Consider the following 129,211-nt stretch of genomic DNA (forward strand, 5'->3'; position numbering starts at 1 on the left):
TAATTCAATTATCGTACCCCATCAGAAACCAAAATATAAGCTTGTTTGACTCCAATGTTTGTAAACAATGTAAATGTAAACAAAAACTCTATAGCTTCAAAACATGGTTAAAACTATAATTTTTACATCATGGATGGTCAATCCTTGCATCCATAGCTCTGTCTATGAATTGAAGAGTGGTTACAGAGTGGTTACATTTCTCCAGCCCCATCTCTTTACCAAAACAGTGTCAGGGTGTACGCTTTGTTGTTGTTTCTACTGCAGATTGCCCCTTTAAAACAAATAGCACCTTTGCCTTGACTGAGTCCAGAGGGATATTTGGAATCTCTGAAGTGTTTCACAAACAGCCTGAGGTGATGCATCTCATTTATCCACACAAAGAGGGAAACAGTGCCAACATTTTAAGTTGACTACCCTGTGCTGTTTCTAGTGCCATGACAGAGGTAGTTGGCACCAAGGTGCGGGTTCAAAACACCAGCGGTACTACAGCGGTGCATTCAGTGCGACTGAACTGTGTCAAAAGTTTAATTCAATGAAAACGGTACTGTACTGAACAACCAGTTGAATATTAGTGTGACGATGGTGGCGCAGAGAGCGATTGTGTACGGTGTGCTGCACGAGATTTGCAATTTCAAATGGTCACACACACATTGATCAGGCAACACCTCGCCAGTCGCCACGCCCAGCAAGCGGGAAGAAACGTACCTCGAACGCTGTAGAAGAACGGTGCGCACCGTTTTGGGGAAACTTGAACGCACCACAGCGCTACTATATAACTGCAGTGCTCCACTACCTAAATAGTGAAGGAGGAGATTAACAGTAGACCACATCCGTTAACTCTCCCTCTATATAACTCTCCCTCTGAGTGTGATGCATTCATCGTCGATACACACTCTAGACATTTTCAAACAACAACAATAACAACACTAGCGTTGTGTGAACAGCCCCTGAGTAGGTGAAGGCTTGTGTCCTACCACATTCTCTTCACTAGACGTATACATCAGCCACAGGACTGTAAACTGTAGTTCTATTCCCGAGACTAAGGCCTCACACCAACAGTTGCTCTGAGACCAAGTTAAGCCAGGCTTCTTTTATTCAGACTTTGAGATACATGCTTGTATATTCCTGTAGGTACAGTACACCGTTAGTCTTTCCACTTGAACAGTGTGAGGAGTAGCATCCAAAGCTTAAGCTAGGTGTTTGGTGTTTTCCCATGAGCCTAGTCTGGAGCAATGTACTGAATGGTACAACCTCCTCTCTCTCTCTCTCTCTCTCTCTCTCTCTCTCTCTTTCTATCTCTCTCTCTCTGTCTCTCTCTCTCTCTCTAACACTCTCACTCTCTCACTCTCTCTCCGTCTAACACCCTCTCTCTCTCTCTCTCTCTCTCTCTCACTTTCGCTCTCTCTCTCTCATTTTCGCTCTCTCTCTCTCGCTCGCTCTCTCTCACGCTCTCTGTCTAACACCCTTTCTCTCTCTTTCTCTCTCTCTCTCTCTCTCTCTCATTCTCACTTTCTCTCTCTATCGGTATATCGCCTCTATCTCTCTTTAACACTCTCACTCTCTCTCCGTCTAACACTAGCTCTCTCTCTCTCTAACAATCTCTCTCTCTCTCTCTCTCTCTCTCTCTCTCTCTCTCTCTCTCTCTCTCTCTCTCTCTCTCTCTCTTTCTCTCTCTCTCTAACAATCTCTCTCTCTCTCTCTCTCTCTCTCTCTCTCTCTCTCACTCTCTCTCTCTCTCTCTCTCCGTCTAACACACTCTCTCTCACTCTCTCTCCGTCTAACACACTCTCTCTCACTCTCTCTCCGTCTAACACACACTCTCTCTCTCTAACTGTCTCGTTCTCTCTCTAACACTCTCTCACTCTTATTATTTCCAAGATGAGATCTGATGTTTAGAAAAGCAATTTGTGTGGTCTGGCATCTGGAGGAGGTTGATGAGAAATATTTTGAGCGCAGGTTGTGGTTTGGTGAGAGTTACTAAACAAATCCATTTCTGTTTATTGAGAATTTGTCTGACAGGTACAACACATCTAGTCTGGCTTTCTCACTCAAACACCAACACACACAGCCACACACAGCCCCCGAGCGCTGCCCCCTTCCATTACAACAGTTGGATCCAAACAAGGAGAGGTCTCAACCCCCCATTAAAAAAAATAACATTTGAGTGAACCATTTTGAGTGAACCAATTTTCTGAGTGAATATTGCCTTTACAAAGGCGTCCTGTCCAGACCAGTGTGTCACAGCTCTCTCTGCACTGTGAGTCACGTGGGTCGCGTCAACCTGGCTACAAGACACCCAATTCCTAAATGTAATTTTAATGAAGGGCTCACAGTATTTGCCATTGACAGGATTCCCATGATGTAGGTTTTAGTTTATTAACCTCAACACGTATTGACATATGTGAATGAATGGGTTGCCAGATTTGAATAAATTCTGCAGCCCTCTTTAGGAATGAGCCAGTCAGTAGTCTTTGGAAATGACAAATAAATGCCCGGTCCCTCCTCCTCCATCTCAATTCCATCCCACACCACCTGTGATCCTGTTAACTCCCTACTTGTCAGTCCTAGGAAAAATCAAACCATTTGGAAATGTGTCCAACTGCCACAGAGCCATTTGACCAGCATGTCAGAGAGCAGATAGGAGGCAGGGGGGATTCGCAAAGCCTGAACTCTCTGCATAGCTGGTTGCCTCTCACTCGCTCTCCCTCTTTCTCGCTCTCTGTCACTTTCTCTCTCTCTCTCTCTCGCTCTCTCTCTCCAAAGGGAATGCTGACTCCTCCACTGACAGAGGTACAGAGGCTTCCCTACACCCCCCCCCCCCCCCCTTTCCCAGCCCAGCACAGGGCTTGTGTAGAGGGAATATATCCAGCTGTGGATACCCGACCTCTGGATTGGGCTGATAAAGTGAAAAGGGCTTGAAGTAAAAGCCAAGCCTTTGCTGAGGAGCCAAATGTGAATGTCACGCCCTCCGCTGTGCTGTACTGTGCAGAGGAGATACTGAATGCCCCCACTGCTGGTTGTAAACTAAAACATGCATATCCGTCTCTCTTTAGGTTTTCAGTAACTTCCTTGTCTTATTGGTGCTCAGTAGATGTAATTGCTAGCAACAATGCATGCTGAATTTGGGTGGTGCGTTCACAGTTCCTTGAGAAATTCTACACACCCTTTGCACAGTCTTCACATTTTGGCTGCCTTAAAATTACATCTAAAAATGTATTTTCCCCTACCTATTCCTACCTTTCTGAGTATGTCCCCAAAGTTATTACTTGGTGTAATGTTGACAAATACAAATTGATAAATGTTGCCCTAAGAGTTAAGGTAAAATCTTCTTCAAAATGATTTACAGCTGTAATGGCTGCCAAAGGTGCTTCCATCAAGTATACACTGGGATGTGAAGACACGCAATTTAAGACATCTTCGTTTTTATTTTATTTTAATTCATTTGGAAGATTTTCTGTATTTTTTCTTTCACTTTGAAAATGTAGAGTAGGTTGTGTAGATAGTAGGGTAAAAATCGAATGTATTATCTTTTTAGATACATTTTATGTTAAGCCTGTGCAAGGGGTGTGTAGACTTTCCCTAGTGACTAGTGTTGTCTTGGCAACCTCAGGATCAGGAAGGATTTTACACAGTATCAAATCAGATTCCTCTCAGATTAGGCAGCACGCAGAGGCGAGTTCAATTATTTTCACCTTTCTCCGAACCAGGGTATGAAATGAATCACAGTATTATACAGAGACGATATTGTGATGTATACCTGGGTTCAAGCTTGCTTGACTTAGCTGTTGTCTTTTGAAGCCTGCTGAGAGAGAGAGAGAGAGAGAGAGAGAGAGAGAGAGAGAGAGAGAGAGAGAGAGAGAGAGAGAGAGAGAGAGAGAGAGAGAGAGAGAGAGAGAGAGAGAGAGAGAGAGAGAGAGAGAGAGAGAGAGAGAGAGAGAGAGAGAGAGAGAGAGAGAGAGAGAGAGAGAGAGAGAGAGAGAGAGAGAGAGAGAGAGAGAGAGAGAGAGAGAGAGATGATCCACCTTGCTGTCAGGTAGAGACTCATCAAAAACAACAGAACCAGAGCTAGAAGAGGCCATTTCCCTTCTCTGCCTCACCACCACAAAACACAAGACTATACAACGGGGTATTCAACAGGGACATATCCATTTTAGAAAATTGGAATTTGTGAGACAACAAAGAAACTTGGTTTATATGTCTCCTCAATGTCACGTTGCATAAGGATTTGAAGACAGGTGCAGGAATACGTAATAGTGGTTTTATTTTCTCCACCCAACACAAGGTATATCATGAACAACGACGGGGACGAAGCCCAAAACAAACACCTATATATATATATATATATATATATATATATATATATATATATAAAACACAAAACACAGGGATGTAACCCAAACAAAAGAGTGAGGTGTAACCTCTATACAATACACGGGACGAGACCCGTAATACCAAGAGCACAATACACGGTACTCACGAGACCAACGGACATGGGACAAGACAGTCCGGGGTTGGTGGCAATGAACCAGATCAGTGACGCCTTGAAGGCCGGTGACGTAGACCTCCGGAGCTGGTGAACGGAATGAGCAGCAGTACCGGGGGATTCCGGGACACTCAACTTAAAAGGCATTGTAGAAGGTCGTTGCAGTTCTCTTGAGCTACCATAGTGAGATTGTAAATTTCCATATCAACATTCTGTAGAGGTTTTCCTCTCATATCTCTTATCACTCACACAAAGCACTGGAATAAAATGGGCTTTCTGAGTAATACTTGTTCAAGGAATTGGGTAAGTGCTGATTTTCAGTTCTTTCAGCAATACGGAGTGAGACATTGTCCTCTAAGAAAAGGTACTGAGATGATTCAGACAGACTGCATTATGCGTTTACAAACTAGTGGTGCAGTTTTACAGTCTCCTGTATTTTCTATGTTGGCTTTGCTAACAGCAAAGTTCATCCTGTACAAAGCAGCAGTCTTTGGACAGTGTGGTATGGGCTTGGGTATTCAACCTATATATACAGTGAGGGTAAAAAGTATTTGATCCCCTGCTGATTTTGTACGTTTGACCACTGACAAAGACATGATCAGTCTATAATTTTAATGGTATGTTTATTTGAACAGTGAGAGACAGAATAACAACAAACAAATCCAGAAAAATGCATGTCAAAAATGTTATAAATTGATTTGCATTTCAATGAGGGAAATAAGTATTTGACCCCTCTGCAAAATATGACTTAGTACTTGGTGGCAAAACCCTTGTTGGCAATCACAGAGGTCAGACGTTTCTTGTAGTTGGCCACCAGGTTTGCACACATCTCAGGAGGGATTTTGTTCCACTCCTCTTTGCAGATCTTCTCCAAGTCATTAAGTTTTGAGGCTGATGTTTGGCAACTCGAACCTTCAGCTCCCTCCACAGATTTTCTATGGGATTAAGGTCTGGAGACTGGCTAGGCCACTCCAGGACCTTAATGTGCTTCTTCTTGAGCCACTCCTTTGTTGCCTTGGCCGTGTGTTTTGGGTCATTGTCATGCTGGAATACCCATCCACGACCCATTTTCAATGCCCTGGCTGAGGGAAGGAGGTTCTCACCCAAGATTTGACGGTACATGGCCCTGTCCATCATCCCTTTGATGCAGTGAAGTTGTCCTGTCCCCTTAGCAGAAAAATACCCCCAAAGCATAATGTTTCCACCTCTATGTTTGACAGTGGGGATGGTGTTCTTGGTGTCATAGACAGCATTCCTCCTCCTCCAAAATCAAGCTCTTTGGCATCATCTGACCACAACACTTTCACCCAGTTCTCCTCTGAATCATTCAGATGTTCATTGGCAAACTTCAGACGGGCCTGTATATGTGCTTTCTTGAGCAGGGGGACCTTGCGGGCGCTGCAGGATTTAAGTCCTTCACGGCGTAGTGTGTTACCAATTGTTTTCTTGGTGACTATGGTCCCAGCTGCCTTGAGATCATTGACAAGATCCTCCCGTGTAGTTCTGGGCTGATTCCTCACCGTTCTCATGATCATTGCAACTCCACGAGGTGAGATCTTGCATGGAGCCCCAGGCCGAGGGAGATTGACAGTTATTTTGTGTTTCTTCCATTTGCGAATAATCACACTAACTGTTGTCACCTTCTCACCAAACTGCTTGGCGATGGCCTTGTAGCCCATTCCAGCCTTGTGTAGGTCTACAATCTTGTCCCTGACATCCTTGGAGAGCTCTTTGGTCTTGGCCATGGTGGGGAGTTTGGAATCTGATTGATTGATTGCTTCTGGGGACAGGTGTCTTTTATACAGGTAACAAACTGAGATTAGGAGCACTCCCTTTAAGAGTGTGCTCCTAATCTCAGCTCGTTACCTGTATAAAAGACACCTGGGAGCCAGAAATCTTTCTGATTGAGAGGGGGTGAAATACTTAACACTTGTTTGGTTACTACATGATTCCATATGTGTTATTTCATAGTTTTGATGTCTTCACTATTATTCTACAATGTAGAAAATAGTAAAAAAATTAAGAAAAACCCTTGAATGAGTAGGTGTGTCCAAACTTTTGACTAGTAGTGTGTATGTATATATATACAGTCATGGCCAAAATTGTTGGCACCCCTGACATTTTTCCAGAAAATGAAGTATTTCTCACAGAAAAGTATTGAAATTACACATGTTTTGCTATGCACATGTTTATTTCCTTTGTGTGTATTGGAATAACACAAAAAAAACAGGAAAAAAGCAAATTTGACATAATTTCACACAAAACTCAAAAAATGGGCCGGACAAAATGATTGGCACCCTTAACTTAATATTTAGTTGCACACCCTTTGGAAAAAATAACTGAAATCAGTCGCTTCCTATAACCATCAATAAGCTTCTTACACCTCTCACCCGGAATTTTGGACCACTCTTCTTTTGCAAACTGCTCCAGGTCTCTCATATTGGATGGGTGCCTTTTCCCAACAGCAATTTTAAGATCTCTCCACAGGTGTTCAATGGGATTAAGATCTGGACTCATTGCTGGCCACTTCAGAACTCTCCAGCGCTTTGTTGCCATCCATTTCTGGGTGCTTTTTGAAGTATGTTTGGGGTCATTGTCCTGCTGGAAGACCCATGATCTCGGACGCAAACCCAGCTTTCTGACACTGGGCCCTACATTGCGACCCAAAATCCTTTGGTAATCCTCAGATTTCATGATGCCTTGCACACAGTCAAGGCACCCAGTGCCAGAGGCAGCAAAACAACCCCAAAACATCTTTGAACCTCCACCATATTTGACTGTAGGTACTGTGTTCTTTTCTTTGAAGGCTTCATTACATTTTCGGTAAACAGTAGAACGATGTGCTTTACCAAAAAGCTCTATCTTGGTCTCATCTGTCCATAAGACGTTCTCCCAGAAGGAATTTGGCTTACTCATGTACATTTTGGCAAACTGTAGTCTTGCTTTTTTATGTCTCTGTGTCAGCAGTGGGGTCCTCCTGGGTCTCCTGCCATAGCGTTTCATTTCATTCAAATTTCGACGTATAGTTCGCGCTGACACTGATGCACCCTGAGCCTGCAGGACAGCTTGAATTTCTTTGGAACTTGTTTGGGGCTGCTTATCCACCATCCGGACTATCCTGCATTGCAACCTTTCATCAATTTTTCTCTTCCGTCCACGTCCAGGGAGATTAGCTACAGTGCCATGGGTTGCAAACTTCTTGATCATGTTGCGCACTGTGGACAAAGGAACATCTAGATCTCTGGAGATGGACTTGTAACCTTGAGATTGTTGATATTTTTCCACAATTTTGGTTCTCAAGTCCTCAGACAGTTCTCTTTTCCTCTTTCTGTTCTCCATGCTTAGTGTGGCACACACAGAAACACAATGCAAAGACTGAGTCAACTTCTCTCCTTTTTATCTGCTTTCAGGTGTGATTTTTAGATTGCCCACACCTGTTACTTGCCCCAGGTGAGTTTAAAGGAGCATCACATGCTTGGAACAAACTTATTTATCCACAATTTTGAAAGGGTGCCAATAACTTTGTCCGGCCCATTTTTTTAGTTTTGTGTGAAATTATGTCAAATTTGCTTTTTTCCTGTTTTTTTTTGTGTTATTCCAATACACACAAAGGAAATAAACATGTGCATAGCAAAACATGTGTAATTTCAATACTTTTCTGTGAGAAATACTTCATTTTCTGGAAAAATTTCAGGGGTGCCAACAATTTTGGCCATGACTGTATATATATATATATATATATATATATATACAGTGGGGAAAAAAAGTATTTAGTCAGCCACCAATTGTGCAAGTTCTCCCACTTAAAAAGATGAGAGAGGCCTGTAATTTTCATCATAGGTACACGTCAACTATGACAGACAAAATGAGGAAAAAAAATCCAGAAAATCACATTGTAGGATTTTTAATGAATTTATTTGCAAATTATGGTGGAAAATAAGTATTTGGTCAATAACAAAAGTTTCTCAATACTTTGTTATATACCCTTTGTTGGCAATGACACAGGTCAAACGTTTTCTGTAAGTCTTCACAAGGTTTTCACACACTGTTGCTGGTATTTTGGCCCATTCCTCCATGCAGATCTCCTCTAGAGCAGTGATGTTTTGGGGCTGTCGCTGGGCAACACAGACTTTCAACTCCCTCCAAAGATTTTCTATGGGGTTGAGATCTGGAGACTGGCTAGGCCACTCCAGGACCTTGAAATGCTTCTTACGAAGCCACTCCTTCATTGCCCGGGCGGTGTGTTTGGGATCATTGTCATGCTGAAAGACCCAGCCACGTTTCATCTTCAATGCCCTTGCTGATGGAAGGAGGTTTTCACTCAAAATCTCACGATACATGGCCCCATTCATTTGTTCCTTTACACGGATCAGTCGTCCTGGTCCCTTTGCAGAAAAACAGCCCCAAAGCATGATGTTTCCACCCCCATACTTCACAGTAGGTATGGTGTTATTTGGATGCAACTCAGCATTCTTTGTCCTCCAAACACGACGAGTTGAGTTTTTACCAAAAAGTTATATTTTGGTTTCATCTGACCATATGACATTCTCCCAATCCTCTTCTGGATCATCCAAATGCACTCTAGCAAACTTCAGACAGGCATGGACATGTACTGGCTTAAGCAGGCGGACACGTCTTGCACTGCAGGATTTGAGTCCCTGGCGGCGTAGTGTGTTACTGATGGTAGGCTTTGTTGCTTTGGTCCCAGCTCTCTGCAGGTCATTCACTAGGTCCCCCCGTGTGGTTCTGGGATTTTTGCTCACCGTTCTTGTGATCATTTTGACCCTACGGGGTGAGATCTTGCGTGGAGCCCCAGATCGAGGGAGATTATCAGTGGTCTTGTATGTCTTCCATTTCCTAATAATTGCTCCCACAGTTGATTTCTTCAAACCAAGCTGCTTACCTATTGCAGATTCAGTCTTCCCAGCCTGGTGCAGGTCTACAATTTTGTTTCTGGTGTCCTTTGTCAGCTCTTTGGTCTTGGCCATAGTGGAGTTTGGAGTGTGACTGTTTGAGGTTGAGGACAGGTGTCTTTTATTCTGATAACAAGTTCAAACAGATGCCATTAATACAGGTAACGAGTGGAGGACAGAGGAGCCTCTTAAAGAAGAAGTTACAGGTCTGTGAGAGCCAGAAATCTTGCTTGTTTGTAGGTGACCAAATACTTATTTTCCACCATCATTTGCAAATAAATTCATTAAAAATCCTACAATGTGATTTTCTGGATTTTTTTTCTCAATTTGTCTTTCATAGTTGACATGTACCTATGATGAAAATTACAGGCCTCTCTCATATTTTTAAGTGGGAGAACTTGCAAAAATAGTGGCTGACTAAATACTTTTTTTCCCCACTGTACATGTATATATGTATATATATATATATATATATATATATATATATATATATATATATATATACATGTATATATATACACCAGTCCCCTATACACTCAACCTATACCAGTCCCCTGACTCCTTAATTTTATATCACATTTGATAAGATGCACATTTCATTGTGTTGTAATTTGGAGATTTTGTAAACACTTTGTTCCAGCTAATTTGTGAAGATATTTGGGCGTCTTTCCAAATTGTGCTTCAATATGTATAAGATCCTGTGCCAGATTTTGTAAAGGGACAGATGCTATGCAGAAACCAGCATAGAGGACATCACTGAATACACAGCATGACAAAGTGATGCACTGTGTGAACCCATAGTGCTGTAGGTAGAAAACCACACAGCTCTTAGACTGGAGCCAATGACTTCCTGAAATGTACACCCATAGCTCCTAGCTCCAAGGCTCAGCACTCAATCTGTGCCTAGCCATATGGAGATGGTTCCTCCAGGCAAGACGTTAAATTCTGCCATGGCATGGATGGCAGGGCCGCAGGGCAAACTGGTCTTGATGCTGTCAGAACGTTGACACCTCATTGGAGACCTCTCCAGAGGGAGCATGTGGCTCTGTGAGATTGGTTAGATTGGTAAGCCTTAAAGGATAACCAATCTCATAGAGCCACATGCTCCCTCTGACTCTAGCAGCAGACCACTGACTCTAACAACAGACCACTGACTCTAGCAGCAGACCACTGACTCTAACAGCAGACCACTGACTCTAACAGCAGACCACTGACTCTAGCAGCAGACCACTGACTCTAACAGCAGACCACTGACTCTAACAGCAGACCACTGACTCTAACAGCAGACCACTGACTCTAGCAGCAGACCACTGACTCTAACAGCAGACCACTGACTCTAACAGCAGACCACTGACTCTAACAGCAGACCACTGACTCTAACAGCAGACCACTGACTCTAGCAGCAGACCACTGACTCTAACAGCAGACCACTGACTCTAGCAGCAGACCACTGACTCTAACAGCAGACCACTGACTCTAACAGCAGACCACTGACTCTAGCAGCAGACCACTGACTCTAACAGCAGACCACTGACTCTAGCAGCAGACCACTGACTCTAACAGCAGACCACTGACTCTAGCAGCAGACCACTGACTCTAACAGCAGACCACTGACTCTAACAGCAGACCACTGACTCTAGCAGCAGACCACTGACTCTAACAGCAGACCACTGACTCTAACAGCAGACCACTGACTCTAGCAGCAGACCACTGACTCTAACAGCAGACCACTGACTCTAGCAGCAGACCACTGACTCTAACAGCAGACCACTGACTCTAGCAGCAGACCACTGACTCTAACAGCAGACCACTGACTCTAGCAGCAGACCACTGACTCTAACAGCAGACCACTGACTCTAACAGCAGACCACTGACTCTAGCAGCAGACCACTGACTCTAACAGCAGACCACTGACTCTAACAGCAGACCACTGACTCTAGCAGCAGACCACTGACTCTAACAGCAGACCACTGACTCTAGCAGCAGACCACTGACTCTAACAGCAGACCACTGACTCTAGCAGCAGACCACTGACTCTAACAGCAGACCACTGACTCTAACAGCAGACCACTGACTCTAGCAGCAGACCACTGACTCTAACAGCAGACCACTGACTCTAGCAGCAGACCACTGACTCTAACAGCAGACCACTGACTCTAGCAGCAGACCACTGACTCTAACAGCAGACCACTGACTCTAACAGCAGACCACTGACTCTAGCAGCAGACCACTGACTCTAACAGCAGACCACTGACTCTAACAGCAGACCACTGACTCTAACAGCAGACCACTGACTCTAGCAGCAGACCACTGACTCTAACAGCAGACCACTGACTCTAACAGCAGACCACTGACTCTAACAGCAGACCACTGACTCTAGCAGCAGACCACTGACTCTAACAGCAGACCACTGACTCTAACAGCAGACCACTGACTCTAACAGCAGACCACTGACTCTAGCAGCAGACCACTGACTCTAACAGCAGACCACTAACTCTAACAGCAGACCACTGACTCTAAGAGCAGACCACTGACTCTAACAGCAGACCACTGACTCTAATAGCAGACCACTGCGTTAGTTAAGAGCAGAGTATGACACACGCAGGCACAGGTGCACCCATCAGAACGAGATGTGTGACTCAACTGGAATACAGCAATGTTGATTGAATTTCTGCCCCCCCCCCCTCCCCCCCTCTCCCACACACACACACACACACACACACACAGAACAAACACACACACAACAAACTCACAAACACACATTCTTACCCATGGCCTCATTGTGACAGGCAGGCTGTTCCAAGGGCAGGGATGAGGCATGAGGGAGTAGTAGTGAGTTTAGTGATGAGTCACCACAGCAGGGGAGAACTATTTATTATGAACTAATTCCTCCCAATGAGCTTCAAGTGTTACAATAAAACAATATGACGGATTCCCTCGTCATTAGTCGCTATGGTATATCTCTATGGTATATCTCTGTGGTATATCTCTATGGTATAGCTCTATAATGCAGATGCTCATCAAGCATAATCATCCTCCACCTGATCCACAAGTAACTAAGCTTAAACATGGCCAATACACTTGTGTTTCTTAAACAATATAGCAGACCTGGGTTCAAATAGTATTTGAAATATTTATAATACTTTGATGAACGTTTGCTTAAACCTGTCTGGAGTGACAGGTGGGAGAGGTGTGCACTTTTGGAACTATGCCATTGGGTTCCATTGCATTTGACAAAGCTCAATCAAGCACAGCTAAATAATTTGAAATATTTGAAATACTATATGAACCCAGGTCTACAATTGTCAAATCAAGGACTATGATCAGATTAAACAGATGATGTTGGCTGCTTGTCTTGGCTCCTCACAACTTCATTATGTTTTTCTTTTCCTGGCTAGAGCCTGCTGTGAGCATATGGTGTCCTCAGAGAACATCCAAAAAATAGAGGACATCCGAAAAATAGAGGACATCCGAAAAATAGAGATACTGTATGTATGATATTCTATGATTTATTTGACCCCCCCCAAAAAAAAAAATTTTACAACCACACATAATCGACGACAACACAAAAAGTTGTGAAACTTATTTCCATTGTTGTCCTCAATGGAACATCAGATAATCCCTTTTGGGATGTAAACATTGGGTTGTATTTTTCCCCAGTCACTGCATGGTTCCCTAGTCTCAGATTGTTGATTAGTAATTACTCTGCTGACAAAATCCACAGTGTTGGTTATTGCCTTTGGTGAAGTACACTGGGGAATAAATAGGAAAAGCTTACATTTCTGGAGTGTTGCATCAGAATCAATTGCTGTGCTTTGCCCACAGAAAATATGAAAAAAGTTGGGCAAAACTTTTGTAAATTCTTGCCATTCGTACAGCCAACATTTCATAAAGTTGTTTTCACGTTTCTATACAAAGCACAGTTTTTGCATTGATTTACACCAGTTGCATGTACTTCTTTTTGTTTTGTTCTCATAGTTACACCAGTGTCATTACGATGTAAGCAGACATTATTACCTAGTACAGGAGTCGGCAACAGGCAGAGTGCTAATTTCTTTGGATTTTAGTTTTTGCTAAAGAAATACGGTCAAATCACAAGGAATTCAGCAAACAAATAACTTAATTTGGGAAATCTGTTCCCAAGTAGTCCCACACAAAAAAAAAAGATGTGATGATATCTCAACATAATCAAGGTATGAAATTATTGTTATTTTCAAATACAATCTCTTTTTGGGCTTAGTTGTGGTCAATTTATTATAATTATGTTCACCCCCCCCCCTCCCCCGACTATTCGCGCCGACAAAAATTAGCCCGCGGCTGAACCCAGTTGCCTACCTCTGACCTAGTACCTACAATTGCTATACTATATAATATAAAGTGAGACGGCTACCCCTCCAGTACGTTTTGTGGTCGTTATGAAGTCAATCTGGTTCCTTGATTAAGATTTTAACAGACCATTCTGTTATTATCTGAAAGAGCCACACAGTCTAGGCTATAAGGAGTGATTACATTACATGGTGTGCATTAACATTTCAGACGTCCATTAGCTCATAAATAAATATATCTGGGAGGTAGCTCGATCTCACCTCCCATGACTCATAGGCACCAAATAACCTCCAGACGCTGGCACCAGGCACCACACTTAAGATGGATGCCGCACTGCATCTGAATTAAAATACCATTTATCTTTCATTAAACAAAGAGCCAGGAGAGCTGCTCTCTCTGAGAACGGAATGAGAACGTTACGATTTTATAAATGTTTTGTTCAAGGTTTGTTTGATGAGTGATACATTTCTTCAGGAGGACGACTAGGCTGCTCACATGGGTCGTTTTAAGGACAGTGAAGACATACGGCTCATCTCTTGTGGCTTGTTTACATCCTCCAGCATCAGAAGCGTCTTACGTCGTAGGCCCAGTCCTTTATTAACTCTGCTGTGAGGTATTCTAGTACAGGTACAATAGCATACGTACAGGGAGGGAGTCACAATAGCACTGGAGAGCAAAGAGAAAAGAGAAAAGGGGAAGGCGGCTAACTACAAGCACACTTCCTTACTCCAGCAACTACACACTTCCTTACTCCAGCAACTACACACTTCCTTACTCCAGCAACTACACACTTCCTTACTCAAGAAACTACACACTTCCTTACTCCTGCAAATGCACACTTCCTTACTCCAGCAACTACACACTTCCTTACTCCAGCAACTACACACTTCCTTACTCCTGCAACTACACACTTCCTTACTCAAGAAACTACACACTTCCTTACTCCAGCAACTACACACTTCCTTACTCCAGCAACTACACACTTCCTTACTCCAGCAACTACACACTTCCTTACTCCTGCAACTACACACTTCCTTACTCCAGCAACTACACACTTCCTTACTCCAGCAACTACACACTTCCTTACTCCTGCAACTACACACTTCCTTACTCCAGAAACTACACACTTCCTTACTCCAGCAACTACACACTTCCTTACTCCTGCAACTACACACTTCCTTACTCCAGCAACTACACACTTCCTTACTCCAGCAACTACACACTTCCTTACTCCTGCAACTACACACTTCCTTACTCCAGCAACTACACACTTCCTTACTCCTGCAACTACACACTTCCTTACTCCAGAAACTACACACTTCCTTACTCCAGCAACTACACACTTCCTTACTCCAGCAACTACACACTTCCTTACTCCTGCAACTACACACTTCCTTACTCCAGAAACTACACACTTCCTTACTCCAGCAACTACACACTTCCTTACTCCAGCAACTACACACTTCCTTACTCCTGCAACTACACACATCCTTACTCCAGAAACTACACACTTCCTTACTCCAGCAACTACACACTTCCTTACTCCAGCAACTACACACTTCCTTACTCCAGCAACTACACACTTCCTTACTCCAGCAACTACACACCTCCTTACTCCAGCAACTACATGGGGCTCCCGAGTGGCGCAGCGGTCTAAGGCACTGCATCTCAGTGCTTGAGGCGTCACTGCAGACCCCCTGGTTCGATTCCAGGATGTATCACAACCGGCCGTGATTGGGAGTCCCATAGGGCGGCGTACAATTGGCCCAGCGTCGTCCGGGTTTGACCAGTGTAGGCTGTCATTGTAAATAATAATTTGTTCTTAACTGAAAGTTAAAATAAAAAATAAATAAAATACTTCCGACCTCTCACTCTGCAGCTGACAGATAAGGCCACAGCTAGTGACCGTATTCAGCGTGTATCCCGGCTCCTCTTTGTCTTGTACCCGGGCAGAAGTGAAAGGGAGATTAAAATACAATAAGTAGAGGCGTCTTCGGAGCGAATGAGGCAGGCGACAAACATTCATTTTGTCTCGCTGTTCTGCAGGGCTCCTGATAAAGTTTTACTGCAGCCCTGTTGGTATTTACACTGATGTTTTGGCTCTTCAAGCACAGTGATAACACTTTCCCGGGGATATGTAGAACTTCTTTGTCATGATATTATCGGGTTAATAGGTGCCTGCAGTTGGCAGGAGTATCGTTTATAGGGTGAATTACTAGACATTGACAGTATCTAGGCCTATTTTGTTTGTGCTGTTTTCGTTCAATAAGATGCTATCTGAGTGATGGGGAATGCTCAGTGTAGTCACACATTTTCACTTGACGTGTTGATCTAAAAACAGTTTGTTGTAGGATTAGTGGTTATCATAAGTTCGTTTTCGAATCCCTCATGTATTTCAAATTCGTTTATGCTCTCAACCTCTTGAAATCTTGAAAAGAGATCATTAGTGGAGAGATTTTCTGTAATATCTGTCGGAGCAATACAACGGCGGTACATTCCTTTTGACTAGTCACTCAGCCTACCCTAGATCCTGGAATGAGGACGAGCCTACACATTAAGACTGGTGTCATTGTGAATTATCAAAAGTCTGAAGTATCTCTTTCATTTTAGATTTTTTGGGAGCCAATTGCTAAAGATGTGTGAACTGTGTGTGGAATTAGAGTTGGTACCGATCCATCACATTCTCCTTTGAAGTGTTTGAAGGAGAGAAACCAGTGTTGAAAAGATATGCGCAAAAAAAAATAATCTGTGAACGAAATCTGTTTTACTTAGGTACTTTACACCACTGGAAATGAGTGAGATAAATCAGTGTTTGAGAAATTAGTGATAGAGGAATCAGTGGAAACAAGATGTCTGATCACCTCCCGCCCTTCAAGATCCTCTTTGTCCTGTGTTAGTATCATCTCGTAAATCATGCAGTCAATACTGCCAACATTAGCCTAGCAGCAAAGCAGCAGTTCATCTCTACTTTAATTTACCTCCATCTCACAGTTAGTCAACCAGACTTTTCCCTACTACTCTGTATTCCCAGGGGGACTGTGACAAGGTTAGCAACGCTAGCTAGCTCCTCCACTGATATAACAGTTAGCCCAGGTGGAGCGTGGTGAATAGACACACCATAGGTTCTGTTAGTTCTGTAATCCTGATTTATAGGGGAATAACCTGCCGGGTCATTTCATCGATGCTCCATAGGATTTAGCTGTTTGTGGATGCGGCTGTTGATGATTATGAATGGGACAAAGGGAGAGATATGAAAGGGGAGCCCATCAAATGGCCTATTGGGACCTTTGGGGGAAGTATTAATCTTACCTTTGACTGTACTGTGGCAAAGGCCATCTGATTGCCTTCATCGATATCATCCATGAAGAATGTTGGTTTGTTCAATATGAGAAAATGAATGCATGAATTCACAGCACATAACAGCTAGTAGTAGTAATGTATAACCTAATACAGTTGAATCTGTGACTGCAACGCTGTTTCTGTGATCTGTTGGCAGGGTCAACACAGATAGACAACTGCTATCTGACTCCACAGGCAAGACTTATGGCCTGAGTGGTTGAGGTTAGAGGTCACACTCTGCATCAACTACAAAAACACATGAAAGTGAATGCGGAGTGAAGAATATGAAAAAGATATATATTGGGAAAACAGCCCTCAGAGCCCAGAGAAACGGTTGCAAACATCAGAAAAGAAGGTAAGAGGGAAGTTTCCACTTCTAAATGCCACCCCTATCATTTCATTCGATCATATCCACTTCGAGCCAAGAATCCACTTCATTCATTTTATTTCTTAACACTGTAAACAAACTCAAACGTCTTTTCTCAACTATAAGCCATTGTCATGGTACCAATTTCATTACATCAGTCTCTTATTCATTTAACACCCTATTTCTGTGTCAACTATTCAGATAACGAAGACAAGCAACCTTGAAAAGCTGATGATGTACTCATGTTACACTATACAGTATATGATATTTCCCAATTTCGGTATACTAATCAGTGTTTTATGCCTCAGAAATCAATGCAATGTGCATACTCCAGAGTAACTGTGGTCACTTGGATGATAAGACCAAGAGCTGTAATTAATCTCTTAAGGATCGGACCCTTTTTTTCAATTTTCTCCTAAAATTACATACTGTAGTTCAGGCCATGAAGCAAGGATATGCATATTCTTGATACCATTTGAAAGGAAACACTTTGGAGTTTGTGGAAATGTGAAATTAATGTAGGAAAATATAACACATTAGATCTGGTAAAACATAATACAAACAAAAAAACATGCGTTTTCTATTTATTCTTTTGTTCCATCATCTTTGAAATGCAAGAGAAAGGCCACAATATAATATTGCAGTTTAGGCGTAATTTAGATGTTGGCCACTAGATGGCAGCAGTGTGTGTGCAAAGTTTCAGATTGATCCAGTGAAGCATTGCAATACTGGACTATTTTGCATCAAGTCTGCCCGAATGTGCCGAATTGGTCAATTGATACATTTTCAAGTACATAACTATAGAGAACATACAAAAATTATATGGTATTACAAAATGTAAGTTTACACACTCCCAGGAATGTCATACATGATGGATTAACTTATATACTAACTTTCTCAACGGGCGGGGTGGGTGTGGAGCCAGAGACAGCAAGGGTTCAAACTGTAGAACCCAGTTCCTACATTTGAATATAAAAATTGATTTTATCAAACCAAACTATGCTAGATTTTATCTCTGGGACCCTCAGGATGACAAATCAGAGCAAGATTACTGAATGTAAGTACATTATTTACCTTCAGAGGAGAATGTATCAAACCAGTTGCCGTGATAAGTTTTTTGTTGTTGTGCGACTTACAGGAGCAATTAGGGTTAAGTGCCTTGCTTAAGGGCACATCGACAGATGTTTCACCTAGTCGGCTCGGGGATTAGAACCAGCGACCTTTCGGTTACCGGCACAACGCTCTTACCCACTAAGCTACCTGCCGCCCAAAAGAAAGCCTTCTACATTTTACATTTTAGTCATTTAGCAAACGCTCTTATCCAGAGCGACTTACAGTTTAGTGAGTGCATACATTTTCATACTGAAAATCTATGTCCTGGAAAGTTTGCTGTTACTTACAACAGTCATGCTAATCACATTAGCACATGTTAGCTCAACCGTCCCGTAGAGGTTAATCACATGTACTTCAGTCCATGCACTATGCCCGCCAACTTATTAAGGCATCACTTACTGCTTTCAGTGAGAGCCTTGTAAAGACTTTGTAGGAAATGCAAGGGCTAGCCTAGCATGCCAGAGTCTGGGTTTAACCCACAACTTAAGCCACTAAGACACCTATCATAAAGTCCAGACCGGCAGGCATAATGTGTTTACAGTATATTTAAAGCTGCAATATGAAACTTTTTGGGCGACCCAACCAAATTAGCATAGAAATGTGTGTTATAGCTCTGTGATTGTCATTGAAAGCAAGTCTAAGAAGCGGTAGATCTGTTCTATGTGTGCTATTTCTATTCTCCCTCACTCCCTTTCCTACCTACTTCATTCCCAGCCTCTCTCTTTTTCTTTGTCTGTGTTTGTCTTTGTCTCTCACATAAACACACACACACACACACACACACACACACACACACACACACACACACACACACACACACACACACACACACACACACACACACACACACACACACACACATATTCTTTCTCTCATTTACCATAGAAACACCTCTGCATATCAGAGGAACTCATTGACTCATGCACTCTCCAGATAAATATTCTCAGTATTCTCCTATTTGCATTTGTATTTGTATTTGTTAGGATCCCCATTAGCTGCTGCCAAGGCAGTTACATTACATATAAAAACAAAAGATAAAACAATACATCATATAACATTATTACACCACCACATATCCACAATACAAAATGTTTAATACCACCGTACAACAATATCACTGTGCGCGTATGCATGTGTCTGTACCCTTGTGTGTGCCTCTTCACAGTCCCCGCTGTTCCATAAGGTGCATTTTTACCTGTTTTTTGTCTGCTTGCATCAGTTACCTGATGTGGAATAGAGTTCCATGTAGTCATGGCTCTATGCAGTACTGTGCGCCTCCCATAGTCTGTTCTGGACTTGGGGACTGTGAAGAGACCTCTGGTGGCATGTCTTGTGGGGTATGCATGGGTGTCCGAGCTGTGTGCTAGTATTTTAAACAGACAGCTCGGTTCATTCAGATTGTCAACACCTCTTACAAAAACAAGCAGTGATGAAGTCAATCTCTCTTCCACTTTGAGCCATGAGAGATTGACATGCATGTCATTAATGTTAGCTCTCTGTGTACTTTTAAGGGCCAGCCGTGCTTCCCTGTTCTGAGCCAACTGCAATTTACCCAAGTCCCTCTTTGTGGCAACTGACCACACAACTGAACAGTAGTCCAGCTGTGACAAAACTAGGGCCTGTAGGACCTGCCTTGTTGATAGTGCTGTTAAGAAGGCAGAGCAGCACTTTATTATGGACAGACTTCTCCCCATCTTAGCTACTGTTGTATCAATATGTGTTGACCTTGACAGTTTACAATCCAGGGCTACTCCAAGCAGTTTAGTCACCTCAACTTGCTCAATTTCCACATTATTCATTACGAGATGTAGTTGAGGTTTAGGGTTTAGTGAATGATATGTCAAATCAAATCAAATCAAATCAAATTTTATTGGTCACATGCGCCGAATACAACAGGTGCAGACATTACAGTGAAATGCTTACTTACAGCCCTTAACCAACAGTGCATTTATTTTAAACAAAAAAGTAAGAATAAAACAACAACAAAAACGTGTTGAGAAAAAAAGAGCAGAAGTAAAATAAAGTGACAGTAGGGAGGCTATATATACAGTAAAATAAAGTGACAGTAGGGAGGCTATATATACAGGGGGGTACCGTTGCATAGTCAATGTGCGGGGGCACCGGCTAGTTGAGGTAGTTGAGGTAATATGTACATGTGGGTAGAGTTAAAGTGACTATGCATAAATACTTAACAGAGTAGCAGCAGCGTAAAAAGGATGGGGTGGGGGGGCAGTGCAAATAGTCCGGGTAGCCATAATTAGCTGTTCAGGAGTCTTATGGCTTGGGGGTAGAAGCTGTTGAGAAGTCTTTTGGACCTAGACTTGGCACTCCGGTACCGCTTGCCGTGCGGTAGCAGAGAGAACAGTCTATGACTAGGGTGGCTGGAGTCTTTGACAATTTTGAGGGCCTTCCTCTGACACATATACAATGCTTTTAGTTTTGGAAATATTTAGGACTAACTTATTCCTTGCTACCAATTCTGAAACTAACTGCAGCTTTTTGTTACGTGTTGCAGTCATTTCAGTTGCTGTAGTAGATGACGTGTATAGTGTTGAGTCATCCGCATACATAGACACACTGGCTTTACTCAAAGCCAGTGGCATGTCGTTCGTAAAAATTGAAAAAAGTAAGGGGCCTAAACAGCTACCCTTGGGAATTCCTGATTCTACCTGGATTATGTTTGAGAGGCTTCCATTAAAGAAAACCCTCTGTGTTCTGTTAGACAAGTAACTCTTTATCCACATTATAGCAGGGGGTGTAAAGCCATAACACATATGTTTTTCCAGCAGCAGACTATGATCGATAATGTCAAAAGCTGCAGTGAATTCTAACAAGACAGCCCCAACAATCATTTTATCATCAATTTCTCTCAGTGAATTATCAGTCATCTGTGCTGTGCTTGTTGAGTGTCCTTCCGTATAAGCGTACTGAAAGTCTTTTGTCAATTTGTTTACTGTAAAGTAGCATTGTATCTGGTCAAACACCATTTTTTCTAGAAGTTTACTAAGGGTTGGTAACAGGCTGATTGGTCGGCAATTTGAGCCAGTAAAGGGGGCTATACTATTCTTGGGTAGCAGAATGACTTTAAATACACTCCTATAAATACATTCTGTACACAATCTACAGTACCAGTCAAAAGTTTGGACACACCTCCTCATTCCAGGGTTTTTCTTTATTTTTACTATTTTCTACATTGTAGAATAATAGTGAAGACATCAAAAAGATGAAATAACAAACATGGCATCACATAGTAACCAAAAAGGTGTTAAACAAATCAAAATATATTTTATATTTGAGATTCTTCAAATAGCCACCCTTTGCCTTGATGACAGCTTTGCACACTCTTGGCATTCTCTCAACCAGCTTCATGAGGTAGTCACCTGGAATCCATTTCAATTAACAGGTGTGCCTTCTTAAAAGTTAATTTGTGGAATTTATTTCCTTCTTATTGCGTTTGAGCCAATCAGTTGTGTTGTGACAAGGTAGTGGGGGCTATACAGAAGATAGCCCTGTTTGGTAAAAGTCCATATTACAGTATGGCAAGAACAGCTCAAATAAGCAAAGAGAAACGACAGTCCATCATTACTTTAAGACATGAAGGTCAGTCAATACGGAAAATGTCAAGAACTTTGAAAGTTTCTTCAAGTGCAGTCGCAAAAACCATCAAGCGCTATGATGAAATTGGCTCTCATGAGGACCGCCACAGGAATGGAAGACCCAGAGTTACCTCTGTCAGTGATGGCGCCAGAGGAGATGGCTGCTGTTTTACGGCCCTCTAACCAATTGTGCTATTATGTGTGTTTTATCGCGTTATTTGTAATTAATTCTGTACATAATGTTTCTGCCACCGTCTTATGACCAAAAAGAGCTTCTGGATATCAGGACAGCAATTACTCACCTCGTATTGGATTACAGGCAACATCCGCACTGAGCTAAAGGGTAGAGCTGCTGCTTTCAAGGAGCGGGACTCTAACCCGGACGCTTATAAGAAATCCCGCTATGCCCTCCGACGAACCATCAAACAGGCAAAGAGTCAATACAGGACTAAGATTGAATCGTACTACACCGGCTCCGACGCTCGTCGGATGTTTATTTTTTTATTTTTTTTATTTCACCTTTATTTAACCAGGTAAACCAGTTGAGAACAAGTTCTCATTTACAACTGCGACCTGGCCAAGATAAAGCAAAGCAGTGCGATAAAAACAACAACACAGAGTTACATATGGGGTAAAACAAAACAAAGTTAAAAATACAACAGAAATACATATAATATACAGTGTGTGCAAATTTAGCAAGTTATACATTTTAGTCATTTAGCAGACGCTCTTATCCAGAGCGACTTACAGTTAGTGAATACATAGATTTTTTTTTTTTTCATACTGGTCCCCCGTGGGAATTGAACCCACAACCCTGGCGTTGCAAACGCCATGCTCTATCAACTGAGCTACATCCCTGCCGGCCATTCCCTCCCCTACCCTGGATAACGCTAGGCCAATTGTGCGCTGCCCATGAGTCTCCCGGTCGCGGCCGGCTGCGACAGAGCCTGGATTCGAACCAGGATCTCTAGTGGCACAGCTAGCACTGTGATGCAGTGCCTTAGACCACTGCGCCACTCAGGAGCCATGGAGGTAAGGCAATAAAATAGGCTATAGTGCAAAATAATTACAATTAGTATTAACACTGGAATGATAGATGTGCAAGAGATGATGTGCAAATAGAGATACTGGGGTACAAATGAGCAAAATAAATAACAATATAGGGATGAGGTAGTTGGGCGGGCTAATTTCAGATGGGCTGTGTACAGGTGCAGTGATCGGTAAGGTGCTCTGACAACTGATGCTTAAAGTTAGTGAGGGAGATAAGTGTCTCCAGCTTCAGAGATTTTTGCAATTTGTTCCAGTCATTGGCAGCAGAGAACTGGAAGGAATTGCGGCCAAAGGAGGTGTTGGCTTTGGGGATGACCAGTGAGATATACCTGCTGGAACGCATACTACGGGTGGGTGTTGCTATGGTGACCAATGAGCTAAGATAAGGCGGGGATTGCAAACTATTACAGACTACAAAGAGAAGCACAGACGCGAGCTACCCAGTGACACAAGCCTACCAGATGAGCTAAATCACTTCTATGCTCGCTTCGAGGCAAACAACACTGAAGCATGCATGAGAGCATCAGCTGTTCCGGATGACTATGTGATCACGCTCTCCGTAGCCGATGTGAGTAAAACTTTTAAGCAGGTCAACATTGACAAGGCCGCAGGGCCTGACGGATTACCAGGACGTGTACTCCGAGCATACGCTAACCAACTGGCAATTGTCTTCACTGACATTTTCAACATGTCCCTGACTGAGTCTGTAATACCAACATGTTTCAAGCAGACCATCATAGTCCCTGTGCCCAATAACACTAAGGTAACCTGCCTAAATGACTACCGACCCATAGCACTCATGTCTGTAACCATGAAGTGCTTTGAAAGGCTGGTCATGGCTCACATCAACACCATTATCCCAGAAACCCTAGACCCACTCCAATTTGCATAACGCCCCAACAGATCCACAAATGATGCAATCTCTATTGCACTCCACACTGCCCTTTCCCAGCTGGACAAGAGGAACACCTACGTGAGAATGCTATTCATTGACTAAAGCTCAGCGTTCAACATTATAGTGCCCTCAAAGCTCATCACTAAGCTAAGGACCCTGGGACTAAACACCTCCCTCTGCAACTGGATCCTGGACTTCCTGACGGGCCGCCCCCAGGTGGTAAAGGTAGGTAACAACACATCTGCCACGCTGATCCTCAACACGGGGGCCCCTCAGGGGTGCGTTCTCAGTCCCCTCCTGTACTCCCTGTTCACCCATGACTGCATGGCCAGGCACGACTCCAACACCATCATTAAGTTTGCCGACGACACAACAGTGGTAGGCCTGATCAACAACAATGATGAGACAGCCTATAAGGAGGAGGTCAGAGACCTGGCCGTGTGGTGCCAGGATAACAAACTCTCCCTCAACGTGATCAAGACAAAGGAGATGATTGTGGACTACAGGAAAAAAAAGACGACTGAGCACGCCCCCATTCTCATCGACGGGGCTATAGTGGAACAGGTTGAGAGCTTCAAGTTCCTTGGTGTCCACATCACCAACAAACTATCATGGTCCAAACAAACCAAGACAGTCATGAAGAGGGCACAAGAAAGCCTATTCCCCCTCAGGAGACTGAAATGATTTGACATGGGTCCTCAGATCCTCAAAAAGTTATACAGCTGCACCATCGAGAGCATCCTGACTGGTTGCATCACTGCCTGGTATGGCAACTGCTCGGCCTCCGATCGCAAGGCACTACAGAGGGTAGTGCGTACGGCCCAGTACATCACTGGGGCCAAGCTTCCTGCCATCCAGGACCTCTATACCAGGCGTTGTTAGAGGAAAGCCCTAAGAATTGTCAAAGACTCCAGCTAACCTAGTCATAGACTGTTCTCTCTGGTACCGCACGGCAAGCGGTACCCGAGTGCTAAGTCTAGGTCCAAAAGGCTTCTTAACAGCTTCTACCCCCAAGCCATAAGACTCTTGAACAGCTAATCAGGGCTACCCGGACTATTTGCATTGTCCCCCCCCACCCCACCCCACCCCATATTTTACGCTGCTGCTGCTACTCTGTTTATTATCTAGTCATGGTCATTTAAACTCTACATATTACCTCAATTACCTCGACTAACCGGTGTCCCCGCACATTGACTCTGTACCGGACCCCCTGTATATAGCCTTCCTACTGTTATTTTATCTTACTGCTGGTCTTTAATTATTTATTTTTTACTCATCTATTTTTTATTTAACACTTTTTTTATTTTCTTAAAACTGCATTGTTGGTGAAGGGCTTGTAAGTAAGCATTTCACTGTAAGGTTTACACCTGTTGTATTCGGCACGTGGCAAATAAAATTTGATTTGATTTGAATTGCTGCAGAGGATAAGTTAATTAGAGTTACCAGCATCAGAAATTGCAGCCCAAATAAATGCTTCACAGAGTTCAAGTAACAGACAAATCTCAACATCAACTGTTCAGAGGGGACTGTGGGAATCAGGCCTCCATGGTCGAATTGCTGCAAAGAAGCCACTACTAAAGGACACCAATAAGAAGAAGCGACCTGCTTGGGCCAAGAAACACAAGCAATTGACATTAGACCGGTGGAAATGTGTCCTTTGGTCTGGATCCAAATTTTGCTGCATCAGATGACCTGGCCTCCACAATCCCCCAACCTCAATCCAATTGAGATGGTTTGGGATGAGTCGGACGGCAGAGTGAAGGAAAAGCAGCCAACAAGTGCTCAGCATATGTGGGAACTCCTTCAAGACTGTTGGAAAAGCATTCCAGGTGAAGCTGGTTGAGAGAATGCCAAGAGTGTGCAAAGCTGTCATCAAGTCAAAGGGAGGCTATTTGAAGAATCTCAAATATAAAATATATTTAGATTTGTTGAACACTTTTTTGTTTACTACATGATTCCATATGTGTTATTTTATAGTTTTGATGTCTTCACTATTATTCTACAATGTAGAACATATTAAAAATAAAGAAAAACCCTTGAATGTGTCACGACTTCCTCCGAAGCTCCCTCCTCTCCTTGTTCGGGCAGGCTTCGGCGTTCGTCATCACCGGCCTTCTAGCCACTGCCGCTCCTCATCTCATCATTCCATTTGTTTTCTCTTGTTTATTACACACACCTGGTTCATATCCCCTCATCAGTACCTGTATAAGTGTTCCCTCTGACCCCTTGTCTTTGTGTGTGATTGTTTATTGTGGAGGTTAGTTTAGCTCGGTGGAGCTCTATTTTATTTTGTATCGCCGGGATATTCACCCGTGCGCCTTGTTGTCTCCAGTGCGCCGCAATACCGCACTGGAGTGTTTTGTGCATTGCTGCTTACCGCTTAAACCATTTATCTTACAGAATAAACCATTTATTCTGTGATTTACCCTCCTGCGCCTGACTCAGTCCAAATCACCTGCCACAGAATGAGTAGGTGTGTCCAAGCTCTTTACTGGTACTGTATATATTCACCAACTGAACCCCACAACACCATTCACATCCCTCCTCCCACACACACACACACACACACACACACAAATCGCTCTTGGTACTGTATCTCGATAGAATCAGAATCTCTTCCTGGTTTGCCAGTGATTTCATGCTGGAGAGGTGTGTAACGGGAGTGACCCATTACAGAATTGTGAGCATGTTGCTGTTCCCTGGCTGTCAATGGAAAATCATTACCTCTCTAGCCTCCATCCATCAATACATTCCCCACAGGCCTTCCTTGGCTGGGACCTTTCACACTAGCTGAATTAGATTTCACCTCCATTTCATACCTCTCTCTTTCACTCTTATCTAAGTCCGATTGTGTTCATGTTATGCAACAGTACTGTAAACAATTAGTACCTTTGAGAATGTAAAATGTATATTTTTTATCATACCTCAGAAGACAGTTAATATGTATAGTGGGGAAAAAAAGTATTTAGTCAGCCACCAATTGTGCAAGTTCTCCCACTTAAAAAGATGAGAGAGGCCTGTAATTTTCATCATAGGTACACGTCAACTATGACAGACAAATTGAGAAAAGAAAATCCCGAAAATCACATTGTAGGATTTTTTATGAATTTATTTGCAAATTATGGTGGAAAATAAGTATTTGGTCACCTACAAACAAGCAAGATTTCTGGCTCTCACAGACCTGTAACTTCTTCTTTAAGAGGCTCCTCTGTCCTCCACTCGTTACCTGTATTAATGGCACCTGTTTGAACTTGTTATCAGTATAAAAGACACCTGTCCACAACCTCAAACAGTCACACTCCAAACTCCACTATGGCCAAGACCAAAGAGCTGTCAAAGGACACCAGAAACAAAATTGTAGACCTGCACCAGGCTGGGAAGACTGAATCTGCAATAGGTAAGCAGCTTGGTTTGAAGAAATCAACTGTGGGAGCAATTATTAGGAAATGGAAGACATACAAGACCACTGATAATCTCCCTCGATCTGGGGCTCCACGCAAGATCTCACCCCGTGGGGTCAAAATGATCACAAGAACGGTGAGCAAAAATCCCAGAACCACACGGGGGGACCTAGTGAATGACCTGCAGAGAGCTGGGACCAAAGTAACAAAGCCTACCATCAGTAACACACTACGCCACCAGGGACTCAAATCCTGCAGTGCCAGACGTGTCCCCCTGCTTAAGCCAGTACAGGTCCAGGACCATCTGAAGTTTGCTAGAGTGCATTTGGATGATCCAGAAGAGGATTGGGAGAATGTCATATGGTCAGATGAAACCAAAATATAACTTTTTGGTAAAAACTCAACTCGTCTTGTTTGGAGGACAAAGAATGCTGAGTTGCATCCAAAGAACACCATACCTACTGTGAAGCATGGGGGTGGAAACATCATGCTTTGGGGCTGTTTTTCTGCAAAGGGACCAGGACGACTGATCCGTGTAAAGGAAAGAATGAATGGGGCCATGTATCGTGAGATTTTGAGTGAAAACCTCCTTCCATCAGCAAGGGCATTGAAGATGAAACGTGGCTGGGTCTTTCAGCATGACAATGATCCCAAACACACCGCCCGGGCAACGAAGGAGTGGCTTCGTAAGAAGCATTTCAAGGTCCTGGAGTGGCCTAGCCAGTCTCCAGATCTCAACCCCATAGAAAATCTTTGGAGGGAGTTGAAAGTCCGTGTTGCCCAGCGACAGCCCCAAAACATCACTGCTCTAGAGGAGATCTGCATGGAGGAATGGGCCAAAATACCAGCAACAGTGTGTGAAAACCTTGTGAAGACTTACAGAAAACGTTTGACCTGTGTCATTGCCAACAAAGGGTATATAACAAAGTATTGAGAAACTTTTGTTATTGACCAAATACTTATTTTCCACCATAATTTGCAAATAAATTAATTAAAAATCCTACAATGTGATTTTCTGGATTTTTTTTCCTCATTTTGTTTGTCATAGTTGACGTGTACCTATGATGAAAATTACAGGCCTCTCTCATCTTTTTAAGTGGGAGAACTTGCACAATTGGTGGCTGACTAAATACTTTTTTCCCCCACTGTAGATGACATATTGTATAATTATCAATACGTGTAGATATTATATTCTTTTTCAAAATTAGTGAAACATTTTGTTTAGTTCATGAATTTATAATGTGCGTTATGTCCAGTCATGAACTTGAATTAGTACATAAAGCATATTCAGCATTGCTCACATCCATGGTTGTGGAGTACTTGATTACAGTTACATGTAACCTGATTACAAAAAACTAACTGTAACCAGCAAAAATATTGTAATTGGATTACAGATACTTTTGAAAAACTTGATGATTACTTCTTGTATTACTTTTAAATTCAGAACGGATTTTTGCGAGAAAAACAACATTATCAATGGCATTCAATTCAACATCGAAAAAAGGCGCAAATTTAAGTTTGTTCCACCTGAGTGAGCCTGACCACAAGTCCGAGACCACTATGATGTCAGAGACCACTATGATGTCAGAGACCACTATGAATTCAGAGACCACTATGATGTCAGAGACCACTATGATGTCAGAGCCCACTATGATGTCAGACACCACTATGATGTCAGAGCCACTATGATGACAGAGACCACTATGATGTCAGAGACCACTATGATGACACACCAAATGCATTTGATGGATCTTTTTTTGTCTTCTTCTAATGCCTCTTAAGGGGAAAGTAATCCAAAATCAACTGAAAGTAATCAGATTACATTACTGAGTTTGTGTAATCCAAAAGTTATGTTACTGATTTGACCTTGTTGTCTGTCTGACTGTCACTCTACTTCCTACCTAGTTCTCTACATGATCACAAGGATGATCTTCGCAAGCGTCTGTCTTACACCACCCACAAACTAGAGATGGTGGAGTCTGAGTTTGACTCCACTCGTCAGTACCTGGAGACGGAACTCCGTCGAGCCCAGGAAGAGTTGGAGAAATTCACTGACAAACTACGCAGGTATGTCAGTCCCATTACACCATGTCAGTCCTGTTACATCATGTCAGTCTCGTTACACCATTTCAGTCCCGTTATACCATGTCAGTCCTGTTGCACTATGTCAGTCCTGTTACACCATGTCAGTCCCGTTATACCATGTCAGTCCCGTTACACCATGTCAGTCCTGTTACACCATGTCAGTCCCGTTATACCATGTCAGTCCCGTTACACCATTTCAGTCCCGTTATACCATGTCAGTCCTGTTGCACTATGTCAGTCCTGTTACACCATGTCAGTCCCGTTATACGATGTCAGTCCCGTTACACCATGTCAGTCCTGTTACACCATGTTAGTCCCGTTATACCATGTCAGTCCTGTTACACCATCTTTAGTCTCTTACAACAGCTGCTGTATCTAACAAAGTGTGACTATGTCATATTTCACCTCAACTCAATGAGTCAATGTATTTACAAATCTACTAATTCAACTGAATCTGCATTGGGAATAATCTAATGCAAGGTTCTCCAACTATTGCCTATGATCCATCCCTGCAGTAACACACCTTGATTCAATTTATCAATGTCTTCAGTCCGGACCATAATTAGCTAAATCTTCTGTTTTACTTCAGAGCTGGATCAAAAGCCATTAACCATGAAAGGTAAAGCAATTTACAACATCATTACTTATGTAGCCTGTGGCTTTTCCTTTCACTAAATGAATTAGGCCTCATTTGGGCCAGAGACAAAGAAAAATAAGGTTTGATTTGGAAGTTTTCTGAGTTACCATATTGACTTAAAGTAATGAACATTCCAAATTACTTTGGAGACAGGGACAATTACAACACATTTTGGAATTTATTTACTCTAACAATGTTTAATAATGTAGAAATTTCAAAATTTCACACAAATAACTTATAGTACAGTTTAGAGACCTGTGCTAAATGTGGATTTTTCACAACTTTAGCTTGAAGACCCAAAGTCAGAAAAAGTCATGATGTTACAATTAACCCCAATAGCAAGTTTAGTTGTAACCGTATATGGGAGTTGTACCAATGTATTTTTTTTTATTTCACCTTTATTTAACCAGGTAAGCCAGTTGAGAACAGGTTATCATTTACAACTGCGACCTGGCCAAGATAAAGCAAAGTAGTGCAATAAAAACAACACAGAGTTACATATGGGGTAAAAAAAAAAACATAAAGTCAGAAATACAACAGAAAATATATATACAGTGTGTGCAAATGTAGCAAGTTATGGAGGTAAGGCAATAAATAGGCTATAGTGCAGAATAATTACAATAGTATTAACACTGGAATGCTAGATGTGCAAGAGATTATGTGCAAATAGAGATACTGGGGTGCAAAAGAGCAAAATAAATAACAATATAGGGATGAGGTAGTTGGGTGGGCTAATTTCAGATGGGCTGTGTACAGGTGCAGTGATCGGTAAGGTGCTCTGACAACTGATGCTTAAAGTTATTGAGGGAGATAAGAGTCTCCAGCTTCAGAGATTTTTGCAATTCGTTCCAGTCATTGGCAGCAGAGAACTGGAAGGAATGGCGGCCAAAGGAGGTGTTGGCTTTGGGAATGACCAGTGAGATATACCTGCTGGAGCGCAGACTACGGGTGGGTGCTGCTATGGTGACCAATGAGCTAAGATAAGGCGGGGATTTGCCTAGCAGTGATTTATAGATGGCCTGGAGCCAGTGGGTTTGACGACGAACATGTAGTGAGGACCAGCCAACAAGAGCATACAGGTCACAGTGGTGGGTAGTGTATGGGGCTTTGGAGACAAAACGGATGGCACTGTGATAGACTACATCCAATTTGCTGAGTAGAGTGTTGGAGGCTATTTTGTAAATGACATCGCCGAAGTCAAGGATCGGTAGGATAGTCAGTTTTACGAGGGCATGTTTGGCAGCATGAGTGAAGGAGGCTTTGTTGCGAAATAGGAAGCCGATTCTAGATTTAACTTTGGATTGGAGATTCTTTATGTGAGTCTGGAAGTTGAGTTTACAGTCTAACCAGACACCTAGATATTTGTAGTTGTCCACATACTCTAGGTCAGACCCGTCGAGAGTGGTGATTCTAGTCGGGTGGGCGGGTGCTAGCAGCGTTCGATTGAAAAGCATGCATTTAGTTTTACTAGTGTTTAAGAGCAGTTGAAGGCTACTGAAGGATTGTTGTATGGCATTGAAGCTCGTTTGGAGGTTTGTTAACACAGTGTCCAATGAAGGGCCAGATGTATACAAAATGGTGTCGTCTGCGTAGAGGTGGATCTGAGAGTCACCAGCAGCAAGAGCGACATCATTGATATACACGGAGAAAAGTGTCGGCCCAAGAATTGAACCCTGTGGCACCCCCATAGAGACTGCCATAGGTCCAGACAACAGGCCCTCCGATTTGACACACTGAACTCTATCTGAGAAGTAGTTGGTGAACCAGGCGAGGCAGTCATTTGAGAAACCAAGGCTATTTAGTCTGCCAATAAGAATGCGGTGGTTGACAGAGTCGAAAGCCTTGGCCAGGTCGATGAAGACGGCTGCACAGTACTGTCTATTATCAATCGCGGTTATAATATCGTTTAGGACCTTGAGCGTGGCTGAAGTGCACCCGTGACCAGCTCGGAAACCGGATTGCATAGCGGAGAAGGTACGGTGGTATTCGAAATGGTCGATGATCTGTTTGTTAACTTGGCTTTCGAATACTTTCGAAAGGCAGGGCAGGATGGATATAGGTCTGTAGCAGTTTGGATCTAGAGTGTCACCCCCTTTGAAGAGGGGGATGACCGCGGCAGCTTTCCAATCTCTGGGGATCTCAGACGTTATGAAAGAGAGGTTGAACAGACTAGTAATAGGGGTTGCGACAATTTCGGCGGCTAGTTTTAGAAAGAAAGGGTCCAGATTGTCTAGCCCAGCTGATTTGTAGGGGTCCAGATTTTGCAGCGCTTTCAAAACATCAGCTGTCTGAATTTGTGTGAAGGAGAAGCGGGGGGGGCATGGGCAAGTTGCAGCAGAGGGTGCAGGGTTGGTGGCCGGGTTAGTGGTAGCCAGATGGAAAGTATGGCCAGCTGTAGCAAAATGCTTGTTGAAATTCTCGATTATTGTAGATTTATCGGTGGTGATAGTGTTTCCTAGCCTCAGTGCAGTGGGCAGCTGGGAGGAAGTGCTCTTATTCTCCATGGACTTTACAGTGTCCCAAAACTTTTTGGAGTTAGTGCTACAGGATGCAAATTTCTGTTTGAAAAAGTTAGCCTTTGCTTTCCTGACTGCTTGTGTATATTGGTTCCTAACTTCCCTGAAAAGTTGCATATCGCGGGGGCTATTTGATGCTAATGCTGTACGCCACAGGATGTTTTTGTGCTGGTCAAGGGCAGTCAAGTCTGAGGAGAACCAGGGGCTATATCGGTTCTTAGTTCTGTATTTTTTGAATGGGGCATGTTTATTTAAGATTGAGAGGAAATTACTTTTAAGGAACAACCAGGCATCCTCTACTGACGGAATGAGATCTATATCCATCCAGGATACCTGGGCCAGGTCAATTAGGAAGGCCTCCTCGCTAAAGTGTTTTAGGGAGCGTTTGACAGTGATGAGGGGTGGTCGTTTGACCGCGGACCCGTTACGGACGCAGGCAATAAGGCAGTGATCGCTGAGATCCTGGTTGAAGACAGCTGAGGTGTATTTAGAGGGTATGTTAGTCAGGATGATATCTATGAGGGTACCCATGTTTACTGATTTAGGGTTGTACCTGGTAGGTTCGTTGATAATTTGCGTGAGGTTGAGGGCATCTAGCTTGGATTGTAGGATGGCTGGGGTATTAAGCATATCCCAATTTAGGTCACCAAGCAGTACAAACTCTGAGGATAAATGGGGGGCAATCAATTCACATATGGTGTCCAGGGCACAGCTGGGGGCTGAGGGGGGTCTGTAGCAAGCGGCAACAGTGAGAGACTTATTTCTGGAAAGGTGGATTTTTAGAAGTAGAAGCTCAAACTGTTTGGGCACAGACCTGGATAGTATGATAGAGCTCTGCAGGCTATCTCTACAGTAGATTGCAACTCCACCCCCTTTGGCAGTTCTATCTAGACGGAAAATGTTATAGTTGGGAATGGAAATTTCAGAATTTTTGGTGGCCTTCCTGAGCCAGGATTCAGACACTGCTAGAACATCAGGGTTGGCAGAGTGTGCTAACGCAGTGAATAACTCAAACTTAGGAAGTAGACTTCTGATATTTATGTGCAAGAAACCAGTCTTTAATGGTAAAAATGAGGGGTAATACAACAATGTTACTGATATTTGGATGAAAATACACTAAATATTTTATATTTTAGGCATGTCATAGTGAAATATTATATTTTGTATTAGTGTTCAAAGTGTTACATATTAACTTTTTTCCTTTTTCTAAGGTATTTTCTTAGTTGCACTGCCAAAGTTGATATAAAGCAGTGAAATTGCTATAAATATGGGAATGTGTCTATATATTATATAGTTTTAGGTAAGGGGTAAGTTGTAACTAACCCCAAGCATAGGGGCCTTTACTTATTAAAGTTTATACTAATCAAAATACCTTATCTTACTGATAAATATATATATAAACTCAGCAAAAAAAGAAACATCCTCTCACTGTCAACTGCGTTTATTTTCAGCAAGCTTAACATGTGTAAATATTTGTATGAACATAACAAGCTTCAACAAGTGAGACATAAACTGAACAAGTTCCACAGACATGTGACTAACATAAATGGAATAATGTGTACCTGAACAAAGGGGGGGTAAAAATCAAAAGTAACAGTCAGTATCTGGTGTGGCCACCAGCTGCATTAAGTACTGCAGTACATCTCCTCCTCATGGACCTCACCCTCCGATCCAACAGGTCACAGATTTGCTCAATGGGATTGAGATCTGGGCTCTTCGCTGGCCATGGCAGAATACTGACATTCCTGTCTTGCAGGAAATCACGCACAGAACGAGCAGTATGGCTGGTGGCATTGTCATGCTGGAGGGTCATGTCAGGATGAGCCTGCAGGAAGGGTACCACATGAGGGAGAATATCTTCCCTGTAACGCACAGCGTTGAGATTGCCTGCAATGAGAACAAGCTCAGTCCGATGATGCTGTGACACACCGCCCCAGACCATGACGGACCTTCCACCTCCAAATCGATCCCGCTCCAGAGTACAGGCCTCGGTGTCACGCTCATTCCTTCGACGATAAACACGATTCTGACCATCACCCCTGGTGAGACAAAACCGCGACTCGTCAGTGACGAGCACTTTTTGCCAGTCCTGTCTGGTCCAGCGACGGTGGGTTTGTGCCCATAGGAGACATTGTTGCCGGTGATGTCTGGTGAGGACCTGCCTTACAACAGGCCTACAAGCCCTCAGTTCAGCCTCTCTCAGCCTATTGTGGACAGTCTGAGCACTGATGGAGGGATTGTGCGCTCCTGGTGTAACTCAGGCAGTTGTTGTTGCCATCCTGTACCTGTCCCGCAGGTGTGATGTTCGGATGTACCGATCCTGTGCAGGTGTTGTTACACATGGTCTGCCACTGCAAGGACGATCAGCTGTCCGTCCTGTCTCCCTGTAGCGCTGTCTTAGGGGTTTCACAGTACGGACATTGCAATTTATTGCCCTGGCCACATCTGCAGTCCTCATGCCTCCTTGCAGCTTGCCTAAGGCAAGTTCACGCAGATAAGCAGGGACCCTGGGCATCTTTCTTTTGGTGTTTTACAGAGTCAGTAGAAAGGCCTCTTTAGTGTCCTAAGTTTTCATAACTGTGACCTTAATTGCCTACCGTCTGTAAGCTGTTAGTGTCTTAACGACTGTTCCACAGGTGCATGTTCATTAATTGTTTATGGTTCATTGAACAAGCATGGGAAACAGTGTTTAAACCCTTTACAATGAAGATCTGTGAAGTTATTTGGATTTTTACGAATTATTTTTGAAAGACAGGGTCTTGAAAAAGGGACGTTTCTTTTTTTGCTGAGTTGAGATACATGGAGAATGTTCCACAGGTCAATAAAAAAAAAGAGAGAAACAACCTTATTTAAATATATATATATATAAAACCCACAATTGATGAATTTCAAAGAATCTTCATAGACATGTGGAGACACTAACCAAGCATTGGCACATTGCATAACACCTTGGTTTCTAATTTGAGTTATTTAACCTGTTAAAACTAACCTTTGTTACAATTGTCCCCGGTATCCGCCTACAATAGCAATGTCAATTAAACTTGTGACAGCGAAACAAGAAAGCATATAGAACATGTTTTGAGAGAAATCATTGTTGACCGTCCTGCAGTTTAACCTCCAAATCCACTTTAGTTCTAGAGCACCGTCTTTTCTTCTATAACAGACATTTTTAACAATGAATCTCCATAGCTGCTTGGTAAATGGGGTCATAAATGCCACAATGTATCCAAACCCCCATGAGACCGGGGCCAATGATAATGACATGCAGCGCTGTGTGCTAAAAAAGAGATAGTAGCCTAATGCTGGTAATGATTTAACTAATGGAAAGTGGAGGTGGAAGAACAGCTTATTCCATTAAGCCCACTAATGTTTTGGAAGCCGACCAGAAACAGTGTTTTGTGCTAGGAAACACACCTCGACGGGTGCTGAAACGTTGCCAAAATCCTCCGCTCATTCATGAGTCATGCGTCAGTCCTACAGGTTTGATTATGCATTTTTCACCGCATTTTCTCAACAACAAAAAATAACACGAAAGGAATTCAAATTTTGCTTTGATCACATGAAATTGGTTTTTCCATGCTTCCATTGTGAGGCTAGGACTCTCGTCCAAAAAGTATCACTGTACAGTATATATAGTACAGTACAGACAACCAGAGATATCCATTGAATGATTTTCAAATCCAAACCACTGCTTTGGATTTTCATATTCATCATCTTGAAAAAAAGTAAATGAATACTTGGTTTTTTGAAAGCATATTCATACTCTGAATTACATAGCCAATGTGTACTTTTTCCTGTCCTGCAGGATCCAGAGCAGTTACGCAGCTCAACAGAGGATCAATCAAGACCTGGAGGACAAGGTGCACAGGACGGTAAGACACCTGCTTCAGCCATACATTTTACATTTTAGTCATTTAGCAGACGCTCTTATCCAGAGCAACTTACAGTTAGTGAGTGAATACATTTTCATACTGGCCCCCCGAGGGAATCGAACCCACAACCCTGGCGTTGCAAATGCCATGCTCTACCAACTGAGCTACACAGGACTACACAGGACATACACCACACTGCTTCAGCCATACACCACACTACTTCAAACATACATCACACTGCTTCAAACATACAACACACTGCTTCAGCCATACATCACACTACTTCAAACATACAACACACTGCTTCAGCCATACAACACACTGCTTCAGCCATACATCACACTGCTTCAAACATACAACACACTGCTTCAGCCATACATCACACTACTTCAAACATACAACACACTGCTTCAGCCATACAACACACTGCTTCAGCCATACATCACACTACTTCAAACATACAACACACTGCTTCAGCCATACAACACACTGCTTCAGCCATACAACACACTGCTTCAGCCATACACCACACTACTTCAGCCATACACCACACTACTTCAGCCATACACCACACTACTCAGCCATACACCACACTGCTCAGCCATACACCACACCACTTCAGTCATACACTCCGCTGACACCCACTCCAATACCACACAGTCAGTGGAAGCTGGTGGGAGGAGCTATAGGAGGCAGGCTTATTGTAATGGCTGGAATTAAATCAATGGTATGGAGTCCAACATGTGGTTTCCATATGTTTAATCTGTTTGACTCCATTCCATGTATTCCATTCCAGCCATTACAATGAGCCCGTCGTCCTATAGCTCATCCCACCAGCCTCCTCTGAATAATAATAATATGCCATTTAGCAGACACTTTTGTCCAAAGCGACTTACAGTCACGTGTGCATACATTTTTACGTATGGGTGGTCCCGGGGATCGAACCCACTTCCCTGGCGTTACAAGCGCCGTGCTCTACCAATTGAGCTACAGAGGACCACACACCGTGTTTGCACCTTTGGGACTTTTCGATTGGTTCCGCCAGTCAAACTCAATCAAGCAGAACTAAGGTAACATCAACCTTCCCATTTGACATCACTGAGCTGATATACACAGTGTAATGACCTAAAATCCACTTTATTGCAGCTGGCAGTTTTGTTGCAAGACTCCGACAGCATGGTGTCTGCCTCCGACAGGCTATACTGGGGTCAACGAAGCAGCTCAGATACACCATCTCACCTCAGGTCTCCTGGAAACAGACATCCAAAACTAGCCTACATCCGACAGTGTGGGTTGTCAATGGCTCTCCTCAGTCCTTTCCAAGCTTATAGGCTATTGAACTAAAGTGCACTCCATTTAGCAGGGCTTGTGTAGAGCTAGCCTTGTATACAGTGCCTTGCAAAAGTATTCATCCCCCTTGGCGTTTTTCCTATATTGTTGCATTACAACCTGTCGTTTAAATGGATTTTTATTAGTCCAAATTTGTGAAGTGAAATGAAAAAAATTACATGTTTCAAAGAATTCTACAAAATATATAACGGAAAAGTGGTGCGTGCATATGTATTCACCCCATTTGCTATGAAGCCCCTAAATAAGTTCTGGTGCAACCAATTACCTTCAGAAGTCACATAATTAGTTAAATAAAGTCCACCTGTGTGCAAACTAAGTGTCACATGATCTCAATATATATACATCTGTTCTGAAAGGCCCCAGAGTATGCAACACCACTAAGCAAGGGGCACCAGCAAGCAAGCGGCACCATGAAGACCAAGGAGCTCACCCAACAGGTCAGGGACAAAGTTGTGGAGAAGTGCAGATCAGTGTTGGGTTATAAAACAATATCCCAAACTTTGAACATCCCATTAAATCTATTATTAAAAAATTGAAAGAATATGGCACCACAACAAACCTGCCAAGAGAGGCTCGCCCACCGAAACTCACGGCCCAGGCATTAATCAGAGAGGCAACAAAAAGACCAAAGATAACCCTGAAGGAGCTGCAAAGCTCCACAGCGGAGATTGGAGTATCTGTCCATAGGACCACTTTAAGCCATACCATCCACAGAGCTGGGCTTTATGGAAGAGTGGCCAGAAAAAAGCCATTGCTTAAAAAAATAAATATGCAAACACGTTTGGTGTTCGCCAAAAGGCATGTGGGAGACTCCCCAAACATATGGACGAAGGTACTCTGGTCAGATGAGACTAGAATTGAGCTTTTTGGCCATCAAGGAAAACGCTATGTCTGGCGCAAACCCAAAACCTCTTATCACCCGAGAACACCATCACTACAGTGAAGCATGGTGGTGGCAGCATCATGCTGTGGGGATGTTTTTCATCGGCAGGGACTGGGAAACTGGTCAGAATTGAAGGAATGATGGATGGCCCTAAATACAGGGAAATTCTTGAGGGAAACCTGTTTCAGTCTTCCAGAGATTTGAGACTGGGACGGAGGTTCACCTTCCAGCAGGACAATGACCCTAAGTATACTGCTAAAGCAACACTCGAGTGGTTTAAGGGGAAACATTTGAATGTCTTGGAATGGCCTAGTCAAAGCCCAGACCTCAATCCAATTGAGAATCTGTGGTATGACTTAAAGATTGCTGTACACCAGCAGAACCCATCCAACTTGAAGGAGCTGGAGCAGTTTTGCCTTGAAGAATGGGCAACAATCCCAGTGGCTAGATGTGCTAAGCTTATAGAGACATACCCCAAGAGACTTGCACCTGTAATTGCTGCAAAAAGTGGCTCTACAAAGTATTGACTTTTTGTTTCCCAAGAAAAAATATTTTACATCTTCAAATTGGTAGTCATGTTGTGTAAATCAAATGATACAATCCCCCAAAAAATCCATTTTCATGACTGGTTGTAAGAAAACAAAATAGGAAAAACGCCAAGGGGGGTGAATACTTTCGCAAGCCGCTGTATACTAGAAAGACTATTTGAATTGGCAACATTACAACATTAATTGGCATTCCGACCTTAAAGTTACTATGTATTACATCACCTTATGCACCCATAAAGTCCCTTTAGCATCCACTTCTTCACCCCTCCTGTACGAGTCTCCACCTCTTCACAGCTGGGATGGAGGGGCATTAATGAGATGTTGGTATTGACATTACTGGGATAGATTAGTTGTGTCCTAATGATCCCTGTAAGTACCTCAGCTCTCATTCACTTTGTTCTCATAAATAATGTAGGAGGTGTATGGAGGCTTGCTCTGCCCGTCGGCCATTCTAGTGGTCCCCTGGGGTCTTGCAGCTCACCATGTGAATAAAGCAACTAAGGAATAAGTGCTCTATAAAGCAGCTGGTCAGGATGCTCTTTATAAGACGGTCGGTCAGGCAGCCCACTATAAGAATAATAATATGCCATTTAGCAGACGCTTTTATCCAAAGAGACTTACAGTCATGTGTGCATACATTTTTACATATGGGTGGTCCCGGGGATCGAACCCACTACCCTGGCGTTACAAGCGCCATGCTCTACCAATTGAGCTACAGAGGACCACGTAAGACAGTCTATAAGACAGTCACATAAGACAGTCTATAAGACAGTCGGTCAGGCAGCTCTCTGTGAGACAGCTCTCCATAAGACAGTCGGTCAGGCAGCTCTCTATAAGACAGCTCTCTATAAGGCAGCTCTCTGTAAGACAGCTCTCTGTAAGACAGCTCTATAAGGCAGCTCTCTATAAGACAGCTCTCTATAAGACAGTCGGTCAGACAGCTCTCTATAAAAGAGCTCTCTATAAGACAGTCAGTCAGGCAGCTCTCTATAAGGCAGCACTCTATAAGGCAGCTCTCTGTAAGATAGCTCTCTGTAAGACAGCTCTATAAGGCAGCTCTCTATAAGACAGCTCTCTATAAGACAGTCGGTTAGGCAGCTCTCTATAAGGCAGCTCTCTATAAGGCAACTCTCTCTAAGACAGTCGGTCAGGCAGCTCTCTCTAAGACAGCTCTCAATAAGACAGCTCTCTATAAGGCAGCTCTCTGTAAGACAGCTCTCAATAAGACAGCTCTCTATAATACAGCTCTCTATAAGACAGTCGGTCAGGTAGCTCTCTGTAAGGCATCTCTCCATAAGGCAGCTCTCTTTAAGACAATTCTCTGTAAGACAGCTCTTTATAAGACAGCTCTCTATAAGACAGTCGTTCAGGCAGCTCTCTATAAGACAGCTCTCTATTATACAGCTCTCTATAAGACAGTTCTCCATAAGACTGCTCTCTATAAAACAACTCTCTATAAGACAGCTCTCTATAAGACAGTTTTCTGTAAAACAGCTCTCTGTAAGATAGTTCTCTTTAAGACAGCTCTCTGTATACAGCTCTCTATAAGACAGCTCTCTATAAGACAGTCGGTCAGGCAGCTCTCTATAAGACAGGTCTTTATAAGACAGCTCTCTGTAATACAGCTCTCTATAAGATAGCTCTCTATAAGACAGTTCTCTATTCAACAGCTCTCTATAAGACAGTCGGCCAGGTAGCTCTCTATAAGACAGCTCTCTATAAGACAGTTATCTATAAGACAGCTCTCTGTAAGAAAGCTCTCTATAATACAGCTCTCTATAAGACAGTTCTCCATAAAACAGCTCTCTGTAAGACAGTCAGTCAGAAAGCTCTCTATAAGACAGCTCTCTATAAGACAGCTCTCTATAAGACAGTCGGTCAAGCAGCTCTCTATGAGACAGTTTTCTATAAGACAGCTCTCTATAATAGAGTCGGTCAGGCAGCTCTCTCTATAAGACAGCTCTCGGTAAGACAGTCAGTCAGGCATCTTTCTATAAGACAGCACTCTATAACTCAGCTCTCTAAAAAATAGCTCTCTATAAGACAGCTCTCTATAACTCAGCTCTCTAAAAAATAGCTCTCTATAAGGCAGCTCTCATAAGACAGTCAGTCAGACAGTTCTCTATTAAATAGCTCTCTATAAGACAGTCGGTCAGGCAATTCTCTGTAAGACAGCTCTCCATAAGACAGCTCTCTATAATGCAGCTCTCTATAAGGCAGCTCTCTATAAGTCAGCTCTCTATAAGACAGTCAGTCAGGCAGCTCTCTATAAGACAGCTCTTTAAAAGACAGTCAGTCAGGCAGCTCTCTATAAGTCAGCTTTCTAAAGTTATGCACGCTCAAGTCTTCTGTTTTTTTGTCTTATTTCTTGTTTGTCTCACAAGAAAAAATATTTTGCATCTTCAAAATGGTAGGCATGTTGTGTAAATCAAATGATACAAACCCCCCAAAAATAAATGTTCATGCCAGGTTGTAAGGCAACAAAATAGGAAAAATGCCAAGGGGGGTGAATACTTTCGCAAGCCGCTGTATATTAGAAAGACTATTTGAATTGGCAACATTACAACATTAATTGGCATTCCGACCTTAAAGTTACTATGTATTACATCACCTTATGCACCCATAAAGTCCCTTTAGCATCCACTTCTTCACCCCTCCTGTACGAGTCTCCACCTCTTCACAGCTGGGATGGAGGGGCATTAATGAGATGTTGGTATTGACATTACTGGGATAGATTAGTTGTGTCCTAATGATCCCTGTAAGTACCTCAGCTCTCACTCACTTTGTTCTCATAAATAATGTAGGAGGTGTATGGAGGCTTGCTCTGCCCGTCGGCCATTCCAGTGGTCCCCTGGGGTCTTGCAGCTCACCGTGTGAATAAAGCAACTAAGGAATAAGTGCTCTATAAAGCAGCTGGTCAGGATGCTCTTTATAAGGCAGCTGGTCAGGCAGCTCTCTATAAAGCAGCGCTCTATAAGGCAGCTCTCTATAAGACAGCTCTCTTTGACAGTCGGTCAGGCAGCTCTCTGTAAGACAGCTCTCTATAAGGCAGCTCTCTATAAGGCAGCTCTTTATAAGACAGCTCTCTATAAGACTGTCGGTCAGGCAGCCCACTATAAGAATAATAATATGCCATTTACCAGACGCTTTTATCCAAAGCGACTTACAGTCATGTGTGCATACATTTTTACATATGGGTGGTCCCGGGGATCGAACCCACTACCCTGGCGTTACAAGCACCATGATCTACCAATTGAGCTACAGAGGACCACGTAAGACAGTCTATAAGACAGTCACATAAGACAGTCTATAAGACAGTCGGTCAGGCAGCTCTCTATAAGACAGCTCTCTATAAGACAGCTCTCTATAATACAGCTCTCTATAAGTCAGCTCTCTATAAGGCAGCTAGTCAGGCAGCTCTCTATAAGTTCGCCTGGTAGGCAGCTCTCTATAAGACAGCTCTTTATAAGACAGTCAGTCAGGCAGCTCTCTATAAGACAGCTCTCTATAAGACAGTCAATCAGGCAGCTCTCTATAAGTCAGCTTTCTAAAGTTATGCACGCTCAAGTCTGTTTTTTTGTCTTATTTCTTGTTTGTTTCACAAGAAAAAATATTTTGCATCTTCAAAATGGTAGGCATGTTGTGTAAATCAAATGATACAAACCCTCCAAAAATCAATTTTCATGCCAGGTTGTAAGGCAACAAAATAGGAAAAATGCCAAGGGGGGTGAATACTTTCGCAAGCCGCTGTATATTAGAAAGACTATTTGAATTGGCAACATTACAACATTAATTGGCATTCCGACCTTAAAGTTACTATGTATTACATCACCTTGTGCACCCATAAAGTCCCTTTAGCATCCACTTCTTCACCCCTCCTGTACGAGTCTCCACCTCTTCACAGCTGGGATGGAGGGGCATTAATGAGATGTTGGTATTGACATTACTGGGATAGATTAGTTGTGTCCTAATGATCCCTGTAAGTACCTCAGCTCTCATTCACTTTGTTCTCATAAATAATGTAGGAGGTGTATGGAGGCTCGCTCTGCCCGTCGGCCATTCCAGTGGGGACCACTGGGGTCTTGCAGCTCACCGTGTGAATAAAGCAACTAAGGAATAAGTGCTCTATAAAGCAGCTGGTCAGGATGCTCTTTATAAGGCAGCTGGTCAGGCAGCTCTCTATAAAGCAGCTCTCTATAAGGCAGCTCTCTATAAGACAGCTCTCTTTGACAGTCGGTCAGGCAGCGCTCTATAAGGCAGCTCTCTATAAGACAGCTCTCTGACAGTCGGTCAGGCAGCTCTCTGTAAGACAGCTCTCTATAAGGCAGCTCTCTATAAGGCAGCTTTTTATAAGACAGCTCTCTATAAGACTGTCGGTCAGGCAGCCCACTATAAGAATAATAATATGCCATTTAGCAGACGCTTTTATCCAAAGTGACTTACAGTCATGTGTGCATACATTTTTACATATGGGTGGTCCCGGGGATCGAACCCACTACCCTGGCGTTACAAGCGCCATGCTCTACCAATTGAGCTACAGAGGACCACATAAGACAGTCTATAAGACAGTCACATAAGACAGTCTATAAGACAGTCGGTCAGGCTGCTCTCTGTAAGAAAGCTCTCTATAAGACAGTCGGTCAGGCAGCTCTCTATAAGGCAGCTCTCTATAAGGTAGCTCTCTATAAGGCAGCTCTCTATAAGGTAGCTCTCTATAAGGCAGCTCTCTATAAGGCAGCTCTCTATAAGGCAGCTCTCTATAAGACAGCTCTCTAAATGGTATCGTAACGTCGGTCAAAAGACTGCTGGATATGACAACTAACGAGCAACAGTAGTTCTAGTGCTTTGAACCTTGGCGTGACCCTGGACAACACCCTGTCGTTCTCCGCTAACATCAAAGCGGTGACCCGATCCTGCAGGTTCATGCTCTACAACATTTGCAGAGTACGACCCTACCTTACACAGAAAGTGGCACAGGTCCTAATCCAGGCACTTGTCATCTCCCGTCTGGATTACTGCAACTCGCTGATGGCTGGCCTCCCTGCCTGTGCCATTAAACCCCTACAACTTATCCAGAACGCTGCAGCCCGTCTGGTGTTCAACCTTCCCAAGTTCTCTCATGTCACCCCGCTCCTCCGCACACTCCACTGGCTTTCAGTTGAAGCTCGCATCTAATACAAAACCATCGTGCTTGCCTACGGAGCTGTGAGGGGAACGGCACCTCCTTACCTTCAGGCTCTGATCAGACCCTACACCCAAACGAGGGCACTACGTTCATCCACCTCTGGCCTGCTAGCGCCCCTACCTCTACGGAAGCACAGTTCCCGCTCAGCCCAGTCAAAGCTATTCGCTGCTCTGGCACCCCAATGGTGGAACAAGCTCCCCCACGATGCCAGGACAGCGGATTCACTGACCACCTTCCGGAGACACTTGAAACCCTACCTCTTTAAGGAATACCTGGAATAGTATAACAGTAATCCTTCAACCCCCCCTCCCCCACCCCCCCATTAAAAAATTAATAAAAATAATAATAATTATAATTTTAAAACATTGAGTGGTTGTACCATTGGCTATCCTAAGTTGAATGCACCAATTTGTAAGTCGCTCTGGATAAGAGCGTCTGCTAAATGACTTAAATGTAAATGTAAATCCAGGCTCTGTCGTAGCCGGCCGCGACCGGGAGACCCATGGGGCGGCGCACAATTGGCCCAGCGTCGTCCAGGGTAGGGGAGGGAATGGCGGGCAGGGATGTAGCTCAGTTGGTTAGAGCATGGTGTTTGCAACGCCAGGGTTGTGGGTTCGATTCCCACGGGGGGCCAGTATGAAAAGTAAAGAAATATAATGTATGCACTCACTAACTGTAAGTCGCTCTGGATAAGAGCGTCTGCTAAATGACTTAAATGTAAATGCTTTGGTCTTCCGTCACTGGTTATTTGGATGCATAAGGTTTGGGTGAAGGTGGTGCTTAAAGTGGGGGCGGAGTTTCAAGCAAAGATTTCAAGCAGAATTTTTTTGGAAGGGGTGGGGCTTTGGCTGAGTTTCTGTTTAGGCTAGTGGAGACTTAGCTAGTCTCGTTAGTATCTTTTCTCATGCATCTCCCCCCAGAACCCAATCAAGCATCTGATGCAATTACGCAAGATTTCTCTGGGTTTCCGAGATTACACACACCCAACCACCCGTCACACACACACAAACATACACACACACACACACACACGGCTCTGAGGCACCTTGGCGCCTGTAATTGGAGCTGGGCCAGATTGGCTCTAGTGTGTGTGTGTGTGCGCGTGTGTGTGTGTGTGCTTCTAAATAAATGCGTCAAAAATCATCTATAAGCGTATGTCATACTCTCAATGTTGTCTAACGGGTGACAATTCCCACTGTAGGCTGAATTGTCAAATGTGACATAACGCACTATGTATGTTTATACCCCATTTATAGAGTATGACTTACGCTCATTAGATGATTTGTGAAGCATTCATGTAGTGCTTATGAAGCCTTTACGTATGCTATATAACATCTTTAGAAGTTGTATTTCGTTTAAAGTAGGACCCAATATAACATAGGCATAATAACCAACAACAACTATCATGTTTAAAAAAGAATCCTAAAACCTATGATGAAAATGATAAGAGTAAGAACACCTAAGAATGGGTTTATTGATTATTCCATACTACTCCTGAATTGAGGTGGGGCGGTCTATCTCAGTGATCGGCTACTGTATGTGGTCTGTGGTTTGAGATCTTAGATGAGAACTCTAGTATAATCGATCCAAACACGCAATCTCGTGGTTGAGAGGCCCCCTCTCGCCACTCTCAAAGTAGTTACATGATCAGAGACGCAGCGCAATCAATGTCCAAAGTGATTGCCCTGCCATGGAACCTTGTTAGAAAACTATTACAGACCCTATCTCCCCCCTATATCCCCAGTCGAGAGATCCCATTCCCATTCGTTCCTCCTTCAGACCGTGAAGACAATGTCATTACTGTTCAAGATGAGACCGCGGCCACGCTACGGTCCATATTTAAGACGTATCATGATTAAAATACGATTTTTTAATCTCATCAGAACAGAACTTTGAGTCACCATGGCTCCCTATCCGTGTTGGACGTTTTAATAGAAGACGACTGTGTGTGAAATTAATTTATTTTCCCAACCACCTCTTCTTAGATGATTAAGACAAAGCGATTTCCTCGGGCCACTGTTCATACAGAAGATAGTGATTTGACTAGTTCCAAAAGTACGGCCATCAAAGCACAACCAACGCAAAACGTTGTCTCAACGTTGATTCCAGCCGTCCCTATTTGTGAGCTACATGTTTTGTATTCTGTCCATTGGTGCTGAGGCATAAGACTATATGACAGATTTTTAACATTGATCTAAGAAAACTCTGTAATTTACACCAATTCTACGGTGTTTGTGTATTATTCATTGTTCCTTCACCCATCGCTTAGCCTGGCTTTTTGTCAGGTCTGAGTAATCCTCATTGTATTGTCATACGGGGAAAAGACAACAGCCGAAAAATGAATCACGAATCATATTCTGTCACGCACACTTCTTTTGTATTCCAGTCATGTGAAAAACATTTTTGAAGTATGTTGGCTTTTCAAAAGAATAGTCCGTCTAGCACGAAGACCACTGTTCATTGACAGGAAATAGTATAGGATTTCCTCAGAAGCGTACCTCATTCTGATTGCCATTCCTTTTGATGTCTTGCAATGGCATTTCAAGGGGAAAATATTTATAGAGTAGGAAACAGTCTTAGATAGACACTGTGAGAAAATGGGTTCAATCAAATCAAACTTGCAATAAAAAAATTCTGAGCATAAACCAAGAAGGTAATTTTGAAAAAATACAGTATGTTCCGGGTTGCCTCTGAGAATAACATTGACGCATACACTGGCTCGGTGACTGAGTTCATCAGGAAGTGCATAGAAGATGTTGTTCCCACTGTGACAATTAGAATTTATCCAAATCAAAAACCGTGGATAGATGGCAGCATTTGCACAAAACTGAAAGCACGAACCACTGCATTTAACCACGGAAAAGTGACTGGGAACATGGAAGAGGACAAACAGTCCAGTTATGCCCTCCGTAAGGCAAACAGACAGGCTGTGATGAGGTGATTTCGAAGGAGTCAGGCGCAGGAGGGTAAATCACAGAATAACAGGCTTTATTCTGCAACACAGAGTTACGCAGAAATGTGTCAAAAAACTGGAAAATACAAGCCACACGGGGAAATATCCCGGCGATACAGAATACACGGAGCTCCACCAAGCTTCTCTATCCTCCACAATAAACAATCACACACAAAGACAATGGGGCAGAGGGAACACATATACAGGTACTGATGAGGGGATATGAACCAGGTGTGTGTAATAAAAAGACAAAACAAATTGAATGATGAGACGAGGAATGGCAGTGGCTAGAAGGCCGGTGACGACGAACGCTGAATCCTGCCCGAACAAGGAGAGGTGGCAGCTTCGGAGGAAGTCGTGACACAGGCAAAACAGTGGTCGTAATTCAACTGCTCAGACATGAGACGTATGTGGCAGGAACGGCAGACAATCACGGATTTTTAAGGGAAAACCAGCCACGTCACGGACACTGAAGCCTTGCACCCGGACAAGCTAAACACCTTCTTAGCCTTCTTTGAGGAAAACACAGTGCCACCAATGCTCACGAGGACTGTGAGCTTTTGTTCTTCGTGGTTGACGTGAGTAACACATTTCAGCGTGTTAACCCTTGCAAGATTTCCGGCAAAGACAGTATCCCTAGTCGCGTCCTCAGAGCATGTGCAGACTGGAACTCCCCCCTGTGCAACTGGGTCCTGGACTTCCTGACGGGCCGACCCCAGGTGTTGAAAGTAGGCTACAACACCTCCGCTACGCTGATCCTCAACAGGGGGGCACCACAAGGGTGCATGCTCAGTCCCCTCCTGTACTCCCAGTTCACCCATGACTGCATGGTCTCCAACTCGATCATCAAGTTTGCAGATGACACAACAGTGGTAGGCCTGATTACCAACAATGATGAGTTAGCCTACAGTGAGGAGGTGAGGGCCCTGGAGGAGTGGTGCAGGAAAATAACCTCTCCCTCAACGTCAACAAAACGAAGGAGCTGATCGTGGTCTTCAGGAGACAGCAAAGGGAGCACGCCCCATCCACATCAACGAGGCCACTGTGGAGAGGGTGAAAAGCTTCAGATTCCTCTGCGTGCACATCACTGACAACCTGAAAAGGTCCATCCACACAGACAGTGTGGTGACGAAGGCGCAACAGCGCCTCTTCAACCTCAGGAGGCTAAAGAAACAAACTTCTACAGATGCACCATTGAGAGCATCCTGTTGGGCTGTAACAACGCCCAGTACGGCAACTGCACCGTCCGCAACCGCAGGGCCCTCCAGGACATCTACAGCACCCGGTATCACAGGAAGGCCAAGAAGATCATCGAGGACCTCAGCCACCCGAGCCATGGCCTGTTCACCCCGCTACCATCTAGAAGGCGGAGACAGTACAGTTGCATCAAAGCTGGGATCGAGAGACTGAAAAACAGCTTCTATCTCCAGGCCATCAGACTGTTAAATAGTCACCACTAGCCGGCATCCACCCAGTACACTGCCCTGAACTTTAATTCACTGTTACTAGCCGGCTACCACCCGGTATTGAACCCTGCACCTTAGAGACTACTGCCCTATGTACACAGTCATTGAACACTGGTCACTTTAATAATGTTTACACACTGTTTTACCCACTTCGTATGTATATACTGTATTCTAGTCAAGTCTTATCCTATATAACTACTGCTGTACACACATTTTCTGTTCATATACTGTCCATAATGTCTATACAAAACATAATATACATACATTTACATTTTATTCATTTAGCGACTTACAGTTAGTGCATTCATCTTAAGATAGCTAGGTGGGACAACCACATGTTACAGGCATAGAAAGTAAATGTTTCCTCAATAATGTAGCTATTAGTAGAGTCAGAGCTAGAACGTGGGGGGGTCAAGTGCAAGTGCTAGTTAAGTTTATTAGGTACTCCAGAACAACCTGAATTCTTCGGTGCATTCTACAAGGTGTCGGAAACTTTCCACAGGGATGTTGGTCCATGCTGACGCGATGGCATCACGCAGTTGCTGCAGATTGGACAGCAGTACATTCATGCTGTGAACAGCCCATTCCAATTTGCGTCTCTTCCTGTTGAACGCGGAACGAGGGAGAGCGCTGTTTGTTGTTTTGGAAAGTTTTGTTGTTTTGGAAAGTTTTGAAAGTCTCTGAAAAAGTGTTCTATTGATAAAGTTGGGTTACCCGCGACGCGGTTAGCATCAGTTGCTGGGATCCTGCCGACCAAGGGTCTGAGGAGCTGCTTGGAGTAGCAGCTAGCCCGGCTGCATATTAAGCTAGCAGGGTTTTCTTGAGGGCTTGAATGCAGCCCGCGATGTGGTTAGCCAATGTGGCTGGGACCGCGGATTGTCCCGGGCTTGTGGCTGTTTAGATCCCTGCTGTTTGTTGCTGTTTCCATCTTCCCTGCGACCTGACCTTTCTGGAACTGCGAGGAGTAACAGCGTAGCCTACGTTGCTACCATGACAAAGACCAAAGCCAGAGGGAGTACCGTTGAGGACAGTGGTGTCTCTCAATCACAGGTGAAGGATTTTTTTAATGAAAATAAATTGTTCTACAAGCAGTTGTTACAACAACAAGAAAATAGCTTCAAGTGTTGTGTCCAATTACTGGAAGAGTCAACTAATAAAAGAATGGACGACCTGACCAGAGAGGTCCAGGACCTGAAGAACAGTTTGCAGTTCTCCCAGGGTCAGCTCGATGAGTTGAAACAGGAGAATGACAAGATGACAGCAGTCTGTAAGTCATTGAGAGAGGACATCAGTTCTGCATGTGAATCTATGATAACAATGACAGAGAAATCTGATTATTCTGAGGCACCGTCAATGCGGAACAACATTGTTGTGGACGGAATTGCAGAATCTCCACTTGAGAACTGGATGGAGTCTGAGGACAAAGTCAGGGAAATGATCTCAGAGAAACTGAAGAGGTGGAGCGCGCCCAAAGGACTGGAAAAACCCACCACCGGCCCAGCTGACAGGCCCGATAATGGTCAAGTTCCTGAGGTTCAAGGACAAGGTAGCGGAACGTACATCTTCCTCAACGAGGACTATCCTGATGCTGTGTACCAGAAGAGGAAATAATTTATCCCAGCCATGAAATCTACCAGAGCGCGTGGGGACATTGCTTACATCCGCTATGACAGGCTCATTGTCCACCTGCCCTCCCAGAAGCCTGGAAGGGATGAGAGAGCCAAGTCTATGGACTCGTAGCTTCAAACCCGCAGCACACACACACACTTACAACTGATTAATTGACTGTTTAATGTTATTTTTCTCTCTTGCTTTGTTTGCTCTTTTCCATATTATGTGTGTCTCTGATAAGCTACCCAGGAAAGGGCTAAAAAATAGCCCATAGTAATATTTGTAGCATTAGAAATAAGGTTAATGAAATGAATAACTTGCTAATATCAGATAACATTAATATATTAGCCATTTCTGAGACTCACTTAGATAATCCCTTTGATGATACAGCAGTAGCAATACAAGGATATAACATCTATAGAAGAGACAGTAATGCTTATGGGGGAGGTGTTGCTGTATATATTCACTGCCATATCCCTGTAATGCTTAGAGAAGATCTTATGTCAAGTGTTATTAAGGTGTTGTGGTTTCAGGTTCACCTGCCTCATTTAAAGCCCATTATTTTGGGGTGTTGCTATAGGCCATCAAATGCTAACAGTCAGTATTTAAATAATGTGTGTGAAATGCTTGATAGTATGTGATGTAAACAGAGAGGTCTACTTTCAAGCTGTCCTCTCAAAGCTTCTCACTGTAGCCAGTGCCTGTAATCTGGTTCAGGTTATTAATCAAACTACCAGGGTGTTTACAAACACTACAGGAACAAGATCATCCACATGTATTGATCACATTTTTAATAATACTGTAGAACTTTGTTCTAAAGCTGTATCCGTACCCATTGGATGCAGTGATCACAATATATGGCTACAGTGAGGGAAAAAAGTATTTGATCCCCTGCTGATTTTGTACGTTTGCCCACTGACAAAGAAATGATCAGTCTATAATTTTAATGGTAGGTTTATTTGAACAGTGAGAGACAGAATAACAACAAAAAAATCCAGAAAAACGCATGTCAAAAATGTTATAAATTGATTTGCATTTTAATGAGGGAAAAAGTATTTGACCCCCTCTCAATCAGAAAGATTTCAGGCTCCCAGGTGTCTTTTATACAGGTAACGAGCTGAGATTAGGAGCATACTCTTAAAGGGAGTGCTCCTAATCTCAGTTTGTTACCTGTATAAAAGACACCTGTCCACAGAAGCAATCAATCAATCAGATTCCAAACTCTCCACCATGGCCAAGACCAAAGAGCTCTCCAAGGATGTCAGGGACAAGATTGTAGACCTACACAAGGCTGGAATGGGCTACAAGACCATTGCCAAGCAGCTTGGTGAGAAGGTGACAACAGTTGGTGCGATTATTCGCAAATGGAAGAAACACAAAATAACTGTCAATATCTCTCGGCCTGGGCCTCCATGCAAGATCTCACCTCGTGGAGTTGCAATGATCATGAGAACGGTGAGGAATCAGCCAAGAACTACACAGGAGGATCTTGTCAATGATCTCAAGGCAGCTGGGACCATAGTCACCAAGAAAACAATTGGTAACACACTGCGCCATGAAGGACTGAAATCCTGCAGCGCCCGCAAGGTCCCCCTGCTCAAGAAAGCACATATACAGGGCCGTCTGAAGTTTGCCAATGAACATCTGAATGATTCAGAGGAGAACTGGGTGAAAGTGTTGTGGTCAGATGAGACCAAAATCGAGCTCTTTGGCATCAACTCAACTCGCTGTGTTTGGAGGAGGAAGAATGCTGCCTATGCCCCCAAGAACACCATCCCCACCGGAAACTGGAAACATTATGCTTTGGGGGTGTTTTTCTGCTAAGAGGACAGGACAACTTCACCGCATCAAAGGGACGATGGACGGGGCCATATACTGTCAAATCTTGGGTGAGAACCTCCTTCCCTCAGCCAGGGCATTGAAAATGGGTCGTGGATGGGTATTCCAGCAAAGGAGTGGCTCAAGAAGAAACACATCAAGGTCCTGGAGTGGCCTAGCCAGTCTCCAGACCTTAATCCCATAGAAAATCTGTGGAGGGAGCTGAAGGTTCGACTTGCCAAACGTCAGCCTCGAAACCTTAATGACTTGGAGAAGATCTGCAAAGAGGAGTGGAACAAAATCCTTCCTGAGATGTGTGCAAACCTGGTGGCCAACTACAAGAAACGTCTGACCTCTGTGATTGCCAACAAGGGTTTTGCCACCAAGTACTAAGTCATGTTTTGCAGAGGGGTCAAATACTTATTTCCCTCATTAAAATGCAAATCAATTGATAACATTTTTGACATGCGTCTTTCTGGATTTTGTTGTTGTTATTCTGTCTCTCACTGTTCAAATAAACCTACCATTAAAATTATAGACTGATCATGTCTTTGTCAGTGGGCAAACGTACAAAATCAGCAGGGGATTAAATACCTTTTCCCCTCACTGTATATCAGGGAAAGCCAAAGTTACAAAAGAGTCTGATGATTAAGAAACTGACTGTTAGAACTGTTAAGGCTCCATGGATTGATGAGGAATTGAAAAACTGTATGGTTGAAAGAGATGGGACAAAAGGAGTGGCTAATAAGTCTGGCTGCACATCTGGCTGGCTGACTTACTGCAAATTGAGAAATCATGTTAACACAAAAAGAGGAAGAAACTGTATTATGAAGCCAACATCAAGGATATAAAGAATGAGGGGACTTTAAATGAAATTATGGGCTGAAAGACAAATTCAACTCCATCTTTCATAGAATCAGATGGCTTATTCATCACAAAACAATTTCATGTTGCCAATTATTTTAATGATTACTTCATTGGCAAAGTGGGCAAACCTAGGCAGGAAATGTCAACAACGAACAGTGAGCAATCGTATTAATGCATAAAAAAACAAATAATGAAAGAAAAGCATTGTAAGTCTGAATTTTGTAAAGTTAGTGTAGGAGAGGTGGAGAAATTGTTATCGATCAATAATGACAAACCTCCTGGCATTGACAATTTAGATGGAAAGCCTCTGAGGATGTTAGCTGACTCTATAGCCACTCCTATCTGTCATATCTTTAATCTGAGTCTAGACAAAGGTGTTTGTCCTCAGGCCTGGAGGGAAGCCAAAGTAATTCCGCTACCCAAGAGTGGTAAAGCAGCCTTTACTGGTTTTAACAGCAGACTTATTAGCTTGCTTACAGCTCTTAGCAAACTGTTGGAAAAAAATGGTGTTTGACCAAATACAATGCCATTTCTCTGTAAACAAATTAATAACAGACTTTCAGCATGCTTATAAAGAAGGGCACTCAACATGTACTGCACTGACACAAATGACTGATCATTGATAATAAGAGGATTGTGGGAGCTGTACTGTTAGATTTCAGTGCAGCCTTTGATATTATTGACCATAACCTGTTGTTGAGAAAACCTATTTATTATGGCTTTTCAACTTCTGCCATATTGTGGATTCAGAGCTATCTATCTAATAGAACTCAGAGGGTTTTCTTTAATGGAAGTTTCTCTAATGTCAAACATGTAAAGTGTGGTGTATGGCAGGGCAGCTCTCTAGGCCCTCTACTCTTTCTATATTTACCAATGACACGCCACTGGCATTAAACAAAGCATGTGTGTCAATGTATGCTGATGATTCAACCATATAAGTGTCAGCAACCACAGCTAATGAAGTCACTGAAACCCTTAACAAGGAGTTGCAGTCAGTTTGGAATGAGTGGCCAGTAATAAACTGGTCCTGAACATCTCTAAAACTAAGAGCATTGTATTTTGTACAAATAATTCCTTAAGTTGTAGACCTCAGCTGAATCTGGTAATGAATGGTGTGGCTGTTGAACAAGTTGAGGAGACTAAATTACTTGGTGTTACCTTAGATTGTAAACGGTCATGGTCAAAACATATAGATTAAATTGTTGTAAAGATGGGGATAGGTCTGTTCGTAATAAAGAGATGCTCTGCTTTTTTGACACCACACTCCACAAAGCAAGTCCTGCAGGCTCTAGCTTTATCTTATCTTGATTATTGTCCAGTCATATTGTCCAGTGCTGCAAAGAAAGACCTAGTTAAGCTGCAACTGGCCCAGAACAGAGCGGCATGTCTTGCTCTTCATTGTAATCAGAGGGCTAATATTAATACTATGCATACTAGTCTCTCTTGGCTTAGAGTTGAGGAAAGACTGACTGCATCAATCAATCACATTTTATTTATAAAGCACAAAGTGCTATACAGAAACCCAGCCTAAAACCCCAAACAGCAAGCAATGCAGATGTAGAAGCACAGTGGCTAGGAAAAACTCCCTAGAAAGGAAGAAACCTAGGAAGAAACCTAGAGAGGAACCAGGCTCTGAGGGGTGGCCAGTCCCCTTCTGGCTGTGCCGGGTGCAGATTATAACAGTACATGGCCATTAAGGGCAGATTTTTCTCCAAAATGTTCAAACGTTCATAGATGACCAGCAGGGTAAAATAATAATCACAGTGGTTGTAGAGGTTGCAACAGGTCAGTACATTAGGAGTAAATGTCACTTGGCTTTTCATAGCCGGGCATTTAGAGGTTGAAATAGCAGGTGCGGTATGGAGAGAGAGTTGAACTCAGCAGGTCTGGGATAAGGCAGCACGTCCGGAGAACAGGTCATGGTTCCATAGCCGCAGGCAGAAGAGTGGAAACTGGAGCAGCAGCACGACCAGGTGGACTGGGGACAGCAAGGAGTCATCAGGCCAGGTAGTCCTGAGGCATGGTCCTATGGCTCAGGTCCTCCGGGATGGGAGGGAGAGAGGGAGAGAGAGAGAGAGAATTGGGGAGCATACTTAAATTCACACAGGACACCGGATAAGACAGGAGAATAACACCAGATATAACAGACTGACCAAAGCCCCCCGGCACATAGACTATTGCAGCATAGATACTGGAGACTGCATCACTTCTTGTTTTTATAAGAAACATGAATGTGTTGGAAATTCCAAATAGTCTGCATAGTCAACTTACACACAGCACTGACACACACACTTACTCCACCAGACATGCCACCAGGGGTCTTTTCACTGTCCCCAGGTCCAGAACAAATTCAAGGAAACGTACAGTATCATACAGTGCCATGAGTGCATGGACTCCCTTCCATCGCATATAGCGCAAGTGAACAGCAAACCTGGTTTCAAAAAACAAATAAAGCAACACATCAAGGCACAACGCCACTCCCCCATGTGACCTACTTGTTGTGTGTATGTACTGACATGTATGTGTGACACACGCACATTAAATGTTAATGTTTTTACATTTTGTAAATTGTAGTCTTTTGTCTGTAATTCCTTTTTCGTTATGTGTCGGACCCCAGTAACACTAGCTGTCGCCATTGGCGTCGGCTAATGGGGATCCTAATAAATCAAATCAAAACATTGTGCGTTCCGAGATTCCGTTCCATTGTACTGTGCCGTTATTTGCCTGTTTGTGGCCCATCTGTTAGCTTGCATGATTATTGCCATTCTCTTTCAACCTCTGATCAACGAGCTGTTTTCACCCACAGGACTGACTGGATGTTTTTTGTTTGTCGCACCATTCTCGATAAACTGTAGACACTGTCATGCGTGAAAAACCCAGGAGGGTGGCCATTTCTGAGATACTGGATCCAGCGCGCCTGTCAGCAATGATCAATCAAACAATAATTGAATGCCTCGACGCATGTCTGCCTGCTTTATATAGCAAGCCAAGGCCACGTGACTCAATGTCTGTAGACGCGATCCATTTTTGTGAACGGGATGGTGTACCTAATAAACTGTCAGGTGAGTGTATATTCCGGACTCTGACATTGCTCGTTCTAATGTTTATATATTTCTTAATTTCTTTAGGATTTGCGTGCATTGTTTTGTATTGTTATGTATTACTGCACTGTTGGAGCTAGGAACATAAATCAAATCAAATCAAATTGATTTGATTTATGTTCCTAGCTCCAATAGTGCAGTAATACATAACAATTCGCCACAACCGCGATAACATCTGCAAAATATGTGTACCCGACCAATACAACTGGATTGAATTAGATTTTGAACCAAGCCAACAGCATACTGAACCCAGCCAGCAGCACACTGAACCCAGCCAGCAGCACACTGAACAAGATTAGATATCTGTCCTGTACATCAACCATACCACCTTTAAAGCTCTACATGGAACTAAACATAGTCTCTCATAATAACAGACTAGAAGTGCATGCACATTTGGTTCTGGGCACTATGATTAAACTATAATATACTGAACAAAAATATGAACGCAACATGTAAAGTGTTGGTCCCATGTTTCATGAGCTGAAATATTTCATCCCAGAAATATTCCATGCGCACACAAAAAGCTTACTTCTCAAAAATGTTTATGCACAAATGTGTTTACATCCCTGTTAGTAAGCATTTCTCCTTTGCCAAGATAATCCATCCATTTGACAGGTGTGGCATATCAAGAAGCTGATTAAACAGCATGATCATTAGGCAGGTGCACCTTGTGCTGGGGACAATAAAAGGCCACTCGAAAATGTGCAGTTTTGTCACACAACACAATGCAACAGATGTCTCAAGTTTTGAGGGAGTGTGCAATTGGCATGCTGATTGTAGGAATGTCCACTAGAGCTGTTGGCAGAGAATTGAATGTTAATTTCTCTACCATAAGCTGCCTCCAATGTCATTTTAGAGAGTTTGGCAGTACATCCAAATGGCCTCTTGCAGACCACGTGTATGGCGTTGTGTGGGCGAGCGGTTTACTGATGTCAACTTTGTGAACAGAGTGCCCCATGGTGGCAGTGGGGTTATGGTATGGGCAAGCATGGTGGCAGTGGGGTTGGTGGCAGTGGGGTTATGGTATGGGCAAGCATACAGTAAGCTACGGACAACGAACACAATTGCATTTTATCGATGGCAATTTCAATGCACTGAGATACTGTGACGAGATCCTGAGGCCCATTGTTGTGCCACTCATCCACCACCATCACCTCATGTTTCAGCATGGTAATGCACAGCCCCATGTCGCAAGGATCTGTACACACTTCCTAGAAGCTGAACATTTCCCAGTTCTTCCATGGCCTGCATACTCACCAGACATGTCACCCATTGAGCATGTTTGGGATGCTCTGGATCGACGTGTACGACGGCATGTTCCAGTTCCCGCCAATATCCAGCAAATTCGCACAGCCATTGAAGAGGAGTGGGACAACATTCCACAGGCCACAATCAACTCTATGCGAAGGAGATGTGTCGCGCTGCATGAGACAAATGGTGGTCACACCAGATACAGACTGGTTTTCTGATCCACGCCCCTACCTCTTTTTTTTTTAAGGTATCTGTGACCACAGCTGCATATCTGTATTCCCAGTCATGTGAAATCCATAGATTAGGGCCTAATACATTCATTTAAATTGACTGATTTCCTTATATTAACTGTAACTCAGTAAAATCTTTATAATTGTTGCATGTTGCATTTATATTTTTGTTCAGAGTATATATATATATATATATATATTTATATATATATATATTATATATATATATATATATAATATATATATATATATATATATATATACATACATACATACACTGAGTGTACAAAACATTAAGAACATCTGCTCTTTCCATGATATAGACTGACCAGGTGAATCCAGGTGAAAGCTATGATCCCTTATTGATGTCACTTGGTAAATCCACTTCAATCAGGGGAGGAGACAGGTTAAAGAAGGATTTTTAAGCCGTGAGACAATTGAGACATGGAATGTGTGTGTGCCATTCAGAGGGTGAATGGGCAAGACAAAATATTTAAGTTTCTTTGAACGGGGTATGGTAGTAGGTGCCAGGCGCACCGGTTTGTGTCAACTGCAACACTGCTGGGTTTTTCACGATCAGCAGTTTTCCGTGCGTATCAAGAATGGTCCACCGCCCAAAAGACATCCAGACAACTTCACACAGTGGTTTCCCACAGTTGTCTCAAGTTGGCTGGTGCTCCTTAAAAATAATTATTAACCTGTCTCCTCCCCTTCATCTACACTGATTGAAGTGGATTTAACAAGTGACTTCAATGTTCAATGGAGTCAATATGGGCCAGCATCCCTGTGGAACGCTTTCGACACCATGTACAGTCCATGCCCCGACGAATTGAGGCTGTTCTGATTGAGGGTGTGTGTGTGCTTTCCTAGACCTTGACTAAGTAGGCAGCTCCCGGCCCTACTGGCACTGCAGTGAGCGGTGCAGAGACACTCCATCTCTAACAACAGTTCTCATCAGGGTGTGCTGCCTTTCTGCCATGCTCGCCCGTATGCCAGAAGTGCCTGTTTTCTGAGTCGCAGATTTCTGAAGGTGCCATTCGCTTTTCAATGAAAAGTGCTCATTACACCCAGGGGAGAGGCACCACAGAACACACAGCTCAACAGACTGGGTTATTGGAGCCATCGTTCTGCTTTGTTCAGCAAAAAGGGCACATGCTAGTTGGGTTTTCATTGATGTTGCTACTCGAAGTGCCAAAGATATCAGAGAGGATTTGATGATTTGCTGAAATGTTTGTCTTGATCTTCTTCAATCATCAGTTCGTTTTTTTTTACCGAGCCTCTTGCTCATCTTCCCAGCATTTGACCTACCCAGCATGCGTTACTCCTTATCCATTAACTGGGCTTGTCATCGATTGATGTAAATATCTCAAACAGCTATCAAACTGAATATTAACTTCTTTAAAATATACTGTCTCTCGCCCTAAGAATTGAAATTGTGCCAAAAGGGGAAAATTAGCTAAAGAAAACCTATTGTTCAGTTGAAGCACATCACACTTTTAATTAAATGGCCTTTAAGTCACATACGGGCAGCCCTCTCCTTTAGGGACTTGTAGACATTTCAGATAATATTTTACAGATCGATCATTTAAAACTTTGGGGAAGCTCCATTTGTTGTCCGCTGAAGACAGCAGCTCAGCGGAGACAGACAGCCAAAATGGCAGGGGGGAATTACGATACCGCACTCTCTCACAAACGAGTATATTTCTCACCCAACACAGCTTTGCACTTATTAAACCCTCTCCCCTGAAAATCATTACGGGAAAACAGAACCCAAGAAGTCAGACTAAGAACCAACCTTGTTCATCTTACTATTCCATTACAATTTTAAATCATGCTGTGAGGGGAATCAATATCCATTGGGTTTGTGCGAAACAGGGTACCATTCTGATTTGAAAGGTTGTCATGGAAACCACTTCGCCCAATCCGGCGGCAGTGATTAGATGGGAAGGTGAGGGGAAACGTCTAATTGCCTTCTGCTCCTAATAACAGTCCGTCACAATACGTGTCAATGGGACCTTTGGCATCGTTATATTGTACAGTAGGAAATGGAGCAGGACACGACTCAATCTAGGAGTAATTCTCGTTTCATTGTCACCCGCGGAGCGTTCTATTCAGCAGAGAGGACAAAATGTGACCTCGTCATTATAAGTTGTTTGGTTGCTACCTTAGTCTATTCAGAGCCAATCTGTATGTAGATACAATAGCCATTTAAGAGTGAGGTTGGTGTTATGTATTCTCATCATGTTTCCTCATCTCACGGTTTAAGCAAGGAATGGCTGACTCAGATTTGATTAAAATGACAGTGCATGAGCCATTTGTCAATCTGATGTCAATAGATACAAGTTTACATTGTTCCCTTGGGATTGTAATACACTGCTCTAAAAAATAAAGGGAACACTTAAACAACACATCCTAGATCTGAATGAATGAAATAATCTTATTAAATACTTTTTTCTTTACATAGTTGAATGTGCTGACAACAAAATCACACAAAAATGATCAATGGAAATCAAATTTATCAACCCATGGAGGTCTGGATTTGGAGTCACCCTCAAAATTAAAGTGGAAAACCACACTACAGGCTGATCCAACTTTGATGTAATGTCCTTAAAACAAGTCAAAATGAGGCTCAGTAGTGAGTGTGGCCTCCACGTGCCCATATGACCTCCCTACAACGCCTGGGTATGCTCCTGATGAGGTGGCGGATGGTCTCCTGAGGGATCTCCTCCCAGACCTGGACTAAAGCATCCGCCAACTCCTGGACAGTCTGTGGTGCAACGTGGCGTTGGTGGATGGAGCGAGACATGATGTCCCAGATGTGCTCAATTGGATTCAGGTCTGGGGAACGGGTGGGCCAGTCCATAGCATCAATGCCTTCCTCTTGCAGGAACTGCTGACACACTCCAGCCACATGAGGTCTAGCATTGTCTTGCATTAGGAGGAACCCAGGGCCAACCGCACCAGCATATGGTCTCACAAGGGGTCTGAGGATCTCATCTCGGTACCTAATGGCAGTCAGGCTACCTCTGGCGAGCACATGGAGGGCTGTGCGGCCCCCCAAAGAAATGCCACCCCACACCATGACTGACCCACCGTCAAACCGGTCATGCTGGAGGATGTTGCAGGCAGCAGAACGTTCTCCACGGCGTCTCCAGACTCTGTCACGTCTGTCACATGTGCTCAGTGTGAACCTGCTTACATCTGTGAAGAGCACAGGGCGCCAGTGGCGAATTTGCCAAATGCCAAACGTCCTGCACGGTGTTGGGCTGTAAGCACAACCCCCACCTGTGGACGTCGGGCCCTCATACCACCCTCATGGAGTCTGTTTCTGACCGTTTGAGCAGACACATGCACATTTGTGGCCTGCTGGAGGTCATTTTGCAGGGCTCTGGCAGTGCTCCTCCTGCTCCTCCTTGCACAAAGGCGGAGGTAGCGGTCCTGCTGCTGGGTTGTTGCCCTCCTACGGCCTCCTCAACATCTCCTGATGTACTGGCCTGTCTCCTGGTAGCGCCTCCATGCTCTGGACACTACGCTGACAGACACAGCAAACCTTCTTGCCACAGCTCGCACTGATGTGCCATCCTGGATGAGCTGCACTACCTGAGCCACTTGTGTGGGTTGTAGACTCCGTCTCATGCTACCACTAGAGTGAAAGCACCGCCAGCATTCAAAAGTGACCAAAACATCAGCCAGGAAGCATAGGAACTGAGACGTGGTCTGTGGTCACCACCTGCAGAACCACTTCTTTATTGGGGGTCTCTTGCTAATTGCCTATAATTTCCACCTGTTGTCTATTCCATTTGCACAACAGCATGTGAAATTTAATGTCAATCAGTGTTGCTTCCTAAGTGGACAGTTTGATTTCACAGAAGTGTGATTGACTTGGAGTTACATTGTGTTGTTTAATTGTTCCCTTAATTTTTTTGAGCAATGTATATAAATAATCTCACTGAAAAAAGCAATTTAGCTCCAAATTGACAAGAATATCACAAGTGAGGGTCACAGATTACATCTGCATGTATGAATATGATTTTTCAATATTCACCTATAATCCCAGTAGTATATGGGTAAATCCACGGCAGCAGGAGCAGAAAATATTTTTGGTATCTCAGATTGTTCTGGCAATTCTCACATAAAAACTTAATTGGAAGGAAGGAAGTTTGAAATGCTTTTTAAATTTGTATGAAACCAATTTTTAGAAAATCAAGATGAAAGTGGCCATTTTATGCCCTTTTTAGATACAGTACATGCCTCCTGTAAGACCCTATGATCTTTGAACTGTATATGAAACAGACTACATCTTGGTGTCAAGACTCCTTGTAGTGTGCTCTAAAATATGGAGTATGTCTTGATTCTTAAATAAACATTTCCACATTCATTTATTAAACATTAAACCCTTACACTCGTGGGAATTGGCCTATATGGATAGGGCTAAATTCAAATGTTTCTTACAGAAGAAATATGGAAAGCAAATGCATAACCATGGTAGCAATCAAAAGGGAACAGTTTGGAGATTATAGTACTTTTCGCTGCATTTGTTGATAACAAAATCTGAAAATACTCTGGATACATTTAGTAACATGATAAGAATATTAATGGCCAATTTGGGGTAGATGGAACATAAGACAAAAAAATGACAAGGGTTTGAGTGAGAGGACTAACTGGTGTCTCCAAGTGGCCACACACCTCTCCAAAGTGTGCACAGTTTCTACGTAATTTCAATGCAATTTTATGACTCAAAGAAGAGTATTCAACTGTAAGGTGCTATTTTAAGCTCTCTTAGCTGTGCCATTGAGGAACTAGACCAAGCACACTTGAAGTTGTTTTCTTTGGAACGCAGCCCTGCATCCCCACCCTCACACAATCTTTACGCGTTCCAAAAACGGTCCATTATAAATCGCAATCTGGTCAGGCAGGAATAATTTGAAAGCGTGTTCTATTGCCAACATGGCTAGCTAAGTTACAAAATATGATCTTACAGTGTCACGGCAATTCAGAGAAGCAGATCGTAATATTGGTGCGCATAGAATAGAATCACAACTAGTGCATTCAGATGTGTGTTCCCCACCAAATTTCTATACAAACAGGCTCATTCTGTTCAGAACAACCCAGGGTATGACGCTCTGTCATATTGTAACTGTTCATCGATCATAGTGATCCTAAACGTTGACACTGTATATGACGTGAGTTTTATTAGATGGAAATGTGAAGTGCACATTTGGACAAACGGATATTTGGCTTACTTGTATGACATCAAAGCGGTATTTATTGTAATCCTTAACGTCTCATCTTTCAAAATACATAGAGCCCTCTTCATTTCCAGTATTTCCCTCACTCAGACAACAAATAATGTTCAAAAGTTGCCCAATTAGCTGGAGGGATGGAGGCAACTTGTTGCGCGCAGTGTTCAAGTTCAGAACAGCTGGAGACCTTGAGCTCTGACGTCATGTATAGCATGTTACTGTACAGCCACTGCTTTCCAATTTAGGCACTTATCCGTGTCCAAATCTGCTATTTTAACCCATATAAGGGAACTAGTGTAAAGAGCTACAAATATTAATATTAAAATCTAAAAACTACCCTTTTTGATTTTGTTCATTTTAAGACATATTGTTTGTAAAAAAATATACTCTACAAGTAGATCACATTTCCAGAGTGGGTTCTCTGCTAATTCTGAAGGTATGATACATTTTAAGAGCACCAACAACACAGGGAATGGGAAAATGGATTCAAAGGGAACTCCCTCTGCTGGTGACTTGCTGATAGTGCAATCCTAACGGAGGGCTGTGATTGGTTAATGAACTGTAATGTCAATTTCTATGTATAAAATGGGTCATATCATTAAAAGTACAAGAGAGCCCACTCTGGAAATGTTATGTGTTTGAAGAGTATATTGTTACAAACAATTTGTAAAAAAAAAAAAAAAAAAAGCAAAATCAAAAAGGGTAGTTTTGAGATATTCATATTTTTTATCTTGAATAAATGAATGTGAAAATGTGTATTTCAGAATCTAAACATACTCCATATTTGAGAGAACACCATATGGAGTATAATGACACTGTCACGATCGTTGAGAGACGGGTCAGACCAAGGTGCAGCGTGATATGCGTACATGTTTATTAATACGAATAAACACTTGACAAAATAACAAAACACAACGAAAACGTGAAGTCCTATGGGCTATACACACAACAAGCCAAACAGGAACACAAACAAGATCCCACAACTAAGGTAGGCAACCAGGCTACCTAAGTATGATCCCCAATCAGAGACAACGATCGACAGCTGCCTCTGATTGGGAACCACACCTGGCCAACATAGAAATACAATGACATAGAATGTCCACATAGAAATTCCCACACATAGATATTCCCACCCTGACTAAACCAACTAGCCAACTCTATGTCAGGGCGTGACAGACACCAAGATGTTGTCTGTATCATGTACGGTTCACAGATCTTAGGGTCTTACAGGAGGCATGTATAGGTCTAAAAAGGGCCTAAAATGGCCAATTTCATCATAATTTTCTCAAAAATAGTTTGTGATAAAAATGTAAAAAAGCATGTTAAACATCCTTCCTCCCAATTAACATTAGAACTGCTGGGCCCTTCAAGCTAATGAGCAGTCATTCTGACTGCAACATTCAGTTAATACATTTCAGATATGCTATCGCAAAAATAATAATTTGGTTGGGTAACAGAATACGATTAGTAATTTATTTTAAATAACACAATAGCATTTTCATTAGTTTATGTAAAAACTAAAAAAAACTAAAAATTCAAGGGTTCAATCCATTTTATTTGTGGAGTGTCTTTGTTAGAATTATGGAACAGAAAGCATTGATGTTGGAACACTGTAAAAGCTTATTTTTATAACGACAAAATAATATCAGAAATACCCCAACCACCAAGCCGCACGGTCAAGACACGTGTTCAAATTATGAAAACATCAGTAGCCTAAACATCATTATAAGCGCCAAGTGGTCTTAATAAATAGTGAAACTCAGCACAAAAGTAATAATGGCATTATAATTAATATAAGGGTCAATATGATAGCAGTCAAAAATTGTCAATTATTGACAACTCGTTTTTGTTTGCGTCTTCACGCAACGGAATCAGTTGGATTTAATTTATACTGAACAAAAATATAAACAACATGTAAAGTGTTTGTCCCATGTTTCATGAGCTGAAATAAAAGATCCCAGAAATGTTCCAAACGCACAAAAAACATATTTCTCTCAAATTCTGTGCACAAATTTGTTTACATCCCTGTTAGTGAGAATTTCTCCATTGCCAAGATAATCCATCCACCTGACAGGGGTGGTATATCAAGAAGCTGATTAAACAGAATGATAATTACACAGGAACACCTTGTGCTGGGGAAAATAAAAGGCCACTCTAAAATGTGCAGTTTTGTCACACAACACAATGCCACAAATGTTTCAAGTTTTAAGGGAGCGTGCAATTGGCATGCTGACTGCAGGAATGTCCACCAGAGCTGCTGCCAGAGAATGTAATGTTCATTTCTATACCATAAGCCGCCTCCAATTCCATTTTAGAGAATTTGCAGTACGTCAAACCTGCCTCACAACCGCAGACCACATGTAACCACACCAGCCCAGGACCTCCACATCCGGCTTCTTCACCTGCGGGATCGTCTGAGACCTGCCACCCAGACAGCTGATAAAACTGTGGGCAACCGAAGAATTTCTGCACAAACTGTCAGAAACCGTCTCAGGGAAGCTCATCTGCGTGCTCGTTGTCCTCACCAAGGTCTTGACCTGACTGCAGTTCGGCGTCGTAAACGACTTCAGTGGGCAAATGCTCACCTTCGATGGCTCTGGAAAGCTGGAGGAGTACCGGGCAGATGGCAGATGGCGTCGTGTGGGTGAGCGGTTTGCTGATGTCAACGTTGTGAACAGAGTGCCCCATGGTGACGGTGGGGTTATGGTATGGGCAGACATAAGCTACGGACAATGAACACAATTACATTTTATCGATGGCAATTTGAATGCACAGAGATACCATGACGAGATCCTGAGGCCCATTTTTGTGCCATTTATCCGCCACCATCACCTCATGTTTCAGCATGATAATGCACGGCCCCATGTCGCAAGGACCTCTACACAATTCCTGGAAGCTGAAAATGTCCCAGTTCTTCCATGGCCTGCATACTCACCAGACACGTCACCCATTAAGCATGTTTGGGATGCTCTGGATTGACGTGTACAACAGCGTGTTCCAGTTCCCGCCAATATCCAGCAACTTCGCATAGCCATTGAAGAGGAGTGTAACAACATTCCATAGGCCACAATCAAAAGCCTGATCAACTTTATGTGAAGGAGATGTGTCGCGATGCATGAGGCAAATGGTGGTCACACCAGATACTGACTGGTTTTCTGATCCACGCCCCTACCAACAGATGCATATCTGTATTCCCAGTCATGTGAAATCCATAGATTAGGCCCTAATGAATTTATTTAAATTGACTGATTTCCTTATATGAACTCTAACTCTTTGCATGTTGCGTTTACATTTTTGTTCTGTGTAGCTGTTATCCCTTGTCCTAACAGATGACATAATTTTCTTAACTTTCACTTGGCACACTGACACACCTTTGTTTGGTTGTAGTGCTTATGTCTCCAATTTTCTCATTATTGTGTCCCAGTCGTCTTGTCATTCTTCAGCACTGTTGCAACGGCTGTGAAGGTGCCTTATTTTGCGCAGAGGGAGGGAGCTCCCATCTCATTTTGTTCATGGTGCCGGCAGACTTGTTTTCTTTCTTTTTGCAAGCAACTTGTCCGCCATTGACAGTGAAGTGAAGACATGGTGATATTTCTCCCCTTGCCAACCTAAGGTTCCACAAGCTTCATCACTGTATTCTCCGACACTCGATCACCTGCTGCCCGATGTGGATATTTTCCCAGATATTGAAAGCCGTTCAGCATGTACAATTATGCACACTCCCACTGTGTAGCCTACTCCAAGTAGGCCGGAGTAGACTGTTAAGACTGCTTTGATTCGGTGGACTGATATAGGGTACATACCATTTATGATTATAATTAGAATGGATCAATACAATAGAATGGCCCGCCCTGTTCTTCATTCACAATTGGTGATTACATAATTAGGCATCGTTCGCTTCCCCTCGCTCATTAACTCACCATTCTCCCCATCATACTTAATTGATTTAATCTGTTGTTATATGTGTGAAATTAGTTTCGGTATAGTTTATGTTCACTTTCGAGGCAAATATCTGGGATATTATTAGCTGGACACTTCACTTTCAACTGTCAGAAGAATGAGCGGAGCAGGCCCTGCTGTCGGGAGAAGGAGGGGGAACGGGGGAAAACCATTTAAAAAATGACATTCCCTCCTAAAACTGGTTATAACTCCGGTTCTGTTTGTGATATTAAGATTCTAACACCGACAGTGTGTTGTATAGACTTATTTAGGAAAAGTCAAGGACAGAGGGGGCATGACAAAAAAAATACAAAGTATTAATCAAGTACAAAATAAATAATCATGAGCAGTCAAAATGAACTGCTTTAGCCGTTCTGGTGTTAAGTTCTGAATGAGACTACCAAAGACCAACCAGAGTGAAATATGATTACAATGTGGAACGTCATCGGAATGAATGAGACTACCAAAGACCAACCAGAGTGAAATATGATTACAATGTGGAACGTCATAGGAATGAATGAGACCGCCAAAGACCAACCAGAGTGAAATATGATTACAATGTGGAACGTCATAGGAATGAATGAGACTGCCAAAGACCAACCAGAGTGAAATATGATTACAATGTGGAACGTCATAGGAATGAATGAGACCGCCAAAGCAACGTGCTAGAGCTGATTAATAAGAGGCTTACAGAATGGTTTTGGATATCAATGCCAACCTATTGCTTAAATTGACATTAATTGACTTCTATTTAATTGATCTCCCACCCTGTATTCCAAAACAATCGTGACTATTGTGCGTTGGGGACTCGATGATGCATCCTTTGTCAATCCTGCCACACAACAGGAGGTTGACAATTATTGGGTGATTGAAGAAAGCATCTAGTCACCGTTTATTGTTTGAGGCTAAATCACAGGAAATACTAAGGTGTCAGGTTTCGGTGTCAAAAAATGACAATCGCAACACAAGAAGCTTTAATTTCTCAGGACTCTATGATTGCTACTTTCTCTCACCCTGGCAGAGTAATTGATTTGATATTGGCACTGGCCAATGTAATCTTCCTTTAATTATGACCTGCTACTGGCAGAGAAAGAGCGTGAACACTGACTGGCTGGCTGCTCTCCTCTTCTTCTCTCCTTTACTTTCTCCTGCTTTCCTTTTCCTTTCTCTTCCTTTCTCTTCCTCTTCTCCCTCTTCCTGGTCTCTCAATTCCTCATCTCCTCTCTTTCTCTCCTCTTTCCACCTCTCCTCTCTGCTTTAGTCCCAGCACCATGAAGACGAGAAAAGGGTGCTGAGTCGAGAGATCATCGTCCTCAACAATCACCTCATGGAGGCCAAGATCACCATTGAAAATCTCAGAGAGGACAATGTGAGTATACCAGCCAGCTGTTGCACAAAATCCTTACTTCATGAGGTTTTTTGAAGTGATCCACTGAAACAACTACACACCCAATTAGACCAATGCCTGGTGATGGCCTTTGCCACCCGTGCCACCTCTAACATGAACATAAAAATCTCATAGTACATTGTCATCATCACGACTTCTTCATTCTTTAAAGTGTAAGAGGTACAGTAGTCACCCTCAAATCAATAGGGGCCTGATCGGAAAAACGAGCACTATTTTCCTGTGCGGATGGATTTGTTCCGTGACTGATGTTGTGTTTGTTCCTTTGATCGTGTTCTTCCTAAGTGGAGGCTTGCCTTGTGAGACCCTCAAAACTTGAAATGGAAGTCAACTTTTGGGGTTGTCAGAAGAGGCTTGAGGGAGAGAAAAACAGATCTAGGCTAGTAATCAATTTGTAATATAATTTTTGGGGGCGTTCTTTTTTGTTTGTCAAGCATTGGTGTGTATGCGAACGCCACATGCTGAAATGACTGTTTGGTCCCATTCTACTCTGATGCACAAATACCATGGAATTACATGGAATTTACGTGTATTTGTATATTTAATAGAACTGCAAAGTAATTATTGTAGTAACCTATTTGAAATAGATTTAGGTCAGTTACTCCCATTACAATTAATACTGTTCTTAAGTCTGAATGGCACCCCAACCTATGACTCAACAACAGTGTTTATCTTTCCCATGCCAGGACCTGTACAGGAAGGACTGTAACCTGGCAGCACAGCTCCTTCAATGTTCCAAGTCACACCACAGAGCCCACAAACTATCTGAGGTGAGTTCTGCTCTGCTCTCCACTCACTCACGATAACAAACAGCCCTGTCTCAAGTGCTGTTCTGTCAGGCTCTTGATGGCCACTTCATTATCCCCCTGTTGATTTGACCATACAACTGAGTACAACAGAGGACCAATGGACTCCAACAACATCTAGTCCACACAAAGGGGAGTAGGAAGTGAGGTATGAGAGAAAATCCTCATAATTCCTCTTAAGAATGCCTCACAGACGTGGGACTATTTTTTCAACGTAATGTCATGCATATATGGGCCAAGTAGCAATGCAGCTACGGTATGAAATTGAAGGAGTTATTGAAATACAGCAAGATACCAGGGTCACAGCGGTTGTTATCGATTGACTCATTCAGCTCTCCATAATCATACTCCAATGAAATAACAGTGATTGGCTTTTGAAAGCACATCCCTCCGAGTCGACTGAAAGTGAGACCCGGCACAAGTAACGAATGTCAATGACCAATTCCAGAGCATTGACGAATCCGTTAAAAAAAACAGTGGTGAATATAGCTGAGTGCGATCAAAGGGATGCTGTATGATTTTCATTGGGACTTAACTCTGCTAATTACCAGCCAGATAAATTGATCGGTGTGCAGCGGAGCCCCTCAGGAAAGTTGCTGAACACGCCATGTGTTTTTGCTGGAGACCTGTAGCTGTGTGTTTGATAGTGGAGGGAAGAGCGGGCGGAGGAGAGGAGACACAGAGAGGAGGGGGAGAGGAGGGGGAGAGGAGGAGGAGACACAGAGAGGAGGGGAGAGGAGACACAGAGAGGAGGGGGAGAGGAGACACAGAGAGCGGGGGAGAGGAGACACAGAGAGGAGGAGGAGAGGAGAGACAGAGAGCAGGAGGAGAGGAGACACAGAGGGGAGGGGGAGAGGAGACACAGAGAGGAGGGGAGAGGAGACACAGAGAGGAGGGGGAGAGGAGACACAGAGAGGAGGGGGAGAGGAGACACAGAGAGGAGGGGGAGAGGAGACACAGAGAGGAGGGGAGAGGAGACACAGAGAGGAGGGGGAGAGGAGACACAGAGAGGAGGGGAGAGGGGACACAGAGAGGAGGGGGAGAGGAGACACAGAGAGGAGGGGAGAGGAGACACAGAGAGGAGGGGAGAGGAGACACAGAGAGGAGGGGGAGAGGAGACACAGAGAGGAGGGGGAGAGGAGACAGAGAGGAGGGGGAGAGGAGACACAGAGAGGAGGGGAGAGGAGACACAGAGAGCAGGAGGAGAGGAGACACAGAGAGGAGGGGGAGAGGAGACAGAGAGGAGGGGAGAGGAGACACAGAGAGCAGGAAGAGAGGAGCCACAGAGAGCAGGGGAGAGGAGACACAGAGAGCGGGGGGGAGGAGACACAGAGAGCAGGGGAGAGGAGACACAGAGAGGAGGGGGAGAGGAGACAGAGAGCAGGGGAGAGGAGACACAGAGAGCAGGGGGAGAGAAGACACAGAGAGGAGACACAGAGAGCGGGGAGAGGAGACACAGAGAGTGGGAGAGAGGAGACACAGAGAGCAGGGGAGAGGAGACACAGAGAGCGGGAGAGAGGAGACACAGAGAGCAGGGGAGAGGAGACACAGAGAGGAGGGGGAGAGGAGACACAGAGAGGAGACACAGAGAGCAGGGGAGAGGAGACACAGAGAGCGGGAGAGAGGAGACACAGAGAGGAGGGGGAGAGGAGACACAGAGAGGAGACACAGAGAGGAGGGGGAGAGGAGACACAGAGAGGAGACACAGAGAGGAGACACAGAGAGCATGGGGAGAGGAGACACAGAGAGGAGGGGGAGAGGAGACACAGAGAGGAGGGGGAGAGGAGACACAGAGAGGAGACACGGAGAGCGGGGGAGAGGAGACACAGAGAGCGGGAGAGAGGAGACACAGAGAGCGGGGGAGAGGAGACACAGAGAGCAGGAGGAGAGGAGACACAGAGAGGAGACACAGAGAGGAGACACAGAGAGCAGGGGAGAGGAGACACAGAGAGGAGGGTGAGAGGAGACACAGAGAGGAGACACAGAGAGGAGGGGGAGAGGAGACACAGAGAGGAGACACAGAGAGGAGACACGGAGAGCGGGGGAGAGGAGACACAGAGAGCGGGAGAGAGGAGACACAGAGAGCGGGAGAGAGGAGACAGAGAGGAGGGGGAGAGGAGACACAGAGAGGAGACACAGAGAGGAGACATGGAGAGCGGGGGAGAGGAGACACAGAGAGGAGGGGGAGAGGAGACACAGAGAGGAGGGGGAGAGGAGACACAGAGAGCAGGGGAGAGGAGACACAGAGAGGAGGGGGAGAGAAGACACAGAGAGGAGGGGAGAGGAGACACAGAGAGGAGACACAGAGAGGAGGGGAGAGGAGACACAGAGAGGAGACACAGAGAGGAGGGGAGAGGAGACACAGAGAGGAGACACAGAGAGGAGACACGGAGAGCAGGGGAGAGGAGACACAGAGAGCAGGGAAGAGAAGAGAGAGACCCCCACAGAATCTATCTCCATTTCTCACTGACCCCCTATGCTATTAATAACTCAAGAGAAAAATAGAAGGAAGACCAGCCTATAATTTACAGGACTTTTGTTCTTCTTGTGGCTGTCCAATAAAGACAAGGGAAGTTGTATGTACTGTTAGCAGAGGGGGGAGTTGTGTGTGTGTGTGTGTGTGTGTGCGTGTGTGTGTGTGTGTGTGTGTGTGTGTGTGTGTGTGTGTGTGTGTGTGTGTGTGTGCGCGCGCGCGTGTGTGCACATGTGTATCTGTGTGTGTGTGTGTGTGTTTATTGATGTACCCGTATTCATGCTGATGGATGTAACCTAAAACTCAGTGAAGTAAACGACTGAGGAATTAGAAGAAAAGCTCCTAGCCAAAGCACAGGAGCGGAGGGGTTGTGGTCAGCAAATTTCTGACAAATTCATTAGAGAGGGCAGTGTAGTGAAAGTCCCACCGGGTCTCCGAGCTGGACTGAGTAAACACACGAGAATAAATTAATTTTCTAAACTCAAACTCTAGATTGGAGCCTAGGGAACAGAATTGATAAAAAGCTGTGCAGATGTGGCGAGCATTCCATAATGGCAAGTTTGTGAATATGTATGGGGAGATATGATAGTGGTTGTCAGACAGCATGGTCTAAATAGGGAATGCTTGTTGTAGAGAAAGTTTTGCTGGAAAAATCTCTGAAACATTACTTTGTTAGAGTAGTAGTCCTCCTTTCTGTCATTTATTGCTGTAATTTCTGAATCAATTTATATTCAATGAACTCTCATTTATTTGTCTGTCCATGTCCTTTCTCTCTTTTAATATTTCTCCTCACCGTCCCTTTCTATTTCTCTCTCTCCAGCTGCCCATTGACTTCCAGGAGCGGGTGAGCTCCCACATTGAGAAGCAAGGCCACGGCGTCACCATGGCACTGTGCCACTCGCCCTACTCCGATGCTGTGCCCACTGCCGTCATCGCCAAAGTGCTAGAGAAGCCGGAGCCAGGCAGCAGCTGCCCCAACACCCGTTCACCCAGCCCCAAGCCACTGGAGGATGAGGGCCATGACCATAACTTTGTGCACACTAGCGTGGGCGGCGGCACCGAAAGCCTCCAGCGCCGCACCGCTTACCGGACATCGGACCTGTACTGCAGCGACACAGCCCTGTACTGCCCTGAGCGCTGGCAGGAGCGCAGACAGAGCGTGGACGTCCATGGCCGCCCCATGGGTCTCCTCCTCCAGGCCCAGAACTCCACAGATTCCAACCCCGAGGAGGAGGCCTTCCATTCGGGTAACTTCTCCCATCACGGGGCACCCTCCTTCCATGGAGAGTTTGCCGTGGGCTCCTTGCGGGCCTCTAGCTCCTACTCCAGCTTCAGCCAGGCGTCGGAGGATGAGAAGGGTGGGGAAGGCTGCGGCGGTGGCCCCAGCAGCACCATGTCCTCCTCCCACCAGGCGCTCTACATGGACTGGCGGGATGGGGGTTACGGCGAGCGAAAGAGCACCTCGTCCTATGAGAAGGACAGCCCTCCTGGCACCAGCGTCTTCCCCAAGTCCCACAGCTTCCAGCACATGGCAATGCCGCCTTCCCCCAACCCGGCGAAAGGCAGCGGTGGCTCTTCACCGGCATATGAGCGCACAGCATCCTGCAGCTACAGTGAGCCGTACCACTCGCCGCTCGTCACGTCGTCACACAGTGTGGGCTCGGCCCAGGGAGGAGGAGGACCCCGGGGTGCGGAGCGCTCCGACAGTCAGGCCAGCATTGGCAGCATGGGTGTCCCCACCGAGGAGGAACTGACTGGACGCTGGAGGCAGCTGAGCGTAGAGGACATCAACTCGTACTCCTTCAACCGCAACCCGGGCCGCGTGTCTCCTTACAGCTTCTCCGAGCAGCACTTTGCCATGGGCCCGGCCAAGATTAAACTGGGGCCTCTCTACAGCAGCTTCCAGGAGGGGGACGACAACGTCTTCCTCCACAGCCACGTGCTGGACCAGTGCTTGGCTGCTGCCGCCGGTGTTGGCCTCTCACCCAGCCCCAGTCCCAGTCCCAAACACCCCAGCCTGGGCCTGCGGGGCAAGCCGGACAATCCTCCGCCCATGTACAGAGCCAAGGTAGACAGCCAGGACTCAGAGTACAGCCTGCAGTTCCTCTCAGGGAGCTTGAAGGACAAGGAGAGCGGGGCGGCTGGAGCGGTAGGGGGGAGCATGAACAAGGAATACGTGGATGTGAGCCCCAACAGCTCAGCCGAGTCCTTACACCACCAAAGCTCCCTTGAAGCCTCCAGTCTGCAGCACTACCAGCGGGAGAGAATGAGGCCCAGCCCGAGCCCGGCTCTTCCCAAAAAGAGTTCCCAACAATACCAAAAATTTGGAAGCACAGGAACAGGACTGAGCAGGAAAGACAGTCTGACCAAGGCCCAGCTGTACGGCACCCTCCTGAACTGAACCGCTCGGTACACTTCGACCTGACAAGTATAATGCATTATGATGCGGTTATAAATGCATTATGATGCGGTTATCATGGATTATGATGCGGTTATAATGCATTGTAAGACTTGTCATAAGCACGCATGACCCCCTTAGAAATTCTTAATATTATCTCAATGACTAAATAACAGCAATTTTGAACCAGTTGAAAATGTGTTTCATAAAAGGACTTAACATACTGTAAACCTTTTAATAAGACATGAAAGCTCATACGTGCTTACAACAAGTAATAAAGCATTATACCGGTCGGCTTGAAGTAGTGTTACCCACAGCTTCTCCTCTTATGCATGGTGATTATGTACGTCTCCATGTTTCCTGTGGCAAACACACAGTTGGCGTGGATCGTGAGATGTTTTTGTAGTCCGGCGAAGGCACGTTTCAAGCGGTATGAGAAGCTACACAGCTGTTGTTGTTGTTTTGGCTGTTTGTTTATGTCATGATACGGTGTAGTTGTCAGGGAGACCAGCCACTAGAGTTCCGTACCGTTTCCTACAGTATATCATCCTTTAGTCTCTCAGACAGCCATTCAGCTCAAAGTAGGACAAATCATCCCTTAGTCTCTCAGACAGCCATTCAGCTCAAAGTAAGACAAATCATCCCTTAGTCTCTCAGACAGCCATTCAGCTCAAAGTAAGACAAATCATCCTTTAGTCTCTCAGACAGCCATTCAGCTCAAAGTAAGACAAATCATCCCTTAGTCTCTCAGACAGCCATTCAGCTCAAAGTAAGACAAATCATCCTTTAGTCTCTCAGACAGCCATTCAGCTCAAAGTAAGACAAATCATCCCTTAGTCTCTCAGACAGCCATTCAGCTCAAAGTAAGACAAATCATCCTTTAGTCTCTCAGACAGCCATTCAGCTCAAAGTAAGACAAATCATCCCTTAGTCTCTCAGACAGCCATTCAGCTCAAAGTAAGACAAATCATCCCTTAGTCTCTCAGACAGCCATTCAGCTCAAAGTAAGACAAATCATCCCTTAGTCTCTCAGACAGCCATTCAGCTCAAAGTAAGACAAATCATCACTTAGTCTCTCAGACAGCCATTCAGCTCAAAGTAGGACAAATCATCCCTTAGTCTCTCAGACAGCCATTCAGCTCAAAGTAGGACAAATCATCCCTTAGTCTCTCAGACAGCCATTCAGCTCAAAGTAGGACAAATCATCCCTTAGTCTCTCAGACAGCCATTCAGCTCAAAGTAAGACAAATCATCCCTTAGTCTCTCAGACAGCCATTCAGCTCAAAGTAAGACAAATCATCCCTTAGTCTCTCAGACAGCCATTCAGCTCAAAGTAAGACAAATCATCCCTTAGTCTCTCAGACAGCCATTCAGCTCAAAGTAAGACAAATCATCCCTTAGTCTCTCAGACAGCCATTCAGCTCAAAGTAAGACAAATCATCCCTTAGTCTCTCAGACAGCCATTCAGCTCAAAGTAAGACAAATCATCCCTTAGTCTCTCAGACAGCCATTCAGCTCAAAGTAAGACAAATCATCACTTAGTCTCTCAGACAGCCATTCAGCTCAAAGTAAGACAAATCATCCCTTAGTCTCTCAGACAGCCATTCAGCTCAAAGTAAGACAAATCATCCCTTAGTCTCTCAGACAGCCATTCAGCTCAAAGTAAGACAAATCATCCCTTAGTCTCACAGACAGCCATTCAGCTCAAAGTAGGACAAATCATCCCTTAGTCTCTCAGACAGCCATTCAGCTCAAAGTAGGACAAATCATCCCTTAGTCTCTCAGACAGCCATTCAGCTCAAAGTTAGACAAATCATCCCTTAGTCTCTCAGACAGCCATTGAGCTCAAAGTAAGACCAAATCATTCCTTAACAATGACAGTATTGATGCAGTAACTATACTACATTTTACATTTACATTTTAGTCATTTAGCAGACGCTCTTATCCAGAGCGACTTACAGTTAGTGCATACATTATTCCCCCCATGGGAATCGAACCCACAATCCTGGCGTTGCAAACGCCATGCTCTACCAACTGAGCTACATCCCTACGCTATTAGCATTTGAAGTATGTCTGTAAAACATGCCATTTAGTACCAAACACATTTGCATCCTTTATTACCAAGCATAACGCGTCCCATTCATTTGGGCAACAGACTGACTAAACCCATTGCCATTCAGAACTTTCTCATTGACAAACTGCATGTTAGTTATGCATAAATGAATGGCCTGATTTCTTCCAGGCAGCAACTCATGGTTAGCTCCTGAACATTGGGGAGGCACTACAGAAATAATGGTTTATTCCTCTCACTCAATTTACATGCATATTGATACTTAGGAGGAACAAGTCTGAAAAAAATAAATGTGGCATGTATTGGAATTAGATGAATCAAAGGCAGCTTTAAAATAAATATACTGTTAGTAGTAACACAATATCAAAGACATAGTATTTATGTAAATACAACAACTGTAAAGTTGTTGGCGATGTATGGGGTATTTTCCTGCCAATAATACTAACAATATAAAGGAATATATTTACAATATGATTGGCAGGAAAGTACCCCCACAGAGCAGACGTTGACAAGAGATAAATGATTTAAAAGGTTACACAGCAGGGTGTCCAATATTCCATGTATCCAGGCGAGTTATATTTTGTATGGATATTATATGTAGGAATTTGGCCCAAAGCACCCAATGTCTCCACTAAGAAGTTTTTAATGCCCAAATTTGAAAAGATAATGAATTCAATGCTGTTGCTTGAATTCATGAATACCCATCAACTAGTAAGTACATTTGCCTTAATTCTGTTAAGTTGCTAGTCTTCTCCTTTACGACAAATCTGACAGTGGTGTATATTCATGTACAGTTGAAGTCGGAAGTTTACACACACTTAAAACTCGTTTTTCAACCACACCACAAATGTCTTGTTAACAAACTATAGTTTTGGCAAGTCGGTTAGGACATCTACTTTGTGCATGACACAAGTAATTTTTCCAACAATTGTTTACAGACAGATTATTTCACTTATAATTCACTGTATCACAATTCCAGTGGGACAGACGTTTACATACACTAAGTTTACTGTGCCTTTAAAAAGCTTGGAAAATTCCAGAAAATTATGTCATGGCTTTAGAAGCTTCTGATAGGCTAATTGACATAATTTGAGTCAATTGGAGGTGTACCTGTGGATGTATTTCAAGGCCTACCTTCAAACTCAGTGCCTCTTTGCTTGACATCATGGGAAAATCAAAATAAATCAGCCAAGACCTCAGAAAAGAAATGGTTGACCTCCACAAGTCTGGTTCATCCTTGGGAGCAATTTCCAAACACCTGAAGGTACCACGTTCATCTGTACAAACAATAGTATGAATTCTGTCTCCTAGAGTTGAACGTACTTTGGTGCGAAAAGTGCAAATCAATCCCAGAACAACAGCAAAGGACCTTGTGAAGATGCTGGAGGAAACCGGTACAAAAGTATCTATATCCACAGTAAAACGAGTCCTATATCGACATAACCTGAAAGGCCGCTCAGCAAGGAAGAAGCCACTGCTCCAAAACCGCCATAAAAAAGCCAGACTACGGTTTGTAACTGCACATGGGGACAAAGATCATACTTTTTGGAGAATTGTCCTCTGGTTTGATGAAACAAAAATAGAACTGTTTGGCCATAATGACCATCGTTATGTTTGGAGGAAAAAGGGGGACGCTTGCAAGCCAAAGAACACCATCCCAACCGTGAAGCACGTGGGTGGCAGCATCATGCTGTGGGGGTACTTTGCTGCAGGAGGGACTGGTGCACTTCACAAAATAGATGGCATCATGAGGAAGGAAAATTATGTGGATATATTGAAGCAACATCTCAAGACATCAGTCAGGAAGTTAAAGCTTGGTTTTAAATGGGTCTTCCAAATGGACAATGACCCCAAGCATACTTCAAAAGTTGTGGCAAAATGGCTTAAGGACAACAAAGTTAAGGTATTGGAGTGGCCATCACAAAGCCCTGACCTCAATCCTATAGAACATTTGTGGGCAGAACTTAAAAAGCGTGTGCGAGCAAGGAGGTCTACAAACCTGACTCAGTTACACCAGCTCTGTCAGGAGGAATGGGCCAAAATTCACCCAATTTATTGTGGAATTTATTGTGGGAAGCTTGTGGAAGGCTACCCGAAACGTTTGACCCAAGTTAAACAATTTAAAGGCAATGCTACCAAATACTAATTGAGTGTATGTAAACTTCTGACCCACTGGGAATGTGATGAAAGGAATAAAAGCTGAAATAAATAATTCTCTCTACTATTATTCTGACATTTCACATTCTTAAAATAAAGTGGTGGTGATCCTAACTGACCTAAAACAGGGAATATTTACTAGGATTAAATGTCAGGAATTGTGAAAACTTGAGTTTAAATGTATTTGGCTAAGGTGTATGTAAACTTCCGACTTCAACTGTACACAGAAAGCGTACATCCCCCTCGGATTTCTTCACATTTTATTATGTTGCAAAGTGACATTAAAATGGATTTAATTGTAATTTTCTGGTCAACATTCCACACAAAATACTCTAATCTCAAAGTGGAAGAAAAAATCTAACGTTTTTTAAAAGATGAATGAAACAATAAAAAAACACTAATATACCTTGATTAGAAAAGTATTCACCCCCCTGAGTCAATACATATTAGAAATATCTTTGGCAACAATTACAGCTGTGAGTCTTCTTGGGTAAGTCTCATAAGAGCTTTGCACACCTGGATTGTGCAATATTTGCACATTATTATTTTCAAAATACTTCAAGCTCTGTCATGGTGTTGGGTATCATTGCTAGACAACCATTTTCAAGTCTTGCCATAGATTTTCTAGCAGATTTAAGTAAAAACTGTAAGTTGGCCACTCAGCTTCATCCCCAGTCTTTACCAATGACAAGCATACCCATACCATGATGCAGCCACCACCATGCTTGAAAATAAGGAGGCAGTTACTCAGTGATGTGTCGTATTGGATTTGCCCCAAACATAATGCTTTGCATTTAGGCCAAAAAGTGTATTCCTTTGCTGTCTTTTTTTTTTTTTTTTCAGTATTAATTTAGTGTCTTGTTGCATACATATGCATGTTTTGGAATATTTTTATTCTGTATATTTGTATTCTTCTTTTCACTCTGTCGTTTAGGTCATTATTGTGGAGTCACTACAATGTTGTTGAGCCATCGTCACTTTTCTTCCATCACAGGATGGTAACATCCCTGAGCAGTTTCCTTCCTGTCCTGCAGCTCAGTTCAGAAGGTCGACTGCATCTTTGATGTGTCTGGGTGGTTTAATACATAATCCACAGCAGAATTATTAACTTGACCATGCTTAAAGATATATTTTATTGTTACCCATCTACCAATCACTGCCCTTTTTTATGAGACTTTCGACCCTGGTCTTTGTAGTTGAATCTGTTCTTGAAATTCAATACTTGACTGAGGGACCTTACAGATGTTGTATGTATGGGGGACAGAGGAAGGGGTAGTCATTTAAAAATCATGTCAACCCTATTATTTAAAACAGAGTGAGTCCATATAACTTATTATGTGATTTGTTAAGAAAAAATTTCAGCGGTGGAAAAAGATTTTGTTTTAAAGATACTTAAGTATTAAAAGTAAAAAATAAAAGTATTAATCATTTCAAATTCCTTGTTTTAAGCAAACCAGGCGGCACAATTTATTTTTATTTTTTATTGACGGATAGCCAGGCGCACACTCCAACACTCAGACATAATTTACAAATGAAGCATTTGTGTTTAGTGAGTCTGCCAGATCAGAGGAAGTAGGGATGACCAGGGATGTTCTCTTGATATGTGATGCGTGTGATGGAAGGAGTCAGGGTAATCACCGAATACAGAGTTTATTCCTTCATTACACGAAATACGCTGGAATAGTGACAAACGAAACAGGCACAGGGGAAACTATCTACCCTGGCAATACACTGTAATGGTATCTCCATACAATACATAGGCACAGGGGAATATTCTAACCTGGCAACAAAATGGTACGAGTAGCTCCACCGAGCTACACTACTCTCACATTCAAACAATCACTCACAAGGACAAGGGGGCAGAGGGAACACTTATACACAGACTAATGAGGGGATTAGAACCAGGTGTGTGTGATTGACAAGACAAGACAAATGTGATGATGATAATTGGGGCGGCAGTGGTTAGTAAGCTGGTGACGACTAATGCCAAAGCCTGCACGAACAAGGAGGGGAGGCAGCCTTGGCGGAAGTTGTTACATGATAAGTGTGTGAATTGGACCATTTTCCTGTCAAAATGTAATGAGTACTTTTGGGTGTCAGGGAAAATGTATGGAGTAAAAAGTACATTATTTTCTTTAGGAATGTAGTAAAGTAAAAGTAAAAGTTGGTAAAAAAATATAAATAGTAAAGTAAAGAGACCCCACAAAACTACTTAAGTAGTACTTTAAAGTATTTTTACTTAAGTACTTTACACCACTGCAAATTTTACTTCTGAACTAATTTAGGCTTGCCTAAGAAAATGGGGTGAATACTTATGCAACGACTATATTTTAGTTATTGCATATTATTGGTTAAAAAAAATAGAATTTTATTTTCACTTTGAAATTATGGAGTATTTTGTGTAGCTCAATGACACAACATTACAAATAAATATATTTCAATCCCACTTTGTAACGCAACAAAATGTGAAAAAAGTTCAAGGGGGTGTAGACTTTCTATAGGCACTGTATGTTGTCATTGATGTTTCATACAGATCGTTAATATACCAGCCAGGTTTCCTACTCTACAATCTTGAACATTGTTGGCAGCAGCCACATTGATCTCTAACCAAAACAAAGCACTTCTTGCTCTGACAAGTCCTCTCACTGTGGCAATTATTTTGGGAATAAACTTCCCCCAAAACTTTATGACCAGGATACATTGTTCATGCCCTGGTCTCAGGATACCATCTGGGGGAGGTGGACACCTGCAAAATGCTGCTGAGCCAGGGACAGAGAGGGCAAAGTAGCTCTTCCACCAGGTGTCCATTTTGGTTCTTTGTGTCCGTTTTTGCAGAGGTGACATTGTGAACAGACCTGATGGTTTCCCTAAAGAGAAACAGTACTTCAATCTTAACTACAGTACAGAAGGGAACGAGATTCGGACCCCCATTGACAGAGTATTTTTGTTGTGGATGTAATATAAGAAAATATAAATATACTATCGTTACTATTGATATTTTTATCCTGGTTACGTTGATGTTCTTTACTTTGACCCCTGAATAAATGTTCACCTGTCCTGTTCTACCTCAGACTCGGTACGACAAAAAACTTTTCAAGGAACAACAGGGCAGCTGGTTGTTTGATGCATGTTTCTATATTTTTGCTGGATGTTTATTGACTTAATAAAGAGGAGTGTTGGACTGACGCTTTGTGATCACCTATCATCGTTATACACTGAGTGTACAAAACAATAGGAACACCTTCCTAATATTGAGTTGCACCAGCCCCTCCCTTTTGCCCTCAGAACAGCCTCAATTCGTCGGGGCATGGACTCTACAAGGTGTCGAAAGCCTTCCACAGGGATGCTGGCCCATGTTGACTCCAGTGCTTCCCACAGCTGTGTCAAGTTGGCTGGATGTCCTTTGGGTGGTGGACCATTCTTGATACACACGGGAAACTGTTGAGCGTGAAAAACCCAGCAGTATTGCGGTTCTTGTCACAAACCGGTACACCTGGCACCTACAACCATACCCTCTTCAAAGGCACATACATATTTTGTCTTGTCCATTCACCCTCTGGATGGCACACATTCACAATCCATGTCTCAACTGTCTCAAGGCTTAAAAATCCTTCTTTACCCTGTCTCCTCCCCTTCATCTACACTGATTGAAGTAGATTTAACAAGTGACATCAATAATCAATAATACACCTGCAGATTTAATGATTGCCACCTGGTACAGAATCTTTGGCCTTCGGGAATATTTCTTCAGATTGACAAATTTGACCCCCCAGTAATATACCATGAGTTTGATTGATTTAATAAAAAAACAATCCCCAGGCAGCTACTGGCTTTTCATCACAGTGACTCAGTACCTAATTTTTAGTTGCGCCCGGTCCCCAGAGCCAGTTTGTGGTAAAGGGAAAAAGAGCTGAGTACGGCTTGTAAGGAGAACAGAGAAACAAGCAATTTCTCCTCTCTTTCCTTTTTCATCGGTCTGCAATGTTTTGCTTTGGTCTGCAGTTACAGTTTAGCAGCTCACACTACATGCTCTCTTTCTTTCTCTTTGTGGTGTTTGCCGAGGAGAGGTAGCTAGCTCTCCAATGTATAAATGTTTTTAAAGTTTAAAACTTGTAAACATTTCATAAATGTATTCCTATGTTGTTGTATAACTAGCGAACTATTGGTGATATTGTGTAAAAAGAGTCTTATACAGAGTGATGCGATGCTAGGTTGGCTATTTTAGCCAGGCTAACATGAGCTAGCTAGCTAAGCTAGCACTAAAGCTAGCACAGTATCAGGAACTTCCCCTTTTCAACTGCAGTTTCAGATGAGCAGCACTCAGTGAGTCAATGGTCACCCTAGTAACAGTAGCTAGCGCCCTTAATGGACGTGCCAACGCCAAAGAGGAGAAAAGTGCAGGACATAAGATTTTGGGGGGGAGTGCAGAGGACTACAAAAATTTATAAATGGCTACATAGCTAGCTAGCTAGCTAACTACACTGTACAATTAAGCAATAATGCCTGAGGGGGTGTGGTATATGGACAATATACCACGGCTAAGGGCTGTCCTTAGGTATGACTGTATACAGCCCTTAGCCGTGGTATATTGACCATATACCACAAAACCCTGAGGTGCCTTATTGCTATTATAAACTGGTTACCAATGTAATTAGAACAGTAAAAATATTTTGGGGGGTCATATCCATGGTATACGGTCTGATATACCACGGCTTTCAGCCAATCAGCATTCAGGGCTCGAACCACCCAGTTTCTAATTCATAATAGACTGGTACTATGCAGTCAGCTAGCTAGCTCTACATATTGCCAGACAGTAAATGAATAATTGATCTAACAAAAGCAGAATCGAATTCATGTTAATTCATTGTTAAGGCCAGCCATTTTTGTCACATGATAATGGTATTTAGTCATATGATTACGGCAGGCAATACAGAGAGAGCGAGAATGAAAGAGAGAGGACTGCCCATGTTGAGGCAGGGAGTGGACGAACAGGTCATCAGGTGAGAATTTTAGTTATAAGGCACTATCATTTCAACTCCTAATTTTTGCTGACTATAACCCAAGTGCTGTAACAAATGTTGTTGCCTGCATTCTGATTTCATTTGGTTGTCATGGCAAAGGTCAGAGACAGTCAGTAGATTGAGAGAGAGAGAGCACTGCCAGGATTGCCATTTCTGCGGTTTTCCAGCCAAATTGGGTTACTTTGAAAATGAGGTCGCGGGTGAAAATGTATTGGTCGCGGGTTGCGGGTTTTTGGGCTACTTCTATGTTCCACTGTGGCAGCCATGGCATTTCTCTTTTATATATATTTCACTGTGACCTGCTGCTGCTGAATATCAGGAAGTGAGGCAGGCTGTTGCTGAGTGAGTAGTGGGGAGGGTTGTGTGTGTGTTCAGCGAGCACTGCAGCATGCAGTTTAGTCCACGATTGGCTGAGTCACGTGAGTGAGAGGAGACAGAGCAGCGCACATCATGACAACTTTTTACCAGTTAACTTGTCATTATGGAGACACCTGTTTTTTTTTCAAACCTTTTTCCATAAAACAGATTAACACGCTAGAACTGATGCGCCATCAAGAAATAACGGTGACAAAGCACTGGAAAACGACTTTGGGCGCACTAGAGCGCATTAGATAATTCGTCGACTTTGCTTATGGAAAACGGTATCAAGCGAAGTGTTTTATGCATGCTCAGTTCTTGGGTCTCGCGGACTGCGCGAGTGGAAATATGAAATGTAAGGTATGGAACTCCCTCGCATGCTTCTGTTATGGGGAAAAGTCCTCAATGAAACGGACATTAAATGTGGTGAATGATACATTTGCATCTGTTGGCCATCAAGTAGCCAATTAATTTATATGCCATTGTAGGCTACTGTAGGTCAGGGTTTCCCAAACTCGGTCCTGGGGCCCCCCCTTGGTGCACGTTTAGATTTTTTCCCTAGCACTACACAGCTGATTCAAATAATAAAAACTTGATGATGAGTTGGTTATTTGAATCAGCTGTGTAAAAACAAAATGTGCACCCAGGGGGGCAGGACCAAGTAGGCTACCATTTGGACCAAGTAGGCTACCATTTGGACCAAGTAGGCAACCATTTGGACCAAGTAGGCAACCATTTGGACCAAGTAGGCTACCATTTGGACCAAGTAGACTACCATTTGGACCAAGTAGGCTACCATTTGGACCAAGTAGGCTACCATTTGGACCAAGTAGGCTACCATTTGACACAATAAATACAGTATGTGGAAATGACTAGGCCTATATCACTGGAGTCATTGCACATCAATTTGTGCCACTTGTGTAGCCTACCTGGAGCTGGCAAATGGATTTAATGAATTGTCTATAACGTAAGTGTATTGTTGTTGTAGCCTTGGGTCGCAATTGCCGATCAGTTGTTAGAAGGCATTAGATTGACGGTAACAGTCAGTCAGATTAGGCTACAGGTAAATAAATAAATATAAATAAACACTGGCTGTTGTTGACACGCATATTCAGTTCATATGTATATTATTAATATTTGATTCAGTGATTGAAATGACAACCCCATCCTCAGTAGCCTATTCCAGCAGGCTATTGGGAAAAACAAGCACTTCTTACCTTGAAATCGCCGAGCAAGCTGCTAAATTGTTCAGTTTACATCTTGCAACCCTGAGCACTGCCCATGTTGAGGCACAGGGAGAGGATGGTTATCAAGTGGGAATTTGGAATTTGAGTTATAGGGCAGTTTGGTAAAGCACGTCGCACAGCAATTTACATCGCACACAGATTGGAACTATCAGTTCAGCTCCTCATCGTTGCTGACTGTAGCCTGAAGGCTGTAAATAATAATAATAATAATAATAATAATATGCCATTTAGCAGACGCTTTTATCCAAAGCGACTTACAGTCATGCGTGCATACATTTTTGTGTATGGGTGGTCCCGGGGATCGAACCCACTACCTTGGCGTTACAAGCTCCGTGCTCTACCAGCTGAGCTACAGAGGACCACACTGTAACAAATGTTATTGCGTGCATTCTGATTTCATTTGGCTGTTATGGAGGTTGAAGAAGTGGCTGCGCTCAACAATGACACAAAGCAGATTGAACCGTGTTGCAGTCTCTCATATCAAGCAGGAGAAGCTGGATACCACAACAAATCATCACATGATTTCATAACTTTTATATTTCACCTAGACAGAATGTTAGGAAAGTTTGCTTGCCAAAGACTTTCAGAATCCAATAACTACTTTCTCTGTCCATCATTTTCAGAATGAGATTGCAAGCACATTTCCTGAACAAATGTATGTAATGGTAGAGACTGTATTGGTAGAATATACAAGTTGCTGAATTTAGAGAGTAATTCTGACTTGCTTCGCAATTGGGTCAGTGTCTGAATATGGCAGATCGGCTAGAGCTGGATCCACACCCGCTACTTTCTGATAATAATAATAAACTCACAAAGCCAATGCTTTTAACAGTTTACCCTTTGAAATGTTAATTAGGAAACTTGTCTTTGATCCTCTGCACTGTAACGTGCCCTGACTGCATCTCACCCACCATCCAGGATTACGGGAGCCTAAGCAACTGCAGTCGAGCCCTTTGGGAGTGACTTACTTAAAACCCAACATTTCCATAAAAAGCCTTTGTGTTGCCACCTCTCACGTTGCCACCTTGCTCAGTGCTGTAGGCCAAGCATACGACACTGTACAATACATGCGAATGAATGTAAAATAGGTTGTCAAATGGAATGAGGTACTTTTATTGTGCCTGTGACAGAGGTTGATCACGTCGTTCGTCTACAATATGAGTGAACATCCTGTACACTAATTCCTGAGTAAGCTATGGTACGATACAAATACAGTCCATTTGACATTTTTTGCCTATCCATTTGATTGAAGTCATAAGCTAACCAATGGACAACTGCCAGCAGTTTGGTAAACAGGCAAGTCTTTGAATGGAAGCAAATTTCAGTATGAAGTGTAACGTTTCACCCAATTGACCTCATGGTAACATCCCTTGGCAGTTTCCTTCCTCACCGGCAGCTCTGATAGAAAGGACGGCTGGATGTTTGTAGTGTCTGGGTGTTACAATTAAATTTCCAAAGAAGAAAATCATCTATGAGAGCTCTCGGAGTCCTTCACCTTCCCCTGTTCTTTGCCAATCACTGCCAGATCCTGATCTCGCCACCACAGCGGGCAGCACAGGGTGCAGAGACACACGCAGGCCTGCTGGTGTGAGTGCAGCGTGTTCAGCGTCCGTGTGCTCTGCTGGTCGTAGAAGTGGACGTTGCCTTGGCCAGTATGGACCTATCTGGAGAGAAGTCACACAGCACAGCGTAGCCCTCTACCTAAACCACCACACCATTAGCAACGCACTAAAATCAATTAATAGACTATACACTGAGTGTACAAAACATTAAGGACACCTGCTCAGGTGAATCCAGGTGAAAGCTATGATCCCTTATTGATGTCACTTGTTAAATCCACTTCAGTCAGTACAGATGAAGGGAAAGAGACAGGTTAAAGAAGGATTTTTAAGCCTTGAGAGAGAGAGGTGCAACTCAATATTAGGAAGGTGTCCTTAATGTTTTGTACACTCAGTACCCAGGCTCACATTTTCCACTTATAGTCGGACACTTGCAGTGCACAAAATAATTATAATGTAGATGGGAATTGGCTATTCATGCAAAACAAGTTTACAATACTGCAGATCGAGATTGCATTGAGGTTGTAATCCTGTGCTACCTGCTCAAGATTCCCCTTTAGGCTACTATATAAAGCCATTAGAGCACTTGGTGGAAAGCCCTGTATAAATCCAATCAATTATTATTACTGTTGCATTGCACGCATTTCATATACAGTACACAGTTTAATTTATTACATGAGAGGTTTCAAGATAAAGACTTCCTATCCTATTGTGAGTAATAAGCATCTCAGTGCTGTTTTGCATATAACCCCCAAATCGGGGAAATAATATGCATAAACAAATAAATTACATGTTTATTATAATTAATGTTTATTGTAGCTTTTTTCTCTCTCAATAAAGAACCATTTAGCAGACAAAACATGATTTTTCACAAAGGATCAACGTTGAAACTACACTTCAGTGACAGCTAAAAATTATTTCTTACCTCAGCATGAGAGCTAGCTATAGGCTACTCACTCGTTGGACAAATATTGACAGCAAAACCTCAGCAGGTCCTTTCAATATTCATGTCACACATATACTGCCGGTCAAAAGTTTTAGAACACCTACTCATTCAAGGGTTTTTCTTTATTTTTTACTATTTTCTACATTGTAGAATAATAGTGAAGACATCAAAACTATGAAATAACATATATGGAATAATGTAGTAACCAAAGAAGTGTTAAACAAATCAAAATATATTTTATATTTGAGATTCTTCAAAGTAGTCACCCTTTGCCTTGATGACAGCTTTGCACACTCTTGGCATTCACTCAACCAGCTTCAGCTGGAATGCTTTACCAACAGTCTTGAAGGAGTTCCCACATATGCTGAGCACTTGTTGGCTGCTTTTCCTTCACTTTGCGGTCCGACTCATCCCAAACCATCTCAATTTGTTTGAGGTTGGGGGATTGTGGAGGCCAGGTCATCTGATGCAGCACTCCATCACTCTTCTTGGTAAAATAGCCCTTACACAGCCTGGAGGTGTGTTGGGTCATTGTCCTGTTGAAAAACAAAGGATAGTGCCACTAAGCTCGAATGAGATGGGATGGCGTATCGCTGCAGAATGCTGTGGTAGCCATGCTGGTTAAGTGTGCCTTGAATTCTAAATAAATCACAGACAGTGTCACCAGCAAAGCACCCCCACACCAAAACACCTCCTCCATGCTTTACGGTGTGAAATACACATGTGGAGATCATCCGTTCACCCACACCGCGTCTCACAAAGACACGGCGGTTGGAACCAAAAATCTCACATTACTTTTTTGGTTACTACATGATTCCATATGTGTTATTTCATAGTTTTGATGTCAGAAAATAGTAAAAAAATAAAGAAAAACCCTTGAATGAGTAGGTGTTCTAAAACCTTTGACCGGTAGTGTATCTGAATGTCACGTTCACTCTGTGATTCATTGGCGTTATTCTTTCTGGTTGACCATGTATGTTTATAGAAGACTGTAAATGACAGTTCGGAGGGAGCACTGCTATTCTTATACGTCCTTTCATGCGTATAAGAATTAAACTTGAGTGGTCGTCTTTGAAGTCGAGGAGATTATCGTTGTCGCTCGCTGTCCTCCACCGCCAGATTCTCTACCTCAATATCTATGTTTTTGTAATTTTCCAGGATTTGATTAATGATACAGTGGCCTTTGCGAGGATTACCATAGAGCTGCTCCCATTAAAGATGATCAACCGCCAGTGTAACATGGAACTAGAAGAAAGCCTCTTTCCAGGGACAAGTTTCCATTAACTTGTCCAGTGATTTTTTGTCTACACTTAGAAAGTTTGCATAGAAAATAGATGTGACAATTGCCTGCTAGGGTGCGTTTCCATTTAACTGCCTTGTGTCGATTAAAAACAGCTGGACGTAATGACATTGCACCTAAGAAAAATAATTGTTTCCAAAAACCTAGTGTCTAATAAACATTTAGTGATTGAGGTGTTTCCATTACCCATTTAGGCAAATTGCGCATCTCCTCCTGACATTGATCACACCTCCCAGTCGGATGTTTTTCCACCACTTTCAATGTACTATTGAGCCCCAGTCTCAGCCTGGTGACTACACTTTCCTCCCTTCTCTCTCGGCCTGAGGACCTCCCTGCCCCCACCTTTTCCTGGATCTTATACAGGCGTCTTCCCTTTCTCTCCCTGTTCCACAACTCTAGCCACTTATTTTTAACCACTGTTCTTATTAATCCCTTGGCTTCTGCTTTACTGATTTGACACAATTCCATCTCAACATTAGGATGTTTAAGAGCCTGCTTGGCAATAATATCCACTTCCTCATCCCCCTCTACTCCCACATGAGCTGGTACCCAGAGGAACATCACACATACCCCCCATCTGTTTCACCCTGTACAAACACTGTAAAACCTCATACAATACATCCTGTCTGCTCTGAGACACACATTCATTTAAGCTCATCAGTGCTGTACAGGAGTCAGAGCAGATGACTACTCAGTCTGGTCTCGCCTCCTCCACCCACTCTGCAGCCAATAGTGGCCAACAACTCCATTGTGTAAACAGATAAATTATCCGTTGCTCTTTTCGTCACTGCCTCCTTAAACTCAGGAACACTAAAAGCTGCTCCTGTCCTCCCTGTTTTAGGGTCCTTAGATCCATCTGGGAATGTATTCAAGAAAGCATAGTATTGTGTTCTTAAATGTTCACTTACAGCTGAATCTACTCCTTCCTCAACATCTCTTACCCTCTCAAGCAACGCTAGATTTATCACTGGTTGAGGGAGAAACCGAGGGTCTAAACTCCCTCCCAAACAACCCCATCTCTCTCGCCATGCAATTGCCTATCCACCCAAAGCTTGTATTTAGATGTTGTTCATGTTCCCAGCACTCTAGGAGCACCTCTTATGTAGGATGTGTAACCTTATTTCCCTGAAGGTTTACCCAATATGTCATGGCTAGCTGTTGTCTTCTTAACTTTAACAGCATGTCTCCCAACTCTACCTGCATCGCTGCCACTGGGGAGGTCCTGAGTGCTCCACAACATATTCTTAGGGCTTGGGCCTGGATAACATCTAGTTTTTTTAAAGATGTCTGAGCCGCTAATCCATATGCTATACTTCCATAATCCATTGATGACCTTAACAGCTCTATATATATCATTTTCAACGCCATTCTATCTGCCCCCCACTCCATTCCTGACAAGCAATGCATCACATTCAATATTGTCTTGCCTTTGACAACTACTCTGTTAATATGCTCCGCCCATGTCAATCGAGTGTCAAACCAGACCCCCAGGAACCTAAACCCTCCCACCCTCTCCAGATTCCTTCCATACAACTTCAAGTGTTTTCTCAACTGAAAACTTGAACCCCCACCTGAGGGTCCACTGCTCTACTTCACTAATTGCTTCTTGAACTCTTCAGGCTCTATGGGTAATATTTCTCCCTCTCTTCCACAGCGCTCCATCATCCGCAAACAATGACTTCCCAATATCAGGTCTCACCTGAGAGAATACATCGTCAATCATAATGGAGAACAACAAAGGACTAATGACACTTCCCTGAGGGGTACCATTATCCACCTCATAGCTTTCTGACATAGAGCACCCTCACTTGTATTGATCACCCAAAAAGAAAATCCTTTATCCAGTTAAAAACCCTTCCTCCTACCCCCATGATATCCAGCTTGATAAGTAGGCCTTCCTTCCACATCATATCATAAGCCTTCTCTACATCAAAGAAAACGGCTACCACCAACTCCTTATTTGCCTGTGCCTTCCGTATGACTGACTCAAGGTACAGTACAGGATCCATCGTTCCCCTGCCTTTCCTGAACCCACTTTGATCTGGTGACATTAGTCCTCTACTCTCCAGAAAGTAAGTCAGTCTTTCCTGAACCCACTTTGATCTGGTGACATTAGTCCTCTACTCTCCAGGAAGTAAGTCAGTCTTTCCTGAACCCACTTTGATCTGGTGACATTAGTCCTCTACTCTCCAGAAAGTAAGTCAGCCTTTCCTGAACCCACTTTGATCTGGTGACATTAGTCCTCTACTCTCCAGGAAGTAAGTCAGCCTTTCCATTATCATCCTTCCCATAAGTTTCCATACATGAGCTATCGGCCTATAGCTTGAAGGGTCTTTCCCTGGTTTCCGTATTGGCACCACTACCGCCTGCTTCCAACTTCCAGGCAGTTTTCCCTTCCTGCCACACCTTATTGTAAAGGCCTAATACTTTCCCCATTGCAGTGTCACTGAGTTGAGTGTAACACATCTCATCCTTCCCAGGAGATGTTACCCCAGCTTTAGCTAATGCTCTCTTCATCTCAGCCAATGTAAAAGGGCCATTCAATGTATCCCCCACCATCTCTCTCTGATCCAGGACCCCCGGATGTTCTCCTCTGACCCTCTCTCTCCCACGCTGCCCCTCTTCTGTTAGATTATTTGAGCTGTGCACCTTCACAAATGCCTGGGCTAACATCTCTGCCTTCTCTATATCTCTCACTGCAACAATCTCCCCACTTTTCAGGACAGGGAGATCCCAATCTCTTCTGACCCCACTCATCCTCTTAATCATCCCCCGTACCTCTCCCACAGGAGTGGTCCTGCCTATGTTTCCACAGAACTGGCGCCAATACTCCCTCTTAGCTGTCCTAATCATCCTCCTTACTACTGCTTGTGCTTGTTTATACTGAATCAGGTGCTGGTAATTATGGGACCTTTTCAACATTCTGAAAGCGATTCACCGCTTCTCTACACACTTCACTCCACCAGGGGACTGCGTTACTCTTTCTCCCCCCTGTACCCATAGGAATCACCTGCCTTCCTCTTTCTCCCCCCTGTACCCATAGGAATCCCCTGCCTTGCCCTGTCTCCCCCCTGTACCCATAGGAATCCCCTGCCTTGCCCTGTCTCCCCCCGTACCCATAGGAATCCCCTGCCTTGCCCTGTCTCCCCCCTGTCCCCATAGGAATCCCCTGCCTTGCCCTGTCTCCCCCCTGTACCCATTGGAATCCCCTGCCTTGCCCTGTCTCCCCCCTGTCCCCATAGGAATCCCCTGCCTTGCCCTGTCTCCCCTCTGTACCCATAGGAATCCCCTGCCTTGCCCTGTCTCCCCCCTGTCCCCATAGGAATCCCCTGCCTTGCCCTGTCTCCCCCCTGTCCCCATAGGAATCCCCTGCCTTGCCCTGTCTCCCCCCTGTCCCCATAGGAATCCCCTGCCTCGCCCTGTCTCCCCCTGTCCCCATAGGAATCCCCTGCCTCGCCCTGTCTCCCCCCTGTACCCATAGGAATCCCCTGCCTCGCCCTGTCTCCCCCCTGTCCCCATAGGAATCACCTGCCTCGCCCTGTCTCCCCCCTGTCCCCATAGGAATCACCTGCCTCGCCCTGTCTCCCCCCGTCCCCATAGGAATCACCTGCCTCGCCCTGTCTCCCCCCTGTCCCCATAGGAATCACCTGCCTTGCCCTGTCTCCTCCCTGTCCCCATAGGAATCACCTGCCTTGCCCTGTCTCCTCCCTGTCCCCATAGGAATCACCTGCCTTGCCCTGTCTCCCCCCTGTCTCCATAGGAATCACCTGCCTTGCCCTGTCTCCCCCCTGTCCCCATAGGAATCACCTGCCTTGCCCTGTCTCCCCCCTGTCCCCATAGGAATCACCTGACTTGCCCTTTCTCCTCCCTGTCCCCATAGGAATCACCTGCCTTGCCCTGTCTCCTCCCTGTCCCCATAGGAACTACCTGCCTTGCCCTGTCTCCCCCCTGTCCCCATAGGAATCACCTGCCTTGCCCTGTCTCCCCCCTGTCCCCATAGGAATCACCTGCCTTGCCCTGTCTCCCCCCTGTCCCCATAGGAATCACCTGCCTTGCCCTGTCTCCCCCCTGTCCCCATAGGAATCACCTGCCTTGCCCTGTCTCCCCCCTGTCCCCATAGGAATCACCTGCCTTGCCCTGTCTCCCCCCTGTCCCCATAGGAATCACCTGCCTTGCCCTGTCTCCCCCCTGTCCCCATAGGAATCACCTGCCTTGCCCTGTCTCCCCCCTGTCCCCATAGGAATCACCTGCCTTGCCCTGTCTCCCCCCTGTCCCCATAGGAATCACCTGCCTTGCCCTGTCTCCCCCCTGTCCCCATAGGAATCACCTGCCTTGCCCTGTATCCCCCCTGTCCCCATAGGAATCACCTGCCTTGCCCTGTCTCCCCCTGTTCCCATAGGAATCACCTGCCTTGCCCTGTCTCCCCCTGTTCCCATAGGAATCACCTGCCTTGCCCTTTCTCCTCCCTGTCCCCATAGGAACTACCTGCCTTGCCCTGTCTCCCCCCTGTCCCCATAGGAATCACCTGCCTTGCCCTGTCTCCCCCCTGTCCCCATAGGAATCACCTGCCTTGCCCTGTCTCCCCCCTGTCCCCATAGGAATCACCTGCCTTGCCCTGTCTCCCCCCTGTCCCCATAGGAATCACCTGCCTTGCCCTGTCTCCCCCCTGTCCCCATAGGAATCACCTGCCTTGCCCTGTCTCCCCCCTGTCCCCATAGGAGTCACCTGCCTTGCCCTGTCTCCCCCCTGTCCCCATAGGAATCACCTGCCTTGCCCTGTCTCCCCCCTGTCCCCATAGGAATCACCTGCCTTACCCTGTATCCCCCCTGTCCCCATAGGAATCACCTGCCTTGCCCTGTCTCCCCCTGTCCCCATAGGAATCACCTGCCTTGCCCTGTCTCCCCCCTGTCCCCATAGGAATCACCTGCCTTGCCCTGTATCCCCCCTGTCCCCATAGGAATCACCTGCCTTGCCCTGTCTCCCCCTGTTCCCATAGGAATCACCTGCCTTAACCTGTCTCCCCCTGTTCCCATAGGAATCACCTGCCTTGCCCTGTCTCCCCCTGTTCCCATAGGAATCACCTGCCTTGCCCTTTCTCCTCCCTGTCCCCATAGGAACTACCTGCCTTGCCCTGTCTCCCCCCTGTCCCCATAGGAATCACCTGCCTTGCCCTGTCTCCCCCCTGTCCCCATAGGAATCACCTGCCTTGCCCTGTCTCCCCCCTGTCCCCATAGGAATCACCTGCCTTGCCCTGTCTCCCCCCTGTCCCCATAGGAATCACCTGCCTTGCCCTGTCTCCCCCCTGTCCCCATAGGAATCCCCTGCCTTGCAGCCCCTGCTATTGCTCCTCTTATTCCATCCTTGACTGTTTCTATATCTGAATTAAGATCTACCTGAGACAGCTCCTGTTCACTCAACTCCGCTTTCCCAAATATCCATCTCCTCAATCCATTTCCTACTGATTCTGGCATTTAGAATTAAATGTGGAGTGGAGCCTTATAGTTACGCGTTGACATCATGTGCCATGTACCTTGAAAAGGATTCAGCAATCATCATTTACATCGAAAACCCCCCGTTTCCATCATAATTTGAATAAAGAAACCCACCCCTGTTGAATGGATAGAAATGTCTTATATCCGCTGTCGACATTTTATGTTTTTGAAAACGGAAACCTGTCTAGTGAGGGCTTCACCCTTCAGGTTCAAAGAAGACACTGGGGTGGGTGGGTGTGTGTGTGTGTGTGTGTGTGTGTGTGTGTGTGTGTGTGTGTGTGTGTGTGTGTGTGTGTGTGTGTGTTTGGTTTTACTATCCTTGTAGGTACCAGAAGTCCTCACAAGGATAGTAGAACAAGGAAAATTCGGACAAGTGGGGACATTTCACCTGTCCTCACAGAGAAAAAGGCTATTTCAGGCTTAGGGGTTACGTTTAGGGTTAGAATCAGGAGTTAGAGTTAGGTTTAGTTCTAGGGTTAGGGGTTTGGGGTTAAGGTTAGGTTAAGGGTCAGGGGTTAGGGAAAACAGGATTTTGAAGGGGAATACATTTTTGGGTCCCCACAAGGACAGTCAAACAAATATAAATTGAGCTCCAAAAGGGACAGTGACAAATTTTTTGTTGTTTTGGCTCTGTACTCCAGCACATCGGGCAGACTGTCAGCTTTAATTTGAGGGTACTGTCATCCATATCGGGTGAACCTTTTAGAAATTACGACACGTTTTGTACATAGTCCCCCCATTTTGGGGGACCAAAAGTATTGGGAAAATTCACTTATTTGTGTATTAAAGTAGTAAAAAGTTTAGTATTTAGACCCATATTCATAGCACGTAATGAGTACATCAAGCTTGTGACAAAAAATGTGTTGGATGCATTTGCTGTTTGTTTTGGTTGTGTTTCAGATTATTTTGTGCCCAATAGAAATGAATGGTAAATAATGCATTGTGTCATTTTGGAGTAACTTCTATTGTAAATGAGAATAGAATATGTTTCTAAACACTTCTACATGAATGTGGATGATACCATATTTACGGATAATCCTGAATGAATCGTGAATAATTATGAGTGAGAAAGTTACAGACACACAAATATCATACCCCCAAGACAAGCTAACCTCTCACCGTTACAATAACTTTCTCACTCATCATTATTCACGATTCATTCAGGATTATCCTTAAATCATAGTAGCATCCACATTAATATAGAAGTGTTTAGAAACATATTCTATTCTTATTTACAGTAAAAGTAACTCCAAAATTACACAATTTACCATTAATTTCTATTGGGCACATAATAATCTGAAACACAACAAAAAAAAACAGCAAATGCATCCAACAAATTTGTAGAGTCACAAGCTTGATGTAGTCATTGCGCGTGCTATGAATATGGGACCAAATACTAAACTTTGTACTACTTTAATACACATATAAGTGAATTTGTCCCAATAATTTTGGTCCCCTAAAATGGGTGGACTATGTACAAAAAGTGCTGTAATTTCTAAACGGTCCAGCCGATATGGAAGACAATACCCTCAAATTAAAGCTGACAGTCTGCAATGTAACCTCATAGTCGTTGTATCATTTCAAATCCAAAGTCCTGGAGTACAGAGCCAAAACAACAAAACATCTGTCACTGTCCCAATACTTTTGTAGCTCACTGTGTGTGTGTGTGTGTGTGTGTGTGTGTGTGTGTGTGTGTGTGTAGATGAGAAGAGCCCTGTCTGTGTCTCTCTCAGCTGTGAACTGATTCCCCTGGCCACACTTCAATCCCTCCTGCTCTGCCCTCGCTGATCCCAAATCCAGCAAAGCAATTACCCTGTCAGTAACCCATCAGAGACCAGGGACCAGCGCTGACACACCACCGGCAGCCACTAGACGTATCACCATTCAGAATCAGTGTTAGCCGCCGTCGCGGGCTGCTATGCTAACAACATGCCACTTCTGTGTACTCTACAAGCCCAGCTATCACAGTTGATGGAACAGATGATAAAACAGCCAAAGGCCTACCTGATCATATGCAGACTGTTATTATTATTGAGAGTTTTATTTGAGAGCGATGGGCCTGTATAGGCTAGATCAGAGCCATGAATACATGTGGGACAGCCACACCTGATCATATGCAGACTGCCATGTCTTGTTAGAGATGGGCCTATAAGCTATAGCCGACCTGTGTATTGCACACATACACTGAGTGGACAAATCATTAGGAACACCTGCTCTTTCCATGACATAGACTGACCAGGTGAATCCAGGTGAAAGCTTTTGATCCCTTATTGATGTCACTTGTTAAATCCACTTCAATCAGTGTAGATGAAGGGGAGGAGACAGGTTAAATAATGATTTTTAAGCCTTGAGACAATTGAGACATGGATTGTGTGTGTGCCATTCAGAGGTTGAATGGGCAAGACAACGATTTCAGTGCCTTCGGTAGTAGGTATGGTAGTAGGTGCCAGGCGCACCGGTTTGTATCAAGAACTGCAACGCTGCTGGGTTTTTCACGCACAACAGTTTCCCGTGTGTTTCAAGAATGGTCCATCACCCAAAGGACATCCAGCCAACTTGACACAACCGTGGGAAGCATTGGAGTCAACATGGGCCAGCATCTCTGTGGAACGCTTTCGACACCTTGTAGAGCTTTGGTCTAGACAATATAGCAAAATAAGGAAAGGATGGATTCTGAAAATGATATTGCCAAGACAACATTTGTGGTGGTTTGTGCCATATCCAGAACCAAGCATGCATGTTTTATTTGCTTTTGTTGAATCTTTTTATGTGTGGTTGTCACGTCTTGAGCTATTGAGATCAATCATATACATGAATTGCATTTTCTCTCTCCGGTTGCACATTTTGCTGAAAGCATTTATCCTGTTCAATATAGGAATGCTTTACGTGGGCTTGCATCTCTTGTGGGGAGTTATGGCAAGATTTGATTTGAGGCTATAAATATTGGGCAAATTACATTGAGCAATATGCCATGAATCTCTCTACTGAATGGATTCCTTTGAAAACAAGCCGATTAAAACAAGATAAATTGTGTTGTTACTTTACAGCCGTGGGTTTAATCGTCAACTCAGCAGAGCTTTCAAATTCATGAGGCACATATATGATTGCTAACGTTCAAGATATTTACAATGAATAACTGGAGCTGTAAAGTCATACCTGTGTTATTACATTGGAGGAGGATAATACTGTAGAACAGTGGTTCCCAACCTTCTTCGGTTACTGTACCACCAACTGGATTTTGTTCTGCCCGGAGTACCCCTGAAGTACCCCCTAGTGCATTTTACCAGTAGGCCTAGGGTCTCATTAATCTTTTCAAGTACCACCCTGTGGATAGGCCAAGTACCCCCAGGGATCTTAGTACCCCTGGATGGGAACCACTGCTTTGGTGGTTGGGTTTCAATAATGTAACGTCATGTATGACAAACCCAGTTAGCACAATGTTTTGGCACAATGTGTCAGTGATACTTAAATAAAGTATGACGTATTTAACAAAAGATAAACTCGATCCAAGAATCACAGAAGCATGCCGGAGCAGTCCTGTGATATTTTTGGATATATGCCTTTAACCATGCCAAACAAATTAATCTTTGAAAACCAAAAACAGCTTTTATCTCACACAAGTTTTTTTTTTTTTAAGTAAAAAAAAAAAAAAGCTAATTTAAACTGACAAAGAAGTGATGATATAAAGATGTGTAAAAAAACAAAAACTAAAATTCCACTGTTTTGGCCAGCGGGTGTCTGCAAGCGTTTTCTTATATAATTAGAGTGATGTTGAGCTTCTAAACAAAACCAAAACATTGAGGGGCTTAAATATAATTAATGCTGAAAGGGTGCGACAGCCAGTACAAACCTGCAACGGGACCATTCCAGACTATGCCCAGGCATCAGCCCTGTCAAAGGCTATGTAAAATGTACCCCAGGGCCAAGCTACTCCTCATTAATGAATCTAACACACAAACAATACTTCTATAAGCAGTGTTAAAGACTCATACCCCCTCAGCAGTGTTAAAGACTTCCTCACCAATATTAAATACCCCTCACCAGTGTTACATACCCCCTCAATGGTGTTAAAGACTCCATCACCAGTGTTAAAGACTCTATCACCAGTGTTAAATACCCCCTCACCGGTGTTAAATACCCCCTCACCAGTGTTAAAGACTCCATCACCAGTGTAAAAGACCAAGGTTACTATAGTAAACAAAAACTGAAAATAAAATAAAAACTAACGTTGGAAAAAACATTTACTAAACTCAAATATAAACTAAAAACATTTGAAAAATTACAACTATACTGAAACTATTATCCTTGACTGCAAAACTAACTAAAATAAAATAACCATCATAAACTGTTTTGTTTTTTCTTCTAATCTTTAGGTAAAAATCAAATCGGGTTTTCAAGCTTTTTTTTCTGATGGGGTTTTCAAGCTTTTTTTCTAATGGGGTTTTCAAGCTTTTTTTTTCTTATGGGGTTTTCAAGCTTTTTTTTCTAATGGGGTTTTCAAGCTTTTTTTCTAATGGGGTTTTCAAGCTTTTTTTCTAATGGGGTTTTCAAGCTTTTTTTCAAATGGGGTTTTCAAGCTTTTTTTTCTAATGGAGTTTCCAAGCTTTTTTTTCCTAATGGAGTTTTCGAGCTTCTGAATCTGGCGGGTAAATGCTGCCAGTAATGCAGATATTTCAAATGGGCCTAGCTTTTGCATCACTATCACTAGCTATCACTAGCTAACGGGGAAGAAATCCGAGTGCGAGCACGGAGCGTGACTGGGCCAAGCTAGAACAGCATGTGATGGTCTGGAGCCGTTTGCTATCCACACCGACCAACTTCAAACTGACAGCCAGTCGCGGTCTGATGTGGTGCCGTGCTTTCTCAACCTTGAGGCACACTTGCAGTCAACTGCTGTTGGAAATAGTTGGCACAGGTCCTCCTGAAGTCATTGCGTGAGCACTTCGGATGCATACTGAATCCTCTGGCAGCCAACTTCAACCCAAACAATGCAGAATCTTGCCTGATGGACCCAGGTGTGTCTCTGGTCCTTCGCTCAACAGAGATGGAGCCACTGATGAGGCAAGAAGAGTCTTTTGCACTTCAGCAAATCGGACAGTACAGCCGTGGAGCAGCACGACCCCAGGAAGATGCCAGCCCGATGAATCCAGCAAGCTTCTCGACCACAGTGCTTCAGAAATATAGCTTCCTCGCATCAAAGATTGTGTCTGAGGTCACTGTCTAGCCAGAGGGTCAACCTGGCAAGGCATTAAGTGCCCCGTGTGAGCTGTGGAAATACCTGGAAGAGGTATAAGGGGCATGTTTACAGAGTCACCTCTCCAGTTCCAAGGATGGCTGTTTATCCAAAGCTGTGCCCTGTGGCACTGGATTTGGTGTCTGCCCATGCATCCCAAGCGTACGTGGAGAGAATATTCTCTGTCTGTGGACAACTGTCATCAGGCTTGAGATACCGAACAATCACCTCTCTGGAACGCAGAGTCTTCATAAAGATAAAACAGAAAATCTTGTTTGGTTGAAAAAAAACACACACGCACACACACACACACACAAGCTGGCTGTGAACTGATAGATTTGCGAAGAAGTGTTGTATTGCTTACAGTGCCGTCAGAAAGTATTCAGACCCTTTGACTTTTTCCACATTTTGTTACGTTACTGCCTTATTCTAAAATTGATTAAATAAAACAATTTCCTCACCAGTCTACACACAATACCCCATAATGACAGGTAAAGGTACTTGATTCTTCTTACACCTACTACTAAAGTTAAAAAAGCATTGGATTGGTGTTTTTATCAAACTAAATAAAAACAAGTCTGAAAACTAACTGAAACTAAACTGAATTTCAAATAAAAAATAAAAACAGAAAAAAACGAATATTAAATCACAAAACTATAATAACCTCCCCTCACCAGTGTTATTATTTTTATTATTATTTTTAAAAAATGGGGGGGGGGGGGGGGGGGGTATTTATTTGCACCAAAGAAAATAACTGAAAGACAAAACAGTACAAATAATAAAACTGGTAAAAACGGTGTGCAGGTACACCACAAATATAAGTACAACAAAAAAAAGTTTGTTCAATCAGTTAAACAAAGCATATTAATTATAATTGTGCATGATATACTCAGTAAACAAGTAAAGGTCATGAACAGTTAAAATCATGTTTTTCATGAAATTATATTTGAAGGAAACCAGATCAAAGTATGATGACCAAAGTATGAAAAATGACTGTTGCTTCTACATTGATAAAGTTTGTTCAAAAATGTACTGGTCCCCTCCCCCATGTCAAACACTTGGATTCATTATTAAGGGGACAAGGTGACATCACCTTAACTCTCATTTTAATACACCAATGGTAACATGATATTCTCTTACTAAATGTAGTACTGCCTTGTAACCAACATTGTAGAAGGCATGTTTGTAGAGGGGTTTAAATAGCTAGACAGCTACTCTGACTGTAGGGAGTCAGCAAATATGATTATAAGTTTACCCTATTCATCTATGGCAAAGATACTTATAAAATGACTTCAAAAAGTATTCACACCCTTTGACTTTTTGCACATTTTGTTGTGTTACAGCCTGATTTTAAAATGTATTACATTGAGATTTTGTGTCACTGATCTACAGTGTGGGGGGGGGGGAAGTATTTAGTCAGCCACCAATTGTGCAAGTTCTCCCACTTAAAAAGATGAGACAGGCCTGTAATTTTCATCATAGGTACACGTCAACTATGACAGACAAAATGAGAAAAAAAATCCAGAAAATCACATTGTAAGATTTTTAATGAATTTATTTGCAAATTATGGTGGAAAATAAGTATTTGGTCAATAACAAAAGTTTCTCAATACTTTGTTATATACCCTTTATTGGCAATGACACAGGTCAAACGTTTTCTGTAAGTCTTCACAAGGGTTTCACACACTGTTGCTGGTATTTTGGCCCATTCCTCCATGCAGATCTCCTCTAGAGCAGTGATGTTTTGGGGCTGTCGCTGGGCAATGCGGACTTTCAACTCCCTCCAAAGATTTTCTATGGGGTTGAGATCTGGAGACTGGCTAGGCCACTCCAGGACCTTGAAATGCTTCTTACGAAGCCACTCCTTCGTTGCCCGGGCGGTGTGTTTGGGATCATTGTCATGCTGAAAGACCCAGCCACGTTTCATCTTCAATGCCCTTGCTGATGGAAGGAGGTTTTCACTCAAAATCTCACGATACATGGCCCCATTCATTCTTTCCTTTACACGGATCAGTCATCCTGGTCCCTTTGCAGAAAAACAGCCCCAAAGCATGATGTTTCCACCCCCATGCTTCACAGTAGGTATGGTGTTCTTTGGATGCAACTCAGCATTCTTTGTCCTCCAAACACGACGAGTTGAGTTTTTACCAAAAAGTTCTATTTTGGTTTCATCTGACCATATGACATTCTCCCAATCCTCTTCTGGATCATCCAAATGCACTCTAGCAAACTTCAGATGGGCCTGGACATGTACTGGCTTAAGCAGGGGGACACGTCTGGCACTGCAGGATTTGAGTCCCTGGCGGCGTAGTGTGTTACTGATGGTAGGCTTTGTTACTTTGGTCCCAGCTCTCTGCAGGTCATTCACTAGGTCCCCCCGTGTGGTTCTGGGATTTCTGCTCACCGTTCTTGTGATCTTTTTGACCCCACGGGGTGAGATCTTGTTTCCCCTTTCATCTGTGTCCGGTGTTAGCTTGTTACTGGCTAGCTAGGTCTTCATCTGTCTGGTGTTAGCTAGTTACTGGCTAGCTAGGTCTTCATCTGTGTCCGGTGTTAGCTAGTTACTGGCTAGCTAGGTCTTCATCTGTGTCCGGTGTTAGCTAGTTACTGGCTAGCTAGGTCTTCAGCCAGCATGGAACAAAAAGGGGGGAAGGGTCGTACAAAACTCTGATGCAGTTGTCATGTCAACACATCCATCAGTGCTGCCGTGAACCGCATCACAAGAGACATGCCAAACGGGAGAGGTATAATATATATATATATATCATTGATACAATTTCAATGTTGTTTGAGTTGCTTTGTGTATCAACAAATTTGCTTGAGAGATGGTTTTACTGCAATACTGCTCACTGCATCAAAATTGCTTGACATAGGCGTTTCAAAGAGCTGTCGGTCAAGGTGAGCTCATGAATATAAGCTCCCCACCCACTCAGACTGTCTTTTCAAACTTACTTGTAGTTAGCCATGAGAGAAAAAGTTATTTTCAGAATGACTGCTCAGGACCTTTAAAGACCCCCTTATCAGTGTTAAATACCCCCTAACCAGTGTTAAAGACTTCCTCACCGGTGTTAAATTCTCCTAAGCTCCCGACAAAAGAACACCTCATTATAGTTCAAATTTGAGGACTTCCACCTAAACTCATGTTAAGTGAGAAAGTACCAACACAAATAACCAGAGACAAGGGACTCGCTTCCCAGCTAGCACATAACATTTTGAACCATTTGTTTCTTAGAGCTTGGTAAGAGTGTGGTTGTCCTTATTTTGCATACCACCTTCCAACAACTTTCTGGGACTGGTGCAGGATAGTTGCTTGGCTTTGGAACATTCGCAGCACATTAAAAGAACTTGACAAAAAAAAGTTATTTCTTGGTATTTCATTACTTTAATAGAACGTTTCCTAAAAGTTCAAACATGGTTACGTTTAATTATGGTAATGTTCTAGGAATGTTCTCCAACTGGTTTGATATTGGGAATGTTCTCAAATAGTTCAGAGAACGTTAAGAACCAACGTTCTTCTGTGGAAATATCAGTAATTCAGCATAACGTTTCCTACAGGTTTCCTAATGGAAACAGAACTCTCTCTATCCTCTAATCTTGTTAATGTGCCCACTAATTGGCCACACCTGAACTTGTTTCCTTTGAAATGGGGTCAGTTTGAATAGACTCAAATGGACAGCTTTGTATGCGTAAAAAAACACAGAATGCTAGCTCCATCCTGGTGGCGTAGTGGATTAATTCCATAGCTAGAGAACAGAAGATTATAGGTTTGAATCTCACTGATGCTGTGTCACAATAAAAAATAAATGTGTTTGCATGATTAATGCCAAAATAAATGAATTTCCATGTGTCCTGTCTGTGCTTGGAGTGTTATTAAACGTCTTATTGAAGGTTTTAAGGAAATTAGTCAAAAACCTCAAAACAACCTATAATTTCCGTTCTCAGAGTGTTAATTAAACCTCCCAGTAAACTTTCAAGCAACCAGAATAAAACGTTCTCAGAACCTCCCTGCAACCTAAAAATGTTCACTTCTGTTCTCAGAACGTTTAAAAAAACGTTAAGTATTACCGGTCAGGAAACGATCAGCAAAGTTTGTGGAAAATTCATTCTGGCGTGTGGCCAGGAATGGTGCATTTCCCGTCTTCGCCTTTAATGGCTGTCCCCCTTGGTGATGTGGGAGAGATCTGAGATCTGTCATTGAGATTCAAAGTTGATGTTCGGGGCGACGATGAGAAGTCAGAACCCTTTGTATAATGAATAAGGCCTTTCACGTTTTAATTAAGAAGCGTTAATTAGCTTAGCGGAGTTGGAAGATAAGGGGAGGAGACCGATCTCTGTGCTAGAGCTGGTCTCTGGACTCCTAATATAAATCCAGTGAACATTAAAAGCCGTCTGATCCTCAACGCTGGCCTACACGCAGTGTCGATTTTAGCATGTCAATCTTGGTGGTGCAAAAAAAATAAATATGTTTTAGATGCGCGCCAGCAAAGCCACTACACAACACAACACTAAACAATACATGAATTGCACTATAACGGTGACAAACGGTGCCCACAAACTGTTAGGGCCTCCATAAAGCTGTCCCCACAGCAGAGCTTTCTTTTCAGCACCATGTAGTGAATCCTTACCACTGCAACACCCGGCTATCAGCGGAACCTTGTCTGGCAGCGAGACAGTTCATTCAGCCTTATTTATTGCCTTAAAAAAAAAACATAGTTGATATGGCTGACTTGCTTAAACAAATGTGGTTTCTACTGACAATTTAAATTGACAAACTATTGCATAAGGGGATGACCAGCTGATAAGAGGCAATCCGTAATTTGGATTAAGACATTAATGAGCGAGGTAGGACGGACGTAGTCAATATAACTATGTGTTCAGCACTTTTGTATTTGTATTTATTATGGATCCCCATTTAGATCTGGGGTCCAGCAAAATTAAGGCAGTTATACATTTTAAAAACATTACAATACATTCATAACAGATTTCACATAACAGATTTCACAACATATTTTGAAATGTACAGCGACAGAATTCAGAACATGGGCCGTTCTTACAGTGTTCTCCCTGTACACCAAGTCAGAACCCTAGGATAAATAAAGGGGGCATATAAGCAGACAATGAAAGCTCTTACAATATTTGATGATGACATTTCTCTAAAACAGGCTATAGGCTACATGTGCACCACCAAGACGATGAGGGGGAAAGGGACCAAATTATTAGGGTGAGGCACATGGGCTACTAACAGCTTACTACACAACATACACTTACTATTACTTTCTTAGCTACAGTATACATATCTCCTTGGCATATTACATCATTTATGCAGCAGCATACAATACATTTTTGGACTCACCTTGTTGTGCTGTGCTCACTTGAAGAGGAAGGTGGCGCGGCGGTCCTTCTTGTGGGCTCTAGAAAGAGGCCCGTATTCCAGACTTGGAATTCCAAGTTGGATGACCGTTAAAAATGATTTTACGTATTTTCCCAGTCGGAGCTAGTTTTATCTGAGTGCCCAGTTGTCTTGAACTCACTGAAGTCTGAGATTTCCCAGTTCCGAGTTTCCAGTTGTTTTGAACGCGGCAGAGGTCATGGTGGATTGACAGCATGGCCAATCTATTCAAACTTTTCTTGCCCATGGCGTTACCCCCTTTTTCATGATATCCAATTGGTAGTTACGATCTTGTCTCATCCCTGCAACTCCCCTACCGACTCGGCGAAGGTCAAGAGCCAAGACACACTGCTTCTTGACACACTGTTCACTTAACCTGGAAGCCAACCGCACCAATGTGTCGGAGGAAACACAGTCGAACTGAGGACCAAATTCAGCTTGCAGGCGCCCGGCCCGCCACAAGGAGTCGCTAGAGAACGATGAGACAAGGACATCCAGGCCGGCCAAACCCTCCCCTAACCCGGACAACGCTGGGCCAATTGTGCACCGCCTCATGGGTCTCCCGGTCACAGCCGGATGTCACCCAGGGCTGCAGTGGCGCCTTAGTTCGATCCCAGGCTGAATTTGCGATTTCCAACTTGTTGTGTAATGTTTACGTCCAATGGCCTATGAGCACCGATACGTTTTATCTATAATTTATCTTCATATGACAAGGATTGAAAAGGAAGTAGATTGCCGACTTGATGCATGATGATGACTGCTTGTCTAGCTTGCTAGCTATGATTTTGAAAGTATTATGTTGACATGATCAGTCCAATCAAAGCTACGGTAGATATAACGTGATTTGACATAATTGTATCTGTGGCCAATGACCTTGATCCTTCTTGGATGGGCACTTCTAATGTAAGTCTATGGCAGCACCCAAGGGGCTTGAATCTTCGAGCTCTACCCAAAGATTTTGCGGTGACGTAGTGTCCCCATGAGTGAAAGAACACTGAGCCAATCACGGCGCAACTAGAGAACATTTTACATTTACATTTTAGTCATTTTAGCAGACGCTCTTATCCAGAGCGACTTACAGTTAGTGAATACATCTTTTTTTCATACTGGCCCCCCGTGGGAATCAAACCCACAACCCTGGCGTTGCAAACGCCATGCTCTATCAACTGAGCTACATCCCTGCCGGCCATTCCCTCCCCTACCCTGGACGACGCTGGGCCAATTGTGCGCCGCCCATGAGTCTCCCGGTCGCGGCCGGCTGCGACAGAGCCTGGATTCGAACCAGGATCTCTAGTGGCACAGTTAACACTGCGATGCAGTGCCTTAGACCACTGCGCCACTCAGGAGAACATTACCAACCCCTACGCTCCGTATTTTCCGTTGGCTGCCCTACCACCACAGAAAGCACTGAGCTAGGCTGAAACACCTGCATTTTGAAGCCACCTTACTCAAAAAGGAAAAAAAGAGACCATGTTTATAAACAATTTTTTTTTTTTTTTTTTTACATTGTTTGCAAACTGATATGTGACACGTATTAATGCCAAAATAACATGCAAAACAGGCACAAAAACAGGATTAAACAGGTGGGGCTCAAAACAGGTGGGGCTCTGAATGACGTGTCCCCACTGCCTACACGATAAGAGAGAGAGAATATTGAAGATAGTTGGGGGCTAAAACAAATATCTGGCCTCATTACAAGCTTTACAAAAAGCAGGCCACTAGTAGTTGATCTGCATACGATATTATGACCCCCTCACATACATTCCTACAAGGCATAATTTTCCAAAAACACAATGGCTGGCTGAAGGCAAAAACAAAAGCATAAATGTAAGATAGTGGATGCTTACAACGAAGGGGTCTGCTATCTTACATTTGATGGCAGCAGTGGGATCCAGGTCCTGCAAAGTCTTAACAGCTCCTGTTGTAAACTTCTACCTGCGGGCATGTCTTCTGCCAGTCGCTTTCAATCCCGCTTGCCCAAGAACAGCTTGGAAAAGCCAAAGCAGCAGCTGCCACTTCTCACTAATGCCCTTCAAATTAAATTAATTTATTCAACCCTCCATCCCTCTCTCTATCTCTCGATTGCTACTGAACTGTGACAGTCACTCTGTGGGCCAAATACGACTGCCTTAGGACTCAACAAATTGAATGAATGGGACAGTGCTTCTTGAGACGGACGAAACACTTACGATTTCCTTGACAGGTGGAAACATGGTACCATTGCATGAATACAAAATGGCAGAGCATTTGTTGAGGTACCTCACTTTGGACCATTGAGGTCAGGGGTTCAGATAATGTAAGTGCAGGTTCTCCATCAGCCAGTCAGACAGCCAAGAGCTGTGCTGTTTTCATCGAGGGCCCATCCTCTATACAACCCAGCCTTCCTCGTTGCGGTTGAGAGCCGCCACGTTATTGAAGAGCATCGAGAGCCTATAAATCACATTTGTTGATTACAAGCTGATGTTCCAAACACAAGCACGCCACTCCAGCTCCCACGCTCCACTGCCCCAGCTCTGCTATTAACATATATATGAATTTGTGACTGTCAGCGCAGACATAACAAACACAGCTGCTTTGATATTCTAATTATCTCAAAACCTCGGGTGTGGCCATTCACCAGGATGGGTCATCACGACGGACATAAATCTAGGACTACGGGACATGGCGGCTGAGGATTCTCAGGCGTTGCAAGGGAGTCTCCCTGCCTGTCAGATAAAGGAGCACAGCATACCGGTATTCAAGAGTGCTGGACTGCCAAAGGAAAAGTTGACAGACAGAGCCCAACGGTCATGCCAAATAGTCATCAAGAGTCCTTATTGTACTTTTCTGAGGTAAACATCATGTTATTTTCAAGAACGTTCTCTGAACATCTGTGGGATACCGTTCTGATAAAATCATAAAAGCCCAACGGGAACATCCTCTTATGTCCTTATGTTCTTAGGACATCCCCTGTTTGCTGGATCAGTCATTGTCACGATCGTCATAATGAGTGGACCAAGGCGCAGCGTGATAGGTGTACATCTCTTTAATAGTGTACTAAGCAACACGATACAAAACAACAAAACGAAACATGAAGTCCTCGGTTATGAACACAAACCAACACGGAACAAGATCCCACAAATGACAAGTGCACAAAAGGCTGCCTAAGTATGGTTCCCAATCAGAGACAACAAGCAACAGCTGATTCACGTTGCCTCTGATTGGGAACCACCCCGGCCAACATAGAAAACACATGAACTAGAAACTAAACATAGAACACAAAACATAGACCCTACACACCCTGGCTCAACATATAAGAGTTCCCAGAGCCAGGGCGTGACAGTCATTGAGTCACTGTTCCTCTATTGAGTTAATACACTCTGTTACCAACAACAGGAAGGGTAAACAGGAGGCGATGTCACAGCAGGCTGGTGATTGTGTGTTGGTGGTTGGTTGGGGGTGTGTGGACATGCTGGCTTCTGCCTGTGGATCTGGTATCGATCACCACTCCGAGCTGCCAGGGTATTTAATGGGCAGGTGAAGCAATTATCTAGGGGCTTTATTGGCAGATTAGACAGCCACGCGGGGAGAGGAGGTGCACACTGCAGCGACTCATCATGGGAATGAATGTGGTGACCTAAGAGATGACTCATCATGGGAATGTGGTGACCTAAGATATGACTCATCATGGGAATGTGGTGACCTAAGATATGACTCATCATGGGAATGTGGTGACCTAAGATATGACTCATCATGGGAATGTGGTGACCTAAGAGATGACTCATCATGGGAATGTGGTGACCTAAGATATGACTCATCATGGGAATGTGGTGACCTAAGAGATGACTCATCATGGGAATGTGGTGACCTAAGATATGACTCATCATGGGAATGTGGTGACCTAAGAGATGACTCATCATGGGAATGTGGTGACCTAAGATATGGAGCACCACTGGGAACTTTAAACCATTGTCCTATTGAATGGTGTCTTGTTTGGTTAGGCTACGAGAATACGATTACTTAAGTGTGTTTACAGTTGATAAAACACACTTTAAAAGGTCCAATGCAGCCATTTTTATCTCAATATCAAATCATTTTTGTGTAACAATTAAATGTGATTATTTTCAATGAAAATTGTAAAAAAAAAAAAAGAAAAAAAAAAATAGCTTCTTAACAAAGAGCAATTTCTCAAGGAAGAATTTAGCTAGAACTGTCTCGGGAGTGGTCTGAGAGGGGAGGGGAAAACTGAAAAAACTCTTTCTTATTGGTCTTTTAACTAATTTACCGCCGGCAGGCCAAAACCCCATCCCACCAAAACAGGCTGTTATTTCAGGCAGTCTTTTCAAACAGCCCTTCCACTATTTTACAGTATTATTCCAACATCATAGTGTGAAAATATAAAAACACAGGAAAAATCAAAATGTTGAATGCACTGGGCTTTTAAGAACATAGGATAACATGCATTAAGGGGATGGATAACTCCAAATAGGATTTTACAAGATTTCCCATTTATCTTGGCTATTGGCCAGTTTTTAAGTGCACAATCTGATCACCTACACACTTATCAAATGCCAATTGTCTTAACGATTTTCCATAATTGGGTTAGGGTTAATTTCTTTCCCCCACATTTGGCATTTTTCAATGGTCTAATATACAAAATCAGATGTTAGACCTTGCAGAATCTGTGGTACAGTGCCTTCAGAAAGTATTCCTACCCCTTGACTTATTCCAGCCTGAATGCTAAATGGATTTAAAAAATAAAATCCTCACCCATCTACACACAATGCCCCATAATGACAAAGTGAAAACATGTTTTTTGGAATTTGCAAATATATTGCAAATGAAATACAGAAATATCTGATTTACATACGTATTCACACCCCTGAGTCAATACTTTGTAGAAGCACCTTCGGTGGCGAATACAGCTTTGAGTCGTCTTGGGTATGTCTGTATCAGCTTTGCACATCTGGATTTGGGGATTTTCAGCCATTTTTCCTTGCAGATTTTCTCAAGCTCTGTTAAATTAGATGGGGAGCGGCGCTGAACAGCAGTCCTCAAGTCTTTCCAAAGATTTTCAAGTCTAGGCTTTGGCTGGGCCACTCAAGGACTTTCACATTCTTGTTCTGAAGCCATTCCAGCGTTGCTTTGGCTGTATGCTTGGGGTCATCGGCCTGTTGGAACGTAAATCTTCACACCAGTCTAAAGTCGTTTTGCACTATGAAGCAGGTTCTCATCGAGGATTTACTTGTTTTTGTCTCCATTTATTGTTCCCTCTATCAATACCAGTCACCCAGTCCCTGTCACTTAAAAGCATCCCAATTGCATGATGCTGCCACCACCATGCTTCAAGGTAGGGATGGTGTTTTAATTGTTTTATTTAACCTTTTATTTAACCAGGCTAGTCAATTAGGAACAAATTCTTATTTACAATAATGGCCTGGCAAGAGGCCTCTTGTGGGGACGGGGGATAAAGAAAAGCACATACAAAAACAATGCAAGACAAAACGGACAACACAGACCAAAGACACAGGCAACAGCACAAATACAACAGCAAACAAACAGTGGATGTGTGAGTGTGTGTGAAGTAAAGCAACATGCTTCCTTACATAAGACAACGCAAACTAGTGACAACTAGTAACTAACTACATGTCTCAACTAATAAAACCCAATAAGTGTTAGACGTATGATGAGCTGTGCCTGGTTTTCTCCAGACATAGCGCTTTGCATTCAGGCCAAATAGTTACATTTTTGTCTCATCAGACCGCATAATCTTTTGCCTTATGCTCTCAGTGTCTTTCACATGCCTGTTTGTAAACTCCTGGCATGCTGTCATGTCCTTTTTCTCAGAAGTGGCGTTCATCTACCCACTCTCCCATAAAGCCCAGATTGGTGAAGTGCTGTAGAGACTGTTGTTCTGGCAGGTTCTCCCATCTCAGCCAAGGAACTCTGTAGTTCTGTCAGAGTGGTCACCTCCCTGACCAAGGTCCTTCTTGCCCGGTTGCCCAGTTTGGTCGGACGGCCAGCTCTAGACAGAGTCTGGGTAGTTAGATATTTTTTACATTTCCCAATGATGGAGACCACTGTGCTCTAGAAATGGTTTTATACCCTTCCCCAGATATACAGCGCATTCGGAAAGTATTCAGACCCCTTGACCTTTTCCACATTTTGTTATGTTACAGCCTTATTCTAAAATTGATTAAATTGTTGTTTTTTTCTTCATCAAACTACACACAATACCCCATAATGACAAAGCAAAAACAGGGTTTTAGAAATATTTAAACATTTATATATATGCCAAAAAAAGGAAATATCACATTTACATAAGTATTCAGACCCTTTACGCAGTACTTTGTTGAATCACCTTTGGCAGCGATTACAGCCTCGAATCTTCTTGGGTAGGACGCTACAAGCTTGGCACACCTGTATTTGGAGAGTTTTCCCCATTCTTCTCTGCAGATCCTCTCAAGCTCTGTCAGGTTGGATGGGGAGCGTCGCTGCACAGCTATTTTCAGGTCTCTCCAGAGATGTTCGATTGGGTTCAAGTCCGGGCTCTGGCTGGGCCACTCAAGGACATTCAGAGACTAATCCCCAAGCCACTCCTGCATTGTCTTGGTTGTGTGCTTAGGGTCGTTGTCCTGTTGGAAGGTGAACCTTTGCCCCAGTCTGAGGTCTGGAGCAGGTTTTCATCAAGGATCTCTCTGTACTTTGCTCCGTTCATCTTTGCCTGGATCCTGACTAGTCTCCTAGTCCCTGCCGTTGAAAAACATCCCCACAGCATGATGCTGCCACCACCATGCTTCACTGTAGGGATGGTGCCAGGTTTCCTCCAGACCTGACACTTGGCATTCAGGCCAAAGAGTTCAATCTTTGTTTCATCAGACCAGAGAATCTTGTTTCTCATGGTCTGAGAGTCTTTAGGTGCCTTTTGGCAAACTTCAAGCGGGCTGTCATGTGCCTTTTACTGAGGAGTGGCTTCCGTCTGGCCACTCTACCATAAAGGCCTAATTGATGGAGTGCTGCAGAGATGGTTGACCTTCTGGAAGATTCTCCCATCTCCACAGAGGAACTCTAGAGCTCTGTCAGAGTGACCATCGGGTTCAGCTCTAGGAAGAGTCTTGGTGGTTCCAAACTTATTTCAATTAAGAATGATGGAGGCCACTGTGTTCTTGGGGACCTTTAATGCTGCAGAAATGTTTTGGTACCCTTCCCCAGATCTGTGCCTGGACACAATCCTGTCTCTGAGCTCTATGGACAATTCCTTTCGACCTCATGGCTTGGTTTTTTTTCAACTGTGGGACCTTATATAGACAGGTGTGTGCCTTTCCAAATCATGCCCAATCAATTGAATTTACCACAAGTGGACTCCAATGAAGTTGTAGAAACATCTCAAGGATGATCAATGGAAACAGGATCCACCTGTGCTAAATTTTGAGTCTCACAGCAAAGGGTCTGAATACTTATGTAAATAAGGTATTTTTTATTTTAACTAAATTTGCTAAAATTTCTATAAACCTGTTTTCTCTTTGTCATTATCGGGTATTGTGTGTAGATTGCTGGATAAAAATTGTTTAAATCAATTTTTTAATAAGGCTGTAACGTAACAATGTGGAAAAAGTCAAGAGGTCTGAATACTTTCCGAAGGCACTGTATGCCTCATCACAATTCTATGGACAGTTCCTTGGACTTCATGGTATAGGTTCTGCTCTGATATGCACTGTCAACAGTGGGACCTTATATACACAGGTGTGTTTCTTTCTAAATCATGTCCAAACAATTTAATTGGACACAGGTGGACTCCAATCAACTTGTACTGACATCTCAAGGATGGTCAAAGGAAATTGGATGCACTTGAGGTCATTTTGGAGTGTCATAGCAAAGGGGTGTGAATACTTACAGTACCAGTCAAAAGTCTTATTGGTGTCCTTTAGTAGTGGTTTCTTTGCAGCAATTCGACCATGAAGGCCTGATTCACGCAGTCTCCTCTGAACAGTTGATGTTGAGATGTGTCTTTTACTTGAACTCTGTGAAGCATTTATTTGGGCTGCAATCTGAGGTACAGTTAACGCTAATGAACTTATCCTCTGCAGCAGAGGTAATTCTGGCTCTACATGAGAGCCAGTTTCATCATAGCGCTTGATGGTTTTTGCGACTTTCAAGTTCTTGAAATGTTCCGTATTGACTGACCTTCATGTCATGTTGCTCTTTGCTTATTTGAGATGTTCATGCCATAATATGGACTTGGTATTTTACCAAATAGGGCTATCTTCTGTATACACCCCCTACTTTGTCACAACACAACTGATTGGCTCAAATGCATTAAGAAGGAAAGAAATTCCACAAATTAACTTTTAACAAGGCACACCTGTTAATTGAAATGCATTCCAGGTGACTACCTCATGAAGCTGGTTGAGAGAATGCCAAGAGTGTGCAAAGCTGTCATCAAGGCAAAGGGTGGCTATTTCGAAGAATCTAAAATCTAAAGTATATTTGGATTTGTTTAACACTTTTTTGGTTACTACCTGATTCCATATGTGTTATTTCATAGTTTTCATGTCTTCACTATTATTCTACAATGTAGAAAATTGTGAAAAATAAAGAAAAACCCTGGAATGAGTAGGTGTGTCCAAACTTTTGACTGGTACTGTAGGTAAATGAGATATTTCTGTATTTCATTTTCAATAAATTAGCAAAAATGTCTAAAAAACATATTTTCACTTTGTCATTATGGGGTATTTTGTGTAGATGGGTGATTTATATATACAGTATATATATATATTTTATCCATTTTTAATTCAGGCTGTAACACAACAAAATGTGGAATAAGTCAAGGGCAGTGGAGGCTGGTGGGAGGAGCTATATGAGGACAGGCTCATTGTAATGGCAGGAATGTAAAAAATGTGGTTTCCACGTGTTTAATACCGTTCCATTTATTGCATTCCAGCCATTACAATGAGCCCGTCCTCCTATAGCTCCTCCTACCAGCCTCCACTGGTCAAGGGGTATGAATACTTTCTGAAGTCACTGTATATACATGTAGGAGAGATACTGGAGGACCTTACATAAAACATGTTTTGCCACTAATATGAAATACCAGTGACTTCCATTATTCCACAGAGAGCATTGCTCAATCTGTCTCCACGTCCGTCACCATGGCTGTGTTGTGAAAGGAGCCGGTGAGGAGGCGTCACCCACAGGGGAACCAACAGGCATCTCGCACTGCCCCTGAGTGGGAGGAGTATACCATTAGGCACCGCCCACTCTCTGCACCATCCCAAATCTGCAGCACATGGGGTGTATTCATTAGTGAACACCGTAGCAAAACATTTTCCTACGAAAACAATAGTTTCTTATTGGCCAAATTCAGGTAGGGCTCTCCCCGTTTCGTCTCGTTTGCTTCCGTTTGGTTCCTAGTGAATACACCCCTGGACACAGTGCAGTGTTTAATTAGACATTAGTCAGGCACTTTATCAGTTGTAATGGGAATTCTCATAAGCCGCACAGAGAGAGCACAAAGAGGCTTTTCTTCACATTATTCTGTATCGGAAAATTAATGTTCTTTAAGAGGGTGCTACATTCATACTCCGGCTAAATAATCAGTAATATGGGGGCTTTCAGTCTTTGATACCAGAGGCTGGACAATTTCTCTATAAATTATATTGGGGAAAGAAAGATGCTCTATAATACATGGATACTCATTCGTTTCTTTTACAGTTCTTCACTTCAAATAAATCGGCCTACGTTAAAAAGTGTTGCCTTGGTTCTTTTATTCAACAGGTTGGGAAAAACCTCTGGTGTAACAGACATTTTAGCACTGAAACACATACAGTGCCTTGCAAAAGCATTCATCCCCTTTGGCGTTTTTCCCATTTTGTTGCATTACAACCTGCAATTTAAATTGATTTTTATTTGGATTTCATGTAATGGACATACACAAAATAGTCCAAATTGGTGAAGTGAAATGAAAAAAATAACTTGTTTAAACAAATTCTACAAAATAAAAAACGGAAAAGTGGTGCGTGCATATGTATTCAACCCCTTTGCTATGAAGCCCCTAAATAAGATCTGGTGCAACCAATTACCTTCAGAAGTCACATAATTAGTTAAATAAAGTCCACCTGTGTGCAATCTAAGTGTCACATGATCTGTCACATGATCTCAGTATATATACACCTGTTCTGAAAGGCCCCAGAGTCTGCAACACCATTAAGCAAGGGGCACCATGAAGACCAAGGAGCTCTCCAAACAGGTCAGGGACAACGTTGTGGAGAAGTACAGATCAGGGTTGGGTTATAAAAAAATATCAGAAACTTTGAACATCACACGGAGCACCATTAAATCCATTATTTAAAAAATGAAAGAATATGGCACCACAACAAACCTGCCAAGAGAGGGCCGCCCACCAAAACTCACAGACCAGGCAAAGAGGGCATTAATCAGAGAGGCAACAAAGAGACCAAAGATAACCCTGAAGGAGCTGCAAAGCTCCACAGTGGAGATTGGAGTATCTGTCCATATGACCACTTTAAGCCGTACACTCCACAGAGCTGGGCTTTATGGAAGAGTGGCCAGAAAAAAGCTATTGCTTAAAAAAATAAATAAGCAAACACGTTTGGTGTTCGCCAAAAGCCATGTGGGAGACTCCCCAAACATATGGAAGAAGGTACTCTGGTCAGATGAGACAAAAATTGAGCTTTTTGGCCATCAAGGAAAACGCTATGTCTGGCGCAAACCCAACACCTCTCATCACCCCGAGAACACCATCCCCACAGTGAATTAAGGTGGTGGCAGCATCATGCTGTGGGGATGTTTTTTATCGTTTTTCAACTTGTCAGAATTGAAGGAACGATGGATGGCACTAAATACAAGGACATTCTTGAGGGAAACCTGTTTCAGTCTTCCAGAGATTTGAGACTGAGACGGAGGTTCACCTTCCAGCAGGACAATGACCCTAAGCATACTGCTAAAGAAACACTTGAGTGGTTTAAGGGGAAACATTTAAATGTCTTGGAATGGCCTAGTCAAAGCCCAGACCTCAATCCAATTGAGAATCTGTGGTATGACTTAAAGATTGCTGTACACCAGCGGAACCCATCCAACTTGAAGGAGCTGGAACAGTTTTGCCTTGAAGAATGGGCAAAAATCCCAGTGGCTCGATGTGCCAAGCTTATAGAGACATACCCTAAGAGACTTGCAGCTGTAATTGCTGCAAAAGGTGGCTCTACAAAGTATTGACTTTGGGGGGGGGGGGGGGGGGGGGTGAATAGTTATGCACGCTCAAGTTTTCCGTTTTTTTGTCTTATTTCTTGTTTGTTTCACCCCAAAAAATATTTTGCATCTTCAAAGTGGTAGGCATGTTGTGTAAATCAAATGATACAAACCCCCTAAAAATCTATTTTAATTCCAGGTTGTAAGGCAACAAAATAGGTAAAATGCCAAGGGGGGTGAAAACTTTCGCAAGCCACTGTATAGGCCTACTCATGACGATAACAAACTATGTTGTTCGAATGTTGAGAGTAAACACCTTACAGCTGCACAACCCATTTTGCCAGTGAATCAGCCCTATGACATCACACACAGCAGGGCAACTTCCTGCTTAGAGACATCATCATCAACATAAACAACAACAACATCATTAATTAAAATCTTCCAAGACGGACATAATAGCATATTCCAACATGTCCCTTTCTAAAGGCATGAATTTTGTTGTTGTTGATTTCTTGAAAGAGGAAGTTGCCCGCCCCACTGTCATATTGCTAAGTCTACCTTTAAGGTTTATGCAGGAGGAATATTAAAACAACTCTCCACTGTAAATCAAGCCTCTTCAATAAAGGCATTTTTCTCCAAGAGCACATTGGCTCAAGGCTTTTGTGCTAAATTAAGTCCACAAGCAAACCCTCAAACTAACTACACAACATGTCTGCCTAGATCAACGGCTTTGGTGGACAGCTAGAGCTATTTGTGATGGATCTTCGCTGTCATGAGCAGGTGAGCCAGAGGCAGAGCCTGTGATGATATGACAGGACCACTGGTTTAATAAGTCCTGTCAGTCTCTTTTCTTCTTGAGGTGCTCTACTGTCTCATCTAGTGTAATCAGAAGTCAGAACACACAAAGAGCCGATAGCTACAGAGAACTGAAGCTATCCAGCGCCATTAGTGCCTTTCCACCCAGTTATTTTTTTAACCAAGAGGAAAAGTTAAGTTACTAAGCCTGAGGCATCTGAAAGGTAACGTCTACTAACAAGGTGTTTGCATCCACGGTTGAGTGACATCTATTATGAATTGTATAAGAGATTTTAAAAAATGACATGCTCTTTTCAGACGGCGTGAATGAATGTCAACATGAAGGTAATTGAGGTAAAGCCAGCAATCCACACCTAGTAGGAACACGCTGAGATAATGATCTGGCTGGCTAGCAGCGACCTAGAAACCAGAGTAAAAATCCATGGGTTGGTGTACGCACAAACAATCTCACATCCTCTTTACTGCCTCCCACATCGTGAGCTTCAGGGAGCCACACAGTCCTATAGGATGGCAGTGAATTACTTTTAGAGGTGGATAGAGGGCAAAATGAGCCTCTGTGTTCGCCTCTCACTTTGGCTGGGAAACAAACAAACACATATTCACCACAAACAGATAGGCCTGCATTAAAAGGGATAGTTGGGGTATAGAATTTATAACATGCTTATACACTTTATTAGGGACACCACCCCGTTCACAAAAACGGTTTGCTCCTACTGACAGTGAGTCACGTGTCCGTGGCTTGCTATGTGAAGCAGGCAGGCAGGCATTGCGGCATTCAGTTACTGTTCGTTTGAATGTTAGAATGGGCAAAGTGAGTGACCTAAGCGACTTTGAGCGTAGGTATGATCGTCGGTGCTAGGTGCACCAGTTCCGTATAATAATAATAATAATAATAATATGCCATTTAGCAGACGCTTTTATCCAAAGCGACTTACAGTCATGCAAGCTAACAGGCGGGCCACAAACAGGCAAATAACGGCACAGTACAACAGTGGTGTGCAGAACGGCATCTCGGAACGCACAACTCGTTGGTCCTTGTCACAGATGGGCTATTGCAGCAGACGACCACACCGGGTTCCACTCCTATCAGCTAAAAACAAGAAGAAGTGGCTCCAGTGTGCACGCGGTCACCAACACTGGGAAACTGAAGAGTGGAAAAACACTGCCTAGTCTGACGAATCCCGGTTCCTGTTGCGTCATAAACTGTCCACTGAGTGTATATAGATGGTACATTGACTTCCATTGGTGTTTGTCTAGAAAATGCTTACGTTAGCGATTGATGAGAGTGGCTCGTTTAACACACAAAATGTTTGGATTGCAGCCGACCTGGGCTCAAGTATTATTTCAAATACTTCAGCTGGGCTTGATTGAGCTTGCCTAGTGAAATGGAACCAATAGAAAAATTGAAAACCCTTCCCACCTAGGACACAATCCAGACAGGCTCAATCAAACGCTAAAAGTACTATGAAAGTATAGATTTCAAATAGTACTCATCATGAACCCAGGTCTGGATTGCAGTCTCTCCTGTGTAATTTGGGTGAACTATACCTTTAAAAGTGTTTTATTTTAAGAAAACTGGCAAATTCACCTTAATTTATTTGGAAATGATGTATTTTTTGAGGGTTTAAAAAGCAAGACAGCTTATCTAGCTAATTACTAGATAAGAATCTCTAGCAAGAAATATCTTCATGATTTTGCGATTTGTTTGCAGGCTTCTCTGATCCAGGTCGTAAAGAGACAAAGGAAAAGAGTGCAGCAGCTGTCACAAGTGTGATTGTGTTGTTCAATGCTTCACTCCTTTGTGTTTCCACTGCTTGACAAGAGGAAGGGAGATTTTTTTTGTTGTTGGTCAAATTAAGATCCTACATCTGTACAGGAACCAAATGACAAGAGGTGACTGAAGTGGTGTTGGTTAAAATAAGTAGCGTTGGCCCTTTGGAGTTGAATTAATGACTTGTTCAATATGACAAACCCTGTTCAAACCCTGATTCAAGCAGGGGGCAGGGGGGATAACTGTCGGTGCTATGGAAGACAAACAGTGCATTCGGAAAGTATTCAGACCCCTTTACTTTTTCCACATTTTGTTACATTACAGCCTTATTCTAAAATTGATTAAATTGTTTTTTCCCCTCATCAATCTACACACAATACCCCATTATCACATTTACATAACTATTCAGACCCTTTACTCAGTACTTTGTTGAAGCACCTTTGGCAGCGATTACAGCCTCAAGTCTTCTTGGGTACGACGCTACAAGCTTGGCACACCTGTATTTGGGAAGTTTCTCCCATTCTTCTCTGCAGATCCTGCAGATCCTCTCAAGTGTTACAGGAGGGGGTCGCAGTTCCGGAGCGACCCACTAGGTGTCATCCTCCGAAAACCTTGATTAGTCCCCACTCACAGTCGGGACTAATCATCATCCTATTGGTGTCACCTGTGTCTATCGGTTCACCTGTGTATTTATGCCCTCACTTCCCTGTGTTCCCTTGCTCAGTTTTCTCTACTAGTTTCTCTATGTCCAGCAGTACTACTCAGTGTCTGATCGGAGACCTATGTACAGGTACTTGAGAAGTGTTCTCCCTGTTTCGTTATTTGTTTCAGTCTTAGGTAGTATTTCGTATTTTGGCTGTCAGCCGGTTTTTGGAGACTTATTTGCTCCGCCTTCCTTTTATCATGATAAGTCTGTTATTTTGTATTTTGGCTTCGGGACCACCAGTAAAGATCCTTGTTTCACCATCTCTGCCTACTGTATATCCTGCACCGCACCTGGGTCACACCTCACCCCAACCCTTACACTCAAGCTCTGTAAGGTTGGATGGGGAGTGTCGCTGCACAGCTATTTTCAGGTCTCTCCAGAGATGTTCGATCGGGTTCAAGTCCGGGCTCTGGCTGGGCCACTCAAGGACATTCAGAGACTTATCCTGAAGCCACTCCTGTGTTGTCTTGGCTGTGTGCTTAGGGTCGTTTTCATCAAGGATCTCTCTGTACTTTGCTCCATTCATCTTTCCCTCGATCCTGACTAGTCTCCCAGTCCCTGCCGCTGAAAAACATCCCCACTGCATGATGCTGCCACCACCATGCTTCACCGTAGGGATGGGTCCTTTAGGTGCCTTTTGGCAAACTCCAAGTGGGCTGTCATGTGCCTTTTACTGAGGAATGGCTTCCGTCTGGCCACTCTACCATAAAGGCCTGATTGGTGGAGTGCTGCAGAGATGGTTGTCCTTCTGGAAGATTCTCCCATCTCCACAGAGGAACTCTGGAGTTCTGTCAGAGTGACCATCGGGTTCTTGGTCACCTCCCTGACCAAGGCCCTTCTCCCCCGATTGTTCAGTTTGGCCGGTCGGCCAGCTTCTTCCATTTAAGAATGATGGAGGCCACTGTGTCCTTGAGGACCTTCAATGCTGCAGACATTTTTTGGGACATTTCCCCAGATCTGTTCCTCGACACAATCCTGTCTCAGAGCTCTACGGACAATTCCTTTGACCTCATGGCTTGGTTTTAGCTCTCACATGCCTTTCCAAATCATGTCCAACATCTTAAGGATGATCAATGGAAACAGGATGCACCTGAGCTGAATTTTGAGTCTCATAGCAAAGGGTCTGAATACTTCTGTTTTTCATTTTCTAAAATGTCTAAAAACCTGTTTTCGCTTCGTCATTATGGGGTATTGTGAGTAGATTGATGAGGAAAATGTTAATTTAATCCATTTTTGAATAAGGCTGTAACATAACAAAATATAGAAAAAGGGTAGGTGTCTGAATACTTTCCGAATGCACTGTACCAGTGTCAGTGGTACAAAAGGTAGCATCTGCCAGCCCCTTTGGTCTAATCTCACCGGGGCAACGTTCTGAAGTTGAGTGGGTGGTCTCGTGTGTGAAGTTCAAAACTAATGATGAGAAGTTTCTATGCACTGGCATATCCAGACCCACAGAGGGGCTGTGAAGATCTGTGAGTCAGCTCCGTCTCCCTCTATTTCACGATTGAACAACGTACTGTACTGCGCGGAGCATAAAAGGAGAAAGGTATGACAGCTCCCATACAGAGAGAGAGAGAGTCAACAGGATGTTTGACGTGTCCATCTAGGAACAAGCTATTCCAAACAGAATTCCCAAGAACCTTAGGGGCGAGGGGGTTGAATATTTTGGAAATTTAAAGCAGTAATAAGGACATTTTGAGGGAATGCCTGAGCAAAAATGTAAGACACAAATAGAGCAGGAAATAACTGGAGTAGAATAACTACATGAACAACAGCAACAGTAACATAATTTAAAAAAACAGTAACATGCCGCAAACTCATCTTTGTAAAGGAAACACTGCCTTAAGAATACATTCTGACAGTACGTGTGCATGTGTTTGTTTGGTTTGCAACATTTTCTATTTTACTGGTCACTTCAAGTCCTTGTAAGTGACTCATTCTTTAAATCAGCCTCCTAATGTGCTCTAAGTAATTAAAATAAAATTGGTATTCATGCTATCCACCTAAACACTGGCAAAAAACCTGCTGTAACCATGGTGACTGTCTACAGCTATAAACTTTCCTGCAGTCAAATGACAAACAGTAACCTTCTGACCTACCTGTGTCCAGTGGTGTAAAGTACTTAAGTAAAAATACTTTAAAGTATTACTTAACTAGTTTTTTGGGGTATCTGTACATTACTTTACTATTTATATTTTTGACAACTTTTACTTTACTTCACTACATTCCTAAACAAAATAATGTACTTTTTACTCCATAGATTTGACACCCAAAAGTACTTGTTACATTTTGAATGCTTAGCAGGACAGGAAAATGGTCCAATTCAAACACTTATCAATAGAACATCCCTGGTCATCCCTACTGCTTCTGATCTGGCGGACTCACTAAACACACAAGCTTCGTTTGTAAATGACGTCTTGGAGTGTTGGAGTGTGCCCCTGGCTATCCGTAAATCATTTTTACAAAAACAAGAAAATGGTGCCGTCTGGTTCGCTTAATATAAGGAAATATTTGAAAATATTTATAATTTTTCCTCCACTGCCTGTATCCTTTAAGGATCTGTCGACCCTTCCTCAGCTTGGCTCACATCTTTGTTTGGGTTTCATTGGATGAACATTAACATGTTTACACATTGCATATTCCAATTGGGCACCCCGTTCAAATAATTTGTGAGATTGATTGACTTAAGACAGTTTATCATACGAACGATAAATATTGATCTGAGAGTTCAATCAATTCGCAAATGTATTTCCATCCTCGAATAGGTTTTCAATATGAATATAGTGTCATTAACTGATTTGATGCCCAGAGACAGACACAAGACTACCTCACAAGCCGTGCCATCTGTTTCTAAGCTAGTCTGCCGGGTGCCAGTGGAGAAGGGGGCCTAGCAGCAGTACATTTCTACTCCTGCATGAATAGGAAAGACTCATCATGAATATTTAAATTGTCAATTATACCGAGCCCATTGGGTAGCAGGCAGCTAATTCTCTCTGGTACTGTGCGGGAGACCCAATTTCCTCTGGATCTAAATATCGAAATATTTTGTTGTCTGCACCTGCAGCACTTGACCTTTGAGAAGATGAATAGCTAGCTGGTGGTGGTCTTCCTGGGTCTTATTCATTGGGGCGCTCGTACATTTTACATTTTAGTCATTTAGCAGACACTCTTATCCAGAGTGATTTACAGTTAGCAGTTAACAGTTATTGTGCTGACGTTACTTCCAGAGGCAGTTTGGAACTCTGTAGTTAGTGTTGCAACCGAGGACAGATGATTTTTACTCGCTTCAGCGGTCCCGTTCTATGAGCTTGTGTGTTCTACCACTTCGTTGCTGAGCCGTTGTTGCTCCTAGACGTTTCCACTTCACAATAACAGCACTTACAGTTTACCGGGGCAGCTCTAGCAGGGCAGAAATATGACGAACTGACTTGTTGGAAAGGTGGCATCCTATGACGGTGCCACGTTGAAAGTCACTGAGCTCTTCAGTAAGGCCATTATACTGCCAATGTTTGTTTATGGAGATTGCATGGCTGTGTGCTCGGTTTTAAACACCTGTCAGCAATGGGTGTGGCTGAAATAGCCTAATCCACTAATTTGAAGGGTACTTTTGTGTATATAGTGTATCTCAGTCATAGTAAGTAAAATGTTGCTAAATAAAGTCAGTTTGTCAAATATCTGCCCTGCTAGGGCTGCCCCGGTAAACTGTAAGTGTTCTAGTGGAAAGCCTTCCCAGAAGAGTGGAGGCTGTTATAGCAGCAAAAGGGGGACCAACTTCATATTAACGCCCATGACTTTGGAATGAGATGTTCGACGAGCAGGTGTCCACATACTTTTGGCTATGTAGTGTAGCTATCAGCAAAGTCAGTGCTAGTAGGGGGGGGAAAAAGTCAAGTGCGAGTGTTAGTTCACGAAAGGCAAGGGTGTTATTTATTGAATTATTTTATTTGACGGGGGAGAGGTGGAGGGGGTTCCAAGGGGAGGTGCAGTGGGATCTTTTAAGATAGTCTTTGAAGAGGTAGGTTTTCAGAAGTTTTTCGGGAAATGGGCAGGGACTCTCCTGTTCTAGCTTCAGGGGGAAGCTGGTTCCACCATTGGGGTGCCAGGGCAGAGAAGAGCTTTGACTGGGCTGAGCAGAGCAGGAGCTGCCCTCCCGTAGGGGTGGGAGGGCCAATTGACCAGAGGTGGCAGAACGGAGTACTTAGGTTGGGGTGTAGGGTTTGAGCATAGCCTGAAGGTAGGGAGGGGCAGTTCCTCTTGCTGCTCCATAGGTAAGTACCATGGTCTTGTAGTGGATGCAAGCTTCAACTGGAAGCCAGTGGAGTGTGCAGAGGAGCATGGTGGCATGGGAGAACTTGGGAAGGTTGAACACCAGGTGGGCTGTGGGGTTCTGGATAAGTTGCAGGGCTTTGATGGCACAAGCCGGGAGCCAAATGTTTTGCAACAGAAAACAAAAATGAACATTTCTTATTGAGAAAGTTCAGCTAGTCCTAGGGGGTTATCATCCAGCTTACCATCTGTAACGCGGTGAGCCACTTCAATTGAATGTCAGATAACCTGTGCACTGTGATTACCCACTTACCTGCCCCTTGGACTGACACAAGTCTGAAATTATACCGTGTGTCATTATGCCACGCGCATGACCGAAAACATGGAGCACTCACGCACGCACACAGACACAGATACTCACGCACGCACACAGACACAGATACTCACACACGCAGACAGACACAGATACTCACGCACGCACACAGACACACAGATACGCACGCACGCACACAGACACACAGATACTCACACACAGACACACAGATACTCACGCACGCACACAGACACACAGATACTCACGCACGCACACAGACACACAGATACTCACACACAGACACACACACACTTTACCACATCCATTCCCATCATCATCATCATTATCCTCAGCCTCACAGTTACCTTGACAGTTTTGTCCATGGAGGCAGACAAAAGGAAATGGCTGAGCTGGGCACCACTGGATCATGTTGATTGGACCCTGGTGGGCCAGGAGGCTGAGCTTCATGCGCCTGGGCACCTCTGCCCTGCCAGGCTCAAGGCCAGGCCTGGGCCCCAGGTACGGACACACCCCACTCAGAGACCTCCATCAGCAGCCTGGAGACAGTGGATTTGGTTTCCAAAGACGTTGGTTCTTCTGTCTCTCCAGGTGCTGCAGCCTGATGCCTCTTCACTGTGGTCGAATTAACATTGTCATGGAGTTGGGGGAGTAGGGTATGGTTTTGAGTTTGAACTGCTATCCCCGAGAGACCCAATGGAGGGGTATAATTCTCCCAGTGAGGTTCTAACACTGTCCCACCACCACCAACGCATTAGCCTATTTCAAGTTGTTTGTAGTGGGGGCTGTGTAATGGTCCATGGAAGTTAGAACCCAACGATTTCTGGTTTCTTTGGGACGGCCTGATATCATCCATGGGAGAGTTGGCAAGTGGAGGGAGTGCCCCGTCCTCCTCCTCCTCCTCCTCCTCCTCCTCCTCCTGGTCAGAATCATCATAGGCCACTAATGAGGTCATTGTCCTTTCCCAGAACCCTTTGGGATGTCAATTAAAGAACACAGAGACAGGTTTAGAGCAGTGTCAAATAATCCTGGTCTACTACAAGCTCTGTCCATCTGCAATTCCCTCTCCAATTCCATCCACTCGGGATAAACAATAACTTCATAAGAGATAGCTTTAGAGTGACACCTGCTGGAGTGAAGTATAGCACACTAGTCTACAATCTATTCTCTACTGCGTGTACAAAACATTAGGAACACCTGTTATTTCTGTGAAATAGACTGACCAGGTGAATCCAGGTGAAAGCTATTATCCCTTATTGATGTCACCTGTTAAATCCACTTCAAATCAATGTAGATGAAGGGGAGGAGACAAGTTAAATATAGGATTTTTAATCCTTGAGAGACAATTGAGACATGGATTGTGCATGTGTGCCATTCAGAGGGTGGGCAAGGTGTAAGTGCCATTGAACGGGGTATGGCAGTAGGTGCCAGGCACACCGGTTTGAGTGTGTCAAGAACGCAAATATTTCAAAGATTTTACTGAGTTACAGTTCATATAAGGAAATAAGTCAATTGAAATAAATTCATTAGGCCCTAATCTATGGATTTCACATGACTGGGAATAAAGATACTAATCTGTTGGTCACAGATACCTTAAAAAACGTGGATCCGAAAACCATTCGGTATCTGGTGTGACCACCGTTTCCTCATGTAGCACGACACATCTCCTTTGTATAGAGTTGATCAGGCTGTAGATTGTGGCCTGTGGAATGTTGTCCCACTCCTCTTCAATGGCTGTGCGAAGTTGCTGCATATTGGTGGGAACTGGAACACGCTGTCGTACATGTCGATCCAGAGCACCCTAAACATGCTCAACGGGTGACATGTCTGGTGAGTATACAGTTGAAGTCGGAAGTTTACATACACTTAGGTTGGAGTCATTAAAACTCATTTTTCAACCACTCCACACATTTATTGTTAACAAACTATAGTTTTGGCAAGTCGGTTAGGACATCTACTTTGTGCATGACACAAGTAATTTTTACAACAATTGTTTACAGACAGATTATTTCACTTATAATTCACTGTATCACAATTCCAGTGGGTCAGAAGTTTACATACATTAAGTTGACTGTAACTTTAAACAGCTTGGAAAATTCCAGAAAATAATGTCATGGCTTTAGAAGCTTCTGATAGGCTAATTGACATCATTTGAGTCAATTGGAGGTGTACCTGTGGATATATTTCAAGGCCTACCTTCAAACTCAGTGCCTCTTTGCTTGACATCATGGGACAATCAAAAGAAATCAGCCAAGACCTCAGAAAACAAATTGTAGACCTCCACAAGTCTGGTTCATCCTTGGGAGCAATTTCCAAACGCCTGAAGGTACCACGTTCATCTGTACAAACAATAGTACGCAAGTATAAACACTATGGGACCACGCAGCCGTCATACCACTCAGGAAGGAGACGCGTTCTGTCTCCTAGAAATGAACATACTTTGGTGTGAAAAGTGCAAATCAATCCCAGAACAACAGCAAAGGACCTTGTGAAGATGCTGGAGGAAACAGGTACAAAAGTATCTATATCCACAGTAAAACAAGTCCTATATCGACATAACCTGAAAGGCCGCTCAGCAAGGAAGAAGCCACTGCTCCAAAACCGCCATAAAGAAGCCAGACTACGGTTTGCAACTGCACATGGGGACAAAGATCATACTTTTTGGAAAAATCTACTCTGGTCTGATGAAACAAAAATAGAACTGTTTGGCCATAATGACCATCGTTATGTTTGGAGGAAAAAGGGTGTTGCTTGCAAGCCGAACACCATCCCAACCGTGAAGCACGGGGGTGGCAGCATCATGTTGTGTGGGTGCTTTGCTGCAGGAGGGACTGGTGCACTTCACAAAATAGATGGCATCATGAGGAAGGAAAATGATGTGGCTATATTGAAGCAACATCTCAAGACATCAGTCAGGAAGTTAAAGCTTGGTCGCAAATGGGTCTTCCAAATGGACAATGACCCCAAGCATACTTCCAAAGTTGTGGCAAAATTGCTTAAGGACAACAAAGTCAAGGTATTGGAGTGGCCATCACAAAGCCCTGACCTCAATCCTATAGAAAATGTGTGGGCAGAACTGAAAAAGCGTGGGGGAGCAAGGAGGCCTACAAATCTGACTCAGTCACACCAGCTCTTTCAGGAGGAATGGGCCAAAATTCACCCAACTTATTGTGGAAAGCTTGTGGAAGGCTACCCGAAACATTTGACCCGTTAAACAATTTAAAGGCAATGCTACCAAATACTAATTGAGTGTATGTAAACTTCTGACCCACTGGGAATGTGATGAAAGAAATAAAAGCTGAAATAAATCATTCTCTCTACTATTATTCTGACATTTCACATTCTTAAAATAAAGTGGTGATCCTAACTGACCTAAGACAGGGAATTTATACTAGGATTAAATATCAGGAATTGTGAAAAACTGAGTTTAAATGTATTTGGCTAAGGTGTATGTAAACCTCCGACTTCAACTGTACATTTTCAGATTCTAGGAATTGTGTACAGATCCTTATGGCATGGAGCTGTGCATTATCATGCTGAAACATGAGGTGATGGTGGCGGATGAATGGCACAACAATGGGCCTCAGGATCTCGTCACGGTATCTCTGTGCATTCAAATTGCCATCATAAAATACAATTGCGTTCGCTGTGCATAGCTTATGCCTGCCCATATCATAACCCCATCGCCACCATGGGGCACTCTGTTTACAACGTAGACATCAGCAAACCGCTCACCCACACGACACCATACACGTGGTCTGCTGTTGTGAGGCCGGTTGGACGTACTGCCAAATTCTCTTAAACAATGTTGGAGGCGGATTATGGTAGAGAAATGAACATTCAATTATCTGGCAACAGCTCTGGTGGACATTCCTGCAGTCAGCATGCCAATTGCAGGCTCCCTCAAAACTTGAGACATGTGGCATTGTGTTGTGTGACAAAACTGCAAATTTTAGTGGCCTTTTATTGTCCCCAGCACAAGGTGCACCTGTGTAATGATCATGCTGTTTAATCAGCTTCTTGATATGCCACACCTGTCAGGTGGATGGATTATCTTGACAAAGGAGAAATGCTCACTAAGAGGATGTAAACAGATTTGTAAACAACATTTAAGAGAAATAAGCTTTTTGTGCATATGGAACATTTCTGGGAACTTTTATTTCAGTTCATGAAACATGGGACCAACAATTTACATGTTGCGTTTATATTTTTGTTCAGTGTAAATGGCTTAAATGTAAATCTTAAAATGTAGACTTGTCTAGAAACGTGTCAAGGAACTGTCTAGGACAGTGTCCATTGTCTAGGTAATTGTCCACATGTCAGACAGCTGAAAAGCTGGATTTCCACACACTGGTTTTGATGTAGTCTAATACAGTGCACATCAATTCTAGTAATTGGGTCTTAAAAAAAAAATATATTGTCTCATACAACGGATACGTGCCGTGAAATGTGTTGTTTTTACAGCGCATGTGTCAAACACATTCCACGGAGGGACGAGTGTCTGCAGGTTTTCACTCCTCCCTTGTACTTGATTGATGAATTAAGGTCACTAATTAGTAAGGAACTCCCCTCACCTGGTTGTCTAAGTCTTAACTTAAGGAAAAACCAAAAACCCAAAGACACTCGGCCCGCCATAGAATGAGTTTGGCACCCCTGTTGTACAGGGTCAGCCATATAGTACGGCCCCCTGAGCAAATAAGGGTTAAGTGCCTTGCTCAAGGGCGCCAGCAGCACAGTTGCAGTGATTGTGGAGGCCAGGTCATCTCCATCACTCTCCTTCTTGGTAAAATAGCCCTTACACAGCCTGGAGGTGTGTTGGGTCATTGTCCTGTTGAAAAACAAGTGTATATATTTTACCCCCCTTTTTAATCTTGTCTCATTGCTGCAACTCCCCAACATGCTCGGGAGAGGCGAAGGTGGAGTCATGTGTCCTCCGAAACGTGACCCATCTAAGCACACTCCTTAACACCCACCAGCTTAGCCCGGAAACCAGCCGCTCCAACGTGTCGGAGGAAACACTGTTCAACTGGCAACCACGTTCAGCCTGCAGGCACCCAGACCGCCACCCCGGCCAAACCCTCCCCTAACCCAGATGACGCTGGGCCAATTGTGCGCCGTCCTATGGGACTCCCGGCCATGGCCGGTTGCGGCACAGCCCGGGAATGAATCCGGGTCTGTAGTAACGCCTCTAGCGCTGCGATGCAGTGCCTTAGACCGCTGCACCACTCGGGAGGCCTCTGAGTCT

At 43.5% G+C, this 129,211-nt stretch overlaps 1 protein-coding gene across 1 annotated transcript; it reads left to right on the forward strand.

The window, feature by feature from the left end:
- Window positions 1–17,345: 17,345 nt before the first annotated feature.
- Window positions 17,346–74,123, forward strand: LOC311145457 (brain-enriched guanylate kinase-associated protein-like; the record flags this gene model as incomplete). Its single annotated transcript, XM_084181700.1, has 6 exons — window positions 17,346–17,416; window positions 29,389–29,550; window positions 36,527–36,593; window positions 68,300–68,407; window positions 69,130–69,213; window positions 72,543–74,123. The coding sequence occupies 6 exons, from the start codon at window positions 17,346–17,348 to the stop codon at window positions 74,121–74,123; spliced, it is 2,073 nt and encodes a 690-aa protein (XP_084037826.1).
- Window positions 74,124–129,211: the final 55,088 nt, after the last annotated feature.

Source organism: Coregonus lavaretus (genome assembly GCF_964263955.1).
Source record: "Coregonus lavaretus genome assembly, chromosome: 18".
Taxonomy (NCBI): Eukaryota; Metazoa; Chordata; class Actinopteri; order Salmoniformes; family Salmonidae; genus Coregonus; species Coregonus lavaretus.